Source organism: Panthera leo, chromosome B3 (genome assembly GCF_018350215.1).
Source record: "Panthera leo isolate Ple1 chromosome B3, P.leo_Ple1_pat1.1, whole genome shotgun sequence".
Classification (NCBI taxonomy): domain Eukaryota; kingdom Metazoa; phylum Chordata; class Mammalia; order Carnivora; family Felidae; genus Panthera; species Panthera leo.
The window spans coordinates 53,001,104-53,145,282 of record NC_056684.1 but is presented as its reverse complement, the minus strand read 5'-3'; the positions used below and the strand labels follow the sequence as shown (position 1 = coordinate 53,145,282).

At 37.8% G+C, this 144,179-nt stretch overlaps 1 protein-coding gene across 5 annotated transcripts; it reads left to right on the top strand.

Annotated features, from left to right (window-relative positions):
* The first annotated feature begins 81,310 nt into the window (after positions 1-81,310).
* Positions 81,311-143,753, top strand: AP4E1 (adaptor related protein complex 4 subunit epsilon 1). 5 transcript variants are annotated; one of them, XM_042942038.1, is made up of 22 exons: positions 81,311-81,507; positions 84,035-84,106; positions 86,899-87,022; positions 91,226-91,299; positions 92,549-92,670; positions 96,316-96,475; positions 99,134-99,300; positions 102,569-102,642; positions 108,641-108,763; positions 108,867-108,976; positions 111,475-111,614; positions 113,373-113,485; positions 113,594-113,712; positions 118,278-118,580; positions 120,986-121,100; positions 124,252-124,375; positions 129,288-129,546; positions 132,646-133,200; positions 134,858-135,048; positions 136,572-136,729; positions 137,780-137,922; positions 141,212-143,753. In XM_042942038.1, exons 1-22 carry the CDS (start codon positions 81,358-81,360, stop codon positions 141,224-141,226), a joined length of 3,411 nt encoding a protein of 1,136 aa, XP_042797972.1. In that variant the 5' UTR covers positions 81,311-81,357; the 3' UTR covers positions 141,227-143,753. The 5 variants fall into 5 exon arrangements, with proteins under 5 accessions (XP_042797972.1, XP_042797971.1, XP_042797975.1 ...); XM_042942037.1 differs by lacking the exon at positions 141,212-143,753 and having other exon boundaries at positions 137,780-138,474; XM_042942039.1 differs by lacking the exons at positions 81,311-81,507; positions 141,212-143,753 and adding an exon at positions 81,543-81,856 and having other exon boundaries at positions 137,780-138,474.
* Positions 143,754-144,179: the final 426 nt, after the last annotated feature.

Here is a 144,179-nt window from a genome sequence, read left to right as displayed (position 1 = left end):
TAATTCCAAATGATCCAGCCAGACAACTGATATATTCATTGTGAACATTCAGATTAAGTATTATCAAAAGTAGCCTTTGTTAGAAGTACATATTTCTAGAATGATATTCAGAGAGTTTCTGAAGATTTTAATAAGGTTTTTCTCTCAATGGGAATAGCTTTATGTTTTTGTGGGTTTCCCTCACCCCATCCCTGGCTATTTCTCATCAGAAGCTTAATAATCCAAAGGGGCAGGAAAGGATAGTTTGGCAGTTTGCACAAAAAATAAGGTCTATGCGCAGACCGACTCTAGCCCTGACTAGCCCTAAGCCATTCTCATTGTCATAAAGTAATCAGAGTGGGAGAAAGCACTCTCCTTTCTCCTCTAAAACAAGTTGGAAAAGAAGAATTTTGAAATCCATTTTGGAACCAGCGGAAAATGTGTTAGCAACAATAACATGAATAGTTAATATTTATTGATTAAATAGAATTTCTACTATGTGCTAGACACTATGCTAAGCCCTTTGTATACGTTGTTTCATTTAACCCTCATAAGCATCCTATGAGATAGGTATTATTATTATTCCCATTTTACAAATGGGTAGAGGCTAAGTACCATGCAGAAGGGCATATCACACTGCTAAATTGCAGGACTGAGATTTAATTTCAAGTGTATTAGAGTAGGGTAACTGGCTTAATAATCCCCCAATTCATAGTGAAGTAACAAAATAAAATTTGTTCCTTTCTGGGGCAAAGTGCAGGATTGATGGTCCTCATCAGGTGGCTCTCTTAGGCAACTCACCTGTAAGCCGGGTCTCATGTACCCATGCCCCTTCCATTTTGTGGCTTGAGCATGTTGTAGCCTCAAGACCTCCCATCATCAACCAGCCTGATGGAGTGATGGAAAGAGAGCATAGAAAACTGAATAGAATGTTCTATGGCTACACCTGGAAGTAGTGACATCCCTGCTGTCCACATTCCACAGGCTGTCACATAGTTCTACCCAGATGCAAGGGAATCTGGGAGATGTGGTTTAGCTCCATGTTCCAGAAGAAAAGGCAGCCTGCATATTGGTGAACCCAAAAAATCTCTCCACAGCAGATTTGTCTGACTTAGGACTGTAACCACTAGACTCTGCTGTAACTCTACTCTCCTTCCCTAATCTTTGACCAGAGGGAAACTATGAAGTCTGATACTTAATACCACATGACATAAATCCGTTTGGGAGTTTAAAGACAATAAGAAGTGGTATAGTGCAGCCATTGTGAGTCTAGGAACCAACTCTAAACCTGATGACCTACTTATACTAGGTGACCTTGGGCAAGTTTCTGAATCTCTGCTTTTCCTCATCTATAAATTGAAAAATAATAATATTTTCCTTTGCATGTCTCACAGATTCCTATGAGGGTCAAGGAAATATTTTATGTAAAAAAAATTATAAAAAGTATAGTGATTTACAAAATGTCTGAGGTTGTTGGTATTATTATTATTATTACTCCTTAAGTGCTAATATGATTGATATAGATAATAATCACTATATAATATTGGAGACGATGAAACCACTGGGAGTAGGGCTGGTCATGGAATGCTTTGTGGGAGAGGTGGAATTTGACACTTACCTGGAAGAATGAATAATATTTACACAGTAAGAGAAATAGGGAGAGGGATTCAAGGCAGGGAGTATTGGACTATCAATCAAGTAGAGGCTGGAAGGAGCAGTCTGCTTGCGAAACACTGAGAAAATTGCTTTTCCTTGAAGGCTTCTGAGGTTGATGTGGGCAGGGCAGTGTTCAGGCTGCTGTCAACTCTGTCTCCCTTAAGCCATATGTTGAGACATTTCTCTGTGGGCCATGCACATCTCTGCATATCTTGCAAGTGAAGCACTGATTGAATTTTGTTCCCAACTACCTTGTCAAAAATGTCTGATAGTGATACTGTGTCCCTCTGGAGCAAAGGGCAGGCATGTTGATTGCCCACTATAAAAGATTCAAAGGAGATAGCAGCCACCTGCAACACAGCATCATGACTGCTTTCAGATTGCCCAAGAAACCCAACATTGTCCAAAAGAAGATCAAAAAGTTCATCTGGCACCATCAGACTAATATGTCAAAATTAAGCATAACTGGCAGAAACCCAGAGGCAGCGACAACAGGGTACAGAAAAGATTCAAGCGCCAGATATTGATGCCCAACATTGGTTAGGGCAGTAACAAGTAGATGAAGCAAATGCCCAGTGGTTTCTGGAAGTTTCTGGTCTACAATCTCCAAAAGTTAGAAGCGCTGCTGATATACAACAAATCTTACTGTGCTGAGATTGCTTACAGAGTTTCCTCTAAGAACCACAAAGCCATCCTGGAAAGAGCAACCCAGTGGGCCATGAGTCACCAATCCCAATGCCAGGCTACACAGTGCAGAAAATAAATTGACAGTTCCTGTGCAAGTTTTATTTGTTTTAAATAAAACCATAAAACTCTGCACAGGAAAACAAAGATTCAATTTCTTGACGCTCAGAGTTCTTCATGTACAGGTATTAACTGGCCCTATTCACATTGCCTTGTAGAAACTAAGTTTGGGGGAACTGGCTTTAAAAAATGCAGATACTGTAACTACGAATATTGCTTTCAGTAATAAACTATTTTTGTCTCTGACCCAGGAGTCTAATACCTTCTACCATCCATGAAACTGTGACAGGCTAACTTGTTAACTTGCAAGTAGGGTAAAACTCAGACCCTCTGATATTCTCGATAGAACCTCTCTCTAGGAGGGATTTCACTGAACAACACTACATGACAGGTGGGGTACTAAGTGCTAGGGATACCAAACCAAAGTCACAGTTATTGCCTTCAAGGAGCCTCTGATGTCCAGATTGGGGCCTTACTGAGTTTGGTACTAGTAGAATTTCAGCATGACTAAATCACTAAGCTGGTGAACATACACGAAGGAAGATCAAACTCAGACTAAAAAAACCGTAGTTACAATTGTGATTATAGCACAACAGGGTAGAAACCATATGGTGTTTGGTTCTCTGAGAATAGGCAAATTGTCTACAAATGGCAAGACCTGAGAAACACAGAGGTACATGGAGACTTTAAAAAGGCTTCAGGGGCACCTGAGTGGCTCAGTCATTCAAGCAACTGACTTCTGCTCAGGTTATGATCTCGCAATTCCTGAGCTTGAACTCCACATCGGGCTCTGCACTGACAACTCAGAGCCTGAGTCTGCTTCGAATTCTTGTGTCTTCCTCTCTCTCTCTCTATCTGCTTCTCTCTCTCTCTCTCTCAAAAATTAATCAACATTAAAAAAAAAAAAGCTTTAAAACAGTATCCTTCAGTGCTCAGTCTGCTAAGAAAGATGGCTTTAGATAAACTTGTTCTTTCTATAACTCTTGAATACAGTGTCCTGAAGGGTGACTGTAGGAGCATCATTTTCTGGCTCAGAGAGCAATGAGTATGCCTGCTGCTGGTGATGTTGGTAAGTCAGATTTCTAACCCTGGGATTGCATCTAGAATAGGAGAGAAGGCAGGTACTATGTTAAATGTGGGCATGGCCAATGAACAAAACTATACTCTGAAGGCAGGAAAGTCACATATAGATGGAAAAGGATCTAGAACCTTAAGGCTGTGGTCTATGAAGCAGAATTGGATTCACATTCAGGGCCCAAGAAACTCTTAATTTTTAATAGATAGGGGCTCTGTCAGAAAATTGGACGAGGACTTATGACAATCAGGAAGTGAAGAAACTTAGCACATGAGGTACATTGTAGTCTAGGTCCGGCAGACAGTGCTAACGGTGCTAAAATAATTTAGTAAATCAACAGGGTATTCTAGGCTTATCTGATAAATTACATACAAATAGGTGCTACATACAACAATGGTCACCTGACAGTGACACTTAATATGTAACAACACAGGGGCGCCTGGGTGGCTCAGTTGGTTAAGCGTCCGACTTCAGCTCAGGTCATGATCTCACGGTTCATGAGTTCGAGCCCCGCGTCGGGCTCTATGCTGACAGTTCAGAGCCTGGAGCCTGCTTCCGATTCTGTGTCTCCCTCTCTCTCTGCCCCTCCTCTGCTCACGGTCTGTCTCTCTCTCTCTCTCTCAATAATAAATAAACATTAAAAAAATATGTAACAGCATAAAACCAGGTACTTTATACATATGGCAGGCATGAGTTTGGTCCTTGCACAGAGAGCAAGAATCCACTCATTCAACATGTGTATAGGGATAAAGCAGTGAATGACAGCATCCCTATCCTATTTTATTCTAAATGAAGTTAAATCTAGCTCTGAGCCACTTTGGTCAAAGGAGATGAGAAATCCAGAATTTGTCATGTTTATTTGGGGGGGGGGGATTCATTAGGGGTATCTTGTACCTTCTCCAGGTCTTACACACTCCAAAATATTATGAGACAGGCCCTCTGGTCTTCAGACTGTATTAGCTACCACTCCTGGGTAACTGTCATCCAAATCCTTATGGTCTGAGGCCACCCCTAAAAGTTATATGGCCTAGAACAAGAGTACAAATAGAGGTTCGTATGCCATATATTAAATATTTTAAAGTTATAAATCAAGCTGAAAACCTACTAAATAGACTAGATTCTATCATTCTATCTTGATAAATGTAATTTCGTAACAAGCTGGAAAGCCTGCTTTGAATTAAGAAATTGGGGACTTCTTGAAGTTCTGAATGTGGCAATGTAGGAAAGGTGGCTCCTGGTCCTACCTGTGGCTTGCCCTCTTTCTTTTCACACCCCAGCACTGTCCTGCCCAATAAGGGAACTTGCACACATGTGTGTATATTGTCCAGCTTGCACATACAAACTCTGTTTGCCAATCCCCACTTCTGACAAAAGGTCACATTTTAACTTTCCCTCAAGTGAGGGTGTACACACAGGTGCACAGCTGTCTTCAGGAAGATGGACCCTGGAAAGATACTGGTGCAGAACTTGGAAGCAGTTCAGAGTAATTTGGGCTGGGAATTCTGGGGTCTCATGTATGTAAAGCATGGCCTAAAAGAGTGAGGTGTGGGCTCTGGGTGTGCATGTCCTTTGTAGACCTCTTGCCCCATAAGGAGGGATGCAGCCAATGGAAGGCCAAAGCAGGGCCCTCTAAAATGTTGGAGGCAGCATGGGAGCTTGTCTCACCCAGGTGTACAGGTGATACTGTCCATGTGGTTGGGTGATTCCACTAATTTTAAGCAAGGCTCGGGCCAGGGATCTAAAATTGGGACACTTGAAGTATAGGTCACCCATCTTGTTCCCTGAGATGCAGCACACTACTAAGTCAGCCATCATTATAAGAAGCCATGGCTCCAACTACTGTGTGGAAGTAAGGCACATGTCCTTGAATCTCTTGAAACCCATAAACCTATCCCCCTAAACATAGAAATATGTTTCCTAAATAGCTTTCTCTCTAGTTTTGGCCTTCTTCTTATTCTCCCAACTCTTGGTGTCTCCTGCCATCTGGAACAAAATAGCTATATCATCTCCAAGACTCTTGTGTTCTGAGCATCAAGCAACTTTTAGTTTTGGCCTTACAACATTAAAGCCATTAGACACTCCCTGAGGCAGACTTGGCTACTTTCCTTGGATGGGGGAAGCAAAAACACCTACTGCTACCAGAACAAGATATAGATTAACACCTCAAATAGTTGCCCCACCAATGATAGGTATTATTTATGGAGCAGCCCAGCGGGCTATATATGGAGATATAGTGGGTTTGCTTCCAGATGACTACAATAAAGCAAATACTGCAATACAACAAGTCAAATGATTTTTTTTTTTTGGTTTCTCAATGTATATAAAGTTATGTTTATACTATACTGTAGTCTCTTAAGTCTGCAATAGCATAATGTCTAAAACCCAATGTACATCCTTAGTTAAAGAATATTTTATTGCAGGGCACCTGGGTGGTTCAGTCAGTTAAGTGTCTGACTCTTGATTTTGGCTTAAGTCATGATCTCATGGTTTGTGGGATGAAGCCCTGTGTTGGGCTCCATGCTGACTGAGCCTGCTTGGGATTCTCTCTCTCCCTCTCTGTATGCCCTCCCCCTGCTCATGAGGGCTCTCTCAAAATAAATAAATAAATAAAAATTTTTAAAAAAGAATACTTTATTGCTAAAAAATGCTAACCCTCATCTGAGCTTTCAGCAAGTTGTAAAATTTTGCTGGTGGAGGGTGTTGTTTCGATGTTGATGGCTGCTGACTGCTCAGGATGGTAGTTGCTGACGATTCTGGTAATTTCATAAAATATGACAACAGTGAAGTTGCTGTACCTATTGACTCTTCCTTTCATGAACATTTTCTCTATAGCATGTGATGCTGTTTGATAGCATTTCACTGACAGTGAAGCATTTTCAAAATTGCAATCAATCCTCTCAAAGTCTGCTGCTGCTTTATCAACTAAGTTTATCTAATATTCTAAATCTTTTGTTGTCATTTTAACAATCTTCATAGCATCCTCACTGGGAATAGATTCCATCTCAAGAAACCACTTTCTTTGCTCAGCCATAAGAAGCAACTCCTCATCCATTCCTCTTTTATCATGAGATTGCATCTTCAGGCTCCACTTCTAATTCCAGTTTTCTTGCTCTTTCTACCACATCTGCAGTTACTGCCTTCACTGAAGTCTTGAACTTCTCAAAGTCATCCATGAAGGCTGAAATTAGTTTCTTCCAAACTCCTGCTAATGTCAATATTTTGACCTCTTACCATGCATCACAAATGTTCTTATTGGCATCTAGAGTGGTGAATCCTTTCCAGAAGATTTTCAATTTATTTTGCCCAGATCAATCAGAGGAATCACTACCTATGGCAGCTATGGACTTATGAAATGTATTTCTTAAATAATAAGATTTGAAAGTTGAAATTGTTCCTTGGTCCATGGGCTGCAGAATGGATGTTGTTTTGGCAGGCATGAAAACAACACTAGTTGTACATCTCAGTCAGAACTTGGGTGACCACATGCATTGTCAATGAGCAGTAATATTTTGAAAAGAATATTTTTTTCTGAGTAATAGTCTCAACAGTGGGCGTAAAATATTCAGTAAGCCATGTTGTATACAGATGGGCTGTCATCCAGGCTTTGTTGTCCCATTGATAGAACACAGGCAGAGTAGATTTAGCATAGTTTTTAAGGGCCCTAGGACTTTTGGAATGGCCAATGAGCATTGGCTTCAGCTTAAATCATCAGCTGCATTAACTCCTAACAAGAGAATCAGTCCAATTCTTGGAAACTCTGAAGTCACGTATTGACTTCCTTCCAGCTATGAAAGTCACACATGGCATCTTCTTCCAGTAGAAGACTGTTTTGTCTACACTGAAAATGGTTAGTGTAGCCATCTTCATTAACCTTCTTAGCTAGATCTAGATAACTTGCTGCAGCTTCTACATCAGCACTTGCTGCTTCATCTTGCACTTTTATGTTTTGAAAATATAACATAAAAGTTTTCTTTAAATATTTTTTAATGTTTATTCATTTTTGAAAGACAGAGAGAGACAGAGCACAAGCAGGGGTGGGGTGGAGAGAGAGAGGGGGACACAGAATCTGAAGCAGGCTCCAGGCTCTGAGCTGTCAGCACAAAGCCCCACTCGGGGCTCAAACTCACGTACTGCGAGATCATGACCTGAGCTGAAGTCAGATGCTCAACTGACCGAGCCACCCAGGCGCCCCCATAAAAGTTTTCTTTAAATCTTATGACCCAACCTTTACTAGCTTCAAACTTTTCCCTCACCTCTCTCATCCTTCATAGAATTGAAGAGTTAGGGTCTTGCTCTGGATTAGGCTTTGGCTTAAGAGAATGTTATGGATGGTTTTAATGGGGTTTTAGAGTGATTGGTGGAGATTAGAGCTGACAGCCAACAAAGAATTGTTGAAGACATCTTTGGTGCAAAAGGTGATTTTATTAAAGCAAGGGGACAGGACCCATGGGCAGAAAGAGCTGTTTTTTAAGTGTGAGGGGTGACCATTTATATATTATGGAGTTGGGAGAGATAAAGTCAAGAGGAATTCTCTAAAGCGATTTTCGTATGTGAAAGAAGACTCATAAGATACTGGAGGCTTAGCTATTGTCAAGCTAAGGTTGCTTTTCCTTTAGTAAGGCATTTAACATTATGACTATAGGGGGTTCCTGGAGAAATATTTCACTCTGTATTTGCCTCAAGTATTTGTCAATGGGCTGCAGGTTATAAGGAGATTGAATTTTGCCTGCTGTTTCCTTCTTGCCTTTGTTCCCCACATCGCTATGGAGGGGAGGGTGATATTAGGGCTCCAGGAAACTGAGTCTATAGGTTTCTGGGGATTAGGCTATCAGATCACCTTTTTCTTATTTGCTAAGACATGTGTAAACTGATGGAGACTCACGTCTTGCATAACTATGATCTCTATCAATTAACCATTTGTTTTCTTTCATTTCCTTTGCTCTTGGGTAGTTGGGATTGTCTGAGGAATATTACACATATCCCACCTTGTTTTGGGGTGTGTGTGTTGTTAGCTTGTCCTTTGTCCTCAGCTTGCCTTATGCTCCCTCATCAGTTTGATCTATCCAGACCACTAAAATTTTTTCCATATTCCTTATCATTTATGAGTTTACTAGAGTAGCTCTTGTAATTTCCTTCAAAAACTCTCCCTTTGCATCCACAACTTGGCTGTTTGACACAGAGGCCTAGCTTTCAGCCTATCTTGGCATTTATGCCTTCCTTATTAAGCTTAATCATTTCTAGCTTTTGATTGAAAGTGAGAGATGTGAGACTCTTTCTTTCCCTTGAACACTTAGAGGCCATTGTAGAGATATTCATTAGGCTAATTTTAATATTGTTGTCTCAGAGACTAGGGAGACCCAATGAGAAGGAGAGAAACCTGTTCCAGGTCGGTGTAACAGTCAGAATAGAATACACACAGCATTTCATGATTAACTTTACTGTCTTATCTGGGCACAGTTCACGGTGCCCGAAGATAATTCCAATAGTAACATCAAAGATTCACTGTTCACAGATCAGCATAGCAAATACAATAACAATGGAAACACGTAAAATATTGTGAGAATTATCAAACTGTGAAACAGAGATAAAAAATGTTCAACAACTTTTGGAAAAATGACTCTGATAGACTTGCTTAACACAAAGGTTGCCACAAACTTTAATTTGCAAAAAGCACAATATCTGCAAAGCACAATAAGGCAAAGTGCAATAAAACAAGGTATGCCTATGCATATTATCTCATTCATTTCTTTACAACAGTCTTATTGAGAAAATGAAACGAAAGTTCAGGAAGATTACACAACTTGCTGAAGGTCGTAAAAGAGAAGAAGAGAATACAGTTTCAGAGTTCTGTCATTCAAGGACCATGCTCTCTCCTCATCCATACTACCATCTACCACACCTAAGAGCCTTAAGGAATTCAGAAACAAATTTATGAAACTATCAGCCCAAAGTGTATAATCTTGTGTACCTGTTCCATCCATTAGAATAAATCCTATTGTTTTTTGAGATTTGTGTTTTGATATTCCAGAGCATTACAAAAGATTCAATGAGAGAAAAATTGGAACCTGTTAGATGACACATTTCTATTATATAATCTTGTAGCATTTTACCAAAATATAGACTGTATGTTGTACAGCACTAGGGAATTCATCAAATCATTTTGCATCATTGTTTTAGTTCCAAAAAACCACTAAGATGCTCAGCAAAAAAGCCAGACATTGTCAAACATAAAATTAAATAAACATAACTTGTAGATAAAAGAGAATCAATTGTGGAATGTTGTTTGGTCAGTTCTTATTGTTTTCCATCTTTTTGTTTCTTAATTCCCATTCTGCTTAGGGCAGCTGTGTTCTCCTAAAGGGCAGGGCAGAAGAACTCTCCAGGTCTGGTTTTGTTGATGTTTTTATATTGCTCATTGTGAGTTTCAAGAATGATCACCCAGGGTGAAGAACAAAGATTTATTATACTGTAAACTTTTAAATCATGGAACATAAAACTTTTCCCCCATTTATTTTTATGTTAAAATTGAGACACCATCAAATCCAGACCCTAGTTGCCTCACTGACACACTTAAAAAGAAAGTAGGGGAAATAGCCAGGAAGAGGGGAAAGGAGACACGCTTGAGGATAATTTCACGAGGTCCTGGCCTTTGCCTGATCCTATGGGGAGCTCTGGAGCACAACTTATACCTCAGGGTTTATCCAGCCTTGAGTAAAAAAAGCTCAGCTTTCATATTCAGGCACCAATCAATGACTATGTTTCCCCTCAGGCAATTCTGAATTTCTGCCAGTACTGGCAAAGCAGCTCATTGGAAACAAAGCAAACAGAAGCTGAAAGATGGCCCCCAGAACTGATCAAAAGGATCAGAGAGCTACAAGTGGTACACAGACAGTATCAGCTTTGCCAGAGACCATCTAATCTATAGTTTGTAATTTTTTCACTGTAGGTTTGACTTTCTTGATCAATAGATAAAAGGTCAATTAGCATCCAGTAGTGGTAGAGGAAGAGGGTCTTGGTGATTTGAAATGTTAGAGTAGCTTGTGAAATTTAGACAACCCCCTACCCAAGATTCTAAGGGAGTCAAATTGGTAGGACTACGGTCACATGTTCTTATGTAGCATAAAAAGCTTTCAGGCAATTGATCACTAAATATGCCCTGTGTCACCAGGACTATAGAGAAGGCAAAATGTTTATCTGACTCAGTCCTTATCTAAAGATGCTCACACTATAGTTGTTGAGATGAAATTCACACGCATGAAACAAGTATGAGCAACACCAACACTATATAATTAGAGACTGTTGGATTCCGAGAAAAGAGAAATAGACTCCCTTTGGCTATACTTTTTCAGAGACTCACAGTATGAGTGGTGAATAAGGTCAGATCAAGCCCATGCATGCAGTCATTCAACCAATCTAAGTGGGCCAGATGACAAGCTTGTTAGGGCTGAGGGGGCTGGCAGGACAGATCAGAAGATAGTATTGTAAGTACAATGATAAAATGTGTACTTTGGAGAGTTATTTGGGTGTTATTAATACTTTTTAGTAGGAAGTTCAATTATTGTATTTTATTGAATCTAAGATGTTATGAAATGTAAAATTTGCCATTGTTTTATTCAGCATTAGGAAAGAAAAAACCCTTCCAGTTAGGCAATGCAATACCTTCAATGTCTCACAAATCCCAATTGCAGAGGTATTGTAATGTGAAATAAACATTCATTTAAGAACTGATGAAATGGGGCTGTAAGAGACATGATTGGGCTTAATCCTTTCCTCTGGCTGTCTTTTGCTTTTAGACAGAGGAGTGCCCACTTTTCCCCTTCTATAGTACTTAGTCCTGTCAGTCTCTGCATTTCCTAAGGGGAGAAGAAAAATGATAACAAGGATTTTGGTTTCTAGCACTTACTCTAATAGAACTAGCTCAGTAGTATAATGAGGCCAGTAATAGTATCTGAAGTAGTAGCTAATATTGATCAGATGCTTAGTATAAATTCAGCACTGGGTTAATTGCTTTTTACCCATTACTTAATTTAATACTTAATCTGTTGAATAAAGGTATTAGTGTATTCATTTTACTGATAAGTAAACTGAGATTTAAAGAGGTTATTCAATTTACCTGAGGTCACACAGCTGGTAACTACCTGAGCTGAGACTGGGATGCAGGTCTGTCTACCTCCCAAGTTTATGTTTTTACTCACTATGCCAGTAGGCGATTTGATAAGACCCGATCTCCTGTGAAGGAAGAAGACATTTCATTGCAGTCAGCATTTACCAGTAACATCTGTTCTTAGGGATCGTTCAGAAAGCAAAAACGGTCATACCAGCTAAAGAGAAGACTGAGTGACCCACCTTAAATTATGACTATATTTCTGATGTCACTCTTGCATAACCAGTCTTTACACAGTCTTTGCGAATTATACTGCTGGATAATGAATTTTAAATTGCACGTCTAAGTAGACTAAGAACTCTATAGTTAGTGGGTTATATTTAAGTGACCACAGAATAGATAAGGTGCACAATTAAAGAGTACATTTCTTCCAAACCCTTAATTTGTGTTAGGATACTCAATTACCACCCTCTGTGTGCAGGCATGAATTTTGATCTAGTAGCAATGAGGTCAGGCCCAGAAGTCTGCAGATTCAGAATTATTTATCAACAAGCATTACTTAACCCACGTTTGACACAACTGTTTACGTTCACAGGCAATTTGGGGTGTCTGAATTTAGAACAGGTTAGCTAAACCTTGATAAACCTGAGGTAATAGAATTTTGGGACAGAAGTGTCAGTTAGCTAGCATCTTTTTTTTAAAGTTTTTTTTTTTAACATTTATTTATTTTTGAAAGACAGAGAGACAGAGCATGAGCAGGTAAGGCGGTGAGAGAGAATGAGAGGGAGACACAGAATCCAAAGCAGCTTCCAGGCTTGAGTTGTCGGCACACAGCCCAATGTGGGACTTGAACCCACAAACCGTGAGATCATGACCTGAACCAAAGTCAGGTGCTTAACTGACTGAGCCACCCAGATGCCTCAGTTTGGTAGCATCTTAATGAGGTTAGTCCAATCACCCTATAAACTAGACCAGTGATTCTCAAACTTTTGGGTCTCAGGAACTCTTTACACTCTTAAAAAATATTGAGGACCCCAAGGAGCTTTTGTTTATGTGGGTTTTATCTATGACTATTTCCCATATTAGCAATTAAAGTGGGGAAATTTAAAAAGCATTTATTAATTCATTTGAAATAATAATGCAATTACATGAGCTAAAATGATACCAGATAAGATACTTTCTAATGACCAATATTCTTTAAGAGTTTTTGTCAAAATTTTTTATTATGGTAAAATATAAATGACATAAAATTGGCCATTTTAACCACTTTTAAGTGTACAGTTCACTGATATGAAATGTATTCACATTGTTATGAACCATTCATTTATCTCTAGAACATTCTCATCTTCCCAAACTGAAATTCATACTCATTAAACAATAGTAACTGCCCTTCATCTTCTTTCCTCAAGTCTCTGGCAACCACCATTCTACTTTCTGTTTCTATAAATTTGAGTATTTCTAGCTACCTCATAAGTCGTATGTTATACCTATAAGTAGAATCATGTAATATTTGTCTTTTTGTGACTGGCTTATTTCACTTAGCACAGTGTCTTCAGGGTTTACCCATGTTATAGCATGTGTCACAACTTCATTCTTTTAAAAAGCTGAATAATATTCCATTGCCTATGTATATACCCCATTTTAAAAAATCCATTTATCTTTTGACAGATATTTGAGTTGCTTCCACCTTTGGGCTATTGTGAAGAATGCTGCTATGAACATTAATAAACAAATATCTGCTCATGTCTCTGCTTCCAATTCTTTTGGATATTTATCCAGAAGTGGAATTGTTGGATTATATGTTAAACTCAAAATATGTTTAATATTTTGAGGAACTGTCATATAGTTTTCTTGGGCCAACGTTTTTTATCACTACCTATTTTTTGCTAAAAACAAATTGTTGTTTGTTTAAAAAATTTTTTATTTGAGTATAGTTGACACTAAAACTTTTAAAACACATCATTAATAATATTGAAATATTTTTTATTTTTCTTGGGGATTTTGTTCAATAACAAAACATTTGATGAGTAGCTCATGGATTTGATATATGATGTAAAGAATTATGAGTTCTTTGGATGATAGCTTTCTCATAGCCCTACCTTTCAAGAAGCTGTGAAACCAAAGCAGAAAATGAAACTTAAAGTCTACTAGCAAAAGAATAAAAATAAGAGAGAAAAATAATGTCTATTGGGCACTGAGTATGCTCCAGGCATTGTTCTAAGTATTGGGGATATAGCAGTGAACATAATAGAGTCCTTGCCCCCAAAGGTGAGCTATAGCTTACCATAAAAGTTCTGAAATGGTGATCTGCAAGTGGTCTGAGGGCTTTCTTGTCTGTCAGAAAAATCAACAGTTCATAACTATTATTATTTTTTTATTTTGAGAGAGAAAGAGAGAGAGAGAGCAAGGGAGGGGCAGAAAGAAAGGGATAGAGAATTCCAAGCAGGCTTAGTGCTGTCAGAGCAGAGACCAAAGCGGGGCTCAATCCCATGACTGAGAGCGTGACCTGAACTGAAATCAAGAGTCAGATGCCTAACTGACTGAGCCACCGAGGCACCCCAACAGTTCATTATTATGCCAGCGTCTATCCTTCACCAGTGGTGCAATGGCGGACAACCTTGAGAGATAGTTCCAGTAGTCTGTATCCCTGTCCTCTCAAGAATTGAGATAAATGGTCTTTATCTGGTAATTGTGGTTGAAGGTGTTAAAATTATCTAGATATTTCCTCCCGCCCCCCCAGCCTATTCTTCTTTTATTAGCCTTCCTTTCCTCTAAAATTACCACCTGCTAATATGCAGCTGCATATTTGAGTGTGATGAGTTTTTTTGGTGCAAATATGCTCCAGTAATCACCTATGTCAACATATCCCAGTTCACAACAGATTTGCCACAGGAGAACTTTAAATTAAAAAATAACAAGATTCACTTATGGTTTTTTTAAGTTCAAAGTCAGCAGGATTTGTATGAATTATAGGAAGGTGAAAAACAGTAAATATGAAAACTATGACTTCTGATTTGTTATTCTTCTGAACAGGTAAGGACACAGATCCAAACACTCAATGGACTCTATGCTATGAAAGTTATCATTATAAAACAGTGAAACACTCCTTTAACTGTGACAGTTTATACATTCCAGTGAAATTTGGTTTTAAACCTGAACACAGGGAATACACTGGAATGACGCAAAAACTTCCTAAGGATTAAAAGTACACATAAAAAATCCATGAAAGAAGCCCTTGATTACTTATTGTTTCTTCTGCAAGACACACTAATGTTACATACCAGAAGAAGGAGAAGAAGAAGAAGAAGAAGAAGAAGAAGAAGAAGAAGGAGGAGGAGGAGGAGGAGGAGGAGGAGGAGGAGGAGGAGGAGGAGGAGAGGAGGAGGAAGAGGAGAAGAGAAAGAAGAAAAAGAAGAAGATAACATTGGTAGTAATAAACAGTGCAAATCATACTTCAGGAAAAACAAAGAGTAGTATGATATTAGAATGAAGGCAAAGAATACTACAGAAAAAATTTTGAAATACATTCTATAGTAAGATTCATGACTGACAGCATAGAGTGTGAGCATGTCATAGGCTATTGTTAGAGACTGCATTTCACTTGTTTTCATGTCTCTCTTGATACAGAGGATGATTCCAAGTTTCTGATATGGTCTGTTTTGGTTATTCAGCTCTAGCCTGTAACTGATGGCAATTCTGCTGGCTATAACATCCACCAGCATAAAAGGAGAAGCCATTCTCACAGAAAAGAGCGAAAAAGCAGTTCAAGCAATTTTGTGTTAGAATCAACTATGACTTAACTATAAGAGACTCTTAAATACTGAAAACAAACTGAAGGTTGATGGGGGGTGGGGGAGAGGGGAAAGTGAGTGATGGGCATTGAAGAGGGCACCTGTTGGGATGAGAAACAAACAAACAAACAAAGAACGAATTGTGCCTTAAAAAAACCGTGTGAGTTGGGTCTGGGTGTCAGAGCATTCATTCATTCATTGTTTCAATATTTATTGGGTGCTGGAATGGGCCAGGCACTTTGGTAGGCACTGGGTATATAGGGTGAGCAAAATAAACTGTCCTTAGATTTGTTTCTTGATGTTCCAATTTTATTAATTCCATAATTATACTGGTTTGGTTCTTGTGCCAGTTATTAAACATTGTCTCTTACCTCCACACCCACTCCTCTTATTTGAGATGCCAGAGCTGGGACCATGCATACCACATTTCTGCTTTGCCAGTTTCTCTCTGTTAGGGACTTTTTTTTTTTCAAGTTTATTTATTTTGAGAGAGAGAGAGAGAGAGAGAGAGCGCCATAGAAGCAGGGGTGGGGCAGACAGAGAGGGAGAGAGAGAATCCCAAACAAGCTCCACACTGTCAGCATACAGCCAGATTCCCCCCCCCCCCCCAAATCTTCTAAGTTTTAATTATTCCAACCTCTTCTCTTTGTTCCCCACCCCTGGGGTGGAAACTCCCTTTTGCAATGAATCTGTATCTCTATATCTACATCTATATTTATATCTAATATATATATATATCTTGTATCTGATCTTTCTGTTTTTCTTTTTTGATTCTTCAGTAACTAGATAACAATTCTTTAACTCCTTTGGTTAAAATAACTAATGGTTTCTGGCTCCTGATTGAACACTGGTTAACACAGTCTTAATTTGTTTTGTAATTCTCTTTTATAGATCTCATTTGTTTTCATTTTATAATAAGTTCTTATCTTATCATAAACATGCCAACACAGAGAACTCTTGCATTTTTTCTGTCCTTTATGTTTCCAGACCACATATGGTATGCCATGTTCCTTTCCTTATTACTGTTTTCTTTGCTGAGTATATGTGCATAGTCGCTTTGTGTTTTCTTTTATCTTGCCTTGTTCATACTTAATATTTTTCATAAATTTTCTTTTCATCTTGCTCATCCATAACCTGGACAATTCTTTTCTAGACATGTTTTACTTTGATGCAGTGTGGGTAAATCTCCCTTGGCATCCTTTCTATCTAACAAGTGTTTGTCTTTTCCTATACCTACAGTTTGAGGATTCATATCAAGAACAGATTTATTAAGATCCATGAAATGAGAAATGAATGCACCATATTTCCTTGTTATACAATCTCAGTAGTTGTTATGTAATGAAGTCTCTCTCTGCTGGACTATGACCTTTCCTGATTTCAGAAGTCTCTCCATAAATATGAATCATGCTGAAACATGTTTTTATTTTTATTTTATTTTATTTATTTTATTTTAATTTTTAATGTTTATTCATTTATGAGAGATGGAGAGAGACAGAGCATGAGTGGGGAAGGGGCAGAGAGAGGGAGACACAGAATCTGAAACAGGCTCCAGGCTCTGAGCTATCAGCACAGAGCCTGATGCAGGGCTCAAACTCACGAACTGCGAAATCCTGACCTGAGCTAAAGTCAGATGCTCAACTGACTGAGCCACCCAGGTGCCCCCATGTTTTTATTTTAAAATGAAAATTTAAGGGCAACTTGTATTAGGTGTATAACTAAGTACTGTTTATGAAGAAACTTCTTACTTTATCTTTTAGGTTACAAAAATAATGTACCTTCAAGATTAAAGAAAAAAAATGCATCATACAACTTTAGTATCCTTGCTACTACTAATTGGTCCAGGACCTAATATTGGACTCTAGTCAGATATCTATGATATATATAATCTTTTGTAAAAGCTCTGCCCAACAAAGACCTCCAATATTGCATAGTGAATGTCCAAAACAATCAGATAGTCTTTTTGAGGGCATTTGAAGATGACATCCAAAAGAAATAATTTGGTAGTTGTGGGAATAGCAGAAATAGAGTTAAACAGTATTCAAATCTCCTTAAAAGTGGAGTACCAGAATTGGGATTGAGAGGTTAATGTTGTGCTGATGATGAGAATACGAGTTAATGTCTTATATGTTAAGACATTCTGGTTCTGGAACTGTTTGTTATTCCTACAAGCCATGTTGTTATCTCTCGGTAAACCACAATTACTTAACATGGCTTGAAACTTAAAAGAGTGTTAACTTTTAACTTGTTTCTGGTTGTTTACTATTACATGTAAACAGCCTTATGTACATAGTTTTAATCTTCTGTTGAATTATTTCCATAGCATAAACTGTCAGAAGTGGCCTTAATTATTTCAAGAAATAAATATTATGATTTTTGCTACCTATGTTGCCATATTACTTTTCAGAAGAATTGTAGGAGTTTGTCAGCAAGATTTGAATATAGATTTTACTACAGTCTTGTGCATTTTTTTAAGTTTTTTTAGTTTTATGGGTACATAATTGTACATCAAAACCTTCTTAGTTTGTATTTCTTTGATTTATAAATATTGTCAAGAAATTTTTTGATAAACTTTATGCAGATCACAAGTCCACATGCTCAATGGACCAGCAGGCAAAACTTCAAAGCTTCTAGTTAATGATATTTGACTCAGCAATGTGTAAATCTTAGATTGAGTTCTATTATTTGTGCACTTGAAAACAAAGATCTGATTAAACGTAAACCACAGTATAAGATTGACAGGCTTCTGCTTGGACTAGACATGATCTCATCAGTGCTTCAACAAAAGACTACTCTTAATTGCATTAATTTTGATGGAAGGATTAGCTTTTATTCTCTTTTATTTTGGTCTTAACTAGCAGAAATAATCAGAATTAAATGATTGATCTCAGAAATCTTTTGCTCCTAGACCAATTTTCCACTTGAACCCATCTATAATTGCCAAGATAACACTTTTGCTTGCTTCCACTATTATACTACTATCATTTTTAATAGGATGTTTTCAAATTTTATGGTGGTCCTAAAAAGGAAAAGTCTTCCAATTTTGTTTTGAGGGCTTTGATAGCTAGGAACTTCTAGCACGGCAAGGCAAGAAAGCCCCAGTTAACATTTGTTCTTGATCTACTCTGTAGTTTTAAGATTATCTGTACTGAAGTGGAGAAGGTAATGTGGAAGAATTCAGTCAAGATGGTGAACTGAATACAATCTTTTTTGCCCCACTTCATACACACAAATGCTGGATTAAAAAAATAATACTAACTTAAGGAATATATACCCAAGCTCAAAAGCAGGAAAGAAAATTCTCTGGAAACCTATAGAGACATAGCAGGTAAAAGGAGCTGAAGCCTTGTTGTCCACTGGAGGAAACAAACTGACCTATGCCTTTGAGTTGGGCAAATCTAGGTATGGGACCTGAGGGAGCTGTGAAATTACTACGCTGTCCTCAAGTGGGGATCAGGAAGCCCGAAGGCCAAGAGTTGTTGCAAATGTGAGCCAATTTGCCATGGATGGAAATAGAACAACGTGCAAGTGAAGGAGACCTCAGGGACTACTCAGAGTGGGAGTTACCCTAAACGTGGACTATCCACAGGGCACCTGGGTGGCTCAGTTGGTTGAGCGTCCTACCTCGGCTCAGATCATGATCTCATGGTCTGTGGGTTCAAGCCATGCGTTGGGTTCTGTGCTGACAGCTCAGAGCCTGGAGCCTGCTTCAGACTCTGTGTCTCCCTCTCTCTCTGCTCCTCCCCAGCTCACAATCTGTCTCTGTCTGTGTCTCTCTCTCTCTCAAAAATAAACATTAAAAAAAAGGTTTTTTTAAATGTGGACTTCCCAAAGCCAAGAAACAAATATAAAAATATATGAAACCCATAGGGTTCAGAAATGAGTAACAATGAAACCATCTCATACAGAGGCTCCCATCACCCTGCTGCTCACAGGACACCACATAATTCTAGCTGAAGGGAAACTCTCAGATAAAAAATATAAAATCCATTCAGAGTACATTGATGTGGGGTGCCTGGGTGGCTCAGTTGGTAAGCACCTGACTCTTGAATTCGGCCCAGGTCATGATCTTGCAGTCCATAAGATCAAGCTCCTCTATGCTGATTCCCTCTGCCTTTCTCACTGCCCCTCCCCTGCTTGCACTCTCTCTCAAAATAAATAAATAAACTTAAAAAAAAGAATACATTTATGTTTGAACTACATTTTTAAAAAATTAACATTAAATACCTCCTAGTGAAATGGTAGAATATCAATGAAAAAGTCTTCTAAAACAGAAGATTGACAAGAGAGGAAAACAATCAGGTTCCTTATCAGCAAAACAAATCCCAGAAAACAGAGATAATACCTTCAATGTATTGAGGCTTCATTATGATTGTGTGAATGTATACTTTCATTTTCAATAGTTGTCAAAATAAAACTCTATACCATGATTAATTATCATTGAAGAGTAAGAGCAAAAGACTTTTTCATATGTCAAATACTAAGAGAGCTTGTTATCCATAGATGCTTGATGAAAAAACCACCGGAGAATGTACTTTAGCAAGAAGAATGTATCTAGAAGCAGGAGTGGACCTGGACAACCATAACTGACTTTAGAAAAAAAAAAAAATCACAGCTGAATTTTAAAAAGTGTGTCACTTTCAATTTTGCCTTGGGAAATACATTTCTATTCAATGTCATATATAATGTTGATAGACAAATTCTTGTCTCTGCAAAGTTTTCCAGGAGACACTGATGTTATAACTGTCATGAGATGGATCAAAAACATTTGGTTTTCTTAACATAATGCCCAGACTTGTACCACAAGTATCACAAACTCTTCAAAATGAAAATTACACATTCACACAATCATAATTAAGCCTATGGCTGGGGGCTGAGTAAAAAGAAGGGTCAGCTTTTTATTTGGACTTAACTGTTATAAATTCCAGTAAGTGTTAACACCTAAAGTGAGATGGAATTCCTAGGATTAATCAAGAATAAATTACCTGAATCCATAAACATCCTAAACTTAGTCTGATGTGAGTCTATCCTCATTACCTTTGACTTTTTTGTAACCTTTCAGCCTCTTTCTTGAATTAAAGGGTTTAAAGAAGACTACAATCTTATTACTGCAAACCTGTATTTCTGTGGTTTGTAATGGGCATATTAGCAGTTCTGAGGTCGACCTCAACTTTTCAATACCTTACCATTTGATATCTCATTTTGAACGTGTTATTTTCTACTTGCTCCTGCCATTAGCATTTTTCTTTGTATGAGGTCAGGTGAGTTACTTCAAGGTGAAAACAGTTGCTCAAATAAATTTAGCACAGAGCCTTTGCTCAAATAGTTTACTGAATTTTAGTTGACTTAAGAAACATAGTGTCCTATTTCTCTGATGCTGCAGTTTTTAACATATTCTAGGATGTTGATGAGGAAGTATGAGTGTAAGACATGGTCCCTAACTGTGTGGAATATACAATCTGTTGGGGAGATGAGGCATGGGAAACAGGATAGGGCCAGTTTATAGGTGTCTCTACTGACAGATTTGAGTAGCTTGGATTTGATCTGACAGGGAATAGAGATATGTTGACTTTCCAGAGTAAGCAAGTGAGATGCCCAAAATGATGTTTCAGAATAGTATAAGCAGAAATCCAAACATTGTCTAATAATCTTCACAATTACAGCCAATTCTGTATGATCCATATCAGGCTTATTTGCCTATCGTGAGAATTAATTTCAGCAGATATTTAGACTAAAAACTGGAATTAGCCTGTCATTCAGCGGGCTTGTGGACTGCCTTCCTCACCATCTGTTAACATGCTCTTTGGAATGCAAATTTTAACATTTGCCTATACAAAACATAATTAGAAAGAAAACACTGCTGTCAAAATCATAAAACCCAACATAATTATTTCCTCTATCATCATCCTTTTTGGCTGAACTCTGCATATTTTTGCATTATAAACCACTGTCTTTAATGGCTTCTTTATGATACAACACCATACTGTGTTTCTTCTTAAATTATAAAAATAATACAAGGAAAATATCATTGTGATCAGGTTGTGGGGAAGGACTTCTTAAACAAGACACAAAATGCAATTCACAAAGCAAAACATCAGCATTATGTATGGCTGCATATGTTATCCCCTGCACAACTCCAGGGTGGGCCATTCACATAGATCCTGATGTGAATACCTCCCCCAGAGTGTGTAATGTGGTGGCCTGGTGAAAAATGGATGGATTTCACAAAAGACACTATAAACGAACTTAAGGAGGACAGAATAGAGAAGATATTTTCAGTGTCTAAAGCCAACTAAGAATATCTAGAAAAACATACCCAATCATAATATAATGCAAGCCACAATGTGAGTCACATATGTAATTTTAAATTTTCTAGTAGCCACATTATAAAAAGCAAAAATATACAGGTGAAATTAATTTTAACAATAATTTTATTTAACACAATACATCTAAAATATTATCTTAACATAAAATCAATATAAAATTATTGAGATATTTTACATTGTTTTGGTATTGAATCTTTGAAATTTGGTGTGCATTTTACACTTACAGTGCATGTCAATTTGGACTAGCCATACTTCATGGACCCAGTAGCTCATGTCTGAATAGTTAATGATTAGTGGCTAGTAGTTACTATTTTGGACTGCACAGCTCTAGAATATAAACTATACTCCTGGAAATCAACAAATAAAAGGAAACTTAGAAAAAAATGGGGAAAAGATACAATCAAACAGTTTATTGAAGGAGAAACTTGAAATCTTAAGAGATATTCAAACTCTTTAGGAAAAATTAATCAAGAAGATACAACTTTATATATAACAATTTTGCAAAAATTGGATATTACCAACTATTGGCAAAAATGTGTAGAAATGGGAGTTCTTGTGATCTGCTGGTAGAAATGTAAGCTGTTGCAGACATTTCTAAAGAGGAATTTGGCTTTCTTGTACTTAGAGCAACATGATGTGGTAAGTGAAAAAATAACACAATGAGTTCTACAGCAAATGCCACTTATTTACATTCAAACACACAAACTCCACAAACCCCACATATTTTACAGGAATATATGCATATTTATGGACACATAATTACAGTGGGTGTTGGGGGTAGAGGGAGAAAATGGGATGAGGAATAAAAATGGAAAAATGTAATACCACTCATGGTGAAAAGTTCATAATGCAAAGTTCTCATTCTAAATTCCCAAAACCTCTTCTACTGATTCTTTTTTTTGGGGGCGGGGGAGGGGGTTTTCTTTCTTTTCTTTTTTTTCCTTTCACATTTTAGAGGGAGATCTTCACAATTTCTGCCCACCATTTTACATATCTCTCTGTAAGAAAGCTTCATCTGACTTAAATTGTCTTCTCTATGCCAAATCCTCCTATGTCTGTATCTCCAACCAAGTCCTCTTGGACTACCTACTTTTCTTACTTCCTAGTGCACATTTTCCAAACTCAACACCATGAGCATTCTCTTCCTCTCCATCCTAGGTACTGCTCTCTTTCTAAGCTTTCTTACATCTACCACCATCATTCCTCCAGTCTCAAGAGGAGCATTTATGGTCTTCTTTGACTCTTTCCTCTCCTTGTCCATAGCATCTAGGTAGTTATTGAGACTTCTTGTTTTTACTGTGAACATCATTGCTATCTTATTCTCAGTGCCATGCTCTAAACCTAAAGAACTCACACTCTGCCTTTAGTTTTTTGTTCTTGTTTTTATAAAAATACTTTATTTTTTTACTGTTTATTTATTTTTGAGAGAGTGCAAGTGGGGGTGGGGCAAAGAGAGGGGGACAGAGGACCTGAAGCAGGCTCTTTGCGGACAGCAGTGAGCCCAATGTGGGGCTTGAACTCATGAACTGCAAGATCATGACCTCAGCTGAAGTTGGATGCTTAACTGACTGAACCACTCAGGTGCCCCAAAAGACTTTATTTTTTAAGAGCAGTTTTAGGTTCACAGCAAAATTGAAGGGAAGGTATAGAGATTTCCCATATGCTCCCTGCCTCCACGTATGCATAGCCTCCTCCATTAGCAACATCCCCAACCAGGGTGATACATTTGTTACAATTGAAGAATCCACACTGACACATCATAATTACTCAAAGTTCATAGCTTACAATAGGGTTCACTCTTGGTGGTGTACATTCTAGAGGTCTGGATAAATGTATAATGACATGTATCAATCATTATAGTATCATGTAGAGTATTGTCACTGTTTTAAGAATCCTCTGTGCTCTACCTGTTCACCCTCCACACTCACCTTTAGGTTTTCATTCCTCTAGTCCATTTGCAAATTGCCAAATCTCCCTATAGCACTGTGTTCATCATATTGCTACCTTCCTCTAAGCTGCAAATGGTGCCAATAGTGAGATTATTGTCTTTTGGCTGCTCAGCACTTATTTCTCCTTCACACCTCAATTCCTTTTGGGGGAATTATCTCTTGTCAGTCTGGAAAAACTATTAATCCAGTACTCAGCTTCTTCAGCAATGAGAAGGACCCAAGCTAGGGCTTTGAAACTGTCTATCCATCTATTTGAATCCTTAGCAGTGTAATAAAGAGATCAAATATGATTGGATATTCATTCACTCTAGCCATCCTTCTGGTTCCTGCTTTTTAGTCCTCAGAGGTCACTTTGCTTTCTAATATTTCCAGACCTGGTTCTCCAGCCTTCTGGGGTTTCTGATATTTATCCTATAAACTCTTCTCTTGAAGTTTGCCATAGTTAGTTTCTGATGCTTGCAAGCAGAGCCTGACTGATACCTTCTCTGCTGTACAAAGAACAAACTTCTTTCCTGGTTTCAGATCCTCTATGATCTAAACCCAGCCTTATTTTCTTTTATTCACCAAAGTCACAGCCAGGTCAGTAACTCCCCAACTCTGGAAAATGGCATGTTAGTTTTGCTTCTGTGCTTTATAAAACCCTGGAATGATCTACTCTCTTCTGTGCATTTATACCTATTTACTGATTCTTCAAGGTTCTGTTCAGGATTTCTTTTCTCTACGAAAACAAGCATTATGCTCTATATTGTCTTCCACTGTCTTTGCAATCTGTTAGTACTTAGTGTCTATTAATAATTTTCTGGTTGGAATCATATAATTTTGCAATTGTGGGAATATTTGATGATCCAATCTCCTACCCCTCCAGATTAAAAAAAAAAATTTTATGGTTTATTTATTTTTGAGAGAGAGAGAAACAGAGCACGAGCAGGGGAGGGGCAGAGAGAGGGGGAGACACAGAATGTAAAACAGGCTCCAAGCTCTGAGATGTCAGTGCAGAGCCCAACGTGGGGCTCAAACCCATGAACCATGAGATCATGACCTGAGCTGAAGTTGGATGGTTAATCAACTGAGCCACCAAGGCACCCCTCTCTAGATTTTTTTTGACTGAGAGCCTATGCCTCATCCATTGTTGGAAGTCTTTCTTACATGGAATGGAGATTTGTCATCCTATAACTCGTTAGTTCCTTTGCTGATTTCAGCTTGATACTCAAGTAAACTAAGAATATCTTAAATATAGATTTAGCTAGTAAGCTAGTCCTTCCATCTTTGTGTCATCTGAGAACTTGGTAAGGCTACCTTCAATGTCTTTATGTTATTGATAAAAATATGAAAGAAAACGGGGCCAAAGACTAGTACTCTCTTGGATACATATATTCTGATACATGGATATGATATTTAACTAGCTATGAATCACTTAATGATTTGCATTTCACATATTTTCCAAAACAATGTTGTAAGAGACTTTGTGAAAAGCTTTGCTGAATCAAGATGCACAAATCTGTGATATTCCCCTGAGATACTAAGATAATCTAGTTATTCTACCAAAAAGAAATGGGTTATTTTGTCTTGGTTTGTTCCTAGTGAATTCATGTCAGCTGATGATCACCACATACCTTTGTAAATGTTCCCCAACAGTTTAATAATCCATTCTAGACTTTAAGGCAATTACATTTTCTCTCTTTACTAGCCTTGGGCTGTAACACCCTCACCACCTCTCTTTCCCCTTGATTTGCATTTTAGTATGCATTTGAAAATTATGAAAATGATATATGGTCATCATAAAATTATTCACATGTAACAGAAATGTACAAAGAAAGAAATAAAATCTCCCTCCCAATCAATCCTGGTGTTGACAGATTGGAATGTATACTTCTAGACATTTTTCATGTACTAACAAACATTCTTCAATAGTTTTAAAATGAGATCATACCCTACATACTGTATTGCAACTTAGTTTTTTCACCTAACAATATATCATTAACATCGTTCTGTGTGTGTCATATAAAGCGATCATATTTACTCAATGGGTACATGGAATTCCTTTGTAAACACTGCAGAAATGCCCTCTTATACATGTGTCTCTCTTTCTCCATCTCTTTTTCTACATGTTCTCCCTTAAGACTAAAGAGGAAACTACCTAGAGAAAAAAGGGAGGAAGGAGCCCTGCTCAGTCCCAGGGGCTCTTTTTTTTTAATAGTTTGATATGAAGACACTTTTATTTTTTTAAATGTTTATTTTTGAGAGAGAGAGAGAGATTTAAAGACAGAGACAGAGGGAGAGAGAGAGAGAGAGAGAGGTAGAATGAGTGGGGGAGGGGCAGAGAGAGAGGGAGACAAAATCCAAAGCAGGCTCCAGGCTGTCAGCACAGAGCCCACTGTGGGGCTGGAACTCATGAACCGTGTGATCATGATCTGAGTCAAAGTCAAATGATTAACTGAGCCATCCAGGCGTCCCTGTTCTAGGGGCTCTTAAGTACATAGTCATGTCGTTATCTTGACATGGAAATTTATGGTTTATGATTGCTTTCACATTTCATTTAATATTCACGCAAGTGTGTGAAGTAGGTTGACAGGTAAGTCATCCCATTTTATTAACTCTCAGAGATATTAAAATGATCTGCTTCATACCTCACAACTAGTTAGGGGAAGAATGAGATTAGAATCCAAGTCTTCTGACTCCTACCTAGTCTGCTGCCTATTACAATGGAGACAGCTGCTTTCCACTCGCATGTGGAAGGAGAATAGGACTAACTGAAAAAACCTGTGTAGTGATTCACAGGGACCTCGGGATAATGGTTGCCAGGAATGTGCTGCATCAGCCAGTGGTGTCATGTTGAACAGTGTTGGTTTGGGTAGTTTTTTTATATGGTGAGAAACAAAGAGAATGAAAGTCTCTCCATGTGTTTCTTAGGTTGATCAATGATTTCTGCTTATGCAGTAGATACCAGCATAGCATGCATATGCACTTAGGTTCTTAACTGTAAGGCTGGGATTCTTAACCCTGTCTGCATGTCAGAATTGTTTGGAGAGCTTTAAAAACCATCCTGTGGACCTCAAACCCCAGAGAGTCTGACTCAATTGTCTGGAAGCAGGAAACTTCTCCGATGATTCTAATATGCAATCAGGGTTAAGAACCACGTAGTGGGAGGGCAACCTGAATTGTGACATTGTAGTTAAGCTTTACTAGGCTTCTGGGAAGAAACATTTCCCCCTTTCTCTGCAAGTTTGCCCCATCAGAAGGGTTTCCAACTCCTTGAATTTTTAGACATCCTCCCAGCATGCATAGGACTACATACATAGATGTTTGTTGATCAGCTAGCCTGACAGGTAGAAGAAGGTTTAGCAGTCAGCAAAAAATGAGACAGGAAACAAACAAACAAACAAACAAAAACAGCATCTATTTTGGGAATGGGGGAAAAAATAAAAAGGAAGTACCACAGAGTGTAAAATCAAGATTTTCTTACCAAGGGAAATTCTATAACGTATTGTGACTTCATCTTTTTTTTTTATGTTTATTTACTGATTTTGAGAGAGAGAGAGAGAGAGGATCCCAACCAGGCTTTGTGCTGTCAGTGTAGAGCCCAACCCTGGCTCAATCTCAGGAACTGTGACATCATGACCTAAGCAGAAACCAAGAGTCAATGCTTAACCAACTGAGCCACCCAGAAGCCCTGTGACTTGACCTTTTGAGTAGATCACAGCCATTAGTGTCAGGAAGACTCAGGGAGATTGCTGTACAGTCTTTCCAGAGAAGGGGGCACTTGTCATTTCCAGGGCCTCCACAAGTCCTATTTTACTCCATATTTACCTTCAGGGTTAAAGCAGTAACTCCAGTTCATTTTCTGCTTATAGTTCTGGGGTCTTAGAATCTGGGCTGAAATCCATACTCTGAATTTCAGAATAGCCCTTGGCAAACACGGCCTCCATTTATTTGTTTGTTTGTTTGTTTGTTTGTTTAAAGTGTTTATTTATTTTTGAGAGAGAGAGAGAGAGAGAGAGAGAGAGAGAGAATGAGTGGGGAGGAGCAGGGAGAGGGAGTCAGAGGATCCAAAGCAGACTCTGTGCTGACAGCAGAGAGCTGGATGTGGGTCTCAAACTCATGAAATGAAAGATTGTGACCTGAGCTGAAGTCTGATGCTCAACTGACTGAGCCACCCAGGCACCCCTAAACATGGCCTCCATTTAGAGGATATTTATCTTTTAACTAGGAGCCAACACCTTGAAGGGTACAGGTTGAGTGGGCTGAAGTCACTTTATACTTACAGTAACCTTTTAAGTAAGTTTGGTATTCTCTTTATCAATACCAGAAAGCATTGAGAAACTTATAGATCCTAATCACCTTGGGTGAATAGTCACTCACAGATCCCAAGAAGGGCAAGAAAATAACCTGGATTTTACTTCCATAAACCTTACAGATTAAAAAAAATCTTAAAATGTTACATGGTTTATATCTCCAAAGTAGGACTGTGTATGACTACCTCCCACATTGGAAATAAGATACCTCTGGAGTATAAAGGCACAAAACAGCAAGGAACAAAGGCACTGAATACAAATACATGGAAAAAATTAGAAAGAAACCAATAGCCCCCAAAATAAAATCAAGATAGGTAGAGAGGAGTAAAATTAAACAGGCAGTTAAATAAAGGAGAAACAATTATTTGTATTCAGACTATCATGTGGATAAATATCATAATCAAATATACTTATGGGTAGGGTAATCAGCCATCTCAGTTTTCTTGGAACTGTCCTGATTTTAGCACTGAAATTCCCTTGTATTGGGGAAACATTCAATCCTGGGCAAAATGAGAGGATTGGTCCCTTATTTATAAGCCCATCTTCTTAGAGAACTAATGAACATAAGAAAATCTATTAGCTAGCATCCTATCATACACTCAAATTATAATAATTGGAGGGTTTAATAAAAGGACTATTTTAAAAGGTATGGGCATATTGCAGGAAAATCACAATACAGAGTGTAATGTCCTTGGACTGATAACAGCAGGGCTCTCTGTACCTCTCCAAGGCTTAAAGTGGTGAGAAGAAGGATCTGGAGATAGATGGATCCTGGAGGTAGAGGGATATATGAAGAAGGCCACCTGACAGAAGCTGAGACCTTTGATGGAGGGATACACCTGATATACAACAGTACTTTGGGGCAGGAGGTAAATATCCTGATGTCTCTTGCCTCCCTCCCTCTAACATCCTGCTGGTGCTTCCCATTGGCCAAACCCAACCAGAAATGAGAACAAAGGAAGCTGTTGGTCTGCCTTCTAGCATACAGAGCAGGGTAGAAAAAGTGGAAGGTGGATCTGAAGGACAAATGGAAAGTATCTAGCATAGAAAGAAAGAATGAGTGACTATAACTGTATTTATCTCTGAAAAATAAAGGGTATAGAACAGTAGTTTTCCCCTCCAAATCAGGCTTTTGGGGAGAGAAGGGTGAAGAGAAGGAGAAACAGACTTGGCTTTGGAATTCAAACGTGCCTAAGAGTTAGAGACTTCAATGATCAATGATTTCCAATAAAACTTTTTGTGCTGATGCTAATGTGTTTTTTTTCCCTTTTCATCATTAAAAAAACCCCTGAAGTATAGTTGCCACACAATGTTACATTAGTTTGAGGTGTACAATATGGTGACACCTATATATGTTGTGCTATGCTCACAAGTGTAGCCACAATCTGTCACCACACAACGTTATTACAATACCATTGACTATAGTTCCTATGATGTACCTTTCATCTCTGTGACTTATTCATTACATAACTAAAATCCTGTACCTCCCATCCCCCTTCACCCATTTTGCCCATCCCCCTCACCCGTCTCTCTGGCAAACACCAGTTTGTTCTCTGTATTTATGGGGTTTAGGTCTGTTTCTATGTTGTTTATGTGTTTTGTTTTTTAGATTCCACATATAAGCGAAATCATATGGTATTTGTTTTTCTGGGTCTGACCTACTTCACTCAGCATGATAACCTCTAGGTTAATGGAAATGTTTTATATTTGCCTGATACTGTGGCTATTGAGTAACTGAAATCTGGCTAATGTTACTGATAATGTGAATTTTAAATTGTATTTTATTCTAGTTAATTTAAAGAGACACTCATGGCTTCTAGATACTGTATTGGATGGTGTAGGCCCATATGCAGAGGTCTTCTATGCCAATATACTGTCACACTGGAGAGAAGCCAGAATGAGCTGGGTTCTGTTGGGAACATAATAAAAAAAGATGTGACCACCAATTGTCCTGTGAGCTGGACTCAGGCATTCAGACCCTCCTTACCCTTTTCTCTGTCCTTGAAATGTGGGTTCTGCTTGCCTTTCCCAGTCCCAGAGGCTGCTCCTAGAGCATAGCCTTGAGATGGTAATGTTGAAAATACCTTCATGGTATACATGACTGAGCCCCATTAGGACCTCTTTATAAACTTTTAAGATTTGGAGGGTGAATGCAGGGATCCATTTGTCTTGCTACCACCCAAGACAAGCCTTGTATGTAAGTTCCTTTTGCTATTATTAAAATTACCACCTACCAACATGGAGTGGCCTCTTTTTTCCTTTGGTTTCTCCCTGACTTCTGTATACAAGGGGCAATTTCACACTTGATCTTAGCCAAAAGGCCGAGAAATGATACAAGGGGCAATTTCAAATTATACCAGGAAAGTCCTTGAGAGGGCTGCAAACCTACAACTGGCAAGCCAGCCAGAAGACCAAAGAAATGAGCCTTGGGAAAGATTCATTTCCCGGGGAAATCCCAAGTTGGCCATTGACCTCTGTGTGGGGAAGGATGCTCATTCAAGCCTCTTAAATTTCCCTAGCTTTGGAAAAGACACATCCGTGGGGGCAAACACATCCTGAGTTGGCCATTGACCTCTATGTGGGCAAGGGTGGTCCATGTGTCAGATACTGGTAGACCACCACATAAGTACAAGGACGCCTAGGAAATGCCACCCAGTCTAGTATGCTTGTGGGAGGCACTGCACATTGCAGGCTGTGGCAAGGAAGGGATACACACGGTGGCCGCAGGGAGTTGGCCTCTACTATAAGCAGTTTGGCTGGTTACATATGCCCAGCTGGAGGCTGAAGCTCATGTCTGGAAGTTAAAAAATGAACTAAGATTAGAAAAGAACATAAAACCCAGCAGACAAGATGAGAGAGCAAGATAAAAACTTAGGGACCTTAATATGCTGTTTTGCAAAGCTAGGAGGATAGCAAATACCACAGATTAAGATCCAGGCACTTGTGACAAAGCCTAATTAGGACACTAAGAGCTAAAATCTCTTTAAAAATGATAAACATGAAAAAGAAATATTATGGTAATTGATGAAGAGACAGACAAAATGCCCTATGTTTTCAAAGCTCTTACTACAAAGGGAAATTTTTATTTACTTTTTAAAAATGTTTATTTATTTATTTTGAGAGAGAGGGCAAGCATGAATGGGGGAGGGACAGAGCCAGAGGGAGAGAGAATCCCAAGCAGGCATCACGCTCAGTGTGGAACCCCACGTGGGGCTCCATCCCACAACCATGAGATCATGATCCGAGCGGAAATCAAGAGTCAGATGCTTAACTGACTGAGCCACTCAGGTGCCCACAAAGGAAAAAATTTTAAATAGCAATTACTCCCAAAATTCTTAGGAGAAAACCTGCATTCTTTCTGTCTCTTGGAGGTGTAAATTTTTTTTTTTAAGTTGTAAATCTTATCGTGTCTTTAAAATGTAAATACCCCAGGAGATAGCCAAGACATTGTTTATAGTGGCTGAATTTAAAAGAAACAAAAGAGAGGAAAAAGCTTCTTTAAAATACAGACAGCTAGAAATAATAAGAGCAACTCTGTATGCAGGCAAATAGGAAATATATAAGAAAAGTATGAAGAATGAAAATATATTTTTGTTGAGGTAAAAGAAAATAACTTTGTTCTGAAGTTAGACTTGTTTAGAGAGGAAAAAATTAGGATAAAAATCTTAATAAAAAATAAAATTATGGAAGGTTTGTGAAGGGGAATCTTTAGAATTTTATGCATGGTCAGGACTAAGACTGGAATAATTAATTTTAAAATTACACTGGTGTGGGGCACCTGGGTGGCTCAGTCGGTTAAGCGTCCGACTTCAGCTCAGGTCATGATCTTGCGGTCCGTGAGTTCGAGCCCCGCGTCCGGCTCTGTGCTGACAGCTCAGAGCCTGGAGCCTGCTTCGGATTCTTTGCTTCTCTCTCTGCCCCTAACCCACTCACATTCTGTCTCTGTCTCTCTCAAAAATAACAAATAAACATTAAAAAAATAAAAAAATAAATTTCTAAAAGTACACTGGTGTAAGATTAAAATTTGATTTTTCTCTGTTAACAAGACAAAATTTTCTTAGATTGCTGGTCTGCCCTTGATAAGAAATTATAAACAAAGGTTTTGTTTACATGCCCTCAAAACAAAGTTTCTAGTTTTTACCTTTACCAGGTTTATAAAAAAAACTCTTATCGGATCTTTAACCAAGGCCATTTAAAATTTTTTTGTTATTTGCAGACAACTTTTGTTTTACTCTGACACTTCTTTTTCACATATATTCCTATGAAAGTTCTTCATCCTCTAGGAGATTCATAGAAAAAACTTCGACAGGTGGATGTTTTTGGTAAGTAAGGTCAATTTGCCTACATATGGGAGGGACAATGATAAAGTACTCACCTAAAGCTACCTCCACAGGCCCACAATATGTCATGGGATGGTAGCTGGGGACCTCTCTGTGTGCTCCTCCACATCGGTAAGATGAACCCATTGCACTGATAATGTAACGCTAATATAAAAGACTTACCTCTGCTGCAGGATGCCTTGCAGGCTTTGTTAGAGCATCTACGAGGGAGAGGATAAACAATGGACCCACAGGAAATTCAAAGCCTAGGTACTGCCATAAAATTTTGGGTGTTATCTGGTCGGGTAAGACTCGTATTGTCCCAAAAGCTGTGATTGCTAAGGTGCAAGCCTGTCCAACCATAAGAAGGTAAAATAAATGCAAACCTTGGTAGGGATTTGGGGGTTTTAGAGCACTTTTATTCCCCACCTGGCACAATGCTTCCATTCCTCATGCCTTTTGGTAAAGAAAGGGCACATGTGGGATTGGGGATTAAAACAACAAGTGGTCTTTGAGTAGACAAAAATACTAATGAAACAGATTAAAGCTCTGGGCATTTCCCAAGTAGGGCTAACATTTGAGTTAAATATATCTGTGAGTCCAAAAAACATGGTAGGCACCACAGCAAAAACAACAGAATGGGAAAATACCTCTAGGATTTTGGACCCAATTATGGAAGGGGACAAATACTTGATATATCCCCACAGAGCAACAGCTCCTAGCAGTGTACATAGGGCTCCTCCAGGTAGGGCCTCTCACATAGTAGCCAATGCAGCAGCCAGTGGGCTAAACTCAAAGCAGTCTGGCTGGTGATCACTCATGAACCCTGGCCATTAACCCTTTACACTGACAGCTCAGCTATTCTAAGGGGATTAACCCTATGGCTTGGATAATAGAAAACCAAGGGATTGATGATTATGAATAAGTATTTATGGCCTATGAATAAGCCCTTATAGACATTTGGGTTCATCTGCAAGAGTCCAAGGCAGTCCTCACTGTTTTCCATGTCTCAACTCATAAGGCATTGGCAACTGCTGGTAAGGTGATGCTTTAGCTTGGTACAAGCTTTATCTACTGACCCTTTAGTAGATACAACAGATTGAGTGCATAGAAAAAATGGCCATCACAATGCTCAAATGAAAGGACATATTGCCAGGGGTGCTGGATTACTCTTGAAGTACAGTGAAATGGTTAGTACAATAACAACCTGTCCTGTGTATTCTAAATACCACTCAAGGCAACTGCCAAAAGAATGTGGGTCCATATACCAGAGTTCTCAACTGGTAGGTAATTGGGAAATTGATTATACTGACACCCTTCCTCTGAATGAAGGATCTAAATATACTCTGGTTTATATGGACACTGACTCTGGCCTAACCCAAGCTTTTTCCTGCTTTGGTGCAAGCCAAGCTGACATCATTAGGAGATTAGAGAAACTAAATCCTATATACGGAGGAGAGAGGCTGGGAAGATGGTGGAGTAGAATCCTAAGTTTGTCTTGTCCTATGGATACAACTAGATAACACTCACATCAGTGTAAATAACCCAGAAAATAATCTGAAGCCTGGCAGAACAAACTCCACAACTAAGGGGAGAAGAGGCCACCTCAAGGAAGGTAGAAAGGGTGAAGACATGGTTTGGGAGAGAAATACATCATGGCCATCCAAGGTGGATAGGGAGCTGGCAGCACAGACAAGGGCAAAAATAGACTTTGACACTGGGGAGCCCACATGGGGAAGACAAATCCCCATAATATTTGGCTTTGAAAGTAAGAGGGGCTGAATTTTGTGAGTTCTTACAACCAATGGGACGTAAAGCCTGGAATATAAAAAAATCAGCAGGGAAAGCCAGGAGGGCATTAGGGGGTGGAGTCTCCAGCCTTAAAGAGACAGCACAAATTTGCAGTGGGACATGTGGCCAAAGTTGGTGAGTTACTTCACACCCTTGGGTGAGGGGGCGCTCCTCAATCTCCACTGGGATCCCACCTTCCAGCTACAAGCTGGCCTTGTTAAAATACACTCTGCCTGAAGTAGAAAATACACCTTGAGAGAGAGGAGAAGATATGGGTCCTGGTTTGGCATATCCCATCCTTAGTCCATCTCCTCATGCCTGACAATACTTATATGGTATGTACAACCAAGCTAAGATTCTGAAGCTGCCAACCTCACTCTTCCCAAGGCCAAATAGACAGTTTTTCATAATGTGATTGTTTGGTCACTGTGTTTGTTCCCTTCGTAGGCCTGGAGGATATTATAGCACACATAGAAACTCTTACTACATTCACTCAGCAAGCCCTGAATGAGCCAACAAAACTTGTCCCAGTAACCACTGAAATGACTCTAATGAGAAAAGCTGACTTCCAAATAGAATGGCTTTAGACATTGTTACTGTCGCACAAGGAGGCACCTGTCCCATTCATTATCCAAACAGTATGTTATATACTCTTATCTGATGAGTCTGCTATTGTATCATCTTCATCTTAATCTTCTATTAAGTCACATGAGGACACAAGTAAATGCTCTGAATGATTCAACCCCCAGCCAGTAGATTTAATAAATTGATGGTTTGGATCCTGGGGCTCTTGGTAGAGAAAGCTGTCAATGACTTTAAAAATTATGGTCTTAACCTATGTTTTCTCTTACATGTGCTTGTATTGTTGCTGTGGCATCTGCCTCCAACACAGCCAGATAGCCACCAGAAGAGCCACCTTCATGCTAATAAAAACCCTTGCTGACTGCTCACAAGAGGGGTATATATGAAATCACAAGAGCTGGTCCCAAGGGTGGACTATGAAGGGGGCGCCCGGGTGGCTCAGTTGGTTGAGCCTCTGACTCTTGATTTCAGCTCAGGTAATGATCTCATGGTTCGTGGGATCAACCCCCGTGACCAGGGATTCTCTCTCTCCCTCTCTCTCTGCCCCTCCCCCACTCATAGTGCACGCATGTGCTCTCTCTCTCTCTCTCAAAATAAATAAACTTAAAATTTTTAAAAAAGGGTGGAGTGTTAGGAAATGTGATAAAAAAAGACATGACTATTGATTGACCTGTGAGCTGGACCTGGGTGCTTAGAGGCTCCTCATTCCCTCTCCTCTCCTCCCCTGTCCTTGAAATGTGTATTCTGTTTGCTTTTCCCACTCCCAGAGGCTGCTCCAAGGGCATAGCCTTGAGACGGTGATATGATGTATACCTGCATGTTACATGTGACTGAGCCCAGCCAGCACCTTTTCATAAACTTTTAAGATTTGGAGGATGCCTCTAGGGATCCATTTATCTTGCTGCCACCCAAGACAAGCCTCATATGCAACTTTCCTTTGCTATTATTAAAATTGCCACCTACCAGGAATGGCCTACCAAGAATGGCCTGCTTCTTTCTTTGGTCTCTCCATGACCTCTACATGCACATGGGAGCAATTCGAATTACATCAGGAAAGCTCCTGAGAAGGCTATGAACCTACAGGTTCACACTACTTTCAACCTCATCTTAACTACTTTGAAACACTTTACAACATTGATTATTCCTTCCTCCTTAAGCTATTCTTGTATTTGGCTTTTACGATACTATACTCTCCTGATTTTCTATCTACTTCTTTGTCCATTCCTTCTCCTTCTCTTTTGTAGGTTGGTTTTCATTTGCTCCTTAAATGTTCCTCAATATGTGTGGGTACTCTGGTCTGCAAGTAACAGAAAACTCAAAGAGATTTGAAAAATAAGGAAATAGATCTCACATTATAAGAAGTCCAGAATTCAGGTGACTCAAGGATTGTGCAACTCAGCAGCTGAATTAAGTAGTCGAGGCCCCAGGTTCTTTTACATCTTTATTTTCTGCATCCTTATATGTCAGATTTGTTCTTGGATTAACTCCTTTCATGGTTACAAAATACTTGCTGCAATTCCAGACATAATCCTCAAAAAAGGAGAAGGCTTCTTTTCCTTTAACTCTTGTAGAAAGCTGTCCCGGAAACCTCAAGCAAACTTCTTATATCTTGTCAAGAGTTGTACATATGTCCATGTCTAAACCAATCTCTGGGAGGTTACTATGATTAGTTCAGATCAGTGGTTCTCAAGCTTTGCTGAACATTTGGATTACCTGAGAAATTTTTAAAAATCCTGATGCTCCAATACAATTAAATTGCAATCTCTAGGGATGGACATAAAAACTTATATATATATAATTTTTATGGAGATATAATTAACATAATTCACCTATTTAAAGTGAACAAATGAGTGGTTCTTAGTAGTATATTTACAGTTATCCAACCATCACCATGGTCAGTTTTAGAGCATTTTCATTTCATCTCCTGCTAAAAACCCTGTTCTCATTAGCAGTCATTCCCCGTTTCTCCCTAAGCCCCTAGTCCTAGGCAACCTCTAATCTACTTTATACCTCTATAGATTAGCCTATTCTGGACATTTCATATATATGGGATCATACATTATGTAGGTTTTTGTGACTGGCTTCCTTTACATAAAAGTTTTCAAGGTTTACTGATGTTGTAGCATATATCAGTACTTCACCCCTTTTTATGATTAAATATTATTCCATTGTATGCATTGTCACATTTTATTTATCTATTCATTCAGTTAATGGATAGTTGGATTGTTTCTGCTTTTTGGTTATTATATATAATTCTGCTGTGAGCATTTGTGTATAAATTTTCCTATGGACATATTTTTCATTTCTCTTGAGTGTATACATAGGAGCAGAATTGCTGGTTATGTGATAATTCTAATGCTTAATCTTTTGAAGAATTGCCAGGCTGTTTTCTAAAATGTCTGCACTATTTTATGTTCTCACCAGCAACATATAAAGGTTCCAATTTCTCTTCATCCTCATCAATAATTATCATCTGTCTTTTTAAAATTATAGTCATTATAGTCATCCTAGTGGCTATTTTTTGAAGCAGTATTTCATTGTGGTTTTGATTTGTATTTCCATATGTAAGTCGCATTTCCACATAGCTAATGATATTGAGCATCTTTTCATGTATTTGTGGACCATTATGTCTTCTTTGGAGAAATGTTTATATCATTTGCCCATTTTTAAATTGGGTTGTTTTCTTTTTATTAAGTTTTAAGAGTTCTTTATATATTTGATGGAAGTTCTTTATCAAATATGTAATTTACATTACTTTACCCCATTTTGTGGGTTGCCTTTTCACTTTCTTGATGATATTCTTTGAGACACAAAGGTTTTTAATCTTCAGAAGCCCAATTTATGTTTTTCTTTTGTCATGTGTGCTTTGGTGTCATGTCTAAAAAACCATTGCCAAATCTGAGGTCATGAAGATTTACTGCTATGTTTTCTTCTATGAATTTTTATAATTATTAGCTCCTGTAGTTGTGTCCATGATCCATCTTAAACTAATTTTGTGTATGGTGTGAGGAAGTGATCCAATTTCATTCTTTTCATGTGAATATCCAGTTGTCCTGACATCATTTGTTGAAGAGACTGTTCTTTTCCAATTGGATTGTCTTTGCATCCTGTAGAAAATCAGTTGATGGTAAATGTGAGAATTTATTCCTGGGCTTTCAATTCTACCCTACTGATCTAGATACCTATTCTTTTTTTTTTTTTTTAATTTTTTTTTAACGTTTATTTATTTTTGAGACAGAGAGAGACAGAGCATGAACGGGGGAGGGTCAGAGAGAGAGGGAGACACAGAATCTGAAACAGGCTCCAGGCTCTGAGCAGTCAGCACAGAGCCTGACGCTGGGCTTGAACTCACGGACCGCGAGATCATGACCTGAGCCAAAGTCAGACACTTAACTGACTGAGCCACCCAGGTGCCCCTATTCTTTTTTTTTTTTTAAATGTTTTTATTTTATTTTTGAGAGAGAGAGACAGAGCACGTGCAGGGCGGGGGGGGGGGGGGTGATGCAGAGAGAGAGGGAAACACAGAATCTGAAGTAGACTCCAGGCTCCAAGGTGTCAGTACAGAACCTGATGTGGGGCTCGAGCTCATGAACCACGAGATCATGACTGAGCCACCCAGGCACCCCCTATATACCTATTCTTATACCAATACCACATTGTCTTGAGTACTATAGCTTTGTAAAGCTATATATATATATATACTATATATATATATATATATATATAGTATATATATATAGTAAATTTTGAAATCAGAGTGTGAGTCCTCCAACTTTGTTCTTCTTTAAGATTGTTTTGGTGATTCTGGGATCCTTACATTTCTGTATGAAATTTAGGATCAACTTGTTAATTTCTACAAAAAAGCCAGCTTGGATTTTGACAGGAATTTTGTTTAATCTGTAGATCAATTGAGGAGAATTGCTTTCTTTTAACAATATTAAGCCTTCTGATCCATGAACATGAGATGTCTTTCTATTTATTTAGATATTCAAAAATTTCTTTGAACAATGTTTAATAGTTGTCAGAGTATAAGAACTAGTTCTGGGGTGGTAGAGAGTGGGTTATTGTTAGGATGTTAGCTTCCCCTAATGCACATGAATTACATGGGGAGAAGAGACCACCAAATAAAAGTCTAGGTTCTCTTCAGACAGAACAAAAGGTTATGCAGTGAGTAGTAATTCCTTAGGCTTGATTGGTGAATTGGGAACCCACACTGAGGAAAAGAAGGCAGAATATGGTTTATTTTTACTTTTCTTTCCCCTTCTGCCTTTTTGCAGCTTCTGGCTCTTCAAGGGTAGGTAGGGATGAATGGGTGACTGGTAAATGGGCTAAGACTGGTACCATTTTTAGTTTTCTCTTAGCTGTGGAATGCCCTCTGTGATCAAATGTCTCTCCTCTATAGAGCACTTTTATGGGTTCTTTGGAAAACCTGTGGTGGACTTCCACACAGCTTTTTATGCCAAAGGTAATCTTTTCTCTGGGTATATTTGGTGATCTCCCCTCACCTTCTCTGTCTCTAGGTGTACATTAGGGGAGGGAGGGGGCCAGGGGAGGGGGTTGGGAGGGTGGAGCAGCTGTCTCAGTGGTCAGTTTCTTCAGACAAAGTTCTTTCAGACAGTTCATACCTGGCTACCTGTAGCTAGGGTGTCAATTTGGCTCAAGGAATTCATGTGCTCTTGGCATGCCAAGTGGTTGAAGTGCAGTGTAACCAGCTCTGATGCCCCTATCCTTGTCTTGTTGTCATGGTAGTTCTAGCCAGTCTCCTGCCTTCAGACTTCTCCAGACAAGAACAGGCACTAGGCCTAAGACTCCTGGGATCCTTATCAAGTTCTCTCAGGTCTCCCAGGCTCTGCTCTGATAGTAAGTAGCCTGGGGTAGGCCTAAGAGTTTCTATAACTCAGCCAGGTTTCATTCAAAGAATGAGATGCTAGTCTCTCTTGTTGCAGGCTATCCCAATATCTGTGAAGATTCTCTTAGAATTCTGTGTACTTGGCTTGAGGGAGAGTGTAAGGGAGGAGGAAAAAGAGCAGAGCCTTCATTAGCCTATATGACCTTGTGTGAGTTAGCAGAAGGACATTACTCCTCAAGATACTTTACTGCCATCTGCTGGAAAATTGTTATAACACTATATAAATCTCTGATGACTGTGGGGTGAATGGTGCCCCCTGTAGTTGTGCAGTGTACATGTAGCACAGCTATAAAGAGTATTCCTAAGAGAAAAAATCTCAGCATCCTTTGCTTCTATGAATCCCTTTCAATGACTCTTTTGTTGACAAGTTTCTTTTCTCACATGTAGATTATGCGATAAGGGTTTTTTATCTTTTTGTATATCCTGCAAAGATGTATCTAGTACCTATCCTCCCAATGTGGGAGTATTTATTGCCCTTTATCTTCAACTTTGTAGCCTTAGATGAAATTATGAGAAAACAGAAAAGTCTCATTTTACTTCTTGTTATTGCTTTTTGTTAGCCAACTGTTAGGTGGAATGCAAAGATAACTTACAAGAATCCAGACGACAACAGCTCTTTCAAATGAAGTACAAAATATCTATAATAAACTTTCCCCACCAAAGAAGTTAGAAGTAAACAAATATACTCTAGATTATAATGTGTCAATGAATTTAAAAAGTACCAGTTCATGTTTTAGAGCCAAGTATATAATAAATGGATACTTGATGAATGAATGAGAAAATGAATGAATGAATGACCAAATAGAAACTATGAGACTCTGAATCATTTGTTTTAATTCATCAGGTTCTTTCTTTTTTTTTTTTTAAATAACGATTGTTCTTTTTTCTTTATTTTATTTTATTTTTTAATTTAAAAAATTGTAACATTTATTTTTTGAGAGAGATACAGTGTGAACAGGGGGAGGAGCAGAGAGAGAGGGAGACACAGAATCGGAGGCAGGCTCCAGGGTCTGAGCTGTCAGCACAGAGCCTGATACGGGACTTGAACCCACAAGCCATGAGATCATGACCTGAGCCAAAGTTGGATGCTTAACCGACTGAGCCACCCAGGCATCCCTAATTCATCAGTTTCTTTCTGTGAAAATCTGCCCAATATCAATTGTTTTAGTTTCTTGCGCCTTCATAAGAAATTAGCACAAATTGGGTGGCTTAAAACAACAGAAATTTCTCTCACAGTCTTGGGGCCAGAAGTCCAAAATCAAGGTTTGGGGAGGGTTGGTTCCTCCTGGAGACTCTGAGAGAGAATTCATTCCAAGCCTCACTCTTATCTTCTGGTGGTGGCTAGCAATCCTTGGTGTTACTTGGCTTGTAGCTGTATAATTCCAATCTCTGCTTCCATCTTCACCTGGCAATCTCACTTGTGTCTCTAATCTTCTTCTCTTTTCTCTTATAAGGACACAGCCATGGGATTTAGGACTCATCCTAAATCTAGAATTATCTTACCCCAAGATTCTTAAGTTAATTACATCTGCAAAGACCCTATTTCAAATAAGGTTGCATTCAAAGGTACCAGGGAATAGAACTTGGATGTACCATTTTGGTGTGGATGATGCAGCCCACTAACCACTGAAAATCACTCATGCTGTGATCCATACCTCTGTCATGCAATACAAGTGAATGATTTTTTTCCATAGCTGCTTTCCAGCAGACAGTAGGATTCCATTTGGCCAGTGAAAGTATGGCTTTGACTTTCCACCAGTGTCACTACCAATCATGAGGAACACACCCATCACTGTACCCACACTAATGAGGTCAGACGTGTCTGGACTTTGCACGATAACAAGCCAGGGAAAATCACAAATAGAAAACCATCTTGTCCCTAATATTCTGAGAGGTACAGTCATCAAATTAATTGAGATGTAAAAAAATGATAGTTTCTTTGAAAATATAGAGAAACAAGAGGCACACTAGAAGATTCCTTCCTTGTTAGCTCAGTGGTTTCTCCTGATACTAAAAATTTTTATAGTGTTCCAATTTCTCAAAAGCCTCTACTACAAAAATGAAGTGAGAAAAATCTTGTTCTTTATCAAATATGTATAGCCATAGTTTCTGAACTAGAATGAATCCAGTAAAATATACATATATTTTTTCAGATATAGTATGTTTTGGTGAGCAGGGAGATCTTGTTTCTTCTCACTGAACTGTGATTGAAAGTGCCTGGCCACCATTCGGCTCGTTTGAGAATCTGTCTGAGCACCAGCATCTTTACCACGTGCATTCCAATCTCAACAGAGGGTTCTCACAGTCCAATAGGATTCCTCAATGAACAACATTCATTGTTTCTAGCCTATTCTTTTTTTCCTGCTGGGTTAAATCTTTCTTTCTGAAGAATATTCTTTGTGTTTAAATGAAAAGTTTTATCAAATATACACACATATATAGGGAATTATCACAAAGCAATCACCAAGATCTAAACTTAACAGTATTTTGTCAACAGTAATATGGAATCTATTTTTTTTTTTTTTGGCCTGAAATATTTTATTTTTATTTTTTATTTTATTTTATTAAAAACATGTCTTAATGTTTACTTATTCTTGAGAGAGAGATAGAGTGTGAGCAGGGGAGGGCACAGAGAAAGGGAGGAAGAATCTGAAGCAGGCTCCAGGCTCTGACCTCTTGGCACAGAGCCTGATGTGGAGCTGGAACCCATGAACTGTGAGATCATAACCTGAGCCAAAGTTGGAAGCTTAGCCCACTGAGCCACCAGGCACCCTTAGGCTGATGTGTTTTAAAGAAGATCCTAGACATCATACCATTTTATCCCTACATACATTGGTGTGCATCTTTGAAAATTATAGATATTTTCTTACATACCATATACAATACCAATATCATACTCAACAATAATTCTTCAGTACCATCTAATACCCAGTCTATGTTCAAATTTCCCTAGTGGTCTCAAAAATGTCTTTTTGTGGTTTGAGTTTCTTTAAATCAGGACCCAAGTAAGACGCACACACAAAATTGTATTGTTGTGTCTTTTCAATCTCCTCTAGTACAGGGTTTGTCGGCAGTGGCACTATTGATGTTTTGGAACAGATAATTCTTACATGTGTGGGCCGTCCTGTGCATTACAGGATGTTTAGCAGCATCCTTGGCCTCTACTTCCTAGATTCCAGTAGCAATTCTCACATTCAGACAATCAAAAATGTCTCCAGACATTGTTAAATGTCCCCCTGAGGACAAAATCATCTCTGGTGAGAATACTGATCTAGTACAGTCCTCTTTTTTTTTAAATGTGACATTGAATTAAGGAATAAATTAGTTGAGTTGTCTTGTGGAATGTCCCACATTCTGAATTTGTTTGGTTCCTTATGGGATCATCTAACTTATTCCTCTATTCCATTTTCCTGTCATTGGAAACCAGGCTAAGAGAGGCAAAGTTACGGTCTCAGGCTCAATATTTTTGACAAAAATTCTTAAGAGTTGGTGCCATATTGTGTCAAATCAGGAGACTAGCATGTCTGATTGTGTCATTACTCTTGATGCTAAGATTAATCAGTAGGTTCAGATAGTGACAGTCTAAGCCCTTCACTGCAATGTTCTCCAACAACCTTCTATTTAGTGGTTTCATTCATTGATGAGTTTTACCTGTATCAACTATTTCATTAGGCTGAATATCAGAGATTTTCTAATTCTATCTGTGCTTTATAATTAAAAAAACTTTTAAAAAGTTTTAATTTAAAATCTAGTTAACATACAGTGTAATACTAGTTTCAGATGTACAATATAGTGATTCAACGCTTCCATGTAATACCTTGAATTCATCACAACAAGTGTACTCTTTAATCCCCATCATCTATTTATCCCATTTTCCCATTCATCTCCCTTCTGGTAACCCTCAGATTGTTCTCTATAGTGAAGAGTCTATTTCTTGGTTTGCATCTCTCTCTCTTTTTTCCCCCATTGCTCATTTGTTTTGTTTCTTCAATTCCATATATGAGTACAATCATATAGTATTTGTCTTTTTCTGACTTTATTTCACTTAGCATAATACTCTCTAGCTCCATCTATATCATTGCAAATAGCAAGATTTCATTCTTTTTTTTATGGATGGGTAATATTCCAGTGTGTGTGTGTGTGTGTGTGTGTGTGTGTGTGTGTGTATAATCATAAATCTTTTTTATCCATTCATCAATCAATGGACACTTGGGCTGGTACATAATGCTGCTATAAACATTGGAGTACACGTATTCTTTGAATTAGTATTTTTGGGAGCGCTTGGGTGGCTCAGTTGGTTAAGTGTCCAACTTCAGCTCAGGTCAAGATCTCATGGTTTGTGAGTTTGAGCCCTGTATCAGGCTCTGTGCTGTCAGCTTGGAGCCTGGAGCCTGCTTCAGATGCTGTGTCTCCCTCTCTCTCTGCCTCTCCTCCACTCACACTTGGTCTCTCTCTCAAAAACAAACAAACAAACAAACAAACAAACAAACAAAATATGAGTTTGTATTTTTGTGTTGAGTGAATACCTAGTAGTGCAACTGCTGGATCATTTGGTATTTCTATTTTTAACTTTTTGAGGAACTTCTATACTACTTTCCAGAGTGGCTGCACCAATTTGCATTCCTGCCAATATTGCAAGAGGGTACCCCTTTCTCCACATCCTTACAAACACCTGTTGTTTCTTGTGTTTTTGGTTTTAGCCATTCTGACTGATGTGAAGTGATATTGTAAGTTTTTTTTCAAGTTTAATTTAAATTCATTACAGTTAACACACAGTGTTATATTAACTTAAAGTGTACACTATAGTGATTCAACAGTTCTATACATTACTCAGTGCTCATCATAATAAGTGTACTCTTAATCCCCTTCACCTATTTCACCAATCCCTCCACCTACCTCCCCTCTAATAACCATCAGGAGGTTCTATATAGTTAAGAGTGTGCTTTTGATTTGTTTCTTTTTTTCTCTTTGTTCATTTATTTTGTTTCTCAAATTCCACATATGAATGAAATCATATGGTATTTGTCTTTCTCTGACTGACTTATTTCACTTAGCATTATACCCTCTACATCCACCTTTGTTGTTGCAAATGGCAAGATTTCATTCTTTTTTATGTCTGAGTAATTTTCCGTTATATATGTGTGTGTGTGTGTGTGTGTGTGTGTGTGTGTATATTACATCTTTATACATTCATCTATTGATGGAAATTGGGCTGCTTCCATAATCTGGCTATTGTGAGTAATGCTGCAATAAACATAAGGGTGCATATGACTTTTTGAATTAGTGTTTTCATATTCCTTTTTTTTCAGAGAAATTTATTTATTTAAATTTTAATTTCAGTATAGTTAACATACAGTATTATATTAGTGTATAAAATATAGTGATTCAACATTATAGTCTACATTGTTCACTGCTCATCAAGATAAGTGCACTCTCAATCCCCTTCACCTATTTCACCGATCCTCCTATCCACCTCCCCTCTGGGAACTAGTTTGTTCTCTATAAATAAGAACCTGTTTTTGGTTTATCTCTCTCTTTCTTTTTCTTTCTTTTTTTTTTCTGTTTCTCAAATTCCACATATTTGTGAAATCATGTAATATTTGTAATATCCCATTGTGTATATATACCACATATTCTTTAAAATATTTTTTAATGTTTATTTATTTTTTAAGAGAGAGATAGACAGAGCCTGAGCAGGGGAGGAGCAGAGAGAGTGGGAGACACAGATTCGGAAGCAAGATCATGACCTGAGCCGAAGTAGGACGCCTAATCCACTGAGCAACCCAGGAGTCCCTATACCACATCTTTATTCATTCATCTACTGATGGACACTTGGGCTGCTTCCATAATTAGGCTATTTTATTTTATTTTATTTATTTATTTTTTTATAAAACAATGAAAATTTATTTATTAGAATAGAAACCCCAGAACTAGACCCACAAACGTATAGCCAACTCATCTTTGACAAAGCAGGAATTAGGCTATTTTAAATGATGCTGCAATAAATATAGGGTTGCATACATCTTTTTGAATTAGTTTTTTCATATTCTTTAGGTAAATACCCAGTAGTGGAATTACTGGATCATATGGTAAGTTTTAATTTTTTGAGGAACTTCAGTACTATTTTCCATAGTGTCTGCACCAGTTTGCATTTCCCCCAACAGTGCACAAAGGTTCCTTTTTCTCCACAGCCTCACCAACACTTGTTTCTTATGGATTTGATTTTAGCCATTCTGACAAGTATGAGGTTATAGCTCATTGTGGGTTTTTAAAATTTTTTTTAATGTTCATTTATTTTTGAAGGAGAGAGATACAGAGCGTGAGCAGGGAGGGGAAGAGAGAGAGAGGGAGACACAGAAACCAAAGCAGGCTCCTGGCTCTAAGCTGTCAGCACTGAGCCCCACATGAGGCTCCAACTTACAAGCTGGAGATCATGACCTGAGCTGAAGTCGGCTGCTTAACTGACTAAGCCTCCCAGGTGCCCCTCGTTGTGGTTTTGATTTGCATTTCTGTGATGATGAGTGATGTTGAGCATCTTTTCATGTGTCGGACATTTATATGTCTTCTTTGGAGCAAAAATCTCATGTCTTCTGCCCATTTTTAAATTGGATTATTTGTTATTTGGTGTTAAGTTTTATAAGTTCTTTATATATTTTGCATACAAACCTTTTATTGGATATGTCATTTGCAAATAATATCTCCCATTCAGTAGGTTGTCTTTTAGTTGTGTTGATTGTTTTCTTCACTGTGCAGAAGCTTTTTATTTTGATGTAGTCCCAATAGTTTATTTTTGCTTCACCCCCCCCCCCCCCCTTTGCTTCAGGAGACATATCTAGAAAAATGTTGCTACGGCCAATATCTTAGCTATTACTACCTATGCTCTCTTCTAGGATTTTTATGGTTTCAGGTCTCATATTTAGGTCTTTAACCATTTTGAGTTTGTTTTTTGTATATGGCGTGAGAAAGTGGGTCTAGTTTCATACTTATGCATGTTGCTGTCCAGTTTTCCTAACAGCATTTGTTGAAGAGACTATCTTTTTTCCCACTGCATATTCTTGCTTCCTTTGTTGAAGATTAATTGACTATATAATTGTGAGTTTATTTCTCAGCTCTCTATTCTGTTCCATTGACCCATGTGTTTATTTTTGTGCCAGTGCCATACTGTTTTGATTACTACAGTTTTATGTATTTCTTGAAATCTGGGATAGCGATATCTCCAGTTTTATTTTTATTTTTCAAGATTGCTTTGGCTATTCGGGGTCTTCAGTGATTCCATGCAAATTTTAGGATTATTCTAGTTCTATGAAAAATGCTATTGATATTCTGATAGAGATTGCATTAAATCTGTAGATTGCTTTGGGTAGGACATTTTAACAATATTTGTTTTTCTGATCCATGAGCAAGAAATATCTATTTGTGTCATCTTCAATTCCTTTCATCAATGTTTTATAGTTTTCAGAGTACGTCTTTCACTTCCTTCGTTAAGTTTATTTTATTTTTGGTATAATTGTAAATGGTATTGTTTTCTTAATTTCTCTTTCTGCTACCTCATTATTAGTGTATAGAAATGCAATGGATTTCTGTATATTGATTTTATATCCTGTGACCTTACTGACAATAAAAAAATGTTTTTAGAGCATTTTCAACTTACAGTGGAAAGTACAGAGAGTTCCCATGTATCCCCTGTCCCCACACCCACAATTTCCTATACTATTGACATCCCACACAATAGTGGTATATTTTGTTACAATCTATGAATCCTCTTATCGCCCAATGATCACATCTTACCTTAAGTTTAACTCTTGGTGTTGTACATTCTATGAGCTTTGGCAAATGTATAATGACATGTATCTACCATTGCTTCATCAAACTGAAAAGTTTCACTGTCCCCAAACTCCTGTGCTCTGCCATTCATCTCTCCCTCTTCCCTAACCCCTGGCAACCATTGATCTTTTTACTGTCTCCATAGTTTTCCCTTTTCCAGAATGTTATATAGTTGGATTATATTTATGTAGCCTTTCAGATTGGCTTCCTTCACTTTGTAATACCATTTAAGGTTATCCACATCTTTTTGTGGCTTGGTAGCTCATTTCTTTTTAAACTGAAAAACATTCCATTGCATGATTGTACCACAGTATATTTATCCCTCACCTACTGAGGGACATCTTAGTTGCTTCCAAGTTTTGGCAGTTATGAATAAAGCCGCTGTAAACATTTGTGTGTAAGTTTCTGTGTGGAGAGGTTTTCAAGTCCTTTGGGTAGATACTAAGAATTGCGATTGCTGGATCATATGGTAAGAGTACATTTAGTTTTGTAAGAAACTGCCAAACTGTCTTTTTAAATGGCTGTACCATTTTGTGTTCCAGCAGTGACTAAGAAAGAGTTCCTGTTTGCTCCATATCCTTGTTAGCATTTGGTGTCAGTATTTTGGATTTTGCCCGTTCTAATAGGTGTATAGTACTATCACATTGTCGTTTTAATTTGCAATTCCTTAATGACATATTATGTTTAGCATATTTTCATATGCTTACTTGCCATCTGTATGTATTCTTTCATGAAGTACCTGTTCAGGTCTTTTGTCCATTTTTTATTCATATTGTTCATTTTCTTACTGTTGGGTTTTAAGTGTTCCTTGCATATTTTTGGATAAATTTCTTTATCAGATGTGTCTTTTGCAAATATTTACCTCTAGCCTGTGGCTTATTTTCTCATTTTTTTCATTGTCTTTCTTTTTTTCTTTTAACTGAATGCCAGCCTTCATAGTGTTTATATTTTTCCAGCTTTATTGAGATATAATTGATATATAACCTTGTGTAAGCTTAAGGTGTACAACATGATGATTTGATACATGTATATATTGTTAAATGATTAAAATAAAGTTAGGTAACACATCTATCACCTCACATAATTACATATTTTTGGTGCTGAAAACATTTAAGATCTATTATTCTCTTTGCAACTTTCAAGAATATAATGTAGTATTGTTAACTATAGCTACCACGCTGAATATTAGATTTCCCAGAAATTATTCATTTTATAACTGGAAGTTTGTACTCTTTGACCAATATGTCCTCATTTCTCCCATCCCCTATCCCCTGATAACTACCATTCTATCCTCTGTTTCAATGGGTTTGGCATTTTTAAAAAAGATTCTGCATATAAGAGAGATCAGATCTAGTATTTGTCTTTCCCAGTCTGGTTTATTTCACTTAGCATAAGGCCTTCAAGGTCCATTCATGTTGTCTCAAATGACAAGATTTCCTTCTTTTTTATGGCTGAATAATATTCCTGTGTGTGTGTGTGTAATATTTTCTTTATCAATTTTTTTATCCATTCATCTGTTGATGGACACTTAGGTTGTTTCCATGTCTGAGCTATTGCAAATAATGCTGCAATAAACATGGGGGTGCAGCTATCTCCTAAGATAGTGATATTGTCCTTCACAGAGCACAAGTTTTTCAATTTAATGAAACCAAGCTTACCAATTGTTTCTTTCCTAGAACATGCTTTTGGTGTTGTATCTAAAATGTCATTACCCTTACTCAACATGTCTCCAGAGGCAAGGGAAACAAAAGCAAAAATGAACTATTGGGACCTCATCAAAATAAAAAGCTTCTGCACAGTGAAGGAAACAATCAGCAAAGCTAAAAGGCAACCTACGGAATGGGAGAAGATATTTGAAAATGACATATTATATAAAGGGTTAGTATCCAAAATCTATAAAGAACTTGTCAAACTCAACACCCCAAAAACAAATAATCCAGTGAAGAAATGGGCAAAAGACATGAATGGAAACTTCTCCAAAGAAGACATCCAGATGGCCAACCGACACATGAAAAAATGCTCAACATCACTCATCATCAGGGAAATACAAATCAAAACCACAATGAGATATCACCTGACACCTGTCAGAATGGCTAACATGAACAACTCAGGCAACAACAGATGTTGGTGAGGATGCGGAGAGAGAGGATCTCTTTTGCACTTCTGGTGGGAATGTAAACTGGTGCAGCCACTCTGGAAAGCAGTATGGAGGTTTCTCAAAAAACTAAAAATAAAACTACCTAACGACCCAGCAATTGCACTACTAGGTATTTATCCAAGGGATACAGGTATGCTGTTTTGAAGGGACACATGCACCCCCATGTTTATAGCAGCACTATCAACAGTAACCAAAGTATGGAAAGAGCCCAAATGTCCACTGATGGATGAATGGATAAAGAAGATGTGGTATATATAGATATATATGGAGTATTACTTGGCAATCAAAAAGAACGAAATTTTGCCATTTGCAACTACGTGGATGGAACTAGAGGGTATTATGCTAAGCGAAATTAGTCAGTCAGAGAAAGACAAATATCATATGACTTCACTCATATGAGGACTTTAAGGCACAGAACAGATGAACACAAGGGAAGAGAAGCAAAAATAATATAAAAACAGGGAAGGGGACAAAACATAAGAGACTCTTAAATATGGAGAACAGAGGGTTACTGGAGGGGTTGTGGGGGGATGGGCTAAATGGGTAAGGGACATTAAGGAATCTACTCCTGAAATCATTGTTGCACTATATGCTAACTAATTTGGATGTAAATTTAAAAAATAAAAATAAAATAAAATAAAATAAAATAAAATAAAATAAAATAAAATAAGTCATTGCCATAGTGTTCTGTCTATTTGTCCCCCCATGAATCTCTCTTTATGTGTGTTTTTCCACTTAGGGTTCTTTTTTTAAAAAATATAATTTATTGTCAAATTGGTTTCCATATAACACCCAGTGCTCATCCCAACAAGTGCCCTCCTCAATGCCCATCACCCACTTTCCCCTCTCCCCCACCCCCCATCAACCCTCAGTTTGTTCTCTGTATTTTTTTTTAATTTAAAAAAAATTTTTTTTAACGTTTTATTTATTTTTGAGACAGAGAGAGACAGAGCATGAACGGGGGAGGGGCAGAGAGAGAGGGAGACACAGAATCGGAAGCAGGCTCCAGGCTCTGAGCCATCAGCCCAGAGCCCGATGCGGGGCTCGAACTCACGGACCGCGAGATCGTGACCTGAGCTGAAGTCGGCCGCTTAACCGACTGAGCCACCCAGGCGCCCCTGTTCTCTGTATTTAAGAGACTCGTATGGTTTGCCTCCCTCCCTCTCTGTTCGTAACTATTTTTCCCCCTTTCCTTCCTCCATGGTCTTCTGTTAAGTTTCTCAAGATCCACATATGAGTGAAAACATATGATATCTGTCTTTCTCTGACTGACTTATTTCACTTAGCATAGTACCCTCCAGTTCCATCCACGTTGCTGCAAATGGACAGATTTCATTCTTTCTCATTGCCAAGTAGTATTCCATGGTATATAGAAACCACATCTTCTTTATCCATTCATCAGTTGATGGACATTTAGGCTCTTTCCATAATTTGGCTATTGTTGAAAGTGCTGCTATAAACATTGGGGTACGAGTACCCCTATGCATCAGCACTCCTGTATCCCTTGGGTAAATTCCTAGCAGAGTTATTGCTGGGTCATAGGGTAGTTCTATTTTTAGTTTTTTGAGGAACCTCCACACTGTTTTCCAGAGCGGCTGCACCAGTTTGCATTCCCGCCACCAGTGTCTACTTAGGATTCTTATAACTGGCAGGGAATATGAACTTATGCCTTATATCCAAGAGTGGCACAGGTCTGGGTTCTGATTTCTTTTGATTCATGGCCCAGCTGACAGCAGGGTTTCTTGCTACATCTGATAGAGTCCACAGTGTCTGCTCTTCTACTTCAAGGGCAGTCCTTTGTGGCTCCCCGCATTGTGTACAGACTTTGGTTTCAGCTCCTTGTCGTTCTTTTTTTCACATTATGATCTTACTTTTAAAGTCTGTATTTATTTTATCAGGTTTTTTTTAAATGTTTATTATTTATCTGAGAGAGAGCGAGAGAGAGAGAGAGAGAGAGAGAGAGAGGCAGAGCGCGAGTGGGGGAGGGGCAGAGAGAGAAGGAGACACAGAATCTGAAGCAGGCTCAAGGCTTTGAGCTATGAGCATAAAAGCCCAAAGCGGGGCTCAAACTCAGGAACCACGAGATCAAGACCTAAGCTGAAGTCGGATGCTTAACCGACTGAGACACCCAGGTGCCCCTAAAGTCTGTATTTATTTTTAAATAATTTTATTAAAAAATTTTTTTAAATATACATACTGTAAAATTTTACCGTCTTAACTATTTTCAAGTGTACCATTCAGTGGCATTACGTATGTGCACATTTTTGTGCTACCATCGCCACCATTCATCGCCAAAACTTTCATCTTCCCAAAATGAAATTCCATCCCCATTAAACAATAACTCCCCATTCCTCCCTCCCCCATAGCCTTTGGAAACTACCACTTTACTGTTTAGCTCTAGGAATTTGACTAGTTTAAGTACCTCATGTAAGTGGAATCATAAAATATTGTCTTTCTGTGACTGGCTTATTTCACTTAGCATAATGTCTTCAAGGTTTGTCCATGTTGTCAGATATCAGAATTCTCTTCCTTTTTCAGGATGAACAACATTCTATTGTATGTATATATCACATTTTGTTTATTCATGCATCCATCCCTAGATTTGAGGCCAATGAGGTAGCCTAGAATTTCTCTTTTTGTTGGCCACAGAGCATAAGCAGAGAGCCTATAGTCATGAAAGCTGCCTAGAGGTCTGGTAGCTGGGATAGTTACTTGAACTGTATGGGAAAGACCAGTCTCCCCAGCCAACAAAAGAGAGCCTCTCTTTTCACTGGCACCTTGCTCAAACTATACATAAGGCATCTACATTCAATTTTGCATAAAGTGGCTGATTTCAGAGCAGCCAAAGTAGGAGTGAAATTAACTTGGTTCAAAACAACATTACATGGGAAACCAATATTTTTGCTTACCAGTGCGGTAACAAAGATTAGGTTTGCCTGAGATGAGATGGATGTGATCAGAAAGAGAAGGACCAGTTAAAAAGAAAAAAAAAAAAAAAAAAAAGGATGAGTCATGGGGTACTTTTGCAATGTGAAACAGAAATAGTTTACCTTTGTGGTTTTGTTCCGGGGGTAGTTTGAAGGTGCAGGATATAATTCTCCCAACCTTAGCTCACCATCCTGGTTGTTACCTCTAATATTAGTTTCTGAAATAGTCTTGTGGGGGTGGGAGACCAAGACGTAAGATGGTCTGCTACTGTCTTTACCCAGGCTCAGAGAAAGGCATCTTTTATGCTGCATGTCAGAAGAGATTGAAGATTGGGGAGTGACGTTTCCATGGGAACCTAGGTGTGCAAAGGGGCTTGTTCAATTACAAGGTAGCCTCCTTTAATTACAAAGTAGCCTAGGTATTAGCAGTTTTCCTTCTCAAGAAATTCCACCAGAAAGAGTCTAGCCTCTAATAGGATTGCTGCTCCTTCTAGGCCACCCTAATCCCTCAGTGAATCCTAGCTCATGCCTTAGTGGTGATTCCTCCTCCAATTCCTTCATTCTTCTAATTGTCATACCTGGTGTCCATCTAAAACTCCTACTTCTAAGTTATTGCAGACTGCCACTGGATTCCTTGGGGGAGGAAAGCACACAGATGGGAATATGCGTTCCTCCAAGTTCATGTCCCATATTCTATCACATGGACAGAGTGTAAGAGCATGTGTCCCAACCACATTTTAAGCAAATCCCTTTTCTCTATTTTATTGGCCATAGAACAATTTTACCTGCAGTACAAATATAACAGTGATTTGCACTTTTCTCTCAATAATTGGCTGTAGGAATCAAATTTTCTTACTAAACTATTCTCAGAAGTATACATTGTGTCATAACTTTATCACAGCACCTACCTGCAATGCAGTCTGATACTGCTCTTCCTGAAAAGAATTTTATTCTTGTGCTTACTTTGCTCTTTTCTGTACAAACTCCCTTTCATATACTTCCACGTTTTGTTGGAATTATACTGTCCTTTTCCCCTCCTTTCCCAACCAGTTCAGAGGCTTGGGGGAGATATGAGTTGTGTACTCCCACTTTTCCAGTGGATTCTTTCCTGCCTCCTTTACTCTTCCTTCTCCCCTCTCCTGCTCTCATCACTGCCATCCCCATCTGCTTTTTCCTCTCTCTCCCCTCCTTCTCCCAGTCTCATAGCACCCTCTAAGAAATCTGTTTAGCAGGAAGAAGGTCTCTGTACACTGGTATTAATTTCTTCCTTGGCTGTATTTTTAGCTTTTGTATAGTCTCTGAGATTTCTGCTACAACAACATTCCATGGAGGGCAGCTGGACGCTAGGGAAAGGAGAGGGAAATTTGGGCAAAAACAAGGGGAGCAGGGAAGGATAAGGGCCCAAGGAGACCTCAAACAAGCTAACATAGGGCATTTGGGAATAAACCCTAAAAACAGACACACTTTTACAATGTTTTAGCATTTTAAAAGTGATTTTTACATTTGTTACCTGACTTATCTAGGGGCATAGGTATGCTTTTTCACATTTTATAGCTGAGAAAATAGGGCTATAAATTAAGAATAACATAAACAGTGATGAGGTGGGTTATAATAGCAGAGTTGGGATTTAAGGCTTCTGGCTGTATTTCTCTGTCCACCATTATTACACAGTGTCAGGAAAGGTCAGGGGTTGAATTTAGGGAGAATTCAAGTCACCTGACCAAAACAAAACAAAACAAAACAAAACAAAACAAAACAAAACTGTGCTTTTTACAAACTAAAACCCAAAAGTCAAGACTTAAGCTCTAGATTATCATGATTAACTTTCCTGTGGTAACAGGATCATTTCAAAACTTAGGAATGTCTGTAACAGCTACATAGAGTGAATTACTTTCCAAATTAGGAATATCCCTTAATAGTCAATAGAAGGACGAATAAAAGTGTGGAAGAGTAAATCTGCTTAAAGATAAATATAGGATCAACTTTTAAAAATTCCTAAAGCGTTGACAGCATTAGACCTAATTTCCAAGTGGGCAGAAAGCTCTTTCTAGAATAGCTTTGCTGCAGTCCCATGTGGAGGCAGAAAGATGAACATGAACACTGTTTGAGGTCCCTTCCAGCAAGGCAGGTGGGGTGAACATATCAGTGGGTCATTTTCACTTTTCGTGATCCCCAAATCTTGCAGATTCTATTGTTCTCTGTCCTTTCAGTGCCTTTGTGAACTGCTCATTTTACTTTAAAGCACCTCCAGAATTGCCAGGGCAAACATTCAGAGTAAGGAGTTTATTGAATGTAAGGTCTCTAGAAAACAGACTGCTGTGTCACTGCATTTGGAAAGCAAACATTTTAAGATCATTTTCAGGTAAGTGAAAGACCAGCACAACAAACTGATAGAACTGTCTGTCATCTGATCTCCTGCAGCCATTCTGATGAGAAGTGTGTTCCTGTTAAGAATCTGAGCAGAGGCTCTAGCCAGGAGGGCTCTGTTTTGCTAGAATCCTGCCCCAATTTAAGGGTCAGATTGCAGCTCTCCCGAAAAATTGCTCTGTAGTAGGTTGTATTATTTAGAAAATTCCAACCAAGCACCAGAATGTCTGAGATAAGTGAGCTCTTTGTAAATTAAGGAGAAAAATAAAGGACATCAGCATAATCCTATCTCTAAACCAAATCTGGATAATGTAAAAGGACTTCCAAATAACACCATTTAACTCCTTCTTTGCCATGAGTACAAAAATCTGCACTCTTTCTCAGCAAACCAAGTAGCAACCCCTCATGAACTTGCTATTTAAACTGCGGAAAGGAGAAGAAAAAAAAGTGGGAATAAAGAAGGTAACATGAGAAGATGGCAAGGAAATATCTACTCTTAAACACCTGGGGACCAAAAAGATTTGTAATGACAAAATTTGCTTATGGAATGTCCTCAACCCGGGGCACCTGGGTGGCTCAGTAGGTTGAGCTCCTGACTCTCTTGGGTCATGATCTCATGGTTTGTGTGTTTGAGCCCTGAATTGGGCCCCGTGCTGACAGTGCAGAGCCTGATCCAGATTCTCTGTCTCCCTTTCTCTCTGCCCCTCCCTGGCTCTCTCTCTCTCTCAAAAATAAATAAGTAAACCTTAAAAAAAAAAAAAATGTCCTCAACCCCACTAGGACCCAGGATCCATTGACCCTGACACCTTTCTTCATCACCCCTTACCTCCACTGTATCCTTACTTCCCTCCCTACCCAGGTTCCATTCACAGATCTTGTGTACATCCCCAATGTCTTTACCCCTCTCTCCTTTCATATATTTATCTGGCAAAACCCTAACTAATTATAATTAGTTCTACCGACTTCACACCTCAGAACATTGAGGAGAAACACATAACCATGGTGACTGGACTCCGTTGAAATTCGAAATCATAGGCATCCTGTAGCCCCCCCCCCCCCCATGCTTCTTGGCTATTCCGTTGGATTGCCCTCTCCCCTAGACAGCTAGTCTACACCTGTTCCCCCTTTTTACTCTGTGGGTCACCTTGCTCACTACTGCTTTATATGAGTAATCAGAAGAAACTTCCATGTGCTCTCATCACCCCAACTGCCCCACAACTCAGATTCATTAAACTGTTGGAAGATGGCACTCAGCAGTGTCTTCATGCCCCTGCCCTAGCTGTCATTTACTTAAAGGACAGAATATTTTCTGGACTTGAAAACAATCAGAGAGCATCAAGATAGCGCTGTCCTGGGTATGCTCCCTGACAGCAGTGTCCCTTTGTCTTGTGTTGCTGCATCTCTTCCATTTGAAGCTTCAGTTTAGTGGATGCAAGCTTATCTAAACTGGGGACCAAACATTTGTCCCCTGCCTACATTTCTGGTGAACTACAAGCAGGTCACATGTCTCCCTGGGCCAGCTCTGGGAGCTTGAGAGGTATACAGTCTGCTTTTGCCCTCACTGCTGTGAATCCTGTCCAGCTGCCACCCAGAGCCCTGCCCAAGGTTTGCAGGTACGTGTCCCAGGGATAGGGTTTGACCATACAGGCCAGCACCTGCACAGGGCTGCCCACCCAGTGCTGCTTTGCTTTCTGCCACCTCCCCTGATGTCTGCCAGAAGAAGAGGCCATAGTAGGACTTAGGAACTCAATATTGGGCATACTCATAATAGCTACCATTTAACAAGTATCTTATGTGCCAAAAGGCTTACACCCATTAGCTTGTTAATTCCCACAGCCACATTCCAAAGTAAGTTTCACTGTCCTCGCTTTCTATATGTGAACACCCTTGCCTCGACTTCAGGTTTGTGAAAAGCACCCTCTCTGGCAAGAATGCACATTTCCCCAGGCACCAGGAGCAACAGGGCTTCCCCAAGCCATTGAGATTTGTATGGAAAGAAAGGAGACATTGCCTCCACCTCAAAAGTGACAAAGCTGGCAGAGATAATCACAGGCTTAGAAGCTAACAGTTGTGTTCTCATTAAGAATACATAGCTAAGTTCTCCTCTGAGAACATTTGTGTTTAGATTTCCTCAAAGTGCTCTCCACCATCCATGATTTTTACTTTTTGTAAAGGGCGCAGTTAGGTCATCTCACCAGGACAAAAGTGACAATGAGTAGTCAAGTTTTACCACTTTCTAGACTGAAAAGCTCTCTAGCTTTGAAATAACAGCTTTTCTAGATTCTTCAGTTGTCTGCCAACCCTGCCCCCCATCTTTTTTGTTGTTGTTGTTTTATTTTTTGTTTAAAAAAATATTTTTTAATATTTATTTTTGAGAGAGAGGGAGAGTATGTGTAAGGTGGGGGAGGGGCAGAGAGAGAGGGAGACAGGATCACAAGCCAGGGCTGCACTGACAGCATAGAACCCAATGCAGGGCTTGAACTCACAAACTGTGAGATCATGACCCAAGCTGAAGTTGGTTGCTTAACTGACTGAGACACCCAGGCACACCCCTGCCCCAATCTTTTAAAAATCTTATAAGTTCTGGGCATACGTTGAAACAGCCACATTTAAAAGTTTAGAAAACTGAGATTTAGAGAGGCTTAATATCTTACTCAAAATCAGCCAGGACCTGGGCCCAGATCTTGAGATACAAATTCTACACATCCTCCATCATAGAACACTGTAAAATTAAGCTTCTGTAAACTCACAAAAACTTTGAGAGACATTCCTTAATAAGGCTCCAAGGTTGGACATGCTTGTATTTATTTTTTCTGTGGAAAAGAAACTAGCTCCATGCAACTATAGCTGGAAAAATAAATACGGATCTAGTTTGTTCCTATAATTCTGAATTCTAGATCTTAGAAGCTTAGAGTCATAAATTTTAGACATTATTTAGTTTAATTTCATCATCAATTTTAAGTATAAGGGAAAACTTGGAATAGCCTTATTTAAAACAAAAATGTGCCTTTAGATGTAATGTTATTTTTGCATTCACGTTATTGACAAATGAACCTATTGGGACAAAAATAATATTAGAGTAAGATATATTTGAGGCTACAACTGGTCCTCTTTATGTTAAAATTATGGGTTTAAAATATATATTAGGGTGCAGGTGAGAACAGCACAGCTATTTTATGAAGACTATGAAAGTACAATGGAAGTTTTGGCTTTCATACAACATTTGAGTTTGTTTTGTAGATTCTTCCTCATAATTAGATTTAGAGTTTAGATGATCTCATGTGACTCTCTTAGAAAAACAGAAGTTTTAGCCAAGCACTGACATGCAAAATAAAAACAAAAATCTTTTCCCTTCAGGGTCTAGCCTAGCTATAGTTTTAGCTGGAAGTCAGGCAATGCATCTACACATGCACAGTAATTAAATCTAACTTCTAACAAACTTGAAGTTAAATTTTAATGACCTTTTATAGCTGGCTAATAAATGGTATGTAAATGAGTCATGGATGGAGACTTTACTTTATATAAAATGCCACAAAACAGTACTGATTGATACACTGCAAAGAAAAGAGGCCTTGGAAATCTGTGTTCTGCCACCATAGATCCTTAGCCAAATCATTTAGCTTCTCTGAGCCTCAGTTTCCTCATTGGTACAATATGATGGTTGCATTCGGTCATTGTAACTAATGCACGTAGAGTTCTTAAGTCCCCAGAGCTCTTATCCATGCGTAGTCTGACTTAATTCTTACAATTCCATGAAAGAAAGAAAGTCAGGTACTGTTACCTACATTACACAAGCTCATGAAGGCTAAAATACATGACCAAAGTTACGCAGTTTGTAAATGGTGGAGCTAGGATTCAGATGCAATTTAGACACAATTCTACACAATAGGCATAGGTAGACACCATGCCTATCACCTCTAAAAGTCCGATATAATAAAGTGGTGTTTAGTCATTACTCAATTATAACCAGACGTTTAAAGTGCCTTAAACACTATTCAACAGGTACAACACGTTCTCTAGCCTGCAGGACTGAATGATCTTATGATTCCTCTGTAGGAGGATCCAATTAAGTGCTAAGTTAATAGCCAACTTTATAGCCAAGCTAATAGAAAAGCCACATTACACTGGCTCTGTTTTGCCAGACCAGCCACTTTGAAGACTTCGAGCTGATTTATGTCCCATGATATTTGTTAGAATCTCAAGGCTACTGTAAAAAAAAAAAAAAATTCTCCCATTGCTGTTACTAAAATGTGCTAAGTAAGTCACAATAGTAGCCAGAATATTTGTGAGTAAACAATGTAGAATATTCAACTAGTTTAAGAAATGATGCTAGCTATGTGTCTCCAAGCTCTTTCCTCAGATATTTGACCCCAGGCATTTGGTAAATCCTAAAAAGCCATTATTTCAGCAGGTGTTGGTTTCCACTTGAAGGCAAGCCAAATATTACATGTGCATGGCATACATTTCTATTTTTCAAAGGGTTTTCACTTTGGCTATTTCATTTTATCCTTATACAATGCTAATGTGTAGGTTGAAGTTGTTCTCTGTGATCTCCAAAACAGCTATTTATTTATTTAGTCTCTAGTTTTTTTTTGTCTGTTTTTAACCCACTGGGGCATTACTAATGTTAACGCATACAATAATATAATAGAGCACTATGTTTCAAAAGTTGTAAATCAACCTAGGTTCAGTAATCAACTTTGCAAATTTGAAAGGATAACAAAAAATTGATAGGAATTGGCAAAAATACCTTTGTAGCAGATATGCCCAAAACACTTAAGGATTCAGAAGGAGGCAAGAATAAATTAATACTATTTTTAAAACATAAAATAGGAAATAATTGAACACAACTTTACCAAAACCTATGGATGTTCAATGGAAGAGAAGAGAATGTGGAGTAAGGTTAACGGGTGTCATGATCTAATCAATGGTCCTTATAATAAACTTTAAAAGGTTATTTGAAAGTGTTAGCTTTCCTTTTTATAAAGAAGAAACATGCTAGTATGTACTTTGGAAAAAAATACCTGGAGACACGCACACCATGTTATTAGCAGCAATTATCAAGGAGAGACTATTTATTTGTATCGATTTTGATCTGATCAAAAGTTTCCAAATATTCTTGAAATATGTGCGAGAGTGTTCTCTTTAGTTAGACAGTAAGCTCAGTCTCCTTTAAAAAATTCCAGCTGGAGGGGTGCCTGGCGGGCTCAGTTGGTGGAGCATGTAACTCTTGATCTTGGGGTTGTGAGTTTGAGCCCCATGGTGGGTGTTGAGATCATTTAAAAATAAAATCTTAAAAAAAAAAAAAATCAATGGAGCTATTGATCCATCTGCAAACTTAGTTTTGCTGGAGACATTTTAAATCAGTGTGTTTCAACCATAGGCCCATCAAAATTCAACTTTGTGTCTTTCTCAAAAATTCTAATTGATGAGGGAGAAGGAGGAGAGGAGAGAATGAGATCCAGAAGTCACAAGATGGAGGTTAAGGTATTATGGTCAGATTTTAATTTGTCCAGGAACAGAGTGAGTAGCATTGTAAGTCTAATGCAAGTCATAGTATATATCAGAATATTCAGGGCCTCCTAACCCTTTTATATCTGGAAAGGCTCCAAGAAAAAAAGCCTAATTCGGTTTACTGACGCTTTGGGACCATCCTGGCGCTGGGGCTGGAGTGTTTTTCTTCATCTGTTCCCTCTGGGTGCAGTTAAGGGGCCACCTAGTGACTGGGCTGGGAATTGTAGCTACCCTACAGTGCCCTCCCCCCACCTCGCTCCACCACAATGCACACACTCCAGGAAGCTTGTCAGTTCACATGTGGAATGAAAGAAATTAGGTTGGCAAACTTCTCTCTAATAGAAACCGCCTTAACAACCCACTTTGCAAGTCTGTCTCCTTGTCCAGAATCATCATCTTTCACAGAGCCTTAAGTTCTCACATTACCTAACAGGATTACCGAGAGGATACACTGAAATTACATAAACTAAAACACAAAAATGCAGTTTTAAAAGTTACAGTTATTGTTTGTGTTAGCCAAATCTTGGGAATAGGTCACAGAAGAGTTTTGTTAAGTGCCAGTCTGTTATAAAATCAGAGATGTTAAGGTAGGCAAAACTTGGGAAGTCCACAGTTTTAAAACCTTCATTCTAAGAAGGAAGAAACTGAGGTTTAGAGATGTAAAGAGGAGGGACTTCATGGGGCTGTTCTACTTCCATTCATTTGTTTATTAACAGATATTGTTCACTGAATTTCTTTTTTCCTTTTTTTTTTTTTAATGTTTGTTTATTTTGAGAGAGAGAGAGAGAGCACAAGTGAGCAGAGGAAGGAAAGAGAGGAAGAGAGAGAATCCCAAGCAGGCTCCGTACGTCAGTGCCGAGCCTGATGTTGGGCTCAGTCTCACAAACCGTGAGATCATGACTTGAGCTGAAACCAGGAGTCAGACGCTTAATCCACTGAATCACTGAGGCGCCCTGTTCACTTAATTTTTACTAAGAGCTAGGTGCTGGGGAAGCAAAGATGGATAAGGCACAAGGAGCACTCTGTCCAGAGGAGAGCCAGATTCAGAAGCAAGTAAAAATGAGTGTGGGAGTGAAGTGGTACAGCTATACAAAGGACCTGCTTGTGTTAGACCCACCAGAGCGTGTACCCTATAAGACAACATGCTTTAAAAAGCACACAGAATAAACAAAATGTGGTATATCAATACAAAGGAATATTATTTAGTTTTAAAAAGGAAGGAAATTCTGACACATGCTACAATATGGATTAAACTTGAGGACATTATGCTAAATGAAATAAGCCAGTCACATAGGGTCAAATACTGTATGATTCCACGTATATGAGATACCTAGTCAGATTCACAGAGACAGTAAGTAGAATGGTGGTTGCCAGGGGCTGAGGGAGGGGGAGAGGGGGAGTCATTGTTTAATGGGGACTGAGTTCCAATTCAGAAAGATGAGAAAGTTCTGGAGATGGATGGTGGTGATGGTTGCACAACATTGTGAATGTCCTTAATACTGCTGAACTGTACACTTAAAACTGGTTAAGATGGTAAATTTTATGTTATATATATTTTTTACCACATTAAAACAATTACACAGAAAGCATCACCTCCCATAGTCAGAATAGCTGGTATCAAAAAGATAGAAGTGTTGGCGAGCTTGTGGAGAAAAGAGAACGCTTGTGCTCTATTGGTGGGAGTGTAAATTGGTGCAGCCACTATGGGAAACAGTAGGGAGGTTCTTCAAAAAATTAAAAATAGAAATGCCAAATGAGTTGGTAATTCCACTGCTGAGTATTTACCCAAAGAAAATGAAAACACTAATTTGAAAAGATATGTGCGCCCCTATGTTTATTGCAGCATTACTTATAATAGTCAAGATATGGAAGCAACCTAAGTGTCCACTGATACCTGAATGGATAAAGGAGTTGTGGTATACATATACAATGAAATATTACTCAGCCACAAAAAAGAATGAAATCTTGCCATTTGCAACAATATGGATGGACCTACAGGGTATTATGCTAAATGAAATAAGTCAGACAGAGAAAGACAAATACCATACAATTTCACTTATATGTGGAATTAAAACAAGCAAACAAATAAATAATAGAAGCAGACTCATAAATACAGAGACCAAACTGGTGGCTGCCAGAGTGGGGTGGAGGGATGGACAAAATAGGTGAAGGAGGTTAAGAGGTACAAACTTCCATTTATAAAATAAATAAATCATAAGGATGAAAAGTACAGCATAGGGATAGTCAATAATATTGTACTAATTTTGTATTGTGACAGATAGTAACTGTACTTATCGTGGTGAGCATTTGAGTAATGTATGGGGTTGTCAAATCACTAACGTTGTACACCCAAAACTAATATAACAGTGTAAAAAATAAAATAATAAAAAAGTTGCATCACACACAGAAAAGAACACAGAAAGCAATGAGAATGAAGCAACTATAGCTCCACACGATATGACAGGGAACGCATACTATGTTGAGCAAAGGAAGCCAGACACAAAAGGATGCAAACTGTCTGCTTTCTATATCATGTATGTGTTAAAATTCAGGGTAGTGGTCATCTCTGGGGGAGGCAGCGACGGGACAGCATGGGCTTCCAGGGATCTGGTAATGCTTCTGTTTCTCCATCCAGGAAGGAACGCTTACTTTGTAAAGATCAATTGCACTTTATACCTATAATTTGTGCAGTTTTCTGTATATATATTAAAACTCAGCTTATTGTTGTTGATTATGGGACATAGGCCAACTGAAGAGGAATCAGTAGGATAGTAAAGGGACTTCCTTCATAGGAAAGGTTGACTAGTTTCAGGATGGTCAGAGTAGTTTAGAATCTTCAAATATCTGAAAAAGTGGCATATGGAAGAAGAAGCCAGTTTCGCTTATTATACCCAGAAGGGTAGAACTTGGGGATGATGGGTGGGAGGTAGAGGAAGACAGAATTTAGCTCATTATAAAGGATGCTTCAATTGCAGGGTTAGAATGGGATCTCTCAGGAGATCATATAGTCAGATGGAATGAGCACTGACTTCCGAGCCACCGGGAAAGTGGCTTTGTCACTTTCTTGGAACTATCTATGTCACTCTATTGAGTCTCAGTTCCACAACTGTAAACTGGGGCTAGTGCTAAGTAGCTTGCTGGGTTAGTTATAGGGCTTGTGACAATGTATACAACATGCCTCAAAGAGGCCTTGGCCCATAAGAGGCACTCTATAAGTGGTAGAAACTATTTTCAGTAGAAAATTAAATAGGTAGATAATACCTTGGTAATGTGTTAGAATGTGTATTGAAGTATTGGTCTCTTTCAACCCCAAGAATCTATGGCTCTTTGTATCTTTCTTTGTAATTTTCTCAAGGTCACACAACTATTGTTGCAAGGCCTTCTGTCCCTGAGGTGGTTTTCTCTAGTGGGCTGCCTTGGGCAGGAGAGTTACTAGTAGTAAGCTATTACCCACCAGAGCTAATTAGGTATTTACGTCAGCAATAGGCCCTGAGGTACAGGACCCTGTTCCTTTAAATTCTCAGTGTGCTCTGGGAAAGTTCAAAGAGGGGAAAACCTGGGAAGGTTGTTGAAGTGGTGGGCTATAAATGGGACAGTTTACAGCTTGAAGATACCATAGATCTCATGGTATCAAATTAAGCATATGACTTTGGCTCAGGTCATGATTTCATGGTTCTTGAGTTTGAGCCCTGCATTGGGCTCTGTGCTGACAGCTTAGAGCCTGGAGCCTGCTTCAGATTCTGTGTCTTCCTCTTTCTCTGCCCCTTCCCTGCTCACTCTCTCGAAAATACATAAAAACATTTAAAAAAACTTTTTTAAGTGGATTAAAGAAAAAAATGAAGACAAAATTAGCTTGTCTCATCATTTTTCAGGGTCCAGTTCTTATTGGTGGGTAAATTAATAAATCATAAGGCATAAAAAAGAGATGCCATTTTGAAAAACAGTTTCTTCATGTGTAGTCAAAAGCAGTATACTCAGTCCACAAAGACGAGAAGAACCTGGGTTAGTTAGCACTTTGGGCTGAGTTTTCCCACAGCCTCTTTCTTCCCCTGACTGTGGGCTTCTTCCAGAAGGAAATAACTTGCTGGAGTGGGACTTCTGAGATTTACTCTAGGCTCCCCGCTGATCTCTGTCGACTATTACTGCCTCAGATTTACACCCTGGAAACAAGGAGAGTCCCTGTGACAAGAGACCTGAGGAAACAAACATCTAGAAAAAGTCTCTTTTTGTCTTAGGCATTACACACTCTAGACTGACCCTTTGAACTTGCTTATTTTCTATAGCTGCTCGAATATTATATATCTTGGCCCATTCAACTTCATGTGAAATGAAAAATAATAGGAATTTAGCTCACTATAGCTTTGGCCTTAGCCAAAGGAAAGAAATACCAGCAGCTTCCTTTTGCAAGTAGCGACTTATTTTAGCATTTGCCCTCTCCAGACTAAAGCCCTTGGTAGAAACCAACATTACAGCCCAAGCCCACACAAAAACCTCAGATTTTAGTCATAAGTCTCACAAGGATGTTGCATCAGTTCTTAGTTTACCAAACGGAAACAATGCCATGCTCAAAATGAGTAACTTGACGGGAGTATAACGAAAGGACTACTTACTAAAGTAAACAGGGTATGGGGGTGGGTGGGGAGAAGCAAAAGGGATTTGGATAGTATCCCAAGGTTAGCAGCTGCATGCAAAGGAAAGGGAGTACGGTAGTTACAGAGATGGTTCTGTATGCATCGGAATCTCCTGCAGGGCTTGTGAAAACATAGATTGCTGGGCCTTCCCTGGGAGTTTCCGCTTTGGTAGGTTTGGGGTAGGACTAGAGTATTTGTATTTTTCACACATTCCCTGGTGCTGCTGGTCTGGGGGAAAACCTCTGAAAAGGCAGTTTGGCTTGAGCTGTGCCCTCCAACCTGAAGAGACCCAGCAGAGAAGACACCAGGGAGTCTAATCCAGGCAGCCTCATGCCCTCCTGCCCTCTCTCTGTAGCTCCCCCTCCATGAAACTCAACCAGCAGCCAGCAGGCGAGGGAGCCCCGTGATGCTCAGAAAGTTCAACCTCCAGAATGTGGATCAGATTGGAGAGTGGATCTGGAGGAGTAAACAGAAAATATCCAGCTCTTCCACCCCAAAATATCTTCCAAGTACCTTCTCCTCACCATTTTTTTTTCACACTATCTTATATTTCTATTTTACTTTCCAGTGTACATGTAACATTCATATGCATGATGTAATGTGATTCTCACAGCAACCCTACAGGATAGGCGGGGATGATATTTATGCTCATTTACAAGTAAGGCAACAAATGAGGCTCAAAATTGATAAAGGCTGCACATTTGGTAAGAGCTGGGATTTCACCCCAAGTTTTCTAGGTCCTAATGTGGGGTTCTTGCCACCACTTCACACTTTAGACATGAGTGAATCCGGCAGTGATGCTGGTCTCCCAACAACAGGCTCTTGGGAAGCTATGTGTTCATCCCTCACTGCCCCATATGCAAGGCCCTCAAGCTACACTCTTTTCTGGGAGAGGTGGCCTCCCTTTTTGACTGGGGAGTTCACCCCTTTCTTCAGGGCCTATGCTGAATTTAGAAATGCCAGAGCCATTTCTTTGCGTTATTCACTGTTTTTCAAATTTTTCAGTGGCAGGGCGACTCAAAGTCTTGATTTCGAGGTTCTCGCCCCCTCTGGGTTCAGAACCTTTTGAGAAACAGACACATGAATCAGACATATTGAGAGAAAAGAGTTAGCTTTGATGGTGGTGAGGCCAAAGTGGAGGAGTCACATGTCAGGGTGTACAACCGCACTTCCCAATACTCTACTCTAGACCTTCTGATGAGGCAGGGGTGGGTGCACTGAGCATGCTCAGTTCCTTCCCCAGGGCCCCAGTCAGGTAAGTCACTCCCTCTTTGGGGAGAACTGGGAGGGGACAAGCAGAAAGGCAAATGGTCTCCGCAATTTTGAAGAAGTGAAAGTTTCTATTTTATGGACCTGGGAGAGGGAGAAAATGGCTTCCCCTAGTAATAATGTCCTTTGAGGGCATCTTGCTCTTAGCACTATGGAAGAAGAATTGATGTAATTAATTCTGTCATATGATCTAGGTATTGTATTTTTTAAAGATTTGACTTTCATTAGTAGATTACTATGGCCTCAGGCCTCAATATACTCTCATTTCTTTGATATGCTACTTTGTTTCCTTTAACTAGATTCATTTCTGATCCCTTGATCATTTTTGACAATGCTCTGGACCAAGGCCCACTTGAATTTGAGAAAGTTCCCATGGTTTCCTTTTGAGAAGATCCCTGCTTATCGAATCTAGAGCCTATCTCTCTTTCTTGTCCAGGATCGGGAAGACTATTGGGAAAAGTCTTTATGAAGATTTCCTGGGAACTGGAGTTTTAAAATAAGTGTCTGTGGGAAAATACTCTCTAACTACAGAAGGGGCTCTGTTTTTGCCTCTACTTACTTCTCAAGTTCTTTGGGGAAAAGAAAGTATCATAGGTCAAATCTTTTTACAAGTAAGCTCCACTGGACTGTCCAAATACACGGTATGGATTAGAATTTTGTTTCATTGACTACGATTTGAAATAGGTTAGATATAAGCTGCGCTGTGGAGGACTCTCTTAAATAGAGATTTTCATTGCAAAGGTACTTGTAGAGGAGTTTACCTGTAAACAACAGATCTCTTCCAGCTAAGTTTTTAGCAGGCTGATTCAGACTGGGGAGCAGGAGTGGGAAAATACTGTGGACACAGTCTGCTGGCTAGCAGTCAAGGCAGAGGAAAGAAAACACAGGCAAAGGTCTGTGTGAAATGTGAATCTGAGTCACGGAGGGAGAGGAAGAAAATAGCATGTGTCATTCTGAAAAAGCTCCTCTTAGGGCAGTTTCTTTTGGCTGTAACTGCTGCCTCTCCCCTGGAGAGAGTCACAGGGCCTCTCTTGGCTCTTCCTGCCACATTTTCAGACTTAAAAGGAAGCCACCTTCAGGCAAATTCCCTCTTCCTCCCAAGAAAGAAAATAAAAGGAAATTGAGAGTCCTGCTCTCTGAAGAACCTGGGTCCGGTTTTGAAACGAACTCAGGAAAGTGCCCTGCCTTCAGGGGTTGGGAGTATCTGCAGTCACAACTGGGGCTTGCTCCTCTGGTGCCCTCTTGCGTATGAGTGTGGAACTGTTTTCTTTAAAGTGGCCTAAATCCCCACCATTGCAGTCCCCAGAACTCTACCCAGCATGTCTCCTTTTCTAGGCCTTGCCTCTCAGCCTGGAGAGTTTCCTGAACAACTTCTGGTCACTCCTAAGCCTTCTCTCTTGAAATTTTTCTCTGGTAACCCTCTATAGACCCTCATCAATGTATTAAGTTTTCTAAACAAATTCTTTCTCTTTCTACTTTTGCATGCATCTCTGGTCACTAAGTCCCAGAAAGATCCTGTAGAAACTGTCAATCAATAACAGACAAGCATTTCTAAAATTCACTTAACAATTTTATAGTTTTATTGAAATATAATTTACATATCATATTCACCCATTGTAAGTGTACAGCCAATGATTTAATAAAAATCAGATTTAATAAAATCAGATTTAATAAAAATTTACAGTGCTATGCAATCACTGTTACAGTTTAGGTTTAGAACACTTCCAAAACCCCATGAAGTTCCCTCACAAGTATTTGCAGCCAATCCTCAATTTCACCTCCAATCTTGGGCGGCTACTGATCTGATTTCTGTCTGAAGATTTCCCTTTTCTGGTCATAGCATATAAATGTACACTTTATAACAAGCTTCTTTCAGTTGGCATAATGTTATCAAGGTTCATCCATGTTGTAGCATGTATCAGTGCTTCATTCCATTTTACAGCTGAAAAATTGTCCATTATATGGACATACTAGTTTTGTTTATCCATTCATCAGTTGATGGACATCTGCGTTGTTTCCAGCTTTTGGTTATTATGAATAAACAAACTGCTATGGGGGCATGTAGGTGGCTCAGTTGGTTAAGGGTCCAACTTCAGGTCAGGTCATGATCTACAGTTCGTGAGTTCAAGCTCCGCATCGGGCTCTGTGCTGACAGCTCAAAGCCTGGAGCCTGCTTTGGATTCGGTGTCTCCCTTTCTCTCTGTCCCTCCCCTGCTCATGCTCTGTCTCTCTCTGTCTCTCAAAAATGAAAAGACCTTAAAAAAACAAACAAAAAAACCAAACTTCTGTGAACATTTATGTACAAGTCTTTGTGTGAACATATAGTTTCATTTCTCTTGGGTAAATACCTAGTAGAGTTTCTAGGTCATATGGCAAATTTGTTTACCTTTTTAAAAAACTACCAAGTTGTTTTATAATGTGGCTTTTCCATTTTACATTCCCACCAGCAATATATAAAGAGTTTCCCACATCTTCTTCAACACTTGGTATTGTCTATACTTTGATTATGGCCCTAGTGGGTGTGTAATGGTATCTTCTTGTGGTTTTAATTTGAATTCTCCTAGTCACTAATAATGTTGAGTGTTTTTTCAAGTACTTGTTACCCGTTCATATATTCTCTTTGGTGAAATGTGCATTTCCTCATTTTTAAATTAGATTGTTAGTCTTCTGATTACTAAGTTATAAGAGTTCTCTGTGTATTTTGGATACAACTCCTTTACCAGATATATAGCTTATAAGTATTTTCTTTCAGTCTATGTCTTATCTTTTGAACTTATTAAGAGTTTTCTTTGAAGCCCAAAAGTTGTCACTTTGATGAAGTCCAGTTTATCAATTTTTTGTGGATTGCACTTTTGAGATCATATTTAAGAACTCTGCCTAGCCTAAGGTCATGAAGAATTTATCCTATATTTTATTCTAGAACTTTTAGTTTTACATTTACATTTAGAAGGCAGCTATGCTCACCACTATACCACCAAGGCTACACTACATTTACATTTAGGTCTAAGAGCCCTTTTGAGTTAATTTTTGGGGGGTGGTGTGATGTAAAAGTCTACGTTAACTTTTTTCCCATATGGATATCAAACTGTACCAGCATCATTTGTTGAAAAGATTGTCCTTTCTCCACTGAACTATCTTGGATACTTCACTGAAAATCAACTGACCATAGGGGTACTTGGGTGGCTCAGTCAGTTAAACGCCAACTCTTAGTTTCAGCTCAGGTCATGATTTCACAGCTTGTGGGATCGAGCCCCAGGTTGGGCTCTGAGCTGATAGCAAGGAGCCTGCTTGGGATTCTCTCTTTCCTTCTCTCTTTGACCCTCCCCTGCTTGTGTGCTCTCTCTCTCTCTCTCTCTCAAAATAAATAAACATTAAAAAAAGAAAGAAAGAAAATTGGGTGCCGGGGTGGCTTAGTCCATTAAGTGTCTGACTTTGGCTCAGGTCATAATCTCTTGGTTCAGGTCCTGAGTTCGAGTCCCGTGTCGGGCTCTGTGCTGACAGCTCAGAGCCTGGAGCCTGCTTCGAATTCTGTGTCTCCCTTTCTCTCTGTCCCTCCCCTGCTCATTCTGTCTCTGTCTCTAATGTCTCTAATGTCTCTGTCTCTAATGTCTTTAATGTTAATAAATAAACATTAAAAAATTTACATTTGGTTCTCTTTTTAAAAACAGATAATGTCTTTTTATTGAATTATATATTTGTTAAGTCACTGTTGTCATATATTGTTTTAATTATTTAAACATGATTTCCTTGGGTTCTTTGAACATATTTATAATAACTGCTTTGAAATCTTTGCTAAATCCAACATGGAGGCCCACTCAGAGACAGTTTCTACTAACTCTTTTTTCCCCTGAATATAAGTCATCTTTCCTGCTTCTTTGAAACTTCATAATTTTGTTGTTGAAACCTGGACATTTAATTTTTTTTAAGTTTTAATTTAAACTCCAGTTAGTTAACATACAATATAATATTAGTTTCAGGTATACAATTTAGTGATTCAACACTTCTATACAACACCTGGTGCTCATCATAAGTGCACTCCTTAATACTCATCACCTATTTCAGCCATCCCCCCACCCACCTCCCCTGTGGTAGCCATCATTTTATTCTCTATAGTTAAGAGTCTGTTTCTTGGTTTGCCTCTCTCTCTTTTTTCTCTTTGCTCATTTGTTTTATTTCTTTTTTTTTAACTTATTAAACAAATATTTTAAAATGTTTATTTACTTTTGAGAGCGAGAGCTAGTGAACATGAGTAGGAGATGGGCAGAGAGAGAAGGGGACAGAGGATCTGAAGCAGGCTCCAGGCTCCAAGCTGTCAGCACAGAGCCTGACACGGGGCTTGAATTCACAAACTGCCAGATCATGACCTGAGCCAAAGCTGGACACCTAACCAGTCACCCAGGTGCCCCTCGTTTGTTCTGTTTCTTAAATTCCCCCTATGATTGAAATCATATAGTATTTGTTTCTCTCTGACTGACTTATTTTGCTTGGCATAATACTAATACTCTTTAGCTCCATTCAGGTCATTGCAAATGGCAAGATTTCATTCTTTTTATGGCTCAGTAATATTCCACTGTATATAAGTACCACATCTTCTTATCTATTCATGAGTTGATGGACACTTGGGCTGTTTCCATATTTTGGCTATTGTAGATATGCTGCTGTAAACATTGGGGTGCATGTATCTCTTTGTATTAGTATTTTTGTATTCTTTGGGTAAATACCTAGTAGTGCAATTGCTGGATCATAGGGTGATTCTATTTGCAACTTTTGGAGGAACCTCCATACTGTTTTCCGGAGTGGCTGCACCAGTTTGCATTTCTACCAGCAGTGCAGGAGGGTTCCCCTTTCTTTACATCCTTGCCAACACCTGTTTTTTCTTGTGTTGCTGATTTTAGGCATTTTTTTTAAGTTTATCTATTTATTTTTGAGAGAGAGAAAGAGAGAGCACAAGTGAGGGAGAGTCAGAGAGAGAAGGAGACACAGAATCTGAAGCAGGCCCCAGGTTCTGATCTGTCAGTCCAGAGCCAGACACGAGGCTCAAACCCATGAACTGTGATATCTTGACCTGAGCTGAAGTCGGACGTTTAACCAATGAGGCACTCAGGCACCCTGATTTTGGCCATTCTGACAGATGTTAGGTGATATCTCATTGTAGTTTTGGTTTGTATTTCCCTGTTGATGAGTGATGTTGAGCATCTTTTCATGTGTCTATTGGCCATCTGTATGTCTTATTTGGAAAAATGTTTATTCAGGTCTCCTGTCCATTTTTAAATTGGATTATTCATTTTTTGGGTATTGAGTTTTAGAAGTTCTTTATATATTTCGGACACTAACCCTTTATCAGATATGTCGTTTGCAAATATCTTCTCCCGTTCCATAGGTTGCCTTTCAGTTTTATTGATGTTTTGTTTTCTTTGCTGTGCAGAAGGTTTTTATTTTGATGAAGTAAGAAGTTGCTAGTAAGAAGTTGCTACTATTGATGTAAAAAATGTTGCTGCCTGTGTTCTCCTCTATGATTTTAATGGTTTCAGGTCTCATATTTAGGTATTTAATCCATTTTGAGCTTATTTTTGTGTATGATGTAAGAAAGTGATCCAGTTTCATTCTTTTGCATGTTGCTGTCCAGTTTTTCCCAACACCATTTGTTGAAGAGACTGTCTTTTTCCCATTGGATGTTCTTTTCCACTTTGTTGAAGATTAACTGACCATGTAGTTGTAGGTTCATTTCTGGGTTTTCTATTCGGTTCCATTGACCTATGTGCCTATTTTTGTGTCAGTACCCTACTGTTTTGATCACTACGGCTTTGTAATATAACTTGAAGTTGGGATTTGAGGCCTCCAGGAAAGCTGGACATATTAGATAAAATTCTGTAGGAAATCTTGTTTCTGATTTCTACCCCTAGTGATAGTTGTTGCTGTTTTTTTCTTTGTTTGTTTAGTGCCTTGCCTGGACTAAACCTATGGATGTCTCCCTCACCTTGTGTGCTCATGATATCTCTGGATTTTTAGGGGTCATCCTGGATCTGCACAGCTTGGTGGTCAGGCAAGGATTGATCAGAGGTTGTGCTCAAACCACAGAGTCAGTAAGACTTCCATTCCTTGCTATTCGATACGTGTGTGGTTTGGAGGGAACTTTCACATTTTAGGCAGTTTTCACATCTGCCTGACTTTTACTTTCCAACAGGCCTTGTGTCTACTTGGTGCGTACACACAGCCTCGGGTTGGCCAGTGATGGATGGAGAGCCACTATCTAGGACTGTCTATTTCCTGATCTCTTTTTTAAATTATTGGCTAGTCTTTGATCCATTGGTTACCCTAGTCAGGACTGTAGCCTCAGGTTGGCAGATGCCACTGGATTTTTCACATTTGTCTCCAAATTAAATGAGTTCCCTCCATCAAGGAATGTGTAAGTTTTCATGACTTGCTCCACCCGGATAGATCACAGTACCGATCAAACTTACTGGGCAGAGGGGCCTGGAGGAGTAGCCTCAGGGAAAAAACAACCTAGAACCCTCCATTCTTATCTGATGTGTGGTACTTTTTAATGAATTGATACTTTTCAATTTGTTGTGTGCTTCTGAGTGATTTCTAAAACACTGGAATGGATATTTTTGATAATTTTGCTGTATACTTGTTTTCCATAGAGAGGATTTGCTTATCTCCTTTCTTCATCATGTGAGAAGTCCTGCCCTGAAATCCATTTTTATGTTACATAAAATTGCGTTTATCAAGCAGTTATCTATAAGATGCTAGATTGTTGTTTGCTAAAAAATCTGTTTCATATTTTACAAATGTTTGGGAAATGTTGAGTTAAATAAAATTAAATAGGATTCTTTATTATAGGACTTCACAGGGTCATGAATATGCCAAGATACCTTGCACATCTCTAAGAGCAGGGCTGTGGAGTAGAGTACAAGTATGCAGCATTTTCCAATTAATTTAGCCACAGAATATCTTTTACGATGAGTATCTATTAATAAGTTAAGAAACAACGGTAAATTCTGGGACAAATGAACTGTTTAGACTTTAAGAGATGGTCATCAATGGGTACTTCTTTATATTCCCACAGATCATTGTCAGTAGTGGGGAACAAATAACCAGATGTTCTCCCAGCACCCTTTTTTCCTAATAAATCTTTCTCTGGTCCTGCTTTAATCCCTGACACTTTCAGCTTCCATTAGTTCTATCTCTGAGGCAAACCCACTTATTTTATTTAATTTTTAAAAAATTTTTTATGTTTATTTTTTTATGTTGAAAGAGAGAGACAGACAGCAAGCAGGGGAAGGGCAGAGAGAGAGGGGGAGAGAGATAATTCCAAGCAGGCTCTGCACTGCTAGCATAGAGCCCTATGTGGAACTCAAGCCCACGAACAGTGAGATCATGACCTGAGCCGAAACCAACAGTTGGATGCCTAACCAACTGAGCTACTCAGGCAGCCCCAAACCCACTTAATCTACCCTGGCAGAGAAGGTTCAGTTGGGACCTGAATGGACCTCTGAGTTCCTAGTACCTTGCTTCTTTCCTAAAATGGTTTTAATTTTCCTTATGATTATAAAATTAATGTTATCATTTTAAAAAATTCAGTAAATAGCACAAAGTATAAAGAAAAACATACAGAGTAATCATAATTTGACCATCCTAGGCAATCACCTTTAACATTTAGGTATTTATGTGTCCAGATATTTTTCTATGCTTACCCTTCCCTCCCACACACTCTTCATTTATGAAATGTAAAATGAGTGCTTACTAAGTGTCAGGCCTTGTGCCAGGTGCTGGGCAAATGGCAGTGAACACTTGATCCTTGGTCTCAAGAAGCATTCAGTCTAGTGAGGGAGAAAGACACTAAGTAAATCTGGTAAATAATTTCATATTTACAAATTGTGATAAATGTGAGATTGATATGTATTTTGGCAAAGACAGACTCAAGCCACATACACATGTTTTATAACCTGTTTTCTTCACTCATATCAATCTTTCCATGACAACAAATATAGATTCTGTGCTAGAATCAAGAATAAGAAAAACATGCTCCTATTCCTGAGGGTTTGGTTCTAACAGAGGAGAGAGACATATAAATAGATCATTTCAATTCAATTTTAGTAGAGGTTGTATAAACATGGAGCAGGGAAGGCTTCATGGGGAAGGTGACTGCATGAGTTCTGTTTTAAAGGAAAAATAGAAATTTTCTAGTTAAGAGCAGAAGGATATTCTAGGCAGTCAGCATGTGCAAAAACAAAGGGGTTAAAAGTGTGGCATATTCAGGGAACTGTTGGCTGCTTGATATCGCTAAAACAAAAAACGCTAACCTGAGCCTAGTAGGAGAAAAGGCTAGAGAGGTGGGCAATGAGAAAGCTATCAAGGCCTACATCCCCCTGGTAAGGAGTTTGCATTTTATCCATCAGACTAGTCTGAACTGAGAAAAACATGATCAGATTTCTGAGATAGAAAGCTCTCTCTAAAGGGTTGGCTGAAAGGAAAGGAAATCGGTGATAGTGGGTGATTAATTAGAAGAGTTTTATAATAATCCAGGACAGAAATGGTGGCAGGGGAAATGGAGCAAATGGGGGTGAATTAACCATGTTATTAGGGGTAAATGGAGGCAATTTAGCTAGAGTGGGAAATCAGAATTATTGGGAGGGCTGACAAGGGCTTTTCAGGGAAAACAATGCCAAATGTTAAACTCAAGAGCAAAGGGATGAAGAAAGCTAAATGGAGTTTAGAAGTTGGGGTTGGGAATAGGGTACATGCCTGGGAACCTAGGGGAGAGTCTCGTACAGGTGAGATCCTTGGAGGCAAGGATATTTGTGTGTCCTTGTAACTCCCCTTTCATGTGGTTCCCAGGCTCATTCCCAGGACAGCATGACAACCTTGCAGTAAGTGAGCATGAACAACTGTTGTTTGTCTTGAATAGTGTCATCAAATGAAGGCAGAAATTTTTGGGAAAATGTTACCCGAAAGAATGATTCCCTAGAGATACATCTTGAGAAGAAGTGGGTTGAATTCTCTGTGGGTATGGGGTGGAATCTAAGGCTTTTAAAGTGAAAGCTAATATTTATATATCAAATATTTCTGAAGAAATAGATGGTATCAGTTGTTTCTAGGGAAGGGAAGGGGGCAGCTGGGGGATGGGAGGGGCAAAAGATTTTGCTCAGCATAACGTTTTGTACATTTTGAGCTTTGAATGGAGGGAATTTAATGTCTATTCAAAATAAAAGTTTTTTTAAATTTTTTTTTTAACGTTTATTTATTTTTGAGACAGAGAGAGACAGAGCATGAACGGGGGCGGGGTGGGGGGCAGAGAGAGAGGGAGACACAGAATCGGAAGCAGGCTCCAGGCTCCGAGCCATCAGCCCAGAGCCTGACGTGGGGCTTGAACTCACGGACCGTGAGACCGTGACCTGAGTCGAAGTCAGACGCTTAACCGACTGAGCCACCCAGGCGCCCCCTTTTTTTTTTTTTTTTGAATTTTTTTTTTCAAAATAAAAGTTTTTAAAAAGGAAGCTGAAGAAATGCAGAAGAAAAAATTTTATTACCCCTTCAAAAAACAAAAAACCACCACATTTATTACCCTTTCACACATCTCCATATATTTCCAGGTGAGATAGTCCTGCTTGGAAAGTTTGTGGTGGGGCTGCTGATATTCTTGTGAGGCATAAGCTAGTTTGCCCCACTGCAGTCTTAGGACCACTGTACCTCCTTAAAATGTACTGAGTCACCTCCCGGCCCTATTTTCAGCTCAATGACAGCCACCTTCCTCCCTGACTAAAAGGAGAGACAGAGGAAATCCAGTTCTAGAGGGTTTAATTTAATAGGTTCGGTCCCTGTCATTCTGAGTGAAATTACCTGGGACAGAGGTAGAGATAGGAAAAGGAGAAAGAGCCCATATTTACAGAAAAAATGGACAGTCTAAAATTACATGTTTAAAAGAGAACATCCATACCCCTTTCATTTCATGGCAGGACTTGGAGCCAGGGTCTCAGAGTAGGAAGCCACAGGCGACCTCTTCACTGTGAATGCCATGAAAGTATGGGGAACATGCTCCAAGCTCAAAGTCCGTATTTAGGGCTGCAATTTCAGTTCTACCTCTAGGGTTGTGTGACTTTGGCCAAGTGGCTTCCACAGCCTAAGTATCAGTATCCTTTCCTGTAATATTAGGTGATTGGATGTGTGGATGACATCCAAAGTTTCTTCCAATTCCCACATCATATAATTCTAAATCTTAAGTCCTGCTATATACTTCTACAGCTTTTCCTAACAGGAATTTCACTTCCAGGCTTTTGATGTTTGTTTCTCACCTCTGTTGTAAATTTTTAGCTTTGCAAGGTGGAACCTAGAGAAGGAATGGTAGGAATTGGTGGGGATTCAATGATCTTTGTGCCTGGGTCACACACTGGATAGAAAGCTCTGGAAGTTGCTCCAGCAACTTTTCCTTCAGAATCCGGTCAGCAGGAGATAATTTTGTCTTTTTATCACATTTTCTCTTTTCTAAGGATTCTTCTGTCTTCTTCTCTTACAACCATTCATCCTACCCCTAAACTCGTTTGCTGTTCATTGGCCTACACTCCTATATCAATTGATGCGACTGAATAATAAATATAATAATTACTTCAGAAATAACTGAGTACCTACCGTGTACTAGGGAGTTTTCAAAATTTTTTATCTTAGGACCTCTTAACATGCTTGAAAGTTGTCAAGGACCTCCAAAAGCTTTTGTTTATATGGGTTATATCTATAGATATTTACTAAATTAAAAGGTAAAACAAAATTTTAAGCTATTAGTTTTAGCAAAAAATGGACCCATTATATGTTAAAAACATTTTTTTAAGAATGACAAACATCTATATATTCAAAACAACAACAACAACAAAAATTAGTGACAGGAGTGGCACTGTTTCACAATTTTGCAAATCTCTTTACTGTCAGGCTTAACATAAAACAGCTGGATTCTCATGCCGGGTTCTTTATTTAATCTGTTGTTTCAGGGTTTGTATTCATTTCCTGGGGCTGTTCTAATAAATTACCACAAATCCAGTTGCTCAAAACAACAGAAATGTAATTCTTTTACAGTTCTGGAGCCAGAAATTCAACATCAGTTTCACTGGACCGAAATTAAGGTGTGGGCAGGGAAGTGCTCCCTCTGGAGGCTCTAGAGGAAAATTCTCTCCTTGCCTCTGGCAGATGCTGGTGGTTGCTAGCATTCCTTAATTTATGGCTGCTTCTTTCCAATCTCTTCCCCTATCTTTGCTTCAACTGCTCTTTTGTATGTGCTGGAATTATAATCTCCCCGTGCTTCTCTCTGATAAGACATTTGTGAAGGCATTTAGGCCTCACTGGGATAATCCAGGGTAATCTCTTTATCTCAAGATCTTTAACCTAATCATGCCTGCACACGTTTCACTATATAACATTTACCAGTTCTGAGGATTAGGATGTGGATGTATTCTTGGGAGCGACTGTCAGCCTACAACAGGTTGTTATTTTGTTTGATGTTTATGAAGAAAATCTGGTCTCACACAAATATGCGGCTTGGGGAAAAAAGAGTATTAAATTTGTTTTTTAATTTTAATTTTATTTTAGACAGAGTACATGAGAGGGGGAGAGAAACAAAAGGGGGGAGAGAGAGAGAGGGAGAGAGAGGGAGAGAGAGGGAGGGAGGGAGGGAGGGAGAGAGAGAGAGAGAGAGAGAGAGAGAGAGAGAGAGACTCTCAAGTAGGCTCCACGCTCAGTGTAGAGCCCAACACAGGGCTTGATCCTACAACTCTGGCATTGTGACCTGAGCCGAAATCAAGAGCCAGATGCTCAACCGACTGAGCCACCCACGTGCCCCAAAAGAGAGTTTTTTAATAGCCTTTTCAAATAATTGTGGATATTATTCTTTAGCACAACACCAAAACTCAACAAGAAGTAGTTTCTTAAAGGTTTGTTACAATTGTGGTATTTGAAAACATATCAGTGAACTTTTCTCACTGGGCTACATTAAAATCATTGGGATATATGCACTTTAAATGGGTTCATAATTTTATAACATCACGCATTGATCATTTGGAAGATATTGGTTGAGTTAAACAGATCTTCCAAATCTTAACACATTTAATTATACATGATCAAAAAATAACATTCATTAATATCACCACCAATCTTATCAGAACAGTTCTTGCATATTGGGAAATTAACAAACTCCTGGTACAGAAACACAGTTTTCAAAATTCTAATTTTCAGGTGAAAGCTTGAATTTTATCAGTGGCAAAAAATTCCGTTATTTTCTTTGAACTTACAGACTTGCTGTTCATTTGCAAGAAAACCATTGTTTGTCAGTACGTGAGGAAAAGTGGCTGTTCAGCTTTCAAGTCAAATAAGTGCGCAAGTGCTTTTCCTTGAGAAACTGTGGCTGTGCATCAGAACTGTTTTATGTGCACTTCTAATTTTGTCACACACAATACACACACACACACACACACACACACACATTTTAGAGAGAGAGAGAGAGGATGCAAGTGAGTGAGGGGCAGAGAGGGAAGGAGAGAGAGAATTGGGACTCATCCGAGGCTCCTGTTTTTACCCGAAGCGGGGCTGGAGCTCACGAGAAGTGGAGCATGAGCTCACCCAAATGTCACATACAATATTTAAAAGAAATGTACTGAAAGGTTGAGCTTTAATAAAATTAAGAACTCTTACTGCTTCATTAAAGATAGTCTGAGGTAAACTGGCTGCCCCTCGTCCCCCATTGTGAGCATGCGGTGGTGAAGAGGACAATTTGGAGCCTCTGCCTTGATTTGCACCAAGGCGCCAGCAGTTTTGCCCAGTACTATTTTTATACTATTAGTGCAAATATCAGCACAGTTGTTCCAGGATAAACTATGAGATTTTAAAAATGAGTCAATGCTCTATTTTAGCACCACTTCTGTTTGCTGCTAAGCATTCATATAAAAGATCTTCAAGTGTTAGTTGGTGCTGACACTGGATATATACACGCAAAGCAGTAAGTCTAGCTACATCTATAATTCTATCATTTTTGCCCATCTGAAAGGCACTGCCGTCTGCAGATGAGATGTTACCTCAGTCTTGATGTCTGCAGCTCAAGTTCTAATTTGGTGAGCTACTGCATTTTTGGAAAGTAGCTTGGCCATGATTTCTTTGACTGATTTTTCACCTAGCAGGCATTTCCTCAGTAATGTACAGTCTTTCTTAGTTTCTCAGTTACTACATGCACCTTTTCAGCCAATGCAATACGATAATTTAACCTGTAAGATGCGTCAGGAGGTTTTTCATTTCTGGTTTGAAAAGTGGTAACAAAAACTCCTGGGCTTTTAAAGAGCCTACCATGTTTGAAATATTCAATTTTGCCTTTTCTTTTCTTATTTACAGTTTCACCCAGATTCTTCCCTTTACCTGAGTCAGAGAATGCTTTGATATTGATGTCAGTATCATCTTTTTCAGCATCTTTAGATGTGGGAAGGTTGAAAAAGCAAGTCTTCTAATCTCCCTTTTGTAAGCCAATGAGAGAACCTAAAGTAAAAAAAGGGTATAAACAAAATTTTAATTTAGAATATTAAATTTTCAAAGAATAAGTTTTAAATAAAATTTAAACATTTAGAGTATTTTTCAATAAATTAAAAACTATTGCAAAAAAAGTCTCCAAAATGAACTTTTTTTTTTTTTTTTTTTTTTTTTTTTTTTTTTTTTGAGATAGAGAGCAGGGAGGAGGGGCAGAGGGAGAGAATCTTAATTAGGCGCCCCACTCAGAGCAGAGCCTGACATGGGGTTTCAACCCACTACCCTGGGATCATGACCTGAGCCAAAAATCAAGAGTCTGGTGCTCAACCAACTGAGCCACCTAGGTTCCCTGACAAAATAAACTTTTTTTGTGTGTTTCCACATAGGTACAAGGACAATTTAGGGTTTTCAAAAAGCCATTTATAGGACGATTGATGAGGTTACAGAAATTAAGTATAAAGGACGATAGCTTGTAAGAACACACTGGATGCTCTAAGGACAAACTGAGTTAATCTCTGAAAACGCACATATTTATACCCTACACCTTAGAAGATTCTAGAAAACAGAGGAGTACTCAAGCACACATTTCACCAGTCAACAGAGCTTTTAAGTCAACTATCCTCTTAAAAACTTCTCTGTATACTCCCTAGAGGATGAGAGCTAAAACATAAAACAACTTTTAAATAATATTGGGCATATAGTTTGACTTCGTGGATCTCTTGTAAGGGGGTCAGAGACCCTCAGAAGACACCAGAGCACATTTTGAGAACCACCGTACTAGATTGTGCTCTAGGTAGAAACTGGGGTAACGTCAATAGCTAAAATACCCGCTCCATGCGGAGATATTTATGTAGTAAGAACCGTGATGAGTTGTCAAATGAAAATGAACGGAAGGTTGTGACAGGGTAGGGCAGGAACACTCATCCTTGTCTGTCCGGCCAGGGGAGGCCACTCCAGGAGAGAGACCTTCCAGCTGGGACTGCGGAGTCGGACTCGGTCGGAGGCGGGGGTGGCCGCCTGACCACTTGCCCTCCCTGGCTGTCTCCCCACATCCGCGGTGAAGAGGGGTGAAAGGGAAGCGGCAGTGACCGCGAGACCCCGGCGGAAGCAATGCGCAGGACAGTGGCCCGTCATTCGACACCACCAGCACTGTCAGGGCCGGGGCCCGCGCCGTCCCGCCGCTCGGGCTGCGGTGCAGGGAGATGGGCCTACTGCCCGCGGTCCCGCAGAGGGGGAGCGCAGGCCGAATGGGGGAAAGGAATGTGCACCTCCCGACGCGGTCTCGCCCGGCGGGGAGGCAGCTAAAGGGAAAAGGGAGACCTTGCAGGATGAAGCTTGAGGGGGACCAGCCCCAGCGGCTACCTCAAGAGGACCCAGGGGTGAGACCCCGGGGTTGCCATCGAAACCGGACCATCCGGTCCTTCAATTCCTCCCCTGGACGTCACCCTCCTCGCGCAAGTTGGGAGAGCCGCTTCTCCCAGCGGACTGTCGCGCCCTCTGGCGGCCTCAGTCGGGAACGACACTGTACTTGTCCATTCTGGACGCGAATAAAGATTTCTTTTTCAAACAAACAGGAAGTGTCTACGGAGGCCGGGCCGGAGGCTGGGCAGGGGCCGGGCATGAAGCCGGGCGGCAACCAGATCGCGGCTGGTGGCGGCGATGAGCGACATAGTGGAGAAGACGCTGACGGCGCTGCCGGGACTCTTCTTGCAGAACCAGTCGGTTGGCGGGCCAGCGGGAGTCAAGGCGTCCTTCTCCTCGCGGCTGGGCAACCTCGTCCGCGGCATCACCGCGCTAACCTCCAAGCACGTACGTACTTGCCGGGCCGGGAGGTCGGGGGAGCTGGGGGAGGCCCCGGCACTGGGAGGCCCTAGTCGGGCGGGAGCCCTCAGGGCTGGCCCTCCGGCCGGGCTTATGGACTGCTGTGTCAGTCCGTCCCTGCGTCTGTCTAGAAGCGTGGTTTTCCTTCCGGGACTGACAGCGGGGAGGCCGAGTTTCCACAGTGGATCCTCACACTGAGTCATTATTACCTGGAGCAGATCTCTTTAATCTTTGAGACTCCATGTGTTTCCCGAACGTTGAAGTGGAAAAGTACCGATACGTATTTCATAGGTTGTTTCGAGAATTAAATGAGACATCAAGCGAGTGAAAATACCAAGTACGATGGAAGTGTCAACATTATTTACCTTCTACAAAGTTTCTTTACAGGTTCTTTCCTCCAGTTATTTCAACTGCTGGACGTCACACTCCGGAACAGCCCCTGCCATCTGAACCGGTCGTTGAATATTTTTGGGGAGCTTGAGGTTCTTAGATTAGACCTACGGGGTGGGCAGAGAAAAAGCATAATTCTCTCTCAGTGTCAAATTTATTGTCTCGGCCTCAGTTGGGCTTTGAAAATGAGCAGTTATAATAGAAGGTATTAAGTTTCCACAGACTTTTGGTAGTCAAACGGATTGTGTTAGATACGGATTGCAAGTTTCAAGGAATTTATATATTTAAAAAAGATTGTGTATTATGCCGTAATTTGTTCAAAAGATATTTGTGGGAGAGGTTACATGTTAGACATTGAGGAAAAAGAGTGAAACAGATTTTCTTTTCCCCAAGGAATTGATCATTCATTTGGGGCTTAAGATAAATAGAAATAAGGGGTGCCTGGGTGGCTCAGTTGGTTAAGCATCAGACAGCCTGGAGCCTGCTTGGGATTCTCTCTCTCCCTCTCTCTCTGCCCCTCCCTCACTCTTGCGCACGCTTGTGTGCTTGCACGTGCGTGCTCTATCTCTCTCAAAATAAATTTAAAAAATTAAAAAAAAAGACAAGTATAAGCAATACACAATGACGTATAAGTGTTGGGGGAGAGGAAATGACGAAGACAGAAAGATTTTCTTCAAAGCGCTCTGAGGATTTAAAACATTCTGTTTAAACCGAACTAGATGATACTCTACTGGATGCTGTATTTCTGCTTCACATTCAGAAATCATTATTTATGGACTTATTGTTTTAACATGTTGTGTTTTACTAATTTCTGTGAGATTCTGAGTGAAATCTAAAAAAATATTTTTGGTCTTTTAAAAAATATTTTATTTTTTAAAGTTTTTATTTATTTTGAAAGAGAGAGAGCACATGAGTGGGAGAGGGGAGAGAGAGAGAGAGGGAGAAAGAGAATCCCAAACAGGCTCTGTGCTTTGCACGGAGCCTGACGTGGGGCTCGATTTCATGAACTAACTGAGATCATGACCTGAGGCAAAATCAAGAGTTGGACGCTTAACCAGCTGAGCCACCCAAGCACCCCTATTTTTGGTCTTAAATTGCAGTTTGAAACTGTTCATAAGCACTAAGGGCAAACTGAGTTAATCTCAAGCTTGAGTTAATCTCTTAATGTGGCAGTACTTCACTAGTACTGGGGCTGATACTCAAGTGTGCTAAGGAGATGAAATACAGTGCAGACAGTAGAAATGATCACATTGGTGCATTTATTGTGTGTGTGTGAGAGAGAGATGGGAAGTGAGGGAAAGGATGTGAGGAATAAGGAGAAAAGAATAGGGAAGGATATTTTAGGGGAAAAAAACCGATTTCTGTTTCTGCATTCTTGCCCTATTTCTCGATTCTATGAAGACTGACTTTTATTTACTAAGATTATTTATTTATTTATTTATTTATTTATTTATTTTAAACATATATTTTTTTCTTATTTTAGACAGAGAGTGAGTGAGCAGGGGAAGGGGGTGGAGGGAGAGAGAGAGAATCTTAAGCAGGCTCCAAGCTCAGCATGGAGCCTGACATGGGGCTTGATCCCATGACCCTGAGACCATGACCTGAGCTGCAATCAAGAGTTGGACACTCAACTGACTGAGTCACCCAGGTGCCCCAAGATTTTTAATTTTTAAGTTATCTCTACACTCAGCGTGGGGCTCGAACTCAGAACTCCAAGATCAAGAGTCGCATGCTCCACTGACTGAGCCACCCAGGCACCCCAAGACTTTTTACTTTTAAAGGGAAGGCGTGAGAACCTTATCCTGGGCCAGTACATGAACATTTTCTTTTATTCTTTCTCTCTAACTTTAGTTCAAACCAAACCAAACCAAACTTTTTTTGCTAAACTGTCCTTAAGGAGACAGTAATTAAGTGAAGGAAAGAGAGATGGTGGATTATTCTTTCTAGGAATGATTCCAAGGTTTGGAGAAATGCCTGTAGGCAAATTTTAAGCACATGTAATTGTACTTTAACATAATGTTTATTTTTTATTGCAAGTATTATAAATTATATTTTTCCTTTAAAAAATATTGTTACAGTTTAAAAAGCCAGTTATTCATGCATTTAAATACTTTCACTTTTTCAGGAGGAAGAGAAACTAATCCAGCAGGAACTGAGTAATCTGAAAGCAACTGTTTCTGCTCCTACTACAACACTGGTAAGTTTGCATAGTCGGTACCAGCACATTTTATATTTGAAACCTGGTCCACTGTGGACCCTATCGTGGCATCTCATTGGTAAGTTGCTAAAATGTAATTTATCATAGTCACAATCGGTTATGGGATGGTAGCAAGTCAGACATTAGCTTGAACTTTTTATTATTGACTGTCTGCACCTGAGTAAGACTTGCTTGACGGATGCCAGTTCAATGCCAACATGATGGTAATTACATAAATGTGGCAATACTCATGGACCCCAGTACTGATCTTAATGTGTTAATGTTGTACACTGAGAAAAGGTTACCATATATCATTTAAAGTAATATTTTCAGTCCTTAGTTGGTATATTATAGATCTCTTATTTTACTATTATACATCTTGGAATATAGGTGAACAAAGTAGAAAAATGGCTTTCTTGCTATGAAACAGTATATTGCATGACAGCTAAATCAGATTCCAGTCTTTTTTAAAACTTCAGTTCCATATGCTTTGATTTTTCAAACAGCATTCATTCAGCAGCTAGTAATGAGTAGCCCCTATATTCAGGTCTCTGTCCCTACATAGATTAAGACCTAATAGGTTTTTTTTTGTTTTGTTTTGTTTTCTTTTAATTTTCATGCGGTTTCATATAATGAGATTTTTTCCAGGTAACATTATTCAGCAAATATTTAGTGAGTGCTTTCTGTGTGTAAGTCACTGTGGGAGTATCCTTCTCTTCTAATAAAAATATTGTGGTGATATTTTGCATGAACACATGATCACGTACATGAATAACACTTTAAAATCTAAGAGAATGTATGTATTTCCTTTTATGATCATGGTAATATGTGGACAAATGAAACTCAAAGCACATTAATCTGATGTATTTATGTGTGTAAATGTATATATGTGGGTGTATAGATCTTTATGTGTGTATATGTAAGAAGTCATTGTGATTTTTATTCATGATACTTGTTAGTAAACGTTAAGCAGGAACGGTTTCTCTCCTTTTACTTAGTTTGATTTCCATTTTCTGTAATTGGCACACCTGGTATGCACAAAAATAAGATAAATAGGTAGAAGTTAGGGAGCCAGACTTTTGAAGGAAGACTTTATAATAATTATGGTCGTCCAGCTCTGGGCATGTTTTGTAGTCTGTCTCTGAGATGCTCTGTGTAGAGAAATTGTGAAAAAAAAAAAAATTCTTTATTGAGGAATGGATTTTCTTCTCCAAAACTAAGAGAATAATAAGGTATGCAATACAATTTTAATTAAATAGAGCTCATGATGACCTTTGAAAGACTGTGAAATAAAATGTTACAAAACCAGGGATGATACTTATGGATTAGATGAACACTTCCGCTCCTAATTGATGTGGAAGCCTTTGAAAGGAACTTACAGTATCTTTTAAGCTTATTTTTTCAGTGTTTAGTAGTCTTAATACACTAATAAATTTGACTTTTATTACTTAAAAACAAGTGACCTGAATTAAATCTTATTCTCCAAGGATTTTCCCATGGTTTCTTTTAAAACTCTTCATTAAAAATAAAATAAAATAAAATAAAATAAAATAAAATAAAATAAAATAAAATAATAAAGCTCTTCATATTTAAATATATAAATACGATATTCATATATAAAATATGAATGAAATATTGAATATTAATGTCCTTACCTTAAAATATGTTACTGTTTTCTAAGTATTTTGTGATTTAATAACCTTGTAATATACCAACCCTAATAAGATAAATGGGTATTTACCTAATAAGATTTTTAGGTATTAAAATAGTCTGTGAGCTTATTTTGAAACACATTTTATTTCTATTTTTTATTTATGATTAAAATTTGCTATAAATATTGAGAATGCAAAAATTATTATATTATAAAACACATTTATAGAATCTCCTAAAACAGCTTTTTAGCTTGTGTTGTAAATATTGAAAGACCCAGTTAAAAAATTAAATAATTAGAAATGCTATACCATTAATGATACCATACCCTTCAGTTCCTAATTGAGAATTGTTTAGAAAGAATGCCTTTACGGGTGCCTGGGTGACTCAGTCGATTGAGCGGCTGACTTCAGCTCAGGTCATGATCTCATGGTCCATGGGTTCGAGCCCCACATCAGACTCTGCTGACAGCTGGGAATCTGGAGCCTGCTTCGGATTCTGTGTCTCCCTCTCTGTGCTTACCCTGCTTGCTCTCTCTCTCTCTCTCTCTCTCTCTCTCCCTCTCTCAAAAAGTAAACAAACATTAAAAAAAGAAGAAGAAAACAATGCCTATAAAACAAACTGTTGCATATTATGTACAGCAAAATAATTCTGAAAAAAGTTCAGGTGCAATTTGGTTTTCAAATATGAAAATTATTTTCTTTACAAATTATTACCAACTTATGGGAATTTTATGGATGTCTTCATTTGACAAAGTGTATTAAAATGATGTGCTCTGTTCTAGAAGCCAAGTCATATTACTATGGGTGAAATTTTGTCTGAGGACCAGGTGTCTCCCATTGTAACTAAATTTTTCACAGGTACACCTAGAATTAGAAATAGATACAGTTGATTTATTTTTTGATGTTGCCACTAACAAAATGTTGAAATAATTTTACTAAAATCAGTACTGTTGGTAAGCTAAGTTTTGGAGCAACTTCTATTTATAAAGTTTGACTTCAGGTTATTAATTTATTATATATGTGTATGTTATTTCTTCAGTGCTAGGATTAAAGGATTCCTCTGTGAAATGGTTGCAACATAATGAAAAAAACCCAAAACATTCTATTTGTTTATGCAGTTACTGGATATTTGCTTTTCAGAGAATGATGAAGGAGTGTATGGTGAGACTTATATATTGTGAAATGCTTGGATATGATGCTTCCTTTGGCTACATACATGCGATCAAGTTGGCACAACAAGGAAACCTTTTAGAAAAAAGAGTAGGTATGTATGTGTTTAAGATTTTAATACTAAATGTTCTTAAAGTACCAGCTACTATGTAAAATGAGTAATGGCAGGTATATAGTGTGTTTTTAGAACATTGCCTTGTAATTTCCAAAACTTTAAAAGGGAACACTTCAAAAACTTAAAGCCTATAAGTGAAATCAGTTTTACTGATTCTATCCTGTTTTTGTGATAGATGAGCATCTATACTTGTCAAAGTTCATTAAACTGTACACTTAAAATGGGCGAATTTTCTTCAGTGTAAATTATACCTCCACAAAGCTGATTTTAAAGTCTAACATCATCAGTTTAATGATCAGAAATGTTTCTTTATAGAATAAAAACTGAAATTGACTTGAATAATTTAAAATATCCTGTTCTCAGTTTCACAAATGTTAGCTGTGAGGATTAGAGGTATCTTTTAAAAATGTTTGTCTCCTTAATCAACCTTTAGGGCTCTTAGGAAATATCCTTTAAATCTTTTATTCATGTAGGTTCAGCTGTGTATCAAAATCCAAGAAGGAAGCACTTTAGAGTCATACAGGAGTATAACATGTTCTGTCTTCAAAGGAGTTGATGGTGTCACGTTGTCAAGGACCAGCATTCTTCACAAATATCTGTGCTGTCAGATAATGGGATAGGAAAGGGAGATAGTTTGCTAAAGATTCTGAGACTAGCTGTACCCATTATTCTACTTACTGAAACTCACTTCACTCTTCTAGATTTATTGTATTCTTCCCTCCAAGGGAATGTCCTCTGTTGTCTCTCCCTTCTCATATTCCAAATCAAGTTTTAACTCTTCTTTTATCACTCTGGTGGCTTTTACCATCATCTTTGGGTGGTATCTTTTCATATATTAATGTCTTAGCTCTTGAACTAATTCTGAGATCCCCAAGGACAGGGAAATTTTGAAAACAATAGTCAATATTAGGTGGTTGGTGCTGTAATTTTGTACGATTGTTGCTATATTGTGCTTCTTAGACTGGCATACCATTTTTTTCATTTTCAATTTAATTTTATTATTAAAAATATATAAAGTTCAAAAGTTAAGACCTTATAAAAAGGTATAATCAAACAAGTCTCACTTTTAATTTCTAGTCCCTCTTACCCAGTTTGCTCCTTACTGCCATAAGTAACCATTTTCATTAGTTTGTAATTAATCTTTCCATTGTTTCTTCTTGCAAAACAAGCAAATGCATGGGAACACACTCATCAACTCTCTCTTACACAAATGATAACATGCTGTATAGATTATTATACACCTTGTTTTGACATCTTCATACTCTTACACAGTTGCATAGTTTTCATTGGATGGATGGATAGGCCATCATTTTTTTCAATCAGGTCCCTATTGGTGGACATGTGGGTTATTATTTTTTTTTCTCTTGTAAATAATGTTGCAGTGAATAACCTTGTACCTGTGTTATTCATAGTTCCGGAGGCTTATTTTAATAGAGACCTCAGAGTCATTTTTATTGAGATTCATGATCTTAGGGAAATATTTTATTGCCAAGTAGAGGAACTTATTCCTGCAGGTATCAGACATTTTTCATGTGTGCTAGTGAGTATAAGTTTTTTTTAAGATATCGTTTAAACCTTCTGTATGTCTTCATTGTGTTATTATTGCCTTTTCAACTCTCCTGAGACTTCTAAGGTTAGCTTTGGTGCTTTCTCTGATGGAGATGCCTTCTTCTTTTTATTTACTTACTATTTTTTAATTTTTTTAATGTTTCTTTTTGAGAGAGAGAGAGAGAGAGAGAGAGAGAGAGAGAGATTGACAGAACGTGAGTGGGGGAGGGGCAGAGAGCGAGGGAGACATAGAATCCAAAGCAGACTCCAGACTCTGAGCTGTCAGCACAGAGCCTGATGCAGGACTCAAACCCACAGACCACGAGATCATGACCTGAGCCGAAGTCAGATGCTTTAGCTGATTGAGCCACCCAGGTGCCCCTATTATTATTTTTTTAAGGTTTGTTTGTTTGTTTGTTTATTTTATTTACTTTTAAATTTTATTTTATTTTTTAATTTACATCCAAGTTAGTTAGCATATAGTGCAACAATGGTTTCAGGAGTAGATTCTTTAATGCCCCTTACCCATTTAGCTCATCCCCCCTCCCACAACCCCACCAGTAACCCTCTGTTTGTTCTCCATAAGAGTCTCTTATGTTTTGTCCCCCTCCCTGTTTTTATATTATTTTTGCTTCCCTTCCCTTCTGTTCATCTGTTTTGTATCTTAAAGTCCTCATATGAGTGAAGTCATATGATATTTGTCTTTCTCTGACTAATTTCACTTAGCATAATACCCTCTAGTTCCATCCACGTAGTTGTGAAATGTTTACTTATTTTTGAGGGAAAGAGAAAGGGAGGGGCAGAGAGAGAGGGAGAGAATCCTAAGCAGGCTCCACGCTGTCAGTGCAGAGCCTGACTCTGAGCTTGGACTCACAAACCATGAGAACATGACCTGAGCCAGAATCAAATGTCGGATGCTTAACTGAGAGAACCACTCAGGTGCCCCCACCTTATTATTTTTATATGTTGTTGAATATATAAATTTCAGCACCCATTAAGTTAGGCATTATGTTGGGTGCTTTATCTTATGAGATAGGTGAAAACTGAAGCTCAGAAAGGTTAAGTCACTTGTCCAAGGTCATATAGCTAGTAGATAGTGGAGCCAGAATGTAAACCCCAAGTTTCTATGAATCAAAGCCTGTATTCTTACCCTATATGTCACTCTTTCATATCAAGCATGCTCCATAATCTAGTCATTATTCTTTGCTTTCTGGAACCTTTTCATTTTTTGAGTTCACTGAATATTTTTTTCCCTGTTTCCTGACTGTCACAATAGTTAGGATATTCTTTGTAACAGAGTTAAGGTTTCCTTGATATGGTCTTTGAAATTATTCATCTTCTTATACCTTGATATTGGTGACTTGGGTGTGGGTGATACCTTAGCTGATCACGAGTTTTCAGCAATCAGATAAGAAGTTTTTTCTTTAAATGCTTTCTAGGGTTTTCTCCTTTCTTGCCCCTGCTTAGTTGTTTTTTCTCTCTTGCCCTGCTCCTCTGACCTTTAGTGAAGATGTTGCTGTGGGTCATACCCTTTCTTCTTGGTTGTGAGAATAGGTAATTTCTTAACAGTTTCCCATGATTCCCAGTAGACACAGACATGATGGGGACAGTTAGCATTAGAATCCCTAATGAAAGAGCCGAAAGAATTGAGAAGAATGAAACACAGTGAGGATAGGTGTCAGGGAATAGGGCCTCAGGATAGACCATGGAGAGATAGGACAGCATAGGGATTAAAACATGAACTAACTCCTGGCTGGGTTTGAGTGCTGGCTTCACCATGTAATAGCTATAGACTGTGGTCATTTACCCTTTTTCGTCCTTATTATTCTTTTTGGGATAATTATACCTACTTCATACAGTTGTGAGGATTGAATGAGGTAAGGCTTGTAATATACTGATCCACAGTAACTGTCTAACAAATGTTCTCAATCTGAAGAGTGACAAGAAAATGACATGGAGTAGCTAGATTCCATATACATGGCATTTGCCATAGTATTAATGTATTTCTTCAACCCTAAGATGTACTTTTTTATGTTTTAATATTATTGAAATAAAAATGCTTATTTAAATCAAGTACACGTATTGTGGTAGATAGTGTTTCTTTCCTCAACAACTGTTATTCCTTCAATAGTGTATCTCCAAATGAGAAAATAGATATTGTGTATGGCTTAATATGTGATTTACACCATACAGGTTGGTATTAGGTAGCTCATTCAATAATAAGAAATAGCCAGTAACTCACTAGTAACTATAGTAACTATTTTTATATAGTTATCTTTGGCTGTAAGATAGAAAATGTAATGTTTTAATTGATTGTGTAGAGATATGCACAGAAGATAGAAGGCATATATTTCTAATGTCATTTATAAGACTTTAAGTTGGTGCATATAGCCTCTTTTCCATTTTGGTGACAATCCTGTGAAATACAGAATTCTGAAAGATTTCAAGATAAAGAACATCTGAAATCTTCCTGAAGTTTTTGAACTTCATATTTTCCAATCTGTTTTTATAGTTACCTGTAGTTGTTATCTTTGACACTTAAATTTTGGAATATATTATTGCTTTGTTTAACTTTTCCTGGGAAAAGTCATTTTAGGCAGGTAATAATGAGACTTTTCCCCTCAAATTTTATAGGTTATTTGGCTGTTTCTTTATTTCTACATGAAAGTCATGAGCTGTTGCTTCTCCTTGTGAATACAGTTGTAAAGGTACTGTACTATATGTTGGTTAGTATGAAGTCTTAAGTTAGTCCTGCGGGCTTCTGACATTTCACCTCTATCATATTGAGTTAGATATTTTTGGAAGAAGCCAGGCTTACAGAATGGGCTTAGGAAGATCTTTTAGATCCGTTTCTGAGTTTGTAAAATGAAGTTAATAATAGAACTTAGCCAAGTTGTAAGGGTTAAATGGAACACTATGTTAAAGTAGGAAGTAGTTGCTCCTGCCGCTCGCTCTTATTATTGTTTCATTTAAAAGCAGATCTCCAGGGGCACCTGGGTGGCTCAGTGGATTAAGCATCTGACTCTTGATCTCAACTCAGGTCTTGATCTCAGGATTGTGAGTTGAAGCCCTGTGTTGGGCTCCACACTAGGCGTGGCGCCTAGTTAAAAAAAAAGCAAGACAGCAATCATGCAGCTCTGCAGACCTTTAGTCAGATCCACTTTTCTGACTGTCTTTTTCTTCAGGATCTCTTCTAAAAGGATATAGATATAAACTGAATAATTGAAGTCTTTCAAATTCTAAAAGTCATTTTTAAGGAGAATAGAGTATAATTGGGTAACTGAAATTTATAGATAATAAAAATACAGTGTAATCCACACAGTGTTTTTTCCTGTTAAACTTTGGATCAAAATTAGTAATGAAGCGTAATCAAACTGTTGAGCTCTTCCATGTTTTTCTGGATGTATGACTCTGTGTATGTGAATGTGTATAGGGTACTTTCTGAATTTTAAGTTACATACTCTTTTAAGGTTACTAGTAGCTTCAATTTTTCAGGATTTTCCAAAATAAATTTATGTTTCCAAAATAAAGCTGTTCGAATGATTTATAAACTTTGTGCATGTCGAAGTATATAAACACACGCATTGTATACAATCTAGAATTACTTCCTTTTAAACATCTACTCAATTAACAAGAAAAAAATTCAAAGATTGGTTTTGTTATTAGTTTAGAAAAGTTTTAAACGCTGTAGTAAAGGAGACTACTATGGGTCAGTGTCAGAACAGAAATACAGTTTCCTTTTGGATCAGTTGCTTTTTGGCTATATGTATCTTAATTGACTCTATTAAGGGAAATGAAACAGTAGGATATTCCTACACAATATGAGGTAAACCTGAATGTACAAATTGATTATAGAGTTAGTAGAAAACCATAAAGTATGTAGGGCCATTGCAGTATTGAACTCAACCTAGTTTCAAAATGTGCACTGAATATTTGTTTGCTCACTGATTATGTCAGGACTTGCAGAGCACTAACCTGGTAGAAGTATGCATGGCACTTACTGTCGTCAGCCAGATATTCCCTCGAGAAATGATTCCAGCTGTTCTCCCATTAATTGAAGATAAACTTCAACATTCTAAGTAAGTAAATTCTTTTTGGGTATGTGTCTATACTATATATTTCAAAATAAAAATTTATACTAAAAAACTTATTGTAACTTTAACTTAATGCTGCCAGGGTAGAGGATAGACTTAGACTGCCTGATACAATGCAGAAATCTCTGATAGCATTGTCCCTTATTTTATGTGGTTTTGAGACAATGTTAGGCAGCTTTCTAAAGTTAAGCCAAGAGGCAGTGAGGTTTGGTGTCAGGAATCTGTGGCTTTCCTCCCAGTTCTACCACTAACCAGTAGTGGTCCTGTTTTTCCTTTGACTATGTGGGATTGGTTGAAACATGTTAGTTTTCACAAAGTTGTTTTGAGGATAAAGTGGAATAATGGAAAAAACTTGGCAGTGAGTGGTTCAAGTGCTGTGAATGCAGGGCTTCAGTGTACGGGGGATGCTTTGATGGCAAAACTGTAACATTCAGATTCTGTTTTATAGCAAAATATATCCAAATAAACCTTAACTTGTAGTATTTTGCTAATCTTACCTTGTAAGATTCCTTAACTCTTTCCTTATCAGCTTGAATTTTTTTTTCCTTCAAAGATTTTATTTTAATTCAAGTTAGTTAACATATAGTGTAGTATTGGTTTCAGAAGTAGAACTCAGTGATTAATCACTTACGTATAACACCTGGTGCTCATCACAAGTGCCCTCCTTAGTACCTGTTACCCATTTAATGCCCAGCACCCTTTAGCCCATCTCCCTACCCACCTTCCTTCCAGCATCCCTCAGTTTGAGCTTGACTTACCTTTTCACTAATTATTTTGTTTTATTGTGTTATTTTGGGTTTTTTTTTTGTTTGTTTTTGACAAGCCCCTTAACTTTATAACCTTTAGAACTAGGAACAGTTTGCAATCATTTTCTTTTTTCTTTTCTTTTTTCTTTCTTTTCTTTTCTTTTCTTTTGTTTTCTTTTGTTTTCTTCTTTCTTCTATTTCTTTCTGTTTTTTTTGTATTACAATATTTTAGTTATATTCTTTTTTTTTTTAATTAAAATTTTTTTAGTGTTTATTTTTGAGAGGGTGGGGTGGAGCTGAGAGAGAGGGAGACAGAATCCAAAGCAGTCTCTGCACTGTCAGCACAAAGCCGGACATGGGGCTCAAACCCATGAACCGTGAGATCATGACCTGTGCCAAAGTTGGATGCTCAACCAACTGAGCTACCCAGGTACCCCAATATACATACATTCTTAATAAAAATATTTTGTTGCTCATAACAACATTTCTTTATTTTATATGTTTTTTTAAGCTAGTATTTTTAGTGTTCTAAGATTAAAAAATGTTGTCTTATGGTTTGTATTCTTTAAGAAATTTTGGACCATGAAACTTCTGGCTAAAATGATAGCTTTTACTAAGAATTATGGAATAACTTCATAAGTTTTTCATACTTGTTTTAATGCTTTGTTTATGTCAAATCTGTCTTCAGAACAAATGATGGATGTAAACGATTAATTACTGGAAATAAAATACTAGTTTTTCTTAGATAATTACAGGTTGATCTGATGATAGCAGGGCATTATTTTTGTGTAATTTTTCCATACCCACACTGTTTTGTGATAATGGTACTTACTGATCCTTTGTTTGAAATCCTTCTGAGAACTGAATTTTTTCCTTATTGCTTCCCATGTGCTCTAATTTCAAATATTGGTATCTCCTGTCTTCTACCAGTTAGACTTTTTGAAATTCTGCTTCTGTAGTTATGGCCATAACTAACTCCATGCAGAAAAATATGGGTCAGAGCTATAGGTATGCTAGTGGATGTCACAAAGAAGATGTGGCTTGCACTTGACTTTTGAGTTTCACTGTGCCAGACCTAGAGCCCCAATCTAGGTCTCTTGATGTCTTTTGTTAGTACCACCACATAGGGCCAGGCCTAGGGATTCCTGAGCCTGTTAAGTATTTGTATTCTTTTATCTCACCTCATTTACCTACTCTCTCAGAACTGATATTGGTTAACACTCAATAGCAATATATTGAGATATAGTTTACAGTCACCATAGTATTAATACTACTGGCAAATCTGTTGTTAACCTACTTTTTCTTTCCATATCAAAATAATTTTCCATCATGGCATAGTTTGCCTAGGAAAGTAGTGAGTTGCTTGTTAATGGAATTTAGCAGAAGCTGGAGGACATTTTTTAGGAATCTTATAAAAGATACTCTTTTTTTTTTTTTTTTTAAGTTTATTTATTTATTTTGAGAAAGCCAGAGAGAACACAAGTCAGGGAGGGGCAGAGAGAGAGGGAGACAGAGTCCCAAGCAGTCTCTGTATTGTCAGCATGGAGCCTGATGTGGGGCTCAAATTCACAAAACCATATCATGACCTGAGCCAAAACCAAGAGTCGGATGCTTAACCGACTAAGCCACCCAGGCGTCCCATAGGAAGTATTTTTGATTGGAACACAGAAGATTGCATTGAGTAATCTCAGTTTGGAGATTCTGTGATTTTAGGTAACAGAAATATATATTAAGGAACCCTAATAGTAAATACTTTAGTTTTGTGACATTTGCTGCTGTTATGAACACTGCCAGCATAGCCTGCCTGCAAATATATTTAGAAATAGGCGTGAGTGAGAATTAACAAGGAAATGTACTAACTTGGAAATTACATTATGAACATAAGATAGTGACTTGTTATTTTGCTTCTTGTGTGCTAGACATTATCTGTTAAAAATTAAGTGTAAGGGACACCTGGGTGGCTCAGTCGGTTGAGAGCCCGACTTCGGCTCAGGTCATGATCTCACAGTTTGTGGGTTCAAGCCCCGCATAGGGCTCTGTGCTGACAGCTCGGAGCCTGGAGCCTGCTTCGGATTCTGTGTCTACCTCTCTCTCTCTCTGCCCCTCCCCTGCTCATGCTCTGTCTCTCTCTCTCTCTCAAAAATAAATAAACATGAAAAAAATTAAAAAAAAAATTAAGTGTAAGACTAGCATATACTTTCCTCTTTGTTGTAATGACATTTCTGAAACGTGAGCTGGAAAAGGGGAGGAGTGACATTTTTAATGTGAGTCTTCCTATTGCCCTGGCTCCCTAAAGTATTTCAAGTATGCTTGCCCATGGTACAAAAGAAGAAATCTTTAAAGGTATAATGTTAATGAGATTTTATTAATTTTTAAATAAAATAATAAATATTAATAAAATAATAAAATAAAATAATGTTATAATAAAATATAATACATATTAATTTATTGATATCAACATTGATAAATATACTGTATAATATTACTAGCCAGAGTTACTTCTTACAGATTTGAACTGTTGATTCTTTTCCCAATTTCTAGAGAGATGGCTTTCAAAAATGGAATTAGGGAATTAAGGAATTTATTTATCTTTCTTGTTTGTTCTGGTTTCAAAACTAATATGTGCTTGTTACCAAAAATTCTGTACCTAAAGAAATATATAATATGAGCAGTTAAAATCTTTTGAGGTCTTACCTCCGAGAGATAACTACTTTTTATAGTTTGATGGATTGGAATATAGAAATTAACAATAAGTGTGTAATTCTTTCTTTCTTTTTGTTTTAAGGTAATAGCTGATATTGTGAAATCATCTTGTGTACAATATTTTCAAACTAAATGCCTGTGGATTCAGACAGTTTGTTTAGATTTTATTTTTTCTCTTTAGGGAGATTATACGAAGAAAAGCTGTTCTGGCATTATATAAATTCCATCTCATTGCTCCTAATCAAGTACAGCATATCCATATTAAGTTTCGGAAAGCACTTTGTGACAGAGATGTTGGCGTCATGGCTGCTTCTTTGCACATATACTTTAGGATGATTAAGGTAAGTTGGAAATTTCAGGAAGTACTGAGTAATTGCCATTAGAAAAATGTAATTATGGAATAAAAAGAACTCACATTTTTCAGTAAAATTCTTAATGAACATGTCAAGTTTTTATTATTGACTTTTTAATAGTAATTTTTATAAGTTGTTGATAGCATGAGTTGTAGGCACATTACAGAATTAGTCTTTTTTTTAAATGCCTAAGTTTTTTGTGTTACTAAAGATGCATGGAAAAATGGTAGCTATGGAAGGTGATTGAAATTTGCAGATTTGTGGTTTTTAAAAAAAATTTTTTTTAATTAGTTTTCTTTATTTTTGAGAGGCAGAGTGAGACAGAGCACGCGTGAGGGAGGGGCAGAGAGAGAGGAAGACACAGAATTGGAGGCAGGCTCCAGGCTCTGAGCGGTCAGCATAGAGCCCGATGTGGGGCCTGAACTCATGAACCGTGAGATCATGACTTGAGCCGAAGTCGGACGCTCAACCGACTGAGCCACCCAGGCGCCCCCAGATTTGTGGTTTTTTAAGCGGTGACTTTTATACGACTTCATAAAATGCATAAGAGCTTATTGAAATGAGGAGAGCTGGTGGAGGGTGTGTAAACTATAGATTATGGTGCTGACTCCTTAAATTGATACTGTGTCAGATGAAGAAGGAAGGTTGAATGGTATGGTAACATTTTCTAAATGGTGATATGAGTTTATACTAATTCAGCCCCAGTGCATTGCCTGAAACCCTTTGTATTCCATGTGAGATATTCCATGATGAGTACTGTAAAACAAAATGGAATATGTCACTGAATTAAATTTACAGTTACAGAACTGAAAGTTGTGTTCATTTTTATTCATTATGCTCCAAAATAGATTTGGTATAAATAGATACTTGATATTAAATCTTGTTTTTCCTCTAATGTTTACTAAACTTTGAAAGAGCTATTATTTCCCTTCCAAAAATGTGTCGTTGATAGTGAAATAAAAATTACGATGAGGAATCTAATGTTTATTCTGAGGAATATGTATTTAAATTCCCCAGTCCAAGAGATTAGTCAGATAGATAATCAAAACACACTCATTCGGAACACAGGTATGTTTAAATACAATAGGGTTAATTAATTTTTAAAAGGCAGATGCACTGATTTTGGGAGGTTTGAGTAGACTTGACTGTGCCCTGTGCTCTTCCACCCAGAACACATTTATTTATTATTGTTATATTTAATGTTTGTTTATTTATTTGAGAGAGACAGAGAAAGTGCATGTGGGAGAGGGGCAGAGAGAGAGAGAGGGAGAGAAAGAATCCCTCTGCACTGACAGTGCAGCATGACACAGGACTCGATCTCACAAACCATGAGATCATGACCTGAACCAAAATCAGGAGTCCCACACTTAACCAACGGCGCCACCCAGGCACCCCTATTTTTGGTCTTAAATTGCAGTTTGAAACTGTTCATAAGCACTAAGGGCAAACTGAGTTAATCTCAAACTTAAATTAATCTCTTAATGTGGCAGTACTTCACTAGTAGTTCTTGATTAACCACCTAATGGACATCTGCTAATTCAATGTGTGACTTAAAGATAGTGTTATATTAGCCAAAAATGGGGTCAATGTTCAAGTGTGCTAAGGAGATGAAATACAGTGGAGACAGTATAAATGATCACATTGATGTATTTATTGTGTGTATGAGAGAGAGAGAGAGAGAGAGAGAGAGAGAGAGATGGGAAGTGAGGGAAAGGATGTGAGAAATAAGGAGAATAGAATAGGAAAGAATATAGCTTAAGGGAAAAAAACTGATTTCTGTTTTTGCCTTCTTACCCTATTTCTCTATATTATGAAGACTTTTTAAAAACTATTTTATTTATTAATTTATTAAGACTTTTATCTATTTTTAAAAAAAGATATATATTTTTTCTTTTAGAGAGAGAGAGAGTGAGTGAGCAGGGAAGAGGGGCAGAGGGAGAGAGAGAGAATCCCCAGCAGTCCATCCCCAGGCTGACATGGGGCTTGATCCCACGACCCTGAGATCATGACCTGAGCTGAAATCAAGAGTTGGATGCTTAACTGACTGAGCCACCCAGGCGCCCTTTTTTTCACTTTTTGATTTAATTGCTGGTATTGGCTAACAAAAGTTCAATATAAGATATAATTATAAGAACTTATGAAATGTGATTAAGACTCTGTGTGGAGACAAGTAGTGAATGGTGGAAGCCTTTTGGGGGATGATTCAGCTTTGGATCAGGTAGTCAGAGTAGTTTCATCATGGAAGACATTAAACACATTAGAGTATGGTTTTATTTTTATTAAAAAAATTTTTTTAATGTTTTTATTTATTTTGAGAGAGAGAGACTGAGCGCGAGCTGGGGCGGGGCAGAGAGAGTGGGAGACACAGAATCCAAAGCAGGTCCCAGGCTCTGAGCTGTCAGCACATAGCCAGACGTGGGACTTGAACTCGTGAACCACGAGATCATGACCTGAGCTGAAGTTGGATGCTTAACCATTGAGCTACCCAGGTGCCCCTAGAGTACTGTTTTATTAAATGTGAACATGCAGCTTCTAAGTTAACATGCCCTAAGTTAGATTTTGTATGGCATTTAAACCAGGTCTATTTTATATTTGATAAGAGATTATTATTAATAGAAAGTTTTTTGTTTTGTTTTTTGGGTATAGGAGAATTCATCTGGATATAAAGACTTGACGGGGAGTTTTGTAACAATTTTGAAGCAAGTAGTTGGAGGAAAGCTCCCAGTAGATTTCAATTACCATAGTGTACCAGCACCATGGTTACAAATCCAGCTCTTGAGAATACTAGGACTTCTAGGAAAAGACGATCAAAGGTAAACTATTCTAAGCAAACTTGATACCCTGATAGCCTGTCACCTAGAAGTTTCATAAGTCAGATTCTCCCAATGTTTAATTGGCTTAATAATGATAAATAAATCACTGTAAGAAGTATATAATAGGTTTCTGGGATAATCCTGGCTCTCTGCTTATCTAATCCTGCTCATAGGGAAAGGTACCTCTGAAGCTCCATATCTTTCCTGAAGCCTTCTTAAACATTCTAGTTCAGGGATTTGGAAACTTTCTTTATTGTAAAGGGCCAGATAATAAATATTTGATGCTTTGTGGGCTGTATGTTGTCTGTTGAAGCCCGCTGTTGTATAACTTAAAAGCAATCATAGATAATACGTAATGAATGAGCACTACTGTATTCCAGAAAAACTTTTTATGGACATTAAAACTTGAATTTCGTATAATCTTTATGTATCATGAGATATTATTCTTTTTATTTTTTTCCCCATTTAAAAATGTAAGAACCATTCTTAGCCTGTAGCCATACAAATAGAAACATCCAGCCAGGATAGTCCTGGAGACAGTAGTTTGCTGACTTTTCCTCTGGTTGGATGTAAGTGTTTCATTTAATTCATTTGTCTGAATTACTCTTTTAGCCAATACTTTATATTAAAATTTTTATGGTGTCTTTTCAATTATGCATATTGTTTGTAACTTTTTATTTTCTCATAGTTTTTCTTTTTTTTTTTTTAATGTTTATTTTTTGAAAGAGAGAGAGAGTACGAGTGGGGGAGAGGCAGAGAGAGAGAGGGAGACACAGAACCCAAAGAAGGCTCCAGGCTCTGAGCTGTCAGCACAGAACCTGACACAGGGCTTGAACTCATGAACGATGAGATCATGACCTGAGCTGAAGTCAGACGCTTAACTGACTGAGTCACCCAGGTGCCCTTATTTTGTCATAGTTTTTCAGACTTACCAGAAAGTTCCAACAACAGATCAAGAAGCTTCCTTATACCTTTTACCTAGAGTCATCAATTATTTTCATATGTCTTATCATTCTTTCTCTTTATATATGTGCATGTGTGCACACATATTAAAATTTTTTTTTCCTGAACCATTCAAGGACAAGTCTTTTAGTTCCCTTGAGAGCAAGTACCATGGCTGGAGTCCTTGATGTGTTTCTGTCTTAAGAAAATATTTGCTAGTCAGTGTTCTGACTTTATAAGATCTGGTTTTCCTTTATGCAGTACAGTACCTTCTAATTCTTTAGCCTAGCTTTACAAAGGGATTGTATTCTAGGCTGTTGCTCCTAGTAATGCCTTGTCAGTGTCATGCCAGTGTCCATCTGCCTATGAGCTCCTGGTGAGAGCTAGCTGGACTGTATCACTCTTGATATTGCTATGTCATTTTTTCTGTGTTTCTGACTCTAAATTCCTAGGTCAAAAAACTGGAGGTGATGGGAGTAGATACACATGTTAGAAATGTTTGCTGTAATTTTATTTTATGTAATCCAGCCTATCCTATGGCATAGCTCTAGTTGGGAGTCCACTGGAATTCTGTTTTAAAATCACGAATTTCATAGTAGTGCATTCAGACTTCACTAGTCTAAAAAGGTCTGTTGACAATATATTGTCATGAAGTAACTATGGAGGCTTTTAGTGAATTTACTAAATTCATTAACTCATTATCTTCCTTCTTTCCTTTATAAATGAATTTGGGGAATACATACAAAGTTACAAAGAACGTACAAAGAGAGAGCTTACCTCCAGAGAGCTCAGTTGAATAGAATTAGGCTCAAGAAAATGAACAAAGAGTTAAACTCTTTTATGATGTTATGGAACATTAGAATATTTTTTCCTTTGTTGTCCCAACTCTGAGATTTTATGTTAACACAAATCTTGTAGTTCTTAAGACATGGTTAGTCCAGTGTGGCAAAGTAAAAATGGTATTTTATAGTAGGATTCTAATGTATTTAATTGAAAGAGTTAATTTAGTGGAGAAGTCTTCTTATATTTATGTTCTTTTATATCGCTTGTTTAGATATTTTCTTGTGTTTTATAGCAGTCTTCTTCTTAGGTTATTCCTGTTTGGCTTGATCATGTCTGCACATGTTTCTATATTTTTATGTGGTTATTATGACTCTTATGCCAGACATCAGCTTTTAAAATTGAGAAACTAGACTGTAATCTAGCTGTCGTATTACCAAATTTGAGGGGTGAATTGTAATGTCTGCTATGTGGTATTGTCTGGAAAAAGTGCTTACACATTAAAATGAGGGATTTTAGAATATGGTTCTGGATTTCACAGAATAGTTACACTTCAGTCAAGACAGAATAAAAGTCCATCCACTTCAAATTAAATTTTTATAGCTGCATATTTAGAAAAACATTTTCTGAAAAAGATGTAACATACATCATATGTCATTTGTATGGCCCCAGGTTATTTTGATCTTTTTGTTTATTTTACAGTGTAGTTTCTCTGCAAGACTACTGTGTGTATTCTGTGTTGATGGTAGTTTTTTTTCTATTGGTGCTTTTTGAATTTGTAAAACAGAGACAAATGCCGGTTGAGAAGTCATAGTTTCACACTAGCCTCTTGCAGAGAACTTTTCTAGGTTTTGAGATAGAGTGCTCTACAAAGCACTATATTTTCTTTTTCTTTCTTTCTTCCTTTCTTTCTTTCTTTCTTTCTTTCTTTCTTTCTTTCTTTCTTTCTTCACTGCGTTTTCTTACAGTATCTACCTCAACCCAGTTACCAGAACTGTAATCAGTGACCATAAAGACATAGGAGTGGTATAAACCTGTTTCACAAAATACAATTTCTTTATAGTTAACATAAATGAAAGTTAAACTTTTTCCCCAGAAAACCTAGTGCTGCTCAAAGAAAGACTAGTATTTGAATACTTTAAAAAAACTATTTGGTTAAAATACTGTCTGGAATAATCTGGATGTGGGAGATATTACTATCATAACTTGAAACAGGCAGAAATATTTTATTGCAAATAAAATTATGAAAGGTAGTATGTTCAAAAAAACCCTGATTTGTACACTAGGTACAGGTAAAGAGCTGGTTGACTTATGTATATCTCTCCATGACATGACTAGTCAGTCATCTTTGATAAAACAGGAAATTAAACTCATGAAAAAGAGCAAATGGAACCTTGAAGAAGTGAAATTTCCATAACTTCATAAAATAAATTTTTTTCACTTCTTTTCTGTAGATCCTCAGTTTTAAAGAGAGAGAAGTTTGAAAAACTGTTTTATTGAGTTATAATACTATAATTCTACTGCAAATAAAATATCTTTTAAACAGGACAAGTGAATTAATGTATGATGTTCTTGATGAATCCTTACGAAGAGCCGAGTTAAATCACAATGTCACATATGGTAGGTAACATATATAAATGCTATTCTAAAAAATTACAGTGTTTTTCAGCATCATAGCAAAATGTGTGTTAGAATCTATAAATTCCAATAGAATCTTATATGTTAAATTTTAAGGTGGTTCTCTGGGTTATTCTTTTTCAGTGCAGGCATTAGATAACTAATAGAAATAATGGCAGTATTTTAAATGTTGATCTAAATTCATTATTAAAATTATCTCTCTTTTTAAAATATTCTTTAAGAGAAATTATATTGAAAATATTCATTAAGCATCTAATTGACTGTGAAGATAACCTGTTTAAGTAATACAGCTGTGAATAAAATAGTTATAATTGATTATATTATCATTGATCTCACAGATAGATAGATCATACATGGAAAGGGACAGGTGGAGTAAATGTTACAAAGGAGAGTTATTCCTTTGTATGGGAAAATATAGCAGCTAGTCTTAGATGAGAGGGAGAACAAGGAAGGTTTTATTGACATTTAAGAAGAGAACTGAAGGAAGGATAAGATATAGACAAAAACATATAGGATATATATATGGAATAACAGTATACTGTTCTGTGAGGAGACAGTAGTCATATGTTACATAAATTTTAAAAAGTAATTTAGTGATAGGAGATGAGTAATTTGGGGGAGAGGGTAGAGGACTGAGAAAAGTAACCAAAAAACTTTCAATCTTAATAGAGGGAGGAACTATTGGTTCTTTATTGATTAGTTTGAAAAAGCTCAGTAAAGAAACTGAGGTATTTGGAAATGTTCAGAAGCAAAGTAAAACAGTTTGAATTTTGCATGCTATAGAGAAAAATAGAAGAAGCATTGAGAGATTAACTCAAATGAGAAGTCATTTCTTTTTCTGGTAAAATACTGTGAAGTAGGGTTTGAAGACCATCCTGTTTTTTCAGACAGTGGTAAATGGTGAATCTTTAAGAACAATGATTGTAGAAATGTGGGATGGACTAGAGGGCAGAAATTATACTAGTTTAACTGTAAGAAAAGTGTTTGACAAAGATGGAGTTAGGAATAAGGAGAAAGAATTGCATGTATGAGACTAATACAGGATTGATAATGCACATGACAGTGAATTGAGATGGTAAATTTTGGAAGATAGATTTATGTTTTGCATGGAAAAATGGTAATTAAAACATTGAAAGTGGTTTATTCATTTGTTCAACCAGTATTTATTGAAGGGTTACAAAACAAAAACTTGATTTGTAAACTAGGTACAGATTGAGGGAAGAGTTGATTGATTTATGTATTTCTCCGTGATAAGTACAGGAGATTAAAGGGAGAATAAGATAGACACAGTCCCTGCCCTTATGAGGGTATAGTGTAATGAACGGTTGATATTATGTAGGATCTTGCTGTGTAATGAGAAGAGTCAGGCCAGTGATAAGGATCATCCTTATTGACATGGGTGGTTTGTTTTAGGAGCTGTCAGAAGATCCAGACAAGTGTCAGAATCTTTGCAGGCAGCGAAGCTAAAAAGTTTTGCTTGAGATATAAGTGTGTAGGATAAGAGTTTGAAAGACTCTCAAGGAAGTCTGTTTAGAATCAGTTAAGGATCTGATTTTCTTTTTCTTGCACAATTTTTTTTTTTTTTTTGGTAATTGACATTTCAGCTTTAATTTTTTTATTTTTTTGAATAGGTAATATATGCACATGGTTCAAAATTCAAAAGGTACAAAAAGGTATACAGTGAACAGTAAGTGTCCCTTTGACCCTTACCACCCACCACCCAGTTCCCCTTCTTGGAGATAACCACTGTTATCTGTTCCTTTTGATTTGGAGAGTACTGTATACCTGAGGAAATACTTTTTAATGTTCTCCCCTAGGGCACCTTTCCCTTATTAACATTTCTGGGACCAACACCAATAATTCATTTCTTTGTAGGCTGTCAGTGCAATGTTTTACCTTGCCATGGAAACCTTATAGTTTCTGTTGTTTTATTTATTTCTTTTATTAATCTTTCCATTGTTAGGCTTCCCCTCCATATTTGTATTGATACAGTTTATAACTTTGAGTGATTTTATCAATGATAGAATGTTCTCTAGTAATGCTGACACGAATATTTTATTGCTTAAGAATGTGAATTTTAAATCATGAACTTCATAAGGGAAGAGACTGTGTCTATCCCACTGTCTGGCACTAGGTTAATCAATGAGTAACACGTTTTAATTGAATTAAAGGAAGAGAAAAACTACTTTACTTTTATCAGTTATCTATATATAACTGATAACTTTTATCAGTTACCTGATTGGGTTTTAGCTTTTATACTTGCTAAATCATATTTTTTTGAAAATTCCATTATTTTAACTTACCTAAGTGTTAAGTCAAGACATAAATCCCATCAGAGATGTTTATTGAGTACTGTTATGTGCCAGGCATTGTGCAAAGTGATATAGAGGATGTGAAGGAGTGTAAAATGTAATCTTTGCCTTAAAGAAATTTACGATATAATGGTAGAACTAGCTTATTTATGAAAGAATAATATCAGTATAAGGCAGAATGCTAAGGGGTGATACAGAGAATAAATATTACAGGAGTCCAGTGGTAGAGATCACTGTGGGCCTGAGGACACACATAAGAGTTCATTGATATAATGGGGCCCTGACAGATAGTAAGGATACAGATAGCCAGAAGAGAGATCAGGGGGGTCTAGGTGAAGGGAACATGAGAAAAGGTACAGAAGTGGGGATATTTAAAACAGTTTCAGAGAATATCAACTTACCAGTCTACATGGACAGTTCATATTGGGAGCAGTGGAAAGGCCTTGGTGCAGAGGTTCTCTTGTGGTAGTCAAATGAGTTTGGGCTTTATACCATATAAATCCAGAGATATGGAAGACTTCTGGGCAAGGTACTGATAAGATGAGAGTAACATTTTTTAGTAAATTGGGAGAATTATAGAAAAGGAAGTACAAGGCACAGAACCATCAAAAGTAGATAGAAGTGCATTTCCCTGTTTTTCCCACTTAATAGACATTATATATAAAATTAACATAAGACTGTAAGGTAGAGAAATGAAGGTGGACTGGTTAGGAACCTTGGGATGCAAGGAACAATATCACGGTGAGTGCCGTGGGTTTTCTTTTTGCCTCATATTTCTCAGACTGGGTACTGGAGAGCCAGCAACGTGGAAACACCAACTGTTCCAAACAAAAATGCCTTAAGAAAAGCCTGCTGTCTAGCCAAAGGACCAACAAGAAAAGGGCAAACTAGCAAGGTAGAAAACTTTCAGATGGTAGCCTCTTTTCCAGCCAAGCATCACACAGAATAAATTATGGACCCACCCATGTCAGAAGAGACTGAGTGGAGAGCCAAGATTTCCACCCTCACCAGGTGTAAGCAGATTCCCAATGCTTCTACTGGGCTCATTGTGGAAGAAGCCCAAGAGGAGAGCCAGAATTTCATCCCTGCCAGGTGTCGGGAGTGGGGCATATCTCGCTTGCACTGTCAGTGGAGATGATGTGGGAAGCCTGGATTTCACATATCTAGGAATAGGGAGTTAATGAAGCACCTCTCCCCTCTTTGCTGTGGTGGTGTTAGGGGAAGCCTAGAAAGAGTTGGAGCTTTCACCACTGGTCAGGGATACTCAGGCCATCCCATCAATGTCAGTGGAGTCCATTGGAGTGGTAATGAGGTGCCCCTTCCTTTCTGAGGCAGCACAGTATCAGCAGACACTCCCATCCCCCACCCAGAAGGAATAAGGGTCCCCTCCTTCTCCAGGTGTCAAAGGAGGCAGAGTGGAGAACCTGGACTTTCATCCCCATAGGGTGGTACCTGCGTCTCCCTGTCAGAGTAGTATCAATAGATACTTTCCTTATTTAATATGAAAGTAAAGTCTAGTCTGAAGGATAAGGTGTCAGTGGAATGTCTTCAAATTTTGTGCATAATCCAACCCCAAAAACCTATGATAAAACCACAGTATCACAAATGTTAGGATATTACTAATTTTTTATTTGCTAATTTTTACTTGATATTTTGGTTAGGACCTGGCTTGCTCTTGAGGAGAAAACAAAACTTCACATTGTGTTTTTACGTTTAGAATCCTCAGAAGCACTTTTTTTTTTTTTTTTTTTTAAACCGCTGCAGAGGGGAGACAGCAGAGCAGGGTGGCTGCTGTTTCATTTATGGACTTATACTCAGATTTTTGTAGAGTTGGGGAATAAAGGGATTTAGCTATATTGGAAAAGTGATTTAGAAATCTATTAAATTCATTTTTAGCTCATTGGTGCACTAAGTTCATAAGTATAATTTTTGAACTATTAATTTTACCTATACTAGCTTTCCAGAAATCTTATGAGCATCTGAATAAAAGTTTGGATTTTGGATGGGTAATGAGAAGCTTTTGTAGTAACACAGTTTGATAGCAGGAGAGTTCTGAATGGCAGGTATCTGTAAAGGAAACCGTGTCAGTTATAACAGAAAATGGGTCATCATTATTTTTAATATTACTTAGGACTGGCCTATTAGTTCAGGGTTTGGCAAACTTTTTCTGAAAAGGGGGCCAGGTAGTAAATATTTTAAGCTTTGTAGGTAACATAGGTTTCTGTCATAAATTCTCCTGTGTTTATTTTGTTTTTCTACGACCTTTGAAAAATGTAATTGTACACCTGAGACTCATATAATGTTATATGTCAATTGTATCTCAAAAAGTATGTAAAAATTGTTCTTAGTTTACAGGCTTGCAAAAGTAGGCCAAGGGCTAGATTTAGTGGTAGTTCATCCATTCCTGCCTTAGTTGGTCACTCACTTGACCAAGCCTCTCTTTGTTTAGTTCATAAAGTCATAAAGTTTACTTTTTCCATGGCACAGAATGAGGACATTTTACAGCACAACATCTGAATATACAGAGGAGTATCTTTTTACGTTCAGTTAACTCACTTTATAGATTTTCCTTTAAAGTCAGTCCCCTTCTTAAAGAGAAATTTGTATTTCTGATTTATTTTCTCTTTATCCTTCTATAGAAAGGGTTTGTATAAAGCTTTTTATACAAAGTTTATGTGTGAATCAGTTGATAGGCAACCTAACAGTGGAAAATATAGCTGGTTGAATACTCAAGTTTTATGTTGTATACAACAGAGTATCAGATTGTTTTGTTTAAAGCTTTTAGAAATAGAGAAGAAAGGATTCTATCAAGGACACTTGATATGCTTCAACTTGTGGTAGAACTGTTAAGTCGACTGAGTCTGGGTCTCACTTACACTGTGATTCCATAGCACATGCAGGACTTGATACCACGCTGGTTCTTCTTTATTTACAATGACAAAGCTCAGGCTCCTTGACTTAGGCTCTTCAAAAGAGTTTGAAAAAGATTTTAGTGTACACTTTGATCATTATCGTAGTTATCCAATCTTTGACTGTATTAGAAAATCAAATTTGAACACTATCAAGATGTTCAATAGATAGTTCTATGTTCTTTGAGGTTTGTTTTAAAGAACTGACTTGAGGATTTTTATGAAATGGCCCTACTTTGAAATGAATGCTAGAGTATCCTAAAATGATTACATTGAGATAAACTACATGTATAGTTTCTGTGTATAAATGGTAGAAACTGCCAGAGAACAAATTATTTTAAAGCATGCAAGCAGTGTTGGAAATACCTGTTTATATAGGAACAATGAATATATTACTTATGTGCCCTTTAGAATGTGAGCTCCTTACAAGGCCAGGGGTTTTTGTCTTTTTTGTTCACTGCTGTATCCATGCTATTAGAACAATGCCTGGCACATAGGAGGTGTTCAGTAAATACTTGTTGCATGTGTGAATGCATCATTTCTATCTATTAATATACATAATATATTATATTGTGGTAATATAATCCTAATAGTTGTGTAAGCCTGAAAACAGCAAAGTTCCTATCTTTGAAAATTTTCCATAAATAAGTTTTTACTAAAACTGACCTTCTGATTAGTTTGTTTTGTTCTGAGTTCTACACATGTTCTTTTATTATGCCTTAACATGATCCCTGACATTTTTATATTTTCTTTCTCTAGCTATTCTGTTTGAATGTGTACATACAGTTTATTCTATTTATCCTAAATCAGAATTACTTGAGAAGGCTGCCAAGTGCATTGGAAGATTTGTTCTGTCACCTAAAATAAATCTCAAGTATTTAGGTAAGATGATTAGATAATTTTGACAGAAATTACAAAGACAGCTCTTGAAATTTGCTGGATATTTGTTTCCAGTCACTTTGTATAACGTAATCTCTGTTTCTAGGGCTGAAGGCTCTTACCTATGTTATCCAGCAGGATCCCACTCTGGCTCTTCAGCACCAGATGACAATAATTGAATGCTTAGACCATCCTGATCCCATTATTAAAAGAGAGGTAAACTGGTACTTTGAATAGTGTACGTGAAGTGTTATAACTTTTAAACTTCTTTTTTGGTATTATGGAGAGAGGAAAGTAGTAGACAGTGTGTGTGTGTGTGTGTGTGTGTGTGTGTGTGTGTGTGTACACACGTGTATTTTAACTTCTGAGTGTATTTTATTCTTTCTAGTAAAGTTTAAGGAACTTTTCTAAAAAGTCCTTGTGTCAGTATCTTCACAAATGTTTTTAAACTATGAGTTAGAGGAGTTAGGTTCAATTACCTGTATGGATTCATTAATATCTTTTTTGGTCTAAGAAGAGACCTGAATTCTATTTCAAGTTCTTTCTGTTAATGTAATTTAAGATGTAATTTATGATGATTAATATTTTTTTCATATTCTTAACATCTGTGAAGTGGGCTAATGCATTCCTTATTAAATATGTAGGAATATTGAAAGAATTAATAAAGATAACCCCTAAACGATTTGAACTTCTTGGAAGGAATTGCTTCAGTGTCCATTTGGGTGCCTATATAAGTGTTTCTGTTAATTTTCATGTAAACAAATCACTCTGTGCCCTCATATTAAAATGGTATATGGGACCTAGTTAAGAAGAATGGATATTTTTATTTTTTATTTTAAAAATAAAGATAATTTAGTGAACATCTAAATTACTTAATAGCAATGAGTTAAAAGTAGTTTATGCAAAGAATACTATTTCATTAAACAATTGTAATTTTAAAAGATAAGATTATAAATTTTCAATTTTAAAAGGTACTGTTTTTGAAATAAAAGTGTTTTTGAGAAATTGTCATCTACATATATATTTTTTCTTTTTGCATTTATATTTTTAATCTTCTGAAAATTGTTACTTGCCTCAAATCTGGGAAGTTTGTAGATGGACTAATTTTTCTGTGTAGGCATGATAGAAGAGTGAGAAGGCACCAAAGGACAATAACAATAATTATTTGGCTCTTCCACTTTGAACAAATACAGAGCATGTGTTTTCTTTGTGTGGTTGGCTACTAAATTGAACAGAGTTGACTTAGGTACAGTTTTCTTAGTGCTATATTTAATTGTTGGGCCCTTATTTAAAAATGAGAGTCAAAGGGAAAATAAATGTCTTTTAAAATTATCAAGTCTGATCTGTTTTGTCTGTTACCTGCTGTGAGAAAAGTAGTTTGAATTCTTGTAGTATCAATAGTGCTCCAAGAAGGCACCTCAGTACTATCTGTTCGAATGCCACTATCATGTATAACCTCTGTAAGTAATTACATAGAAGAACTTTGGTCCTTGGGAATGGAGTGACGTGTTGTTTAAGACTGGGATTCCCATTTGTCTGGTTTTATTACCTTTCTTTCTCATAGGGAGAAAGAAGGCAAGAAGGAACAAACATAAAAGACCTCTCTTGAGCCATGCAATTCCTAATGCCCTGTCTCATGCAATCCTGGAAATGCTAAATTGCATAGTCTTAGAGTAGGAAATAAATTTGGTATAATTATCTAAAAATATGTAATATGTAGTTTAAAATCTACAGGGAGCACGTCTGAGACAGCTATATAAGTTGAACGCTATTAATGGAGGACCTGTGTATTTATGGATTTTAAAATGGAGTTAAGAATTAACTTAAACAGTTATCTTTTGTACTTGATATCCTGGCAATGAAGATTGAAAAATTACAAAGAACCCTTAAGATATTTTGAACAAGTTTGACAAGTAGAATATATGGAAATCTCTTGCAGCTAATGTTGTTGATCCTAAAATACCAGTAAATGATACTTTCTCAGTACTGCCCTTGGTCTCATATTGATTTCTGGGAGTTAACGATATTTTTAGAACCTTAATGTAGGGCCTCAGAAAGTGTAGCCAAATGGGAGCTTACTCTCATACTGGTCTTCCTTTAAGAGGAAGCAAGAGGTATATTCCTGAGCATTGAGAAAGCGACTATAACATGGTTTTTCCTTGCCTGAGATTCTGAACAGAGGCCTTGCTAAGGCTTTAAAGCACTTGAGCCCCCAGCCTTTGTCCATCCGTTGGAGGCCATTTGCTCTCAGCTGATGAACCCACTCAAGGGCTATTTTCTATTGTTTACGTAGTGTGGAAAATATGGTTTGTAAGACTGGATTTTCATGTGTGTATATATACATGCACAGACAGGCATAAATGATATAGGTTTAAGAAGCTGTTATATTTTTAGAAAACAGATTATAAACCTTTTAAGTTTTTAGACTTCATGGCCTCCCATTTAGAAGTAGTCAGATTATAATTTTTATCGGTATCAAAAAGCTTTTAGACTTTGGAATTGATCATAATTCATCTTTTTTGACAGTAGATTCTACCTTTCTTAATTAAGTTCTGTTTTAGCTAAAATGTGCATTTCTTCAGCACCTATTAACTGCCCAGTTGGTCTATGTAAAAGTGGCAGAATCAACTGTATTATAAACCTATATATTGCTGTATTTACTGGAATTACCATGTATAGTTTTATAATGCTGTTTTTATTTCTTTCTTAAATAGACTCTGGAACTTCTTTACAGAATTACTAATGCACAGAATATAACAGTGATTGTCCAGAAAATGCTTGAATATTTACAACAGAGCAAAGAAGAGTATATTATCGTCAATTTGGTTGGCAAAATAGCTGAACTCGCTGAGAAATATCCTTTGTTTGGACCATAAGTCATAAAATACCTGTAGTTACATAGTGACTCAAAAAAATTTTTTTTAATGTTTATTCATTTTTGAGAGACAGAGTGCAAGTGGGGAAAGTTCAGAGAGAGGGAGACACAGAATCTGAAGTAGGTTCCAGGCTCTGATCTGTCAGCACAGAGCCCAGTGCAGGGCTCGAACTCATGAGCTGTGAGATCATGACCTGAGCCAAAGTTGGGCACTTAACCTAAGACTGAGCCACCCAAGCACCCCAGTTACATAGTGACTTGAGAATGATTGGTTTAGTTGTGGTCACTTGCAAATTGAGTTCAGAGACACACAATAACTTTTCCCATACCTGATATACAGGCCTTTCTTGTCAAAGACAGGAATATTTGTAGGCTTCTTAGTGGATGGCTTTTTTTCCCCTGGTTCTTTCATTCAGTTGGTCAGTATTATGAGCAGAAAGATACAGGAACCTCTGCCTGATTCCTCTTTAATTGCCTTCTTATCTTTGACTTTATTTCATAATTAGTTTCTTTTCTGGTAAATGTTCTTGTTGTTTTGCAGGGGGTCCTTGGGAGTAGGGATCAGCATGCTAAAATTTATCCTTTACGCTATTGTTTATACTGGAAATTGTCCCAGTAAGGTAGTTGGGGATGCCATTCACATGTCACTTTTCTTCACATTTGATTTTTTAATTTTTTTTAATTTTTTTTTTAACATTTATTTAGTTTTGAGAGAGAGAAAGAGAGCACACAAGCAGGGGAGACACAGAGAGAGGGAGACGCAGAATCCCAAGCAGGCTCCAGGCTCTGAGCTGGCAGCACAGAGCCTGACGTGGGGCTCGAACTCACAAATCACAAGATCATGACCTGAGCTGAAGTTGGACACTCAACCGACCAAGCCACCCAGGTGCCCCCACATTTGCTTTTTAAAAGTCAGAGAAACTTTACAGGTCACAAAGATATTCCATTCTTTTTAAGATGTCTGTTATTTAAATCAAAGGAGGAATAAATGTACAATGTTACTCCAGTCAGTCATCTTGGAAATTGCTTAAATATAGTTGTCTGTGCCACGTATCTAGTGCCATACGTAACTCCAGGCAGCAGAATGATGGAATTTTAGAACTGAAGAAGAACAGGTTAGAAAAGAGATTAAATAGCTTGAGTAGACATACCGCATTTAGTTTCTTTGAAGTGTATGTCATTTTCCATTATTTGTCCTTAGGCACCTGGAATAGCTCTTTAAATTTTTTTCACACTTGGGGCGCCTGGGTAGCTCAGTAGGTTAAGTGACCGACTTCAGCTCAGGTCATGATCTCATGGTTTGTGGGTTCGAGCCCTGTGTCGGGCTCTGTGCTGAATGCTTGCTTGGAGCCTGGAGCTTGCTTCAGATTCTGTGTCTCCTTCTCTCTCTGCCCCTCCCCAGCTTGTGATCTGTCTCACTCTGTCACTCAAAAATAAATAAATGTAAAAACAAAAGTTTAAAAAAAATTTTTTTTACGCTTATTTATTGGATGCTTAGTATGTACAAGGCATGGTGCTAGATGAAGCAACAAGAGTTTAGTTAAGTTTATTAAATAAGCTTTTACTGAGCACTTATTTCACATAAATCTGGAGTATAGAACAATTTATTGGCAGAGGTTAAAAGTAAAAATACCTAAGTAGGATAGGTTGGGGGTTATTCTTTAAAAGGTTGATACAGAGAAGGTAATTTTAATAAGTGGTATTTGGAAGTGTACTTGGTCTTAACACTGTGGACACATATGCCCCAGATAATGCATGGTTTATTCAGACAATGAATGCTGTATTTTCAGTGGGAGGAGATGTTATGCATCCTGATATTCCCAATAACTTTCTGAGACTGCTAGCAGAAGGTTAGTAAATTACTGCATTCTGGAAAGATTTCAAAATTAAATGTTTTTATTACAGAGTCATTAAGGGTTTTTAGTGAAAGTTAAAATGATGTATCAATTTCTTTGTAGGTTTTGATGATGAAACAGAAAATCAACAATTAAGGCTTTATGCAGTTCAGTCTTATCTCACTTTACTAGATGCGGAAAATGTGTTCTATCCACAGAAATTTCTTCAAGTTATGAGTTGGGTGAGCAAAGTACATTAGAGCATAAGTATTTATAACATTGTTTTTTATAAAGCCCAATACTAGCAATATATTTCCTTCAGAAATCATTTAATTCTACCCTGCTAACTCCTTTAGCTATCCATTTTCTTTCCCATTGGCTAGTTTGTCACTTAACTATCTACTTGTCTATTCATTCTGCCTTTCATCTCACTTGTCTACTGTGTGTATTATAGATAGTTGGTTAGGTATCTGTGTCTACAATACATTTGCTGTATTTTCTCTGTGAATCTGTGTTAGAATATGTGAATACTCATGCATCTGTGTTATGTTAGTTTTTCATTGCTGTATGTTACCACAAACTTAGTGCTTCAAACAACATAAATTTATTGTTTCACAGTTTCTGTGGATCAGGAGTTGAGACCTGGTTTAGCCATGTCCTCTGCTTAGGGTCTCTGAGGGTTGCTGTCAGCTGGGGCTGCTGTCTCATCTGAAACTTGACTGGTGAAGGATCCATTTCCAAACTCGTGTGGTTGTTAGAAGAAACCTGTTTCTTGTGGTTGTAGGACTGAGGGTTTGAAGTTCAGACTGTTGACCGTAGGCTACCCTTAGTTCCTGGAGCTGCCCTCAGTTTCTTGCATGTGGGCCTCCCAGCATTCCTCCTTGCTTCATCAAAGCCAGCAAAGGAGATTATCTCTTGCAAGATGAAGGCCAAATTTTATGTCATGTAATCATATGTAATTGCATACATACCATCACCTCTGTGTATCTTTGTTGTGCATGTGGGTGAGTGTTTCCTTAGGGGAAGCTTTGGTGGAGTACAACTGCAGGATCATAGCGTATGCCTCTTTTAATATTTTATAGTTTTGCCAAATGTTAGCATGTTAACTTGAATTTTACCCAGACTTTTATTTAAGAATTTTTTTTCTCATACACAGGAAAGTTGAAAGACTAGTATAATAAATATCTCTATACTTTTCATTTAGATTCCCTGTTAATATTTTTAACCACCTTTGCTTTACTATATCTACATCTAGATCTACATATAAGTTGCAGACATCATGACCCTCCAAAAAAATTCAACATGAGTCTTCTAAGAATGACATTGTTCTGTCATAGAACCATTATTAGACTTAAGAAATGTAACATTAATTCATTAATATCATTTAATATACAGTCCATGTTCACATTTATCCAGTTGTCCAAAAAATGTTTCTTATGGCTATTTTTCTACTACTACTAATCCTGGATCCTATCAGGGATCACAAATTGCATTTAGTTGTCTGTTTAGCCTCTTTTATTTTATATTGTTCCTCACTTTCTTTTTGTTTTCATGATATTGATTTTTTTGGATGAATACTGTTGATGTGCAGAATGTCCAACTTTCTGAATTTGTCTTATTTCTGGTTTGGTTAAACATTTTTAGGAAGAATACTATATCAACAATGTTATATACTTCCCACTGTATCATCAGGACACATACCATATCAGTTCCCCAGTTACTAGTGATTTTAAGTTTCTTTGTTTGGTTAAGATAACCTTCAGATCTCTCCATTGTAAAGATGCATTTTCTCCTTAGTAATTTGTAGCTAATCTGTGAGGTGATTCTAAGGGGCTATGTGTCAACATCTTTTCCTTAACTATATTTCACCAGTGGTTTTAGTATTGGTAATCCTTGCCTAAATGGGTTATTGAATTTGGCAGCTGTTCATTTTTTTCCCTCCAAGAACATGGCATGTTACTCCATATATTTATAGTGCTTTTATTTCTTTCTGCAACATACAGATTCTGTGCAGGTTTTGTTAGATTTATGCTTAAGCATTTCAGTTTCTTTAGAACAGTAGTAGATATATTTTGTTTTTAATTTTGGTTCCCACATGTTTGTTGCTAGTTTATTCAAATACAATAGATTTTTTGTAGTTTGATCTTACATGCTGCCATCTTGCTGAACTCACTAATCTAGGATTTTTTCAATAGATTTCTTGAGACCTTGTTAAGAATTTTTTGCATCTCTGTTCATGAGATTTTTTTTCTACCCTGTTGTTTTGGTTTTGGTATCAAACTAATACTAGTGTCATAAAATGAGATAGGAGTAGTCTTTCCTCTTCTGTTTTCTGGAAAAGTTGTGTTGAAGAGTATTGTTTAGTTTTTAAGTGTTTGGAAAATTTTCTGTTATCTTTCCTGTTACTGATTTATAGTTTGCCATTGTCACCAGAGGAAATACTCTGTGAATTCAGTTTTGGTAAGTTTTTTGATGTTTGTTTTATGGCCTAAGATATGTCTTATTATATGTTCTGTGAGCGCTTGAAAGGAGTGGGTATTCTGTTATTGTTGGATGGTGTGTTTGGTAAATGTTGATTAGAGTCTTTTGGTAATGGCATTGTGACACAGGTGTTGAGATCTCTGTGTGGCCTCCACTGACATTGTGGATGGGTGGCCTTGTAATGACTGAGCAGTGGTGAAAGCCCTGACTCTCCACGGGGCTTCTGACACCATCCCAGTGAAGGGGCGGAGGAATCCCTCTTTATACCTGGGTAGAGGGTATAAAATGCAGGCTTCCATATGTGATCTTCATGGACACTGCAGAGGAGTGGGCCTCTTGACAACTTGGTGGAGATGAAAGTCCTAGCTCCCTACTGAGTCTTCTCCCTTTTGAGGGAATTGGAGCGCCTCTTACAGCCTGGTAGGGGTGGAAGTCTTGGCTCTCCACTCAGCCTTTGGTGGTGTGGGTGGGTCTGTGGGCTTTTTTCTGTGGTACTTGGCTAGAGTAGAGGGTTATTGTCTAAAAGTTTTCTGTCTTCCTGGGGTGCCTGGGTGGCCCGGTCAGTTAAGTGTCTGATTCTTGATTTTGGCTCTGGTGATGATCCCAGGGTCATGGGTTTGAGCCCTGCATCAGACTCTGTGCTAAGCTCTCTCTCTCTCTCTGTCCCTTCCCTGCTTGCACTCTCTCTTCCCCAAAATAAATACATAAACATTTAAAAAATAAAAATAAATAAGTTTTCAGTCCTGGCTCTTTGGCTAGAGGGCACGCTTTTCTTGGGGTCATTTTGTCTGTGCCCATTGCTGTTTCCAGGTTGCTGGCTCTCTAATACCCAGTCTGGGGTGTATGAGGCAGCAGATAACCCACTGTACTATCACAAAGTCCTTAGCAATTGGCCTTCTTTTCTCCACCTATCTGTGTCTTTTTATGTGTGTTATATATATAACACCAAGGATTTTAGATGTATTTAATGGGAGGAATAGGGGAAAATGCATCTACTCTGTCTTCCCATTGTTATTATTTTTATTTTTATTTTAGAAAGAAAGAGAGAGAATGGGGGAGGGGCAGAGGGAGAGAGAGAATCCTAGACAGGCTCCACATTAGCACAGAGCCTGACACAGGCCTTGATCTCCTGACCCTGTGATCATGACCTGAACTGAGGTCAAGAATCTGATGCTCAACCAACTGAACCACCCAGGCATCAGCCTCCCGCCACCCAGTAATTTTTGAACTGGCTTTTAGATTACCAGCTTTTCTAGAGATACCTTTCATCTTCTTAAACCACTCAAAAAATTATCTTGCTACTTTAAGGATTGGATTTATTTATTTCTATTAATTTTTCCTCCTTTTTTTTTAAAATTTTTTTTAACATTTATTTATTTTTGAGACAGAGAGAGACAGAGCATGAACAGGGGAGGGGCAGAGAGAGAGGGAGACACAGAATCTGAAGCAGGCTCCAGGCTCTGAGCCATCAGCCCAGAGCCCGACGCGGGGCTCGAGCTCACGGTCCGCGAGATCATGACCTGAGCTGAAGTCGGACTCTTAACCGACTGAGCCACCCAGGCACCCCATTTTTTCCTCCTTTTCTTGTTACTAGCTGTAAATTTTCCCTTGCCTATCACTTCACCTCCCCTCCCGTTTTTTCCTGCTGGTGCCAGTGTTACACTAAAGACATGAAAATATTCCATAAATAGCACTTAGGAAAGATCTCACACTACATGAATTATCAGTTTATTAATAATTTTCAGACCAGTAGGATTATGTATCACCTAAATAAGTTAGATGTAAGAAAAAGGATATGTAACATAGGTCAGCCTTCCTCAGAGTTTCTTCTGTGGATCATATACATCAGAATCAGCTGATGCTGGTTCCAAATGTGCACTGTGGATCCGGACCACAGACATACTCACTCAGAATATCTGGGGGTAGAACCTAGAAATGAAACACCTTAGGTGACTCTCATGCACACTAGCATGTGAGAACCACTGGTTTCAATGCTAATTGCAGAATAAGTAACAGAATGTGGAGGTGTTGATAAAAGGCAACAACTGAACTGGAAGTTCAGAAGAAAGCTCACTTGTAAAGTATGCTGCTTTATATTTTGTGAATGACAAAGATGTGGAAAATCTTTTGGTATTGAGTTCTAATTCTTGGTATAATTTCGACCCTAAAATATACAATTTTATCTTTAAGAATTTCTTCACCATGAGAATATATTTACTCTAGATTAAATTCACTCCAGCAGCAGTTACTTTGTTTGGATTTCCCAGTACAATTTGCTGTGTAACTTGTTATTTCTATATGAACAGTCTCTTTGTTTTACTCATAGGTGTTAGGGGAGTATTCCTATCTCTTAGATGAGGAAACGCCAGAGGAAGTTATAACCAAACTCTACAAGTTACTTATGAATGACTCGGTTTCTTCAGAAACAAAAGCCTGGTTACTTGCTGCTGTTACCAAGTTGACACCCCAAGCACACTCTTCTAACATAGTTGAGAGATTAATCCAGGAATTCACTGTATCTTTGGATACTTGTATGAGACAGCATGCGTTTGAATTAAAACACTTACGTGAGAATGTGGAACTTATGAAGAGCTTGCTTCCAGTTGATAAGAGCTGTGAAGACATGGTGGTAAGGCATCTGTATTTTATCTTTGTAAAAATTGCATCGTCTCCAAACAGAATAATTCTTACCTTTGTGATGTATCTGGAATATATCAAAATATACTTTCTGTAACACTTCAGATAAAGGTTGGAGTTTTTCTCACATCATATGAGAGAATTTGAGAGCTTCAATTCAGTAGAGCTCCTAAAGAGTTGGGAATAGATCAGTATCTCTTCCGGAGAACTGCACTGAAGCTGTTTATATCCAGTGGCAGTCTCTTTTAATATATGGTAGTTCAAGAACTAAATTTTGGGGGGAGCCTGGGTGACTCAGTTGGTTGAGCATCTGACTCTTGGTTTCGGTTCAGGTCATGATCTTGCAGTTTCGTGGGTTCAAGCCCCGCGTCAGGCTCTGTGCTGGCAGTGTGGAGCCTGCATGGGATATTCTCAATGTCTCTCTCTCTCTCTCTCTCTCTCTCTCCCCCCTCCCCCCAACCCCTGCACTGTCTCTGTCTCTAAATAAACGTAAAAAAAAATAAATTTTTAAAATCTCCTTTGAACTTCTCTAATATGCAATTTTATTATTACTTTGGTATCTTTGAGAATGTAAAAAATAGTTCTCTGTTGCATTTTGTCCACCTAGTGTCTAACTTCTTTACCACTTTGGAACCTGATCAACCACCTTCCTTCTCCTACCTAACTTTAAGCCACTACTCTTTCTAACCTAATGGGCTCAGTTACTACTCACCCTCTGAATATGTACTGATCTCTTCTCCAGACTGGTGTAAATTAGGAAATTGCCAAAAGGAAGCCAGATTTGTACAAATTTTTATTTGTTAGATGTCATATAGTTGAGAAAGAGGAGAGGAGGGGCAGCATTCCTACTAATTCTGACTCAGATTTTCATGACTTATATTCATTTTGAACCTCTTTGTTCATTAGTTCTTGCAAAAGCTCCTCAGGGGTAGACGCCTTTCTTTCACCTTTGGTAGGAGGTCCAAAGACATTCGTTGAAAAGGTGAATAAATATGCTATACATAATATTTTTTTTAAGTTTATTTATTTATTTTGAGAGAGAGAGAAGGAAAGAGAGAGAGTGGTGGAGGGGCAGAGAAAGAGGGAGAGATAATCCCAAGCCGCCCCTGGGCTGTCAGTGCTGTGCCCGATGCAGGGCTCAGACTCACAAACTGAGATCATGACCTGACCTAAACCAAGAGTCGGACACTTAACCAACTGAGCCACTCAGGCCTCCCTAAATATGCTATACATAGTATGAAACTAGGAAGTAACTCTTTTTCCTCTTTCCTCCAATGAAAGATTGAAATGATGACATGTCTTCATTTTGTAAGAACCTTTCCAGATTCAGAGTGTGTCATGCCACTTAAATATTTGAGATCTGTCTGTTCTTCTAATTATTGGAGCTGTTTGCATACAGTTGGCTAAACCAGGAGAGGCAGATCTGTGGCTTCTGAGGCCACCACTGCTATATCCTTTTGTGTATATCTCATTCTTCTTTCCTCACTTTTTCTTTTATCCTTTCCCCTCACTCTTTCTTCATCTCTTATTTATTTTCACTTATTCATTCTTTTGTACCTTTTTATTCCTGCTGAAATTAGGTAATTTTCCATAGATTTGTGAAAAGGTATTTTTTAGGTAGAAAAGAATAGGATAGTTAAAGGCACTGCCAGGGTCTGAATAGTAGCCTTCCCCAAGATGTGCATACTTCGTTCTCTGCAGCCTGTGTATTTGTTATCTTACATGGTAATAAGGACTTTGTAGTTACGCTTAAATTAAGGAATTTTTGAGGGGGAGATTATTTTGGATTGTCCAAGAAGGCATGATCACAAGAGTTCTTATAAAAGTAAGCAAAGAGTCAGTAGAAAGCCAACTAACAATAGAAGTAGAGATCAGAGTGATGGGGCCACAAGCCAGGGAATGGTGGCGCCTTTAGAAGCTAGAAGGGAGAAGGAACTTATTCTCCCTTGGAGCCTCCCAGAGGAACTAGCCTTGCCAACACTTTGTTTTTAGTCCCTAGCATCAAACTAATACAGACACTAGCTCAGAGTGTAGATGTCTTCTCTAGTAGGTTAAAGTCTCATGAGGGCAGGAGATGTCTTTCTTTGTCTTCATCATAGCACCTGACATGATGCTGTAACATACTGGATGCTCAAAAGTTTATTCTGCAGTACAATGAAATTAATAATAACTGCAGATGACTTTCATTGTTACATACTTAGCTGAGTGATTTGAATATAGGTGTTTTAGAGAGCTAGAGAGTTGGGTAACACTAGTAGCATTTTTAGAACTGAAGTTCTTTTTTTTCACTTAAAAATTATTTTTAAGACATATGGATTGAAATTAGTTATGTGAATGTACAGTCTAGGTTTAGGGTAAAGTTTTGTAATTTCTGATTTTTGCTTCACTTTAATACAGGTAGATGCTTCCTTATCTTTTCTGGATGGTTTTGTGGCTGAAGAACTCAGTCAGGGGGCAGCACCTTACAAACCTCACCACCAACGTCAGGAGGAGAAGCTTTCTCAGGAAAAAGGTAATTTTCTATGGGTCTGTAAGGGACATCATTTTTTTTTTTTAATGCAATTCATATTATAGTCATGTAATGTAGATAACTGAGGATATTTATTTTTGTTATCTCTCTTTAAATCTGCTTGTGACTTATTTACTCTGCCTAGGTCTTTGGATACCCAGAAAAAAAAAGTTAGCCTAGAGGTATTCCCAAAGTCATAGGCTCCATATATATAAATGCCTAAGATAGTCACTCTGGAACTTTGAAAGAACTTGAAGGTGGAATTATCATGTTGGGTCACTGTGCTAGATGGAGGGCTGATAGATATTCACATGAGCATATCTACAGAGAAATTTGAGAAAAGAAGTCTGGTTCCTGTGGACTAGTGAGTTTCATTTTCATTCTGAGCAATGTTATATATCTTAAGTGTGTTTGAATGCTTCCTGTAACAAAATATCTGATCAGTGAAGTGAGAAACAGCTAAGAAAGGAAAGATTAACTTCAGATTTTAGAAATGTAGTCTGTCAGGGGAAGATGCCTGTCCTGATTTTGGTAAAGAGGAAATCATTGAGGTGTTTGGATGGTGGATGGGAAGTATTTATATGAATAAAGGGAGACCATTGAGTATTATCTTTGTAGGAGTTCAGAATGTTAATACTGAAAAGTTCAATGCTGAAAGCTCTTTTTCTCCCCATTCATCATCTAATGATTTTGTCAAGTACTTTCCAGGTTCTGTGGTAGGTACAACTAAATGATTGATCTTAAAATGATACCAGAAAAGTCTAAGTTGCAATTCATCCATCTACTTCCTTCTCCTGACTCTTCCTGCATGCTGTGATTCTCCTCCTGATTCCCATATGCACATGAGCTCTTGTACATCTAGTTAACTTTTAAAAATCTTTGGCCCTTCTTGTTATTCACCTCTATAAAGACTTGGGAAATTTTCACTAAAGAATGAAAAGAATGTGGCTTGAAGTTCATTCTCAACCTCGATCCTTTCCAGGCCTTCCTTAGATGACAGTGTTTAATTTTGTTGTCTCAGGTTTGGAATTTTATCTCTTTTCCATATGCTGTCCCCTTCTATGTCTAGTTTTTTTCTCTTTACTCTTAAACTATACCTCTGCTTTTGAATTCTTTCTGCTCTTTTGTTTAAACTCTATCTTTACTTGATCTTTGGCTTAAACTCTTTGTTTTTACTTGTGCATAGGAAACATTGCTTGAGTTCTTCACTTACTTTGTTAATGCAGAGGCTGGGTAACTGGCTGTCACAGATGCTATTAAAGAGTTAAAAGTGGGACAGAAAGTTAAACTCGGTGATTGAAAAGCTTAGATTTTTTTTAAGTTTATTTGTTTTGAGAGAGACAGAGAGAGTCACTGGGGGAGGGACAGAGAGAGAGAGGGAGAGAGAGAATCCCAAGCAGGCTCTGCACTGTTAGCACAGAGCCTGATGTGGGGCTTGAACTCACAAAACGTGAGATCATGACCTGAGCTGAAACCAAGAGTTGGATACTTAACCAGCTGAGCCACCTAGGTGCCCCTGAAAAGCTTAGGATGAGAGGATTTTCTAGCTGAAAATGACCTCGGAATGTTTAGACAAGTAGTTTCCAAACATGGTTATGAATCAGAATCACAAAGAGTTTTAAAAAACGATACAGATTTTTGCGCCGTACTCCTGTATCTTTTGTATCTGAATCTGTAAAAGCTTGGCTGTATGTACAAAAAGGTCTGTGGGAGATTCTACACAGTCAGCTTGATCCTTGTTATCAAATCAGCATTTGGAAACTGCTGATCAAGCCTGAACCCTTCACTTTACAGACAAAGAAATTAAGGTCAAGTTCATGCACCCATTTAATACCCGATGCATGTCAAGAACTCAGTTCTTCTGATTACTAATTAGCCCATTATTTTTTTCTATTGCACATTGATTTCTCTTCTATATCATTCATTTGGGTAACAACAAAAATTTATGTAGTTCTCTTTGGATTAAATGCTGTTTCCTTTGCAGGAGACAGTGGAGAGTGAGCTCTAGAACCAGAGTATCCGATTTCTTATCTGGCTCTATCATTTTTCCTGTTTTTGTAATCTTGGTTAAGTTCATGGCAAACTTTGCTTCAGTTTCTGTATTTGTAAAATGAAAATAATAATTACAGAAGCTCGCATTTATTTTTTATACGGCACTTTTTATGATTTAAGGAGGTCCTTTATGTTATAATCCAGACAGTCCATAAAGATAAATAATGCCAGTTAGGATTAGGTATAGCTGCATAGCATATTAGAAAACAAAAGAACAATATAGGGTCTTATACAAGATAGAAGATTACTGCTCTTTCCCTTAAAGGAATTCCAGAAGTAGGCAGCCTGGGATTGATAATGGCTTCATGAATGTAAAGGAGGAAAGGGAGAGAAGAAAGATTTTTTTTTTTTCCCAGGAAGATTCCTCCCAGAAGTTGTGCTCAGAATGTGTGCATAATTTCATTGGCCAGAACTCAAATTCATGGCAAAGGAGTCTGGAAATGTCATTTCTTTCTGGGTTGCCATGAATCCAGGGTTCTATTACTTAGAATCCAGGGTTCTATTACTTAGAAAGAAGAGGAGAATGGATATTGGCATCTGCTCCACCACAATATCAGTATGAATTTTTATGGCTCTGATTGAATTCATTTGGGTATACAGAGTCAAAGGAGTCTGAATCTGAATAAACCTTGTTCTTTGTCAGTAAGGGAGATTTCACTTTGAAGAGTCCATTAGTCTATTTGGCATAGGAATGTGCTTAAGAACATTTTGTTAAGGAAAAACACTATCTCTTCATTCATAGCTCATTAAACATTTTTGTCTGGGAGCAGCAATTTTCAGTAGACCTGGTTTATCAGTTGTCTTTCCTAATTGGATCCTAGTTTAGCTTCTCAGGGAGGTAAAAAGATAAAAATGAAGTACTGTTTGTCTTTTCTCAACTAATAGCGTGAAGACTGTAGACCTTCAATAAATCATAGCTACTTTATTATTATTTGATTAAATCATCTTCAGTGCCCCTTCCAGTTTAAAAATTGTCATTGGATTCTAGTCTTCCACTATTTTATTTCAGTAGTGACTGGTAATTTTGATAACATCTACTTTTTCCCCCCTAACTTTTGCTTTGTTTTAAATATGAACTTCTGTTATTGTTTTAAAATTCTAGTTCTCAATTTTGAACCATATGGACTTTCATTTTCTTCATCTGGCTTCACTGGACGACAGTCTCCTGCTGGCATTTCTCTTGGTTCAGATATATCTGGGAATAGTGCAGAGACTGGGCTGAAAGAGTAAGTTCTTTCTTGATAAAACTGAGAACATAGAGGAGTATTTAAATATTTTTAAATGTAGAAGGATTCCTGAAAGCTAAATTCTGCATAGCCTCTTGTTTCAGTTTTTCCTATTTATTGCTTTCAAGGTGTTGATGTTGTACAAGAGAACTTTTATTTTATTTATTTATTTTTTAATGTTTTTTATTTATTTTTGAGAGAGCACAAGCGGGGTAGGGGCAGAGAGTGAGGGAGACACAGAATCTGAAGCAGGCGCTGTCAGCACAGAGCCTGATACAGGGCTCAAACTCTTGAACCGTGAGATTGTGACCTGAGCCAGAGTCAGACTCTCAACCGACTGAGCCACCCAAGTGCCCCTGTACAAGAGAACTTTTAAGAGAGTTTGCTTACCTTCAACACAGAATAGTGTACATAGGCTTTATACACAGTAATGATGTGTGTGTTATTACTGCATATTGTATGTGTATGTATGTATGTTTGTATGTGTATTATACACACATTTATATATATATATATATGCACACATATGTATACACATACATTTGTTAAAGAAATATGTGAGAACTTACATACACAGGTGAATATGAGCATATTATTCTACATTCCTCATAATCTTCTTATAAACTGTTTTATTGGAAGATTGACAGAGAGATGAACATAAAATAAGATGACTGACTTCATTTAAGTATGTGTATACTTTGCTCAAAATGCTTTCAGAGCTTCTTACCAGCCACCTGGAGAATTGGTGAAGACATTTATCTAAATGTCTTATGTGGAGCCAAATCTTCAACCATTTTAAGTAGATTTTGGTTTTCGAAATATAATAAATTACTTTTAGAAATATGACTAAGTTAAAAAAGTGAGATAATATATATAAGGTGCCTCATAAAATGTAGTGCATGGTAAACGATAACTGCTATTATTAATAGTGATTGTCATTGCCATAATTGTCATCCAAAAGTTGAGTTAACCAAATGAAATTAGTGATCTATCTGGATAACTAGTCAATATATTGATGTGACATAAAGTAATGAAAATGGATTCCTTCTTTGTGAAGGAGCTTCTAAAAGATATAAAAAATTTTTTTTTAAATTTTATTCCACTGTAGTTAATATACAGTGTTGTATTTGTTTCTGATGTACAGTATAGTGATTCAACACTCCATATACTATTCTGTGCTTATTAAAAAATGTTTTGAGTAATGGCCGCTTTGTTGGAATAAATGCAATAAAATTTCAAAAGTGACAACTTTAAAAGATGAAATTTGAATTTTGAGTCCTCATATGTTCATTATGGAGTCAGTCAGCTTATTATATGTCCATTTTTGCATTTGTCAGTCTTCCAGCATGATGGTTATGAGAAGTACTTATCAAAAAAATGACACATAGATTATGAGGAATGTAGGGTGATATGCTGAATGAAATTCTCTTTCTTAGCCTCTTTTTCATTCTCTGTTGACACCCTTTTCTTTCCCAGACATTTAATTTTGGTATTCCAAGCATGGGGAGCAGATATGATTTGTGAGCATTTGATGGTAGTGGTGACAGCAGTTAAGTGCCCTGAACAGAGAATTGCGGGATAAGGGAAGGAGAGGATAGAAACCCTCCAAACCCAGGGAGGAAACAGTCTCTTTTACTTCCACAACAGGTGACAGCATCTGTTTGTTTAGTACTGAACTAAGATCTGGGAGACTTGACAAGGCCTTGTAAATCCTGTATATTTACATGTACTTCTTAGAGAAATGACATTTGGCAGAGCTGCTAAGGAATTATACACTTGCTGTTTTATCATGAAATGGGACATGAGGGATGAATTTTAAATCTTTCCCAGGAGGACTACAGCTCACACATCATTTCAGATTGGGAACCTGTATGGTAATTGACAAGGCTTTGGGAGGAGACAGTCACTCTTGTCCAATCTCTGGCAAGCTGAGAATAAAGTAGTAGAAAGCCCAGTTTATAATTTCTTACCTTAAGCCCTATTTGGGACTATCTCAAATGGGGATTTCTAGAGCTGAGTTAAAGTGTATCCCTAATCTTTTGAAGGTTGCTTGGCCAGAATTTACATCTTTGTTTGAACGATCTGATTAAAAACAATACAAAAGTATATATGCCACATAATATCATGAATTATATTATTGTTGTTAAAATCCAGGCAAAGATGATGCATGTTTAAAACAATTCTTTTTCAGTAGGTTTCATATAAAGAAGCATATTTTGTGCTTTTATTCATTTTTCCTACTTTTTAGACTTTCGATATGTAATGCATGACAAAATTTATGTTGATAATAGGCATGTATGCAGATGAAATATGCAAGAAAATCTTTAAAGTAGTTTGAGGCTCCTTTTAGGCTTATTTTTCCTCCTCTATTTTGTCTGTTGTTGTGGATTGGATTCCCTGGCAAGTGCATTCCATGATGGAGTTTCGCATGCAGAATATTAAGGCAGTGCCCTTGTGATCAACACCTATGGAAAGAAGGAGAAAGAAGCAGGTTTGAGCAGAGGAGGAAGTTAAGATGCAATGCGGTGCCAACAGCAGCCTCTGATGATCCCATGAGGAGCTCTGAAGTTAGAGTGGCCCTTCTTCAGAGTTGACCTGAGTTGGACCCAAATGGGTGGCCAGGACTGTGGCCAGGACTTCTGTCCAACAGTCACTGGGTTTGGGCTTCCCTGGGAAGGAGTGTGATCTCAGGCGAGGTGACTCTTTGCATCCGAGGCAATCCTAGAGAGGACTGTACTCCCAACAGTTGGGGCAACAAGTCCTTTATTGAAGGATGATCTGTAGGGAGCATCCCAGGGTCTACCATACTTGCTTTTTGTTGTTGTTGTTGTTAAACTGATATTTAAATCATTTATTAGTAAAACTTGGAGAGTTGCCCTTTTTCCTTATTAATTAAAGGATATTTTTTGATAAATAGGGTTACAGAAACACTGGGAATTTATGAATCCCTTTGAGTTCCTGTTGTTGAGCATCCTAGAGATGGTTCCCATGACCACTTTTGGATCCGCTCTTGCAAAGACAGCCAGTTTTCTTCTAAGAGGTCTGGTGGATAAATAATAGCTTTATTTTTAAAAAAAATTTTTAGAAGGCTTTTTTGGTACATGAAAGAAAGGGAGAAATGAAGGTATTCATAAAAGGAAAATTTAGCAGTAAAATTCATTGTGGAGGATTGGACTAATTCCCCATAGGGCATTCTTTATTAACACTCAAATTTTCTTTCAGCCAATTACTATTTAATAGTATTAGTTCTTCACTCATTATGAAGTGTGACCACCTGTCTATGTTTTTGGCATATATAGAAAATCAAATTGATCACGAGTCCAACAAATTAGAAAGGAATAATAACTTGTACAGATAATTCTGAGTTTTTCTTTTAGATTCATTTTATGATCTGTTTTGTAGTACAAATGTTAAAATGCTATTTTGGGCCATGACAGGCACGCTTAAATGATCCAAGAGCAAAGGAGACATAGTTCTTAAACAAAAACAATAAAGGTTAACTTTGGCTGTTTCAGCCTGTACTTGGTGATTATCTTAGTCAGTACAGAGTCACAGATGTAATAACTTTTGGGACAGCAGTAGGTGAGTCCAAACTCTAATCACGACTTTCAGTTCTTCCATCTCCAGTAAAAAGGCTCATAATCTTCATGCTTTTTCAAAAAAACCTTTTTTCTCTTACAGATCAAACCTCATTTCATTAAAAAAATTTTTTGGGGGGGTGCCTGGGTGGCTCAGTCAGTTGGGCGTCCGACTTTGGCTCAGCTCATGATCTCACACTCCATGAGTTCAAGCCCCGCATTGGGCTCTATACTGACACCTCAGAGCCTGGAGCCTGCTTTGGATTCTGTGTCTCTCTCCCTCTCTGCCCCTCCCCTGCTCATGCTCTCTCTCTGTCTCAAAAATAAAAAAACTAAAAAAAAATTTTTTTTAAATGTTTATTTATTTTTGAGACAGAGCGCGCAAGCAGGGGAGGGGCAGAGAGAGAAGGAGACACAGAATCCGAAGCAGGCTCCAGGCTCTGAGCTGTTAGCACAGAGTCCAGTGCCGGGCTCAAACCCACGAACCCGTGAGGTCATGACCTGAGCTGAAGTCGGACGCTTAACCAACTAAGCCACCCAGGACGCCCCAAACCTCATTCATTTTAATAAAATTACATTTATAATAGTTGACTATGTAGCTAGAGTTCACATTAAGAAAACTTTTTGGATTAAATCAAAGGAGTGGATTTGAATGATTTGTTGGGTTTTTTTTTGCTTTCAACAGGATTTTATTTAATGAATTTATTGGGTGGTTATAGCCAAGAAACTTATTAAGAGTCATTTCTGATCTTTAACTCATCACAATTAAAGGTATTTTTGAAAAGTCAGTGGAGGAAAGGGGCTAATTTATAGTAGTTTTGATTTGGACAACTTATTCAAGCAATTAAGTGATCTGAAATTTTTAACTAAGTCTAGGGTTCTAGTGCCTTAAATCCTTTAGCTGGAGGGTGTGGGGACATTGGATGAAACTAAAATAACATCATGGGATCTAGGTTTTACTTCCTGACATAGAGAATATAATACGAAAGCTGTTTTTAAGAGGTCATGGCGGGGCGCCTGGGTGGCTCAGTCGGTTGGGCGTCCGACTTCAGCTCAGGTCACGATCTCACGGTCCGTGAGTTCGAGCCCCGCGTCGGGCTCTGGGCTGATGGCTCAGAGCCCGGAGCCTGTTTCCGATTCTGTGTCTCCCTCTCTCTGCCCCTCCCCCGTTCATGCTCTGTCTCTCTCTGTCTCAAAAATAAAATAAACGTTAAAAAAAAAAAAAAATTTTAAGAGGTCATGGCAATGATGTGTTTTTAAAAATGCCTCAAAAAAGTAAGTTATTTAAGCAGCAGTTATTTAAGTTGACTTGATTTCATTATTAATCTCCTTAGGACAAATAGCTTGAAGCTGGAAGGTATAAAGAAATTATGGGGGAAAGAGGGCTATCTTCCCAAGAAAGAAGGCAAAACTGGGGATGAAACTGAAGTTCCGCCTGTTCCTCAAGAGAGTATAATAATGGAGAATGTAGACCAAACTATAATTAAAAAGGATCAGTCTCAAGTCCTTACCCAATCTAAAGAGGAGAAAGAAAAGCAGCTGCTGGCATCATCATTATTTGTTGGGCTAGGAACGGAAAGTACAATCAATTTGGTAAGTAGTCTGTTATAGTCCTCTGAGAATCTTTGTCCCTGTCTTGTACAAAAAAACCGGGCTCTACGAAAGCTCTTGGCTGTCATCTATACTCACAGTGGAAAATGGCTTCCCTAGCTCCAGAGCCACCAGTGATACACTTTTCATATTTCTGAAAGAGAAATTCTAATTGGCTTAGCTTGAGTCAGGTGTTCTCTGTAGTCCAGTCAGCTGGGGCAAGGGTCAGGGTCCAAATAAAGTTACAAATATGACCATAGGTATTACTCCCATGGGTGGATAGGACAGTTCTCAGTGGGAAGTATTTTCGGTAATAATAGTTCAATAATACTGATATGTATTTGGGAAAAGTACTTCTCAAAATGGTATTTTTAATAGTAAAAGATAGGAATCAATTTAGATGTCTAACAGTAGGAGAGTGGGTACATAAATTATATTAGCTCAGAATATTACTCAGCCATTAAAAATGATAAATACTTCATTATAAAATAAAGAATACATGTGACATATTAAGCAAAAAACCAGAATATAAAGTTTTATTTATACTTTGTTTATAATTGTTAAGGAGATAAAAATGTATTGAGACTGAAAGGAATTACCCCAAAATGAAAATAATACTCAGGCATTATGATTATGATGATTTTCAAAACTTTTTATGCTGATATATTACTATCATAGGAAAAGAATGAAAACTCAGAGTGAAGGACAGGTGCTATTTTTGAGCATCTGAGAATTCCATATAATTGCCAATTTGGTGGACTGATGGACCTACCTGGTACAAAATAGTGATTAGAGCTACCTTTTCTTCAGTTTTACATCATTACAGTGCTTTCATCCTCCCTCTCTCCTGGTGGAATTTTCCTTCCATCCCTGTAATACTCTTTGCTTGTTTTCTCTCTCTTTTTAGACCCCATTTCTATCAGACTTGAGATCCCCTCCTAAGGAAAAAAAAATTCAATCTAAAAGTTATAAATAAGTAATGTATCTTAATGCTGTCTCAGTCAGCATTTGCAGTTCAGCAGAGTGACTTATCTTGGGTCTCTAAGATGTTTCAGCTGGCTGTGGGTATCAGTGAATGCCTGGCACTGAAGGGGCAAGTTCTCTGTGGTCACAGTGCGCCCAGGCTTATGGAACCCTGATTTGTGAACCCCGTAGCTGATGTCGAAGGATTTCTGCCCTTTCAACAACATGCAAAGCTTTCAGCTAAACAGTCTTTCTCAAGAGAACATTCATTGTGACAAATTCATTATCAGGCTTTTTTTTTGTGGTGCGCTTGAAATCAGAAATGTAAGGAGGGTGTTTTCCTTTTAAGGTATGCTAAATCCTTTCTGGGTTAATTTTTTTACATAATCCACTCTGAGTATCAAGGCTTTTTGTTTTTCCTCATCTTTGCCTTTTATTTTGTATTCATTTTTGTTACTTTTTTAAGTTTTTATTTAAATTCTAGTTAGTTAACATAGTGTAATATTAGTTTCAGGTGTAGAATTTAGTGACTCGACATTTGCTCAACACCTGGTGCTCATCACAACAAGAGCCCTCCTTAATGCCCATCACCTATTTAACCCATTCCCCCCTTCCACCTCCCCTCAGCAACCCTCAGTTTGTTCTCTATAGCCAAGAGTCTGTTTCTTGATTTTATTCTTTTACCTTCATTTTTTAAATGTTTATTTATTTTTGAGAGAGAGGGGAGGGACAGAGAGAGAGAGAAAGAGAATCCCAAGCAGGCCCCGAGCTGCCAGCGCAGAGCCTGATGTGGGGCTTGAACCGACAAGTTGTGAGGTCATGATCTGAGCTGAAACCAGGAGTTGGACACTTAACCAACTGAGCCACCCAGGCGCCCCTCTTTTACCTTCATTTTTAAAAGTCATTTTCTCTGGGGTAACAAATTCTAGGTTAACTTTGTTTTCTTTAAATGTTAACATTAACCAAGATGTCACTCTAGTGTACTGTGGCTTGTGTAGCTTCTGATTAACAGCAGGATAGACACTATAGAAAAAAAAAATAAGCATGCAGACAAAGTAGTAGAAACAACCCAAAATGAAGCACAGAAAAGAGAAAAAACAAATGAAAAAACTCAGAACATGAGTGACCTGAGTAACAATATTGAACAGTGTAATACACATCTAATTCGAGTCCCATGGTTACTTGGAAATGGAAGTCCTTCACCCACCCACTTGTTTTCATTTTTGTGTTAGTAGAATTTTAGTTCTTGTTTGGTGACTTCTGAATTGAACTATAGGAGACATCTGCTGAAAGCTGGAAGAGGTGTTGGGACTTGAGGGAGTGAGAGGGTATGGAAGAGGAACTAGAATTCTGCTTAGCTGGAATCACGCGAAGGGTGGCCACACCGTGTTAAAGCCCCTAGGAGGATGGAGATGTGGATTTAGAGTAGTGCCAGACTGCTGCCCTGATTCTAGACAACTTTGGGAGGCAAGGGGAATTGTGAGCTACCACTCCACTCTTCTTACATAGATTTGCAGACCACTCCCCAGGAGTGTTGGCTCAAGGATGGCAGATTTGCCATTCCCGTCACCGGAGTCAGTAGCAGACATCACTAGTCAATTATAAAATTCTTGCCTGCTGTATGTGTGTCAGTCATTGCCAGTTGGTTCTTGAGGTAAAATCAGATTTTCTTCTCTGTTTATTGACTTGTGGGCCATGAAATCACGATTGTCATAGACAACTGAACCAGAGTTTGAGCCATCCATGTATTTGAGGGTATCTTCTCTTCTACAGGACAACTCTGGAAACTCAAATAACGGCTGGGTTTCTCACTGTTCTTAATTTGTGCAATTCTGTACTCTAACATTCTGAAATCGATCAAGTTTTTAGAATTGTTCACCAATGACTTTTTGACTTTCTTTTTTTGATGTTATGTATATTTAATGAGAAATAAGATTTAGCTAATAGTTCAAAGTGAGGTAACTGTCATTATTTTAGGGTTTAACATTTTATTCATCTCTGATTCTTTTGTTAATCTATGCTTTATACATAGACTCTTAACAAATTAGTAAATTGTTCATTTGAAATTATAGAAAGATGTTTAAAACTCATGACTGGTAGAATGGGTTTTTTAGATATTGTTATATTTTATTTTTGCAGCTAGGAAAAGCAGATACCGTATCTCACAAGTTCAGAAGGAAATCAAAAGTCAAGGAAACCAAAAGTGGAGAAACAACCAGTGCTCAGAATATGCCCTGTTCTTACTTTAGTTCTTCGTCAGATGTGACTTACGAAGATGATTATTATTTGGATACTTTGCAGGATAGAGGAGACAAAGAATTAAATAAGTTTTCTCTCAACTCAGAACTTTTGGATTCTGAGTCACTCACAGAACTGCCCTCCGTTGAGAAACTCTCCAGTTGCACACTGTCTACACCTTCTTTGTTCACTGATGATATGGAAGGTCTTCACTCTCCTTCATCCACTGCAGCCTCAGTTGCTAATGAAATCTCTTTAGCTTCTTCTCTGTTGGAAGAAACTTCTGAACACATGCATTCAGATCTTGTGGAGGTCTGTAATAATGAAACCATATCAGTGTCTTCTTACAAAATTTGGAAAGATGACTGTTTACTGGTGGTCTGGTCAGTTTCTAATAAGAGTGGTTTGGAATTGAAAAGTGCTGACTTAGAAATTTCTTCTGCAGAAAATTTTAAGGTAAGACAATGAATGGTTCCTTATTTCTTTCTTAAAGGGGTAATGCTTACTTAGTGTTTCTGTTCTTCACTCTTCTGATGATTTATAAATTTCATCCACATCCTTTTCTCTTTAGCAAAAAGACCCAAAGGTGTGACAGGTTTTTTATTATTTTGAGTAAGGACGAATTATTCAAAAGAGACAAGGAAACATAATAAAGATTTTCCAGCTATATTGGGGAAGGCCATAAATATAAATATATAAGTGAGTTTGGACAGAGCACAGTAGTTAAGAATGTAGGCTCTTGGGACACCTGGGTGGCTCAGTCGGTTGGGCATCTGACTTTGGCTCAGGTCATGTTCTCAGGGTTCATGGTTTGAGCCTCGCGTCGGGCTCTGTGCTGACAGCTCAGAGCCTGGAGCCTGCTTCCTATTCTGTGTCTCCCTCTCTCTGGCCCTCCCCTGCTCACGCTCTGTCTTACTCTCTCTCTTTCAAAAATAAATAAACATTACAAAAAAAAGAATAAAAAAAAAGAATGTAGACTCTTGACTCTGAATGCTTGGCTTTGAATCTTTCTTTTGTTACTTACTAGCTGTGTTACATGGTCAGGTTATGTAACTGCTTTGTGGCTTTCAGTTTCCTCACATTTAAAATGAAGATATTAATAGTGTCTGCCTTTACTGTGAGGAGTAAATGAGTTAATATCTGTAAAATGCTTACAGCAGTACCTAGCACTTGATAGGTGTTAGTGTGTTATTATTTTCAGTATGAATTTTGTGGTTTTTTGCTCCCTTTAAATGTCTCACAGAACTGCCATATTCATTCATTCTTCATTCTTGCCATAAACACTGAAGCAGAGTTCTCAATTTAGCAAAGCAGAACATCAAGGATTAAGAATATTGAAGGATAATATTGTATACTGTCTGCTCTCTTTTTCTTTCATTGATTTATGTTGAGTGCTTGGGCATCAATTCTATTTCTTCCCTAGAGAATTGCCATTTTGATATTACGTTATTGTATGGATGTCCTTGCTGGAGTTATGAGACTTGACCAGTAGATAGTTATTTCACAAGACTGACCAATTTCTTCTGTGAGCTAAAATGTGTTGAATGGGATATTACCTGAGCCACTGACCAGGGCAGAAGTTCTGACTGTAGGTGTTCATTAGGACCACCTATGGAACTTAAAGCAACAAAACAAAACAAAACAAAATCTAATTCAGTTGCTTGGGCTCGACTCCCCATAGATTGAGTAAGGGTGTACTGTAGCTTGAGAAAAGAAGATGTGTGTGTGTGTGTGTGTGTGTGTGTGTGTGTGTGTGTGTGTGTGTGTTGGTTGTGGTGTTTTTGGGTTTGGTTTTGTTTTGTTTTTTAACTCTCCTAGTTTTAAACATCTGGTGCTAGTCAGGATTGAGAACCAAATAATCTTTTTGTTGTTGTTACTAAATTATACAGAGGTTTTCACTGCAATTTGTCACATAACTTTTACCTGTATACTATATTAATTATCTGTGCTAGTGAATTTTTCTCAAGTGAAGTTGTTAGTCATTTTTATACTGTAGTTTGTTATTAACATCTCACAATAGTATGCTTTTAAATTCAATTAAATAGAAAATTGGCATTCATATAATAGTCTGTATTGATCCTTTCTTCAATACTTTTATTACTTTTGTTTACAGATCACTGAGCAACCTGGATGCTGCTTGCCTGTAATAGAAACAGAAAGCATCAAAACCTTTCAATATAGTGTGCAGATGGAGAAACCTTTTACAGAAGGGAATCTTTTTGGTTTTATAAATTATCAGATGATGGATACTCATTCTGTTCAGCTTGAATTTTCTGTAAACTTATCACTATTAGATTTCATTAGGTAAATATTTTCTGGAATGTTAATTCAAGTTACTCATTCAGCAAATATTTATTAGGCCTTTTCTCTGGACAGAAGCACTGCACTAGGCGCTGCAGAGTAAAATAATTCAAAGCTAGATACAGTCCCTACCTTTAGGGAGAGTCCAGTCTAGGGAAGAGACATTGAACAATCACATAAATGCATAAATAATTTTGAATTGTGCTTTGAACAGAAAGTAAATGGTACAATGAGTGATTATAATATGGGACCTGATTTACATTGGGGTTGATTAGTAATTTTGGAAAACTTCTGAGAGAAAGTAATATTAAAGTAATGTTTAAATTGAAATAACTTCAAAGATTCCAGGTGGCTTCTTTTTAAAGCTTTTAAAGTTTCTCTCATTTATATTTCATTTATTTGATTAATTCTTTCATAAAATCTGTTTATTAAGCTTTAGAGATCTGCAAGAAAATTACTGAAGGTTATTAAACTTTAATTAGAGATATAGTATTTAGCATTATACAAGGCACTAAGCCGTGTTACCAAAATAATTGAAAACAAATTCTTCTTTTTTCTGTTCTCATTTGGTTTTATAGATATATTGTACTGTATTCAAATATTTTTTTTAAATGAAGGCTGCCTGAACCAAAAATGCAGAATGCCAATAAATATCTGTAAAAAATTTTTAACCTTCACACATTCACTTGTGTTACACTGCTGTAATTTTTGCCTACTCTTTACAAGCTTTTAGTAAGAACGTGTCTCTCAGTCTGTCAAAGAGTTTTCATGGCCTTGGTGATGTAGGAGATAGAATCCAGCCTTCCAAAAACTTATACTCTCTGACTAAAAAGGTATATCCCATGGTGAGCATTAGTAACCTGAAGCAGCACAGTATGTATAATTAACAGTTCTTCTGTGTGTATTAATAAAATCCTATGTATGTTTTAAAAATATTTTCCCCATTATAAAATCAGTGCATAATTATTACAAAAATTCAAATGCTATGGAAAAGTATAAGTAAAATATAAAAGTTCCTTGTAATTCTACCCCCAGAGACCCAGTGTTAACTATTTGATCTTCAGTCTCATGAACCATTTTCAAAAATACATTTGTTAAAATCCTTTCCTTAGTCTGAGTTATGTAAGGTGCTAGATCTTCATATTTATACTCTGTACATGATGTTAATAGTGTCTTATTGTCCCCAAATTCAAAGTATATTTATATTTGAATGATTCATCAAATTACTTGGTAAAAATTTTTTTAACTTGGTAAAATTTTGCCGAAATGACTAATGCTCAGAAAAAGAACTGAGTGATTTATTGGAAAGACATTGACACTTTAATAAAATCTTCTTTTAGTATTTCCTAAGTTTGGAGGTTGATGGTAAGCATTCTAATTCTAATCATAGTTAGTTTAAAAACATAAATTTTGTGGGGCCCAGATTTACAATGATTATGTTTTATTCCCATGAGTCATTTGAAATGTATTTGTTTAGAATTAATTTCATTCTTTTGGACATATCTAATTTTAAAAATTATTTTCAGACCGTTGAAAATCTCAACTGAAAACTTTGGCAAACTCTGGTTATCCTTCGCAAATGATGTGAAGCAAAATGTAAAAATGTCAGAATCTCAAGCTGCTCTGCCTTCTGCCCTGAAGACCCTGCAACAGAAACTAAGACTTCATGTTGTTGAAATTATAGGTTCGTAGAGTTATGAAAAGGCAATTTTGTGTTTATGGAGGCTTTCTCACAGAACACAAATCAACTTTTACAAGTATCAGATTTCTTAGAGCTATTATTTCCTGTTACGAATACCTTTCAAATGAGTGTGTTGTTCAGACTTTATTAAAGAATTTTTTGTGTGGTAAAGTATAACAGGATTTACCATTTTAACCCAGTTTTAACTGTATAGTTTATTGGCATTAAGTGCATTCATGTTGTGCAACCATTGCCACCATCACTTCCATAACTCTTTCCTCTTGCCTGACTAAAACTCTGTGCCCTTTAAACACTAACTCCTCATTCCCCCTTCCTCTCCAGCTCCTGACCACCACCATTCTTATTTCTGTCTCTCTGAATTCAACTACTGTAGGGATCTCATATAAGCAGAATCATGCAATATTTGTCCTTTTGTGACTAGCTTATTTCACTTAGCATGTCTTCAAGGTTCATTCGTGTGTAGCATATGTCAAAATTTCCTTCCTTTTTAAGCCTGAATACTATTCCTTATATGAATATACCACATTTTGTTCATCTATTCATCTGTCGATGGACACTTGGGTTGCTTCCACCTTTGGCTATTATGAAAAATGATGCTCTGAGTGTGGGTGTACACATACCTGTGTTTGAGTCCCTGCTTTCAGTTCTTCTGGTTATATATGCAGAAGTAGAATTTCTGGATTATATGGTAATTTTTGTTCAATTTTTGGGGAAACTGCCGTATTATTTTCTACAGCATCTGTACCATTTATATTCCTACCAGCAGTGCACAAAGGTTCCAGTTTCTCCACATCCTCACCAACAGTTGTTATATGTATATGAGTGTGTGTGTGTGTATGTGTGTGTGTGTGTGTGTGTGTGTGTGTGTGTGTGTCTTACAGGATTAGTAGCTCCTTGTGATTTTAATTTGCAGTTCCTTACTGATCAGTGATGTTGAATATCTTTTCACGTGCTTCTTGGTCATTTGTGTATCTTGGAGAAATGTCTGAGTCCTTTTGTCTTAAAGAATTTTCAATTTATGTTTTCTTGTAGGCAATGAAGGGCTTTTGGCCTGTCAGCTACTCCCATCCATCCCCTGCTTGCTGCATTTTCGAGTTCATGGTGACGTATTAGCCCTGTGGTTCAGATCCTCCTGCTCTACTCTTCCTGACTATTTACTGTATCAGTGTCAAAAGGTAGTGGAGGGATCCTAGCAGAAGCTCTGCTTTTATTTTACTCCATCAAAATAAATGGTTTACATAGATAAACTTATTTACCAAAGTAAAAAGAACTCCTGGTACTTCTAATGAAAACGGGGATTATTACAAGCTGTGGTTTTATGTGTTTTCTTTATGAATCCTGATATCCTGATCAAGAAAGATCCCTAAGAAACTGTATCCTTAACCTTTTACTCAGGATTGTACAGTATGTTTGGGTCTCACAAAAGTGACCTGAACTAATGTTATAAACTGCTAATGATTTATATGTCACTTAGTGTAGAGGGACTGAAAATATTTATTTTGTTATAAATAATTTTATAGCAAATTTACTCTAGTGCTAGCTGATTTGTAGTAAAGCCAAGTCTCCGTTCTCTGCATTAATGGTGGGGGAGTCGGGGGGAGACATGGCATTGATCATCCCAAACCTAATTTGTATTTGGCTTTGGAATGCAGTGTAAGCTTTTCGATAGGGAAGTCATTACTTTCAATTATGTTTTGCTTGGATCAGTGTTGAAATAAATTGGCACAGCACACACTAACAGTTTAGGAGATCCATGAGCATGCTGGATATCGGGGGGATTCAATCTGTGATATAGTTTTTATTGTAGATAACTTGTTACACATAATTGCAGATAATTCAGCTACAGAATTTGTCCATTTTCCACTTGAACTTATTTTTAAAATTCAAAATGAATCCTTATTTTAAATGTATTCTTATTTTAAAAACCCAGAGCCATTTACAAAATATTGTCATATAAAAACATAACCCATAAGAGGACAGAATACTAAAACAGATATAAAAGGACTTTGTAGTTATGGCAACTATCTTAGTTACCATTTAGGTCCATTTAGGTCCTTTTGACAAACTAAATTTTGTGAGTATAAATGGAAAAACCATCTTTCCTGGCTTTTGAATCTGCTAATACTCAATGGATACAACCACAACAGTGACTGCTTAAGTATACTGTACAGATTCTTCAGTAAGATACATCATTTTCATGTTGTAATTGTGCCTTTATGGCCTATGTCAGAATTCTTGTCAGTGAAAGAAGAAGTTAGGCCTACTATGACCAATGGACCACAATCTTGAGATTGTACATTAAAGTTAAAAACTGAAATAGTAAGTATTTTATAAAATCTTATGGTGCTGTGGAAAATATTTATTATTTCACTTTTTCTGGCACTTCACCATGGAGACTGTTCAGGTAATACAGTTTTAAGTCATTGCAGTTAATACTCTGGTTAATTGGTACTGTTTATCACCTACGTGTGGAATTCTGGTTTAAATTATCTCATTAATCATAACCGATAAAGATACTAAAGGGATTCCCTAGAGCTGTTTTATTACTTTTTTGTGTCTAGCATTTTTCTCCCTAAAAACAAAAGCACTGTTTTTAAAAACTAATTTTAAAGTTACCCATTTTTAAAAATGTCACTTCTTGTTAATTTCATGTTTTTAAAAACATACAGTAAAACCTTGCTATGAAAGCAATGATAAATGACTAGAATTTCCTGAGTAGGTTTCACTTTTGAATAGAAGGTCAGATTCATCTTTATGCTCCCAGCAGCGTCATGTGAAGAGAATGCGCTCTCTTGGATGTGGTGGACACTGGTAGCTAGACTTACCAGCTTCCTCTTTATTTCTGCCTCTGTCAACAGCACCCCTCTTCCCCAACCCCCGATTCTGCTGTTACTCTGACAAAAAATTAGGAAGTACCCTCTCACTTTGTAGAGGAATACAGTATGTGGCAAAGGAGGTGCTCCATTTTTTTGTGTGTCCTTACTTCTGTGTGTGTGCATGATCACCAAGGCTAGGCTGAGTGTAGCGCAGTGTGTGTAAGGTGCCCAGCAAGCAGATGGATGACTATCTAGGAGAGATTACAATGGGCTACTCTGTTGCTTTGTTAAAAGGTTGGTTGTGAATGGCAACAGCAGTTGTCATTAACATGGCTTGGCCAACAGAGCTGTCTGATGGTGGGAGATGTGTAATGGTAGGTTAGGGCCAGGAGCATCATTTTAGCTTGTCAAAGGGAACATAGTGTCACTTTTGTTCTTTCTGAATCCACTAAATAAAAAGTAGAGTAATGGAGTTTCCACTGAAACATTTAGTAGAATGTTTACAATTTTTATATTTTTATGGCTTTAAAACAACAGTAGGAAAGAGTAAATTTTAAAGAACTTCGGAGCAGTGTGTATCTGCCTAAATTAATTCAGTGTTTTAAGTTCTAAATCAGGCATCACCAACCTTTTTTGCATTTCAGGAAGACGTGACTGTAAAGTAGGGAGCATGATTTTTGTGGGCACATAATCCTCTTTACCTTACAGTCATGGTTTAAAGTGAAGGGGCAACATCTGGAGTAGAGCTGTGGTGGGGATGCTCAGCGTGTGAGTTCTGTGCCAGGCACCTTCACTGAGAGTGCAGGTGGCGGCAGGTGTGACTCTGGGGGAGAATAAAGGGCAGACGGCAAAACCTTAAGAGCAGGTGAATGAAGAAGGATCAGGCTCCCGCCAGAGTAGTCCCTGTGGAGGCGGGCGGATCAGGCTCAAGGGAAAGTGGGGCCCTGAGTAAGGGTACTTCTGAAGAGGGGACAGATGGAAGGTGAGCAGTTACCAAGTGCTAATGTGCCAAGTGTGTCCGCATGTTCTTTGCAGAGGGGCACTATTTAAATAGTAACCTGCTATCCTCTACCAAAAAACAGTTGTGCTGAAAATGCAGTATTGTATTTTTTCCCTTATTTTGTTTCATGTCAGTAATATTGTAAAATATTGAGTTCTTTGTCTTCTTTTTTATGGATGAATGTGATCTTTGTCTCATGATTGTGAGCCACTGCAAGTGCACTGAACCTATTCACAAGTCTTTAAGGTGTTTTGCTGTGTTAAAATTTTAGAGGGAAAAATGCAAGTGAGAATAACAACCTAATAGGCATTAATGACTTTATTTTGGAGTTGAATTCTGTAATTTGAAAAACAATTCGGCTAAATATGTAATAAATACAAAGTGATCTATATTGTTCTTTGGTCTGTATATTTTTTATTATCTAAATAGCTAATAAGTAATCCTATTCAGTAATTTGATAGGGTTGGTGAAAAGGAGCAGAAGCAACTGGAATGAGATGAAAAGAGTGATTTACTCATTTCAGTCCCTCAAAGAATCTGGCCTAATTGGTTAAAAGTAAAGATACTGCTGTTTCTGTGTGATGTTCAAAGAGAACTTTGTGGGCTTCAGGCATGGATTCGTTCTCAGGTGTGTGTCCATATCCCCTAGGTCAGCTTATCCTAGCCTGACCAGAGCATTCAGAGCAGTGCTTTCTTTCCACGATGCCCACTCCGTACAGCCGCCTTAAGATGCAAGAAACACAGTAAGTCGAAAGGTGATTTAGTGAGTCTCTGTCTCTACGTGTGTATCCTAAAACACAAAGCTAGATCAGAAATGGCATTTAAATCTCACTGACTTATGCCTACTATTGGCTATAATGTGTGGCAGGCAAGAAGTTCTGAGACTTGAAGCCCCATCTTTGGGACACTGAAGGTAAAGGAGGTTTAAATGCACCACACCCACTGCAGTAATTGACAAGAAGGGACTCTTAAAGGGAGGGATGGCCTGCTGCCAAACCTGGTAGTCAAAGTTAATGATTGTATGAAAGTTACTTGTTTATGTGTGTGCATAATGAAAGACTATGAGCTTTTTATGGTTAAGAACCATGCATATATTCTATTCTGTGTTCCTTTGCCTGATGCACAATATAGGCATTCAGTAATAGGGACTCAGCCTACTGAATGAATGACTAAAAAGACTTGTCCCATCAAAGTAAATAATCTGAGACCAGGTAATATCTAGGGATTGACTTTAGCAATCCTGTGGCTCTCCTAGAAGTAAAGAAAAGTGATCAGATGTAGTTTATAGATATAAGTTAGCAGAAAGGGGTTTTGGTGAAAATAGCTTGTGCCAATTTCTACCTAGTGGAAGAGAGGAAGCATGACTGCTTGAAGAGACCTTTACCAGCCTGAAGGTTAAGTCCTGTGAGAAGTTGCCATGCCATTTAAGAGATCTCTCTGCAGATACAGTGTGATTACAGATAGATACTATGACTTGGAGGAGGAGGACGTTTCTGCGTTATGGCAGATGTTCATGAAGTTTTAGTGATCTAAAAGAACTGGTTTTAGGACAGAAAGCAGTGGACATTTGATCAGTGAAGTTAATGATAGCTAATGAATGTGATAAGGCAGATTTACTAGCTAAGCTAGCATTACATGTTTCTTCAGAAGAGTGAGCACTGTGATAGTGGGAGGGACAGCTATAAATTAATAAGGCCGACAGCATCAGGAAAGTTGGGAAAGAACAGTTCTGAATAAAGTAGCAGGAAGCAGAATTACTTAAAAGGAAATGTGTTTCCTATGCATCATGTGGGAAACTTTATGGTAGGTGCATGGATCCAAGACAGGATGGTACCCAAAAGATGGGTCCAGAGAACCCTGAGAACTTAAAGATTGTGAGTTGGATACAGGGAGAATGGGCTTGGGCATGGGGGAGAGACAGATGATGTCAAACACCGTGAGTTTTCTGGAGCATCTGTAATGCTGCAAATGTAGTGAGTTCTTCTAAGTGGAGTTCTTCTAAGTGGTTGCAACTAGATTGCGGGCTTCTTTCCAAGAGAAGAGTCAATTTTCTTTAGTTATTTTAAACTATTTTTATAAGTGGATGAGTACTTTCCTTCCCCAAAACATATTGCAGATACCACTAAATAGGTGGCCTTAGGAAGTTTTTCCCTAATGAGGTCTGGCAGGACATGTGCTAAATGGATGGAGACTAGAGCCCAGAGATTATTTTTTGTATTTCAGTGAGAGAAAAGTACTTGGAAATCTGTTTAATTGTACAACTCCATCCTTTATGTTGTGTGACAAGTAGGAAGTAACAGAAGCAAGGTGTGATATATTCTTAGGGAGAGGTGTTTGGTCTGAATTGCTACTGTATAATTTAATGAAGTTGAGGGCAAAACCGGTGACTGGAACAAGCTGGTCTCCAATGATGATCAAGGTATAAGACCTGATAGATCAAGGTTAAGAATTTATTTTTTCATCTTAGTTGACTGATTAATAGTTGCTGGGGTTAAACAGAAGAGTTACGGTGACCTGTAGGAAAAACGAAATGATTTGGACCCAAATATTGGACCAGTCTTCATCCACAGAAGTGATAAGTGTCTTTTGTTATTCATAAAAAGCCTTTTTAAGCACATCCGAGTTCATGCTCATCAAGTGACTTACAGTGGCGTCGCTACAGAGCCTCAGGACGGGGTTGGTCACCAGGAAGACCCAAGTTGGAACTTTCAGCCCCACTCACCTACCTCTGGGAAGGGGAAAGGGAGGGGTAGGGTGGCTGGAGATTAAGTTCTAGAAAAACTCTTGAGTAGGATTCATGAACTTCCATGTGGGTGAGGCATCCCATTTCCATGGGGACAGAAGTTCCTGTGCTCAGGACCCTTTCAGACTTTGCCTGATGTACCTCTTCATCTGGATGTTCTTGAAGTGTGGCCAGTCAGAATTGAGATGTGTTTTCAGTATAAAATTGAAATGTGTTTTAAGTATAAATATTGGATTTCAAAGACTTCATGCAAAAGTAAAATACTACTATATATTAAGAATATTGAAATTGCATTTTAGATATATTAAACCAAATAAAGTGGATTATCAAAATTAATTTTACCTGTTTCTTTTTAATATGGCTACTAGAAAATTTAAACTTCATACATGATTACATTATGTTTCTATTGGATAGTGCTGTCATAGATCTAACTTTCAACTAAGATCTCAATTTATAGTCCTATAAAGGCCAAATCTAGAAAAAACAATCCATGATTATTCTATCCCTTGCTTGCTGCTAATTCTGATATTAAATCCATTATTCTTAAACTTTAATGGCAATTCAGAGAGAATTATATCTTCTTAAAATGGAGAATTTTCCTCTACTTCTGGAAGAATTTGATTATTCTTGTCTTTGTCTCCTTCCTATGTCTAATTCATCTTTGTCTAAACTGCTATTAATGTGTTCAATTCATACATAATATTTTTTAATCTCCAGAAGTTCCATTGGATCTTTTTTTATATCTTTAATTTCTTTCTTCACCATGGTCATGGTTTTTTTTTTTCCAACACGGAGTATATATTTTAATAGCTGTTGTCATGTCCTTGGTGGCTTATTCTGGCATCTTTGTTATTTCTCTCTTTCTTTAAAATAA

What these genes read in the sequence shown, in the direction of transcription:
- AP4E1 (XM_042942037.1), top strand. Translation starts at nt 81,358, where the DNA reads ATGAGCGACATAGTGGAGAAGACGCTGACGGCGCTGCCGGGACTCTTC. An exon ending in ATCCCATTATTAAAAGAGAG is followed by an intron (nt 108,977 to 111,474) that starts GTAAACTGGTAC and finishes TTTCTTAAATAG; the next exon opens with ACTCTGGAACTTCTTTACAG. An exon ending in CTTCTGCAGAAAATTTTAAG is followed by an intron (nt 133,201 to 134,857) that starts GTAAGACAATGA and finishes TTTTGTTTACAG; the next exon opens with ATCACTGAGCAACCTGGATG.